Source organism: Dendronephthya gigantea, unplaced genomic scaffold (assembly GCF_004324835.1).
Source record: "Dendronephthya gigantea isolate DGI-Jeju-01 unplaced genomic scaffold, DenGig_1.0 000043F, whole genome shotgun sequence".
Lineage (NCBI taxonomy): Eukaryota > Metazoa > Cnidaria > Anthozoa > Malacalcyonacea > Nephtheidae > Dendronephthya > Dendronephthya gigantea.
This window is the reverse complement of record NW_021163053.1, coordinates 460,745-561,863: the sequence shown is the minus strand read 5'-3', so window position 1 is coordinate 561,863 and position 101,119 is coordinate 460,745. Positions and strand designations below refer to the sequence as shown.

At 36.0% G+C, this 101,119-nt stretch overlaps 17 protein-coding genes and 1 long non-coding RNA gene across 21 annotated transcripts; 3 read left to right on the top strand and 15 right to left on the bottom strand.

Annotated features, from left to right (window-relative positions):
- Positions 1–552: 552 nt before the first annotated feature.
- LOC114527306 (oxysterol-binding protein-related protein 9-like) lies at positions 553–8,120 on the bottom strand. Its single transcript, XM_028548967.1, has 26 exons — positions 8,010–8,120; positions 7,199–7,249; positions 6,838–6,916; positions 6,634–6,713; positions 6,087–6,191; positions 5,930–6,003; positions 5,704–5,743; positions 5,489–5,608; positions 5,275–5,325; positions 4,891–5,198; positions 4,678–4,700; positions 4,476–4,523; positions 4,171–4,247; positions 3,823–3,908; positions 3,660–3,741; positions 3,351–3,437; positions 3,182–3,266; positions 2,949–3,059; positions 2,699–2,762; positions 2,490–2,586; positions 2,297–2,340; positions 1,955–2,057; positions 1,761–1,852; positions 1,597–1,666; positions 1,329–1,394; positions 553–1,134 (listed from the first exon to the last, which is right to left on the bottom strand). The coding sequence occupies exons 1-26, from the start codon at positions 8,118–8,120 to the stop codon at positions 1,054–1,056; spliced, it is 2,235 nt and encodes a 744-aa protein (XP_028404768.1). The 3' UTR covers positions 553–1,053.
- A 717-nt stretch (positions 8,121–8,837) lies between these two features.
- LOC114527271 (SCL-interrupting locus protein homolog) lies at positions 8,838–17,290 on the bottom strand. The gene is made up of 22 exons (XM_028548928.1): positions 17,198–17,290; positions 16,792–16,851; positions 16,317–16,379; positions 16,134–16,187; positions 15,934–16,040; positions 15,688–15,753; positions 15,238–15,305; positions 15,010–15,081; positions 14,726–14,840; positions 14,338–14,470; positions 14,143–14,226; positions 13,983–14,069; positions 13,678–13,762; positions 13,508–13,567; positions 13,172–13,290; positions 12,884–12,995; positions 11,201–12,703; positions 10,652–10,917; positions 10,210–10,397; positions 9,942–10,045; positions 9,588–9,775; positions 8,838–9,426 (listed from the first exon to the last, which is right to left on the bottom strand). Exons 2-22 carry the CDS (start codon positions 16,848–16,850, stop codon positions 8,865–8,867), a joined length of 4,095 nt encoding a protein of 1,364 aa, XP_028404729.1. The 5' UTR covers position 16,851; positions 17,198–17,290; the 3' UTR covers positions 8,838–8,864.
- Positions 13,993–16,783, top strand: LOC114527276. Its single transcript, XR_003687401.1, has 3 exons — positions 13,993–14,242; positions 14,348–14,491; positions 14,917–16,783. It is a non-coding gene; the product is annotated as an uncharacterized LOC114527276 (long non-coding RNA).
- An 81-nt stretch (positions 17,291–17,371) lies between the features above and the next one.
- LOC114527274 (U6 snRNA-associated Sm-like protein LSm4) lies at positions 17,372–18,637 on the top strand. The gene is made up of 6 exons (XM_028548932.1): positions 17,372–17,386; positions 17,471–17,512; positions 17,645–17,743; positions 17,912–17,989; positions 18,080–18,134; positions 18,269–18,637. The coding sequence occupies exons 1-6, from the start codon at positions 17,381–17,383 to the stop codon at positions 18,349–18,351; spliced, it is 363 nt and encodes a 120-aa protein (XP_028404733.1). The 5' UTR covers positions 17,372–17,380; the 3' UTR covers positions 18,352–18,637.
- A 125-nt stretch (positions 18,638–18,762) lies between these two features.
- LOC114527273 (F-box/WD repeat-containing protein 9-like) lies at positions 18,763–22,682 on the bottom strand. 2 transcript variants are annotated; one of them, XR_003687400.1, is made up of 12 exons: positions 22,576–22,682; positions 22,218–22,426; positions 21,752–21,992; positions 21,502–21,617; positions 21,084–21,181; positions 20,840–20,985; positions 20,506–20,625; positions 20,011–20,103; positions 19,855–19,923; positions 19,498–19,676; positions 18,973–19,113; positions 18,763–18,854 (listed from the first exon to the last, which is right to left on the bottom strand). XR_003687400.1 is itself a non-coding variant. In XM_028548931.1 (10 exons), the coding sequence occupies exons 2-10, from the start codon at positions 22,415–22,417 to the stop codon at positions 19,605–19,607; spliced, it is 1,155 nt and encodes a 384-aa protein (XP_028404732.1). In that variant the 5' UTR covers positions 22,418–22,426; positions 22,576–22,682; the 3' UTR covers positions 19,210–19,604. The 2 variants fall into 2 exon arrangements, 1 of the variants encoding a protein (XP_028404732.1); XM_028548931.1 differs by lacking the exons at positions 18,763–18,854; positions 18,973–19,113 and having other exon boundaries at positions 19,210–19,676.
- Positions 22,683–22,824: 142 nt separating this feature from the next.
- Positions 22,825–32,172, bottom strand: LOC114527272 (actin cytoskeleton-regulatory complex protein pan1-like). 2 transcript variants are annotated; one of them, XM_028548929.1, is made up of 16 exons: positions 31,996–32,172; positions 31,660–31,794; positions 31,450–31,513; positions 29,608–29,837; positions 29,293–29,356; positions 29,130–29,215; positions 29,011–29,060; positions 28,722–28,905; positions 28,557–28,618; positions 26,029–28,365; positions 25,615–25,709; positions 25,444–25,489; positions 24,691–24,900; positions 23,942–24,019; positions 23,431–23,460; positions 22,825–23,250 (listed from the first exon to the last, which is right to left on the bottom strand). In XM_028548929.1, exons 2-16 carry the CDS (start codon positions 31,730–31,732, stop codon positions 23,176–23,178), a joined length of 3,684 nt encoding a protein of 1,227 aa, XP_028404730.1. In that variant the 5' UTR covers positions 31,733–31,794; positions 31,996–32,172; the 3' UTR covers positions 22,825–23,175. The 2 variants fall into 2 exon arrangements, with proteins under 2 accessions (XP_028404730.1, XP_028404731.1); XM_028548930.1 differs by lacking the exon at positions 24,691–24,900 and having other exon boundaries at positions 22,827–23,250.
- Positions 32,173–32,994: 822 nt separating this feature from the next.
- LOC114527254 (leucine-rich repeat flightless-interacting protein 2-like) lies at positions 32,995–39,079 on the bottom strand. Its single transcript, XM_028548909.1, has 14 exons — positions 38,674–39,079; positions 36,981–37,067; positions 36,727–36,786; positions 36,526–36,624; positions 36,197–36,306; positions 36,068–36,128; positions 35,863–35,955; positions 35,542–35,659; positions 35,217–35,293; positions 34,917–35,019; positions 34,564–34,643; positions 34,247–34,300; positions 33,930–33,980; positions 32,995–33,710 (listed from the first exon to the last, which is right to left on the bottom strand). The coding sequence occupies exons 1-14, from the start codon at positions 38,755–38,757 to the stop codon at positions 33,609–33,611; spliced, it is 1,179 nt and encodes a 392-aa protein (XP_028404710.1). The 5' UTR covers positions 38,758–39,079; the 3' UTR covers positions 32,995–33,608.
- A 1,290-nt stretch (positions 39,080–40,369) lies between these two features.
- Positions 40,370–42,630, bottom strand: LOC114527227. The gene is made up of 5 exons (XM_028548875.1): positions 42,510–42,630; positions 42,157–42,264; positions 41,816–41,959; positions 41,215–41,322; positions 40,370–40,640 (listed from the first exon to the last, which is right to left on the bottom strand). The coding sequence occupies exons 1-5, from the start codon at positions 42,561–42,563 to the stop codon at positions 40,473–40,475; spliced, it is 582 nt and encodes a 193-aa protein (XP_028404676.1). The 5' UTR covers positions 42,564–42,630; the 3' UTR covers positions 40,370–40,472.
- A 2,564-nt stretch (positions 42,631–45,194) lies between these two features.
- Positions 45,195–56,727, bottom strand: LOC114527146 (receptor-type tyrosine-protein phosphatase N2-like). The gene is made up of 22 exons (XM_028548777.1): positions 56,542–56,727; positions 56,356–56,406; positions 54,305–54,376; positions 53,132–54,188; positions 52,161–52,256; positions 51,776–51,867; positions 51,280–51,350; positions 50,827–50,954; positions 50,493–50,559; positions 49,198–49,325; positions 48,894–48,948; positions 48,604–48,657; positions 48,311–48,404; positions 48,111–48,184; positions 47,960–48,037; positions 47,486–47,548; positions 47,281–47,337; positions 46,882–46,953; positions 46,671–46,765; positions 46,465–46,583; positions 46,141–46,214; positions 45,195–46,054 (listed from the first exon to the last, which is right to left on the bottom strand). Exons 1-22 carry the CDS (start codon positions 56,627–56,629, stop codon positions 45,980–45,982), a joined length of 2,760 nt encoding a protein of 919 aa, XP_028404578.1. The 5' UTR covers positions 56,630–56,727; the 3' UTR covers positions 45,195–45,979.
- Positions 56,728–57,164: 437 nt separating this feature from the next.
- Positions 57,165–64,059, bottom strand: LOC114527144 (zinc finger protein 107-like). The gene is made up of 2 exons (XM_028548775.1): positions 63,947–64,059; positions 57,165–62,288 (listed from the first exon to the last, which is right to left on the bottom strand). The coding sequence occupies exon 2, from the start codon at positions 62,189–62,191 to the stop codon at positions 58,412–58,414; it is 3,780 nt and encodes a 1,259-aa protein (XP_028404576.1). The 5' UTR covers positions 62,192–62,288; positions 63,947–64,059; the 3' UTR covers positions 57,165–58,411.
- Positions 64,060–64,625: 566 nt separating this feature from the next.
- LOC114527167 (pancreatic lipase-related protein 2-like) lies at positions 64,626–67,908 on the bottom strand. Its single transcript, XM_028548799.1, has 8 exons — positions 67,764–67,908; positions 66,909–67,303; positions 66,656–66,803; positions 66,342–66,554; positions 65,784–66,047; positions 65,511–65,625; positions 65,141–65,293; positions 64,626–64,792 (listed from the first exon to the last, which is right to left on the bottom strand). The coding sequence occupies exons 1-8, from the start codon at positions 67,810–67,812 to the stop codon at positions 64,711–64,713; spliced, it is 1,419 nt and encodes a 472-aa protein (XP_028404600.1). The 5' UTR covers positions 67,813–67,908; the 3' UTR covers positions 64,626–64,710.
- Positions 67,909–69,224: 1,316 nt separating this feature from the next.
- On the top strand, positions 69,225–73,673 carry LOC114527121 (armadillo-like helical domain containing protein 1). 2 transcript variants are annotated; one of them, XM_028548739.1, is made up of 14 exons: positions 69,225–69,420; positions 69,666–69,879; positions 70,044–70,112; positions 70,209–70,290; positions 70,360–70,444; positions 70,534–70,622; positions 70,801–70,908; positions 71,139–71,346; positions 71,616–71,688; positions 71,811–71,856; positions 72,081–72,164; positions 72,367–72,444; positions 72,516–72,597; positions 73,321–73,673. In XM_028548739.1, exons 2-14 carry the CDS (start codon positions 69,680–69,682, stop codon positions 73,338–73,340), a joined length of 1,224 nt encoding a protein of 407 aa, XP_028404540.1. In that variant the 5' UTR covers positions 69,225–69,420; positions 69,666–69,679; the 3' UTR covers positions 73,341–73,673. The 2 variants fall into 2 exon arrangements, with proteins under 2 accessions (XP_028404540.1, XP_028404539.1); XM_028548738.1 differs by having other exon boundaries at positions 69,663–69,879.
- A 42-nt stretch (positions 73,674–73,715) lies between these two features.
- Positions 73,716–83,094, bottom strand: LOC114527120 (vascular endothelial growth factor receptor 3-like). The gene is made up of 10 exons (XM_028548737.1): positions 82,723–83,094; positions 82,057–82,178; positions 81,856–81,904; positions 81,494–81,643; positions 81,267–81,346; positions 78,218–78,296; positions 77,461–77,544; positions 77,153–77,239; positions 75,358–76,576; positions 73,716–75,247 (listed from the first exon to the last, which is right to left on the bottom strand). The coding sequence occupies exons 1-9, from the start codon at positions 82,957–82,959 to the stop codon at positions 75,374–75,376; spliced, it is 2,091 nt and encodes a 696-aa protein (XP_028404538.1). The 5' UTR covers positions 82,960–83,094; the 3' UTR covers positions 73,716–75,247; positions 75,358–75,373.
- Positions 83,095–83,861: 767 nt separating this feature from the next.
- LOC114527186 (potassium voltage-gated channel protein Shal-like) lies at positions 83,862–86,106 on the bottom strand. The gene is made up of 2 exons (XM_028548829.1): positions 84,964–86,106; positions 83,862–84,661 (listed from the first exon to the last, which is right to left on the bottom strand). Exons 1-2 carry the CDS (start codon positions 86,049–86,051, stop codon positions 84,403–84,405), a joined length of 1,347 nt encoding a protein of 448 aa, XP_028404630.1. The 5' UTR covers positions 86,052–86,106; the 3' UTR covers positions 83,862–84,402.
- A 301-nt stretch (positions 86,107–86,407) lies between these two features.
- On the bottom strand, positions 86,408–88,648 carry LOC114527195 (G-protein-signaling modulator 1-like). Its single transcript, XM_028548840.1, has 3 exons — positions 87,747–88,648; positions 87,349–87,433; positions 86,408–87,123 (listed from the first exon to the last, which is right to left on the bottom strand). Exons 1-3 carry the CDS (start codon positions 88,336–88,338, stop codon positions 86,991–86,993), a joined length of 810 nt encoding a protein of 269 aa, XP_028404641.1. The 5' UTR covers positions 88,339–88,648; the 3' UTR covers positions 86,408–86,990.
- Positions 88,649–88,756: 108 nt separating this feature from the next.
- Positions 88,757–94,345, bottom strand: LOC114527194 (serine/threonine-protein kinase OSR1-like). Its single transcript, XM_028548839.1, has 17 exons — positions 94,258–94,345; positions 94,085–94,197; positions 93,454–93,562; positions 93,200–93,341; positions 92,931–92,986; positions 92,442–92,551; positions 92,191–92,292; positions 91,805–91,941; positions 91,527–91,575; positions 91,281–91,346; positions 90,969–91,067; positions 90,714–90,762; positions 90,426–90,579; positions 90,187–90,239; positions 89,776–89,844; positions 89,513–89,586; positions 88,757–89,155 (listed from the first exon to the last, which is right to left on the bottom strand). The coding sequence occupies exons 1-17, from the start codon at positions 94,334–94,336 to the stop codon at positions 89,081–89,083; spliced, it is 1,536 nt and encodes a 511-aa protein (XP_028404640.1). The 5' UTR covers positions 94,337–94,345; the 3' UTR covers positions 88,757–89,080.
- An 856-nt stretch (positions 94,346–95,201) lies between these two features.
- On the bottom strand, positions 95,202–96,161 carry LOC114527305 (tachykinin-like peptides receptor 86C). Its single transcript, XM_028548965.1, has one exon. The coding sequence runs from the start codon at positions 96,159–96,161 to the stop codon at positions 95,202–95,204; it is 960 nt and encodes a 319-aa protein (XP_028404766.1).
- Positions 96,162–96,968: 807 nt separating this feature from the next.
- Positions 96,969–100,894, bottom strand: LOC114527251 (agrin-like). The gene is made up of 7 exons (XM_028548903.1): positions 100,863–100,894; positions 100,281–100,424; positions 99,687–99,905; positions 98,718–98,939; positions 98,160–98,207; positions 97,634–97,705; positions 96,969–97,512 (listed from the first exon to the last, which is right to left on the bottom strand). Exons 2-7 carry the CDS (start codon positions 100,330–100,332, stop codon positions 97,415–97,417), a joined length of 711 nt encoding a protein of 236 aa, XP_028404704.1. The 5' UTR covers positions 100,333–100,424; positions 100,863–100,894; the 3' UTR covers positions 96,969–97,414.
- Positions 100,895–101,119: the final 225 nt, after the last annotated feature.

Sequence of the window (101,119 nt, the reverse complement as noted above, 5' to 3'; positions counted from 1 at the left end):
ACTTATGTACCATACAGCCAACATTTTCAATATTGTGTTAAAGTAAATGTGCCAGAGTCTACAACTGTTTCTACCAGCAAATTGCTTGTTAAAGTTTTTCACTTTTTCTGCAGCAAAAAAAGTTGATCTTAATGACCAACAGCTTTTGGTTTCCTTGGTGAAGAATGACCTGAATTGAGGGGATGTTCTAATTCCATCTCCCACCCAAAAATTAAGATGTTCCTGATCTTTTGGACTAAGGCCAAGATATTGTAGAAGGTCTCCTATTGTAGAAGCTCTCTTGCATCCACTGCTACTGTCGTCAAAGCATTCTCCTGCAGATGCCTACTGTGTAAAGAGTCTACAGCTCTACGGTCTTAAAATAACATCAGTGCAGATGGTCTGATGTTACACAAAATTTGATTGGTTCATCAGTTTTGCAAAGCCAGTCAAACCTCATGTTACATTTGCATCTCGCATTTGACATCATCACGACGTATGAGAAAGGTCAGCGCCCTGGTCAGTCACTATTGGATTGATAATGTCTGGTGGATATTAAATAACTGGGCAGATACAAGCATAAAAAATATATTCAAACATTGCATAATTAATATTACAGCATATTATGACTGTAAAATGCATATTTACAAATTTCGTTATTAATAATGTAAAATAAAAAACGTGAAAAATATAAATGAGCAACTGAATGAAAGTCATAACTACGCAATGTTGGATTACGATACGGCCCCAAAATATTGTTTAATCTCAAACGCACACCGCATCCTGCAAGAGCCCTGACGCTTTCCACTAGGTAGGAGGCTTTTCCCACTTGTTTTATGATAGTTGTGCTTTTAGCAAAATACGCGGCATCGCTCATACTATAGGCCTCATTTATATTAGAATAAAATAACTGATATGTAATAATTTCAAACGGTCACTATAAGCAACTAATTCAGTTGAAAATAGTGGCAATTGTACCAAAATCAACTGTAAAGTCAAATACAACATCATAAATAAAATTATATATTAGTGAGGAATATTGCGAGGGAATTTTGTTGCTGCACTAACATAAAATCACTTCCCAGCTGTTTGCCCTTTAAGGCGGGTAGTTAGAGCTGCGTCGTACGTCCATACACCGTTATTTTCATGAAAAAGCTAGTAAAGAAATGTTAATTGACGGTATTTGTAATTGTAAATTCTATATAGAAATAAGTAAGCATTGACATTGTAATAGCGGGTCAAACAATTATATAACAAAAAAAGACTAGTTTAGAAAGCCTAAATGAATATATGTCATTACCGGTACTGTATATGCATGTTATTTGCAGTGTTCACAGAATTTCACATACCTTAGTTTGCCATTTTTCTCCACTTTCTTTCCTCTCCCGTGCTTCAGCGCGTTGTCTCTCCTCAAGCTAAAATAGATATATACATATAAATAAAGGTTCATCACGTAAAGATAAACCTAAAATAAACTTTGGAACTTCAACTCGTCAAGGTTTTTCTTGCAAACTTAATATACTGATCTGAAAAAGCTAATATTCATTCCAATTAATTAAAACGCTTTGGTCTGGTCTGACCTTACCGCACTCTATGCAAATTTCGTCCATGGCGTACCTTGTGTTTGCCAGCAGTTGCACTTTCTATATCGTTTGTCTTTAAAGCTTCTGTTACATCTCTCCAAAGTCTGAACAAAAAAAATCAATTATCTACAGATGCTCCACTGCCTAAAACAATTGTAAAAGTGTATAAAGATGCATATTTATATCTTATCAACGTACCTACGAGATTCAAATTCTTCTTGTTTGTCTAAAGGAGCTACGCGTTTCTTAAATACAGGCATTGTCTTTGTGTCAATAAACACTTGTGGTGTCTAAAATGAGATAAAAGACAGGTAATATACATTAAGAATATAGTTTGGGTGAATATATTGATTTTCATATGACAGCCATGCATTAACAAACTGTTAACCAACCTCAGATGAACTAATATTTTGTCCTTCCGTGGCTTCCTTATAATACATGACTCCATTCCATTCGCCGTTTACTGTAAAGAATGGTTTCTTTTCCCCAGGCGCTCTGAAAAAATAAAGAAGAAACCTTTCAAACTTTCACATCACTGGTCTAATGACAGATCTGTATTATCATCATCTATACTATATATAGCACAACGATTGATTAAAACAACTTACGCTTCTTCAATGCCTGACAACTGTATGAAATAGTATACGTATAATTTTATACAGTCTGTGCTATACTTACAGTGTGGCACACTGCCCTAGCTCAATGTATGTTTTCATTTCATCATATCCACTTACGTGATTTCGGCAGTGACTCGATGTTTTTTCCCACCATAAAATGGCTAGAGATAGGAATGAAGTAAGCATGTCTGAGTTACAGGTCTTCAAAAAGCACGGACGTAAGAATGAGTTTTGTCAACGTTACGAGATCAGTCACGCTACGTCATTGCAGTAATACTAAGACGTCTTTAGTTTGATAAAGAATACTTACCTTACAATGAAAATGAATATTAGCATTATAGCCGCTTTTTGCGCATGTTATTGCAGTTTGTCCACCCATTTCCATCCAGGGAACTGTTAATATCGACCTACAAGATAATGATAATAATAAAATAGCACAAACAATAAATACATAACCTACAAAAATAACTAATAAACTATTTACGAATACATGCACATACTGATGATGTCTTCCCTCACCTGCCATAGGCATTTGGGAAAGTTGCTATATATTCCTCATCGTAAGGTATGACAGATATACACCCTTAATAGAGAGAAATATAAAGTTATAAATGTTTATTTATATATTACAATTTTTTTCTAATATGGATATTTAAGCTATACTAAACAATCATTAAAATCACAAAATGAATGAGAAAAGAGCAACACTTCTTAAGTCTAGACTGTACTTTAAATTGGAAACAATTCCACTATATACAATTTGACCAACCTTGCCCAACCATTTCTACGCCAATCGAGAGACCAAGAAACTTTGATTTTGTCCAAATATGTCCAGTACAAGAAATCTTTTTATTAGGATGTTCGGCATAAAAAGCTGAAACTGCAAGAAACATGGAATTGAATAAACAAAGAACGTCATTTTATATCGTCATTTTACAAATTAAATATAAATGAAAGGTTTTAAAATCCCAACAAAATATGACGCGTGAGAGTGTAACTTACCTGGTGGGTGATGTGATAGTTGCTCAGCAACAAAACCAACATCGTCCTTACTGATACCTGCGACGGGTCCATCTTTAGTCAATTCCTGATGTGAATAAATAAATACAAGCATAGTTATATGTGCAGGTCATGCGACGAGAAACTGTTGCAGAAACCACATGAAATTTACCTTGCTTCTGTTGTTTTCATCCAGAACGTAATGACAGCGAAATGATTCTCCTAAGATTGGGTTGTACGGCTTCTTCGCGATAGAGCTCTGTAAAAAGTAGCGCTATTCAATATTCCGAGCGATGACGCTGAACAATTGCAACTCAAGTACAGTATATAGAGAGTGATGCAAAGGCGACAACTCATCTCAAAAATTGGGAGATACAATATGTATCTCTTCCTTTTTTTCGCAAGTGGAAATTCGGCCAACTTATGACAATTGCGATTAGATAAGAACTAAATTTAAGGGACACAAAAACTGTGAACCTACTTTTCTACCAGCATGGAATGCTGACAAATACCATTTTACAGCTTGGATCATTCTGTCCTTAGGATCGTCAAAGTCACCAATACTATATTATAATAAATGGGCTAAGAGAAAATAGACAAACTGCATTTTCAAAATTGAACTGGTATAAGAAGTGGATGCTTACCTTGCAAACAAGTCAGGGTGAGCAAGAAAGTCGGCATACATCTCAAGTAACGACCTTCTCTCCAAAATAAATGTTGGCAAAACAACCTAAATATCATTGGTGAGCGATTATGGCTTACATATATCAAAACTTTTTCCCAAGCACAGTGTAACAGAACACATAAAACATGAAATGCTTGCATGGATTGTAAAGATGGAGTGTACAACACAATTAGTAACCATTTGTCTTCCGTTTCATTGAAGGAGATGAGGTATCATAGAGCTACCTAGGGTGCCAATGTTCAATGGTCGTTATGGCTCCATGTTACAAATTGGCGTCATCAGAGCAGACAATATTAATATTGTTTACCTTCGTTAGGTCCATACCAAGACGAACTTGAGATAATAAATGAGTTATAATGCTGCCATGCTTTTTAATATCGTCCCCTGGGGAAAAAATACATTAAAAAATTATTGAAAAATACATCTTTGACTTAATTTACGCAGACGAAACAGAGCCTTTGAAAATGTTCAATGTTCAGCCTTTAAGGCAATTTTATATATAAAATCATTGCAAAGTTTCGTTCCCAATAATTTACAACGACAATTGGTGATCTATATTTTGAGAAAATTAATCTCCAATACATGTGTGACGTCGACGTCAATATATTCTACCTTCGATCTCTGCACCAAATATATCATCTTCATCTTCGTGGTACTTCACTAAATATATATACAGAGAATATATGGAAGGATATATATAGAACAATATATTTATTTAGAGCAATATTTCGTGGATACTGTAAGTGGGGTGAAAATTGTGTTGATGGTTAACAAAAAATCAGTTTGTTTCCTAAAACAACAACTTTTAACTTACCACCTTTCTGGGATTCAGAGGCGCTAAAAATTGTAAAAACTTCAATTAGCTAATTCGTAAAACATCGAACATGTATAGTTTTAGTCTTTTCGACTTCTAACATTATTAAAATATTTCGTTACTTACGTACTTCATTATTTAAGATCCGGTCGTATTATAGTTATTGTTAATAACAAATATAATTTTAACAAAATAAAGAATATTTATTGAAACCTGGCAATATCATTATCGTATTCGTTAGCATCGAAGAATTCTGGATCTTCATCTTCACTACTTGAATATGATATTGTAGGAAATGCATCAGCCATTCTATGGGCAGCTTGTGATGGAGACGTTCCTGATCTTCCTTTACTATTACGAACTGGAGAGGCCTTGACAGGAATAGGAAATGTATCTCCAATACCGGGCGATACGATCTCTGAGTCAGTTAACGAAGGTGCCCGAGCACTTTTCTCTTCAACTACCACATTGGGTTGTTCCCCGTTTAGAACGGGCGTTGATTCACCACCTTCATAAGATTCCTATATAGACAAAGATACGGTAGAAATTGAACGTTAAAACCCTGAAATCCTCGGAAATTTGATTTTGACAACGAACCTTTACAGAATGCATCATCTCAAGAGACTGCCCAATATTTTCAAGCATTTTCTGGAATGAACCAAGTTCATAATTTGAGTTGCGAATAAAGGGAAAAGTTTAAGGAAAAATATTTCAGTCAAATAATATTAACGATATATCAACATGTGCTAACTACAGCTATAGCATAAAAGTAGGAAAATTGATGTAAAAATGAAATGTACAAAATACATACGGTCGACGTCTCTCGAATAATTTGACGCATATATGAAGAGAAGTGATTCATGATATTGCATATAATGTTCCAGGTAGTCATGTACCCAAGCATTTCACGGGTAGGTGATTCCCCCTCTCTCTACCACACTTGTCTGGGTGAGAGGTTAGGGAGGGGAGGGAGTTAACATTTTCTACATTACAATAGCATTTTTTCCCTTCAAATTTTAAAATTACAGGACAGGGTAATATTCCAGCACGGGCGAGGAGATAGTAACTAAAAATCACACAAAACGACCATTGTGGTGACTTTTAAAGTCGATGATGTGGGGCAGTGGATGATGGAATTATAACATGACGTTTTCACGCTATCCGTTGTAATATACGTACTTCATTACAACGGAGTTGTAATACTTCATTACAACGGCTGGCGTGAAAAAAACAATAGAGCTTCAGAAATTACACGACAAGTACGGTGGTTACCTCAGGAGGATCATGTTCGTTTGTACAATCGTTGCTCATCTGAGCATGTAACGCCTAGTAAAGAATAAAAGCAAGAGATTGAAATGCTACACACCAGAAACGGGTTAAAAAATCTTAGCTTAACTGTAAAAGATCACCTTCACTTGCTCTGTAAATAATTTAAAATATGCTTCAGCTTCAGTCAATTTCTTGTCTAAGTCGTCCTCCGACGTAATCAAACCTAAATCCGTACCAAATGGCCTCTAGAATCAATGGAAAATAAATAACAGATCCCATTACGTCCTAACGATAGGGCAATGTTAGTCAACGAAGATATTTAATGCAGAGAGTTGAAATGCACGACACTGCTGCCAAAAGCGTGGAGGAAGAGGGGGGGGGCGTCCCTGTTTAGTCAGTGCCTCGACTAAACGATGGAAATATCGTTCCGGACCTGCGGCGCAAATGACGATAGCGAGGGTGACATGCTCTAATAACGGACTTTCAGCTCTTGGCAAGCATCACTGGGAAATTTGGCAATATTTTACAATATTGGCAACAAATTTTCAAATTCCACTAAGGTTTGCAGATGTTCTTTCACGCTGCAGTGCCCAGTACTACACAATATGGTCCTTCCAGAATGATACAAGTATTACATAATGCATATTTTTTGAAAGGGAAATCTTGGTCTCAGGTTAAGAAACATACCCGTAGCCCAGAATGAGAATGTTTCATAACTGTTGTCTCTAAAGCTCCAATCCACTTTTCTCGTTCTTCAGCATCTCTTGCTAGAAGTTAAAAGATCAACAATCAGGTTGCTAATTATTTTTGATTGGCATCAATGCATGAGTGGAATGATAAGGGTAAATGAAATTATAAGGGTAAATCACAACACCTCACACTCCATAGTACCTTGGAAGTGGAAGGTTTTCTGGTCACAACTAATTGTAAAAGTACTATCATCTTCATCATCAATCCCTAGCAATGCTCCCTATGAAATAAATGTTAGGTTTAGTATTTCTACATATTTTTAACCATTGCAAACTAATTGTGTGCTAGTTATCTATCATATTACAGTAATTAGATCATACCGACCAGGAGCAATTATATTGTACTTATCATAAACAGAGACAACTGCATGCATGAATGCTAGTTTAGGCCTGCAGGTAAACAACTTAATTAACTTTAATGAACATTAAACATACACAAACATTAATGCTTTGTAAATTACCAATCAGACTAATAATTTTTTGATTAGTTAGAGCTGGATTACCTTTAATCTTAGACATCCTCTTCTCGCACCCCTCATCATTTTTTCTTTAGACTATATTCAATATTAGAACATGAATGATTTAAAATCCTCATTGTAAATATATTATTTGGTATTATATATTATATTATTTGGTACTATATCTTATATTTATATATTATATTAAATATATTATAACCATACACACAGTATAACCATAAAATATTATATTAAATACGGGGATTGATTGTAAAAAAGTAGTTAACTATAGTTAGTGAAATAATTGACCAATCAAAGTTGTGTATTCCTGCACAAAATGTAGTTAAGAGTTTCATAAGACTGGCCCCAGGAAATGTATTACTGGTTTCATTTCGTTACATTATCCAGCAATGCTTCTAGATCAGTGAGACGTGATATATTACCTAATAATCCAACATTTGAAGCAAGCATAATAAAGAAATGATAATATATTTACAATATGTTTATACAGGAAAATTATATGCATAAACCTAACTCTAATAATCGTCAGGGGGAGACAGTGAAACTGTGAAAGGGTAAAACCACAAAATTTTCATTTTATATTTGTCAAGCTGTCGCCTGTCGGTATAAGTTGTATACAGTTTTTTCCATCAATTTCAGCGATAGCACTAAATTTCTAGCAAATAACAATTAGATTCTTAAACTAATTAAAACAAAGAACTGAGTTGTATAATATTTAATTCCAATTAAGTATGTTTTTAACTTTTCAATCCAAACATTCGCGACAGATTTGATACTGAATAATTAATATTTAGCGTGCGTTTATAGTTCGCCAACAAAAGAATTTAGAGCTTACAGTATAATACGAAAGCAAGCCAACGGTTTCATCGAGAACGAACCATCTGTACTGCCATCCTTTAACAACATTTGTCCACTTCGACAGTGGACCTTCCATTGAGATCGCCATCTTGGATTCAGGTGCAAATACTCTGACGTCATCTGTAGGTACGAGTTGGAGAAAGAAAAGTAGTTGGGGTGTGCCATTTTCCTGGTTTATCTTAAACTTCGCGTAGAAATAAGACTTCAAAATAAAAGCTACACACGAGAGAAAAAATATAAAATGCCTAAAGGTACTTTCTACTCAAGTTCGCGGATTGGTTCTCCAGATTTAAAATGGCACAAATTTTGTTTCTTTTAGATTTTTTGTGAAAAGAATTCCTATTCCTTCAAACTATAATATTGTGTTTGATATGCAGAGAATCCAAGATTTGGCTGGTTTTTTGAAGACACAGGGCGACAGCCGTTGAAAGACTAAATAGAGTTTTAACCTGCATCTGAACGGGCCTTATATTCTTATATAATATCAAGATTTGGTCGATTTTTTAATGATAAAAGGCGACAAACAGTCGTAAAATCACCTTATTAAATGATAAACACAATAATGACAGTATTGGCAAATGTATTGTCTATTGCTGCAATAAATTATCGACATGTACGTACGAAGACTGCAATTCTGACACAATTCTAACGCTCAATCAATTGTGTATAAAACTGTACGAATTGATATATAAATGCACGACAAATATACGATCAAATATATGATACGATTTAATATTTGAAACAGCTATAACAATGCATCAACGATCGATATTAGTTTATTTAAGTTATTTCAATTATACATTGTTTACAAATCTGACTGAAATTGAGAATATCAAAATAATTTAGGTAGGTTTTTTAGTCTTTTAATGTCCAATATATGACTGGATCCTTCAGAATGGTGACGAACAGGCGAGGAGAAAGGCGGTTTGCATGGCTGAACAGACGCGCCTGTTGCGGAAACAGCCACTTCTGATTGAGACACACGCTTATCATCTTCCTGTCCAGCGAAAGAAACATGCTCTTCAACAAGATTATATTTAGCCAAATAATTTTTCGTACAAAATGATAAATTATTCCACGTAAAATCAACTTCACGTAAGCCTCGTCTTGCGAGTGACCTGGGTTCTTGATCACTTGGTAAACTACCAAAGCGAACAGATCGAGTGTAGGACCTTTTCACAGCCGCAGAACCAGATGGACGGAGTTCGCTTTGAAACTGTTTTAGTTCTTCATCAGAAAGATACTTTAGAGCAACCTTATCAATACAAGTGACCTCATCAAAGGTATCGTCGACAGACATTGAAACGTAATTCAGTCTTGGATGTTCAGGGGTAAAACTGGTGGACAAGGATCTTTGGCGGCTTGAAAATACACTGGACGACTCAACTTGCAAACTAAAAAAAATATTACTCTCATTATCCAGGAATAAATACATAGGTTGAGTGAGGAGCCATGCAATGCATTATGTTACTAAACGATGCTCTCACGCTGTTCCTTCGTTGTGGAACGCATTTGGAACGCATGCAGAACAATAGGCCGGGTATAATAAACGAACCTTGTCCGTGATTGCCGAGTTTCATCTTGCCCGGAATGCTTGATTTTCTCAAGTTGTCTTAAAGTGGCTTTCACAACAACTTCTGCCGTGGGGACATTGGGGGACCGCGAGGAGTGCGCTTCTTTCACTGCCGTTTCCTCTTGTATGACATTTGTCACTTGTTCAGATAATAGATCTCTTACCTGACACTAAATGTTTTAGAAATCAGTTAATCAATGTACAATCAATAAATTGTGTTAAAATTCGAGCACAGATATACCAATACTACACAACATAATGCGAAGGTATTTAACTATGTAGAAGAATACTTTAACTAACATGCATAAAGGGACATAGTGTTTGTTAAGCTCATACCAACATTTTCTCGTAAAACTCTCGCCCTTTGACGGGAAGATCGTTTCCAATCGCTAGCTCGTCTGTCTGTGACATTGTGTGGTTGGTAGTACCGCCTTCACCGCCTGTAGATGAAGAGGGTAATGATGTACGAGGGTAAAATGGTAGATTAAATCATTATGTACAAATAAAATGAGGACTAATGGTATATTACAATGTCCTAACACACGAAATCCCACTAACAACCACCAATACAATTGTAATCATAAACCTTTCCAATAATACTTACTATTTATACAAGGAGAGAACACATCACTGATTTCCGGAGTTGAACTACAACAAGTGGAGTCCAGTTCAACATCGACTTGAGACAAATTTATGAAACTTTCTGTTTTCTCAGGAGTAGGGAAGACGTCAGGTTGTTTCGATGGTTCAACCTTATCCCCAACGCATTGTTTATCTTCGTCTGATACTGGCCTAGATTTTAAACGCAAAATGTGAATCACTATAAAAGTGTTACACAGTCTGTCCGAATGTGTGGTACCGAAGCTAGAAACTAACATTTACGGCAAGATATTTTAGAGGCTCACTGATATGACATGGAATAAGAAAATAGCATTTCTCTCATCATCATCAATTAAGTTCTCTCTCAATTATTATTAAGTGGAAATATCAATAAGTGGAGATGGAAGCGTTTCTCTGTTTCTAGTACGCTTGTATTTTCATCTCACCTTTCATTATCACTGCTACCACTGCATTTCTCAAAAGAACTGGTACTATCTTTAGGACACTCCCATAACAGACTAGCACCAGTGTTTACACCTATGGTAACTCTTTCAGGTTCTTGCACCGCTTGAGAAGATTCTCGTCTTTCATGGGATGCTGGATTGGAAATACTTTCATTGGCAGAGACTGGCGTAGAAGCTGGAGTTAAAGGAAGTAAAGCGCTATCGTTCTCGGAAGAAATCACTTCTTTCATCCTTAACAACGAACGAACCTACAGATAAACCAAGGACATATGTATAAATACCACATATATAAACAAGCTCATATAATACTCAAATAGTTTCACAATAAATTGCCGCGGGTTCAAGAACGATATCCATCCAGTTTCCAGATCTCGCGCTCATATATTAGCCAATCAGCGCTCAGAAGGGCAGTCAAAATATAAATCCATTTCGATTACATCTTTTTTTGTTCTTCATTAGAACTAGTCGAAATTTTGTGAATGTCTTGTTATAAGAACAATAGCTTTGAGCTGGACGTAAAAATTAACACACCTGTTCTTGCAACACTCTGATCATTTCTTCCTGTCTTTTCACTTGATCTTCCAGTTCTTTATTACTTAAGACATTCTCATTTTGTTGTTTACCACTTTTGTCAGCATTCACAAGTTGAGAAGAAACAGTCCTCGATGGGTGCGTATCATTTTGGCATTTGTTGGGAGATTGCTGTTGAGTAAAATTTTCTGAATTTATATCTGAAGATCTTTGCGGCAACGAGTCTCGATGTATAGCTGACGTTTCCTCTCCTGCGGTGTTCTTGCGTGTGTCGTCAGAACTTCGTTGAACACCAGGATGTAAGAGGAGGGACGGTGTCGTGTGATCATATTTCGTCCGATCAGGTTGACCATTAGGATACTGAAAATTTCTGTCCGAATGTGTGTTCGATGTATCATCCGATTTGGAGAACATGACTTGTTGATTGACAACATTGTTGACATGACGTAATTCTTGGTTTGATTGACTGTCTAATTGGTTGGAACTTCGCCTTTGAATGAGGTCTTTTGATACACCATCTACATTCTTTCTGACATCAGAGATTCGTCTTTGAGTTGTATCATGGTTGTTGCATGGTTGAATTGATTCATCACTGAAAGCTTGATGACGAGCATCTTTGTCAGTTGGTTGACAATCTTCAGCACAATTAGTTCGCGGTCTTTGACCAGACTGCGACGGCAAAACACGTTGCATATTGTTAGAAATTTTCGGTGAGTTCTGGCAAGCAACTACATTGCTTTCGTTTCTCATGTGATCATTTCCAAGGGAGTGTTTGTGGTTATAATCATTGCAGAAATGGCTCTCTGGAGTTTCCTTTGTATCCACATATGAGTAGGAAGGGGCATCACGAGGTGCATCTAGATTACTTGGAGATGGTGGACATTTTACTTCTGAAGAATCTAAAGAGACATCGTTGTCGACATCAGACAGAGCAAGAGATGAAAGAGAGTTTGTTCGTGATCGATGAGAGTCCTCTGGCAATTGAGGCATAAATGACTGTGCATCATCACTATAGTATCGTTTTCTTGTTAAAACCTGAGTGAAATCTCCTGGTATTCTAGGATTAGAGGACTTTTGAGCAGATGTTTTTCCTTTGTGATCACCGATAGATTGTCTTTGGGTATCTTTAAATCTGTGAAGCCCAGACGTTTTTCCTGTACCCGCACGAAGAACATTTTTTGATGTTAATGGAGTGTTTTCTTTGTCTTCATTTTTTCTATTTACTTGACTTGTAGCGGTCCCAATTGGCTTAGCACTGTTCATACGATCGTTGCCTTGATTCTTAGGTGTAACTTGTTTGAATGGTTGTCTAGAAATTTTGTAACTGCTAGAGTTGTTTAACATCGGTTTCGTGGCGTTCGGCGTTTGCTTAAAACGTGGCGCTAGCTGCGCACTGTTTCCTTTTGTTCGTTGAGAATTTTTATTCCCGCCGGAGTTATTTGACCCCTCGTCAAAACTCAGGGACAAAGATTCTTCTGGAGCAGGAGTATTCGGTGTTTTCACCTAAAATGACAGTTTAATCTTCAAGTTTTGTGACGTAATATGTAGTTTTAACAGACTATGTACAACACTTCAAGCCACTAAATACTTGATAAAAAGGCAAACTTAAGAAAACGTATTGATACTTGATATTGTTTTAAAAGTGTATAATATAAGCCGAAGTATTTCATTCACATTACTTGCCTGAGTAGGACTGGGACGAGGCGAAGGAGAGGGTCGTGGACTCTCGTCGTTTTTAACAGATGAATTTGAAGAACTGTTGTTGAGATCGACTTCTTTATTCTGTTCAACGTCTCTAATAATACATCATGCACGACGTCAAACAACAAACTGCAAGCACCGTAACTAGTACGTCATGTTTAATTGAAGCGCAGTTCTTTGTTTATATTTTAATGCACTGTAGTGTACTAGCATTAAGAATGCATGCATTCATTCATGCAGTTATTCTGCATGTAAAAGAGAAAATCATACTTCAAGATATTTCTATCTTCTTTCCACTCCGTAATTGCTTCATCAAACAAGACTTTATTCATTCCATTAGAACAAAGAGAAAGATGAAAACACAGTGGGTCTTTAGAGATACAATCATCCTGTAGAAAGATGATGATCATCGTAAAAAAACTGGAATTAAACATTTAAGTTTACAACCTAGGGTTTACTTTTTGGCAAGGGGAAATCCTCAAAGCTACAAGGAACGTTATTCAACCTATTAAACCCAGTCTTGCATCCATACAACGAGTACTTTGCAAGACGAATAAATGACTACGAAGATAATATAACATATTACAAGAAAAAACATTGCAGTACTAGATCTATATGTAGATTTTCCTTGCAGGTGAGAAGCTCAAAATCCAACTTTTCTTCATTCTAAAAATAAAATCCGGAATGTAATAGTGAAGTTAATCATATCTATAGCGGTATACTGTTGCAGTTATTCAGTACACACCTTTCCATGTGTTATATATATATATACTTACATCTGAAAAACATTCCCAGAAATCAGGTATTTTTTGCATAATAGAGTAATGAAGTAGGAGAAAGCTACCACAGGAATGCAACACCCTGAAATTAATGGAGAAGAGTGCTGAGAGCCCTTTTGTATAACTGTAAAGAATATGCAGAGTTTGGGTAAAAAGAAAAATGGAATAGAAACATGGGACGTCTCTGGAAATGTTGCGAAATATGAAACTGCCCAATGGCTGAATTTTGGCTGACGACTTTCTCATATTCAAGTTCAGTAACATGTTTGTATTATATCACATGAACCAATCATAATGCAGACCTTTCCTTGATCTCTTTGCAATTCAAATATCGGAGGCAGGCAGCCCAGACATAAGAATGATGAACATTCTGTACTCCTGAAACCCATCTATATGAAGAAAACATGCAGTCGATTAGTCGATTGAGCACAAAGTTGAATGAAATTTTTGCTAAACACTTACATCCCAATCAAAGGAAGATTATAGATTTTAGGATCGGATTCAAGTAGCAACAACAACTTTCTTGTTTGATCCATCGTCACATATCTATAAGAGAAACACGGTAAGGATGTGTCTTCTCAACACTTACAGAGAAATTGTGGAAATTGCATACCTGCATGTACCAATGTTCTATTCTAATCAAGTATTGAAACTAACCCCATTTTAGGAGTCCCTTCGACATCGCTTAGTCTCAGTGGTCCGGCTAAATTTCGTGCCAAGGTCGTTTGGATTATGGGGAGAGGTGCAATTGGTCGTGCCTGAATTTTTGAATCAGGTACTATCGCACCACCTGGAAGCAGATAAATAGTAGGTAAATATATAGATAGAAAGTAGAACACGGGCAATCTTATAAATAGTCTGCGGCGTTCAGGACTTCGGGGTTGTTCGCAGCTTATGTGGTACCTGCTGCACGTGCTATCTGCAATGGAATCACTTGTGTACCCTGCGTTCTCCCATGCGCTAATATATTGCGCTCTACAACAGCCTTATTTGAAATGAAAGTTATATATCTTATCCAGAAGCCGTATGCATTAAATTAACTTACAGTGTAGGTTTATGATAAGTTCGTCTTGTTCCCTGCAACAGTAGAGATTTGCCTTCAACGATACTAGATGTGATAAAGTCATCATGTCTTTGCCACAAATTTTACCCTCCATAACCTAGTAAAACACAACCATAAAATAGAGATGCAGATGTTTACCAACAATTAAGCCTCATTGTCTACAAATTTGACAGATTTTTAGCACACTGATCTATACATTACCAAATCTTGGAGAACCAGTAACTTGGTTGAATGAAGGCAAAAGAATTAGCAGAATAATTTCAAACCTGGATTGCTTGGGCAAATTCATCTCTTGTATGGCTGATGGAATCATCTGAGATTTGTATTTCATTCTTAACCTATAGTAAATACAATATCAATTTTTTCACAGAACACTGTATGGACTATGGACAAATCATTTGATGGAGTGTTTTCACAGATGTCAAATTTGCATTGCAAGTTACATATAATATTAAACTGATTATTTATGTTTGAAACAGAATCTAATGTCATACTGTTATTGGTATGATATGATCTCCAGGTACAACAGCTGTAGGCACTTTGGATTTTGCTACATTCTCCCCTGAATGAAAAAATGAAAAGGGTTTGGAGGAGTTTGCATTTTGAATGAGGTACTAGCTGTAAGGTTATAGTTTTATTTCTTATCATTGAAAGTATGAGATATGACTACTCTAAGGTTATAGTTTTATTTTTTAATTATCATTGAAAGGGTCAGAGAGAAGATTAAAGATTAATCATATTTGATTGACATACACTGTACATCTCATTTTATACTTGTACTCATCATTCCCTTTAACACAATTGATTTACTATATTTGAATGTTTTAAATGATGAATGATAGCCAATGCAATGAACCTGAACTAAATAATATATATTCTTTGTCTTGCACCTTTCACTATATTTCAATTTCAGGGTCTGTATAAAACATATGATCAATTCATACCTACTAGTTCTTTGATTTCCCTGCCTGGATCAAATCTATCCACTCCAAAGCAAATTCCACCTTCACCTTGATGAATGGGTACACAATTAGCAGTGCATTAATTAGCATATTCCCATCTTCCAAAGCAAAGTTATATTTATTCAGACTTGACATAAATGTCCCCCTAGTATAGTCATGCATGGCAGGCTATGCAGGTGATTACCCAAACAGGTTGCCAAATCTTAAATATTAGTATAATCAACTCACTTGACTTTGGGTAAATTGAACCCAAAAGAAAACTTGTCAGACGTTTGTCTTCAGCATATCTGTGCGCCAATCTCAAGCTCTTCTCAACAATGAACAACTGCACAACTCTGTTTCATGTGGTGGCAAAAAATTGAGGATGTGAGAAGGATGTTTTTCTATCTTATACATTGGTAGCACTTTGGCATTTTTTATACACTCACTGTTTGTCCAAGATAAGTGCCAGGGTTTCAAAATCTCCAACAGGTTTACTTTCCCTAATAGAAGCAAAATTAGGAAATTAAAATGTTTTTAGTTAATACAGAGATGAAATGTATAGAGTGTAATGTGTTATGGAATCACAAAAAACCACAAGCTTTGTAAAGTATTTATGAACATCTCTTTACCAAAGTACATTTCTCGTTGATGGGAACTTGATGGGCACAACAGCATTTGGCTTTTGTGCTTGGCTAAAAACAGAAAAAATATAGTGAAACAGGTTCATAAGATGTATGTATTAAGTATATAGCAATAGAATGCAGGTGGTATTTTAGACTTTAAACATGGTTCAGGTTTAGTCATCAAGTAGAGACCCCTGTCTACGCCTATGGTACTCTGGAAACATATATCCCATCTGGAAAATTTTGAGATCTACATAGAGTATTACAATACATAAAGACGTGACCTTGCAATGACCGTGCCAGCCTCACAAGTAGTTTCTTCTAATGAGGGTAAGAAAAAAAGGGGAGAAAGCCACTCCTGTTTATAGGCTCCATGATATTCTAGGTCCCATGCATATAGTATGTATAAAGCTCTGCCAGACAGAATTGCCAAGCCCTGCACACACAGTTTAATTAACTAGCCTGTTTCATCCAATCATACCTCCTATTTTTTCTCAAAGGGAAGTATGCTGATTGCTTTTCTGTTTCCATACTTGTCATCCTTAAATTAAAACAATAAAAGCCAATGGTGCAATTAATTATTGTTAATAGGCATATTTTGATAGCAATATATATGTATGTATTTGAAAATTGCAGTGGAAATTGAACCATCTAAAAATGGATCGGTTTTCAGAAAAAACGTCTAGGTTAATTGTTTAAAATAATCCCCCATAAGTCATACAAGTTTACAGACAGGCAGCCATTTCAAACGAAAAATAAATCGTCAAGGTTTTTATATTATCTTAATTTTTTTGGTCTTTTATATATAAAGTTGACTATCGACCAACAGGATAAGTTTGACAATAAATACAATCGAACTGTCAGACGCATTTTTCTTTTATACTTACTAAATAGACGAATAAATTTAACAAAAATCTTGGATCGATATCATCACATATTGCACCATTGAACAACCACCAACAGTCTTCAACTTTCGCGCGCTTTGTGATTGCTAAGGGGGGTCTGAGGGGTATTTCAGGGATAATAGAGGTATGAGAGGGTTTGAGAGGGATAAGCACAGTTTTTTCAAAATGGTGGTAAGTGCTCGTGATAATTTTCTACATTTTGTCATTGTATTTTTTCTTATTTACCATAAAAATATTTCCTTAAAATACCTTTAGCTCCCTTTATCACTCCTGAGGGCAGCTCAGAATCACCCTATGGTATGTTATATTTGATTAAAGACTGAAAAAATGTGTAAAATCACTAAACGTTTTTGCAAAACTATTTTTTAACCCATCACAAGTTTTACCTTTTTTACATGTATACTCACGTAATGAAAAATTCTAAAATAGCTTGTTGAGTTGAAAAATGGTGAAACATACAACGGTCATTTAGTCAGCTGCGACAACTGGATGAATATCAATCTCAGGGAAGTTATTTGTACATCCAGAGTAAGTTGTTCCACATGTAATTATCCATGTACCCGCGTCTGCTAAATACGTACAATATAATAAAAAAAATGCCCCCTAGGCAAAAAGGCTGTGTAATGGTCTTCAACGAGTAAATTACCAATGGAAATAGCAAGCTATATTCTAACTGATCAACTAAATGTGTTTCAGGATGGAGATAGATTTTGGAGAATACCTGAGTGTTATGTGCGAGGAAGTAATATCAAATATTTGAGAATACCAGATGAGGTGAGATCAAAACAGTTTTTTACAATCACCTTTTATTTTAATCACAGTTTATATATAAAACAATTTTGAAAGTGATCTTTCTTTTCCAAGGTAATTGACATGGTGAAGGAGGATATTTCAAAAAACAAAGGAAGAGGACGACCAGGTACTCCTTTGTGATTGTTTACTGAACTTCTTTTTAGAAACCACTGTCAGTATTGTATTTCTTTTTAAACCTATACTGACTGTTTTTACCACAGCATTTATTATGTTATAATGAAATAACCTTTTGCTGAACAGGTCGCGGTCGTGGAGGTGGACGAGGTGGAGGAAGAGGACGTGGAAAACCAAGAAAAGATCAAGAAGCTGGTGGAGAAAGATAAAAATAACTTTTCGTTTGCTGTTAGATGTAGCTCATTGTTAGTGTACAAAAAACCATAGCTTTTGTAGAAGCCATGTATTCTAATATTAAAAACCTTGTGTGTTTTGTTGTGTCTCCTCATTGAGCAGAATTACACTAATCCAGTATATATATACAGTGAGAATTTGTTGTAGAAATTTTTAAAGCTCTGCTTTGCTTTGTTGCCTATCAGCTTTATCAGACCTGAGCTCATCTTGATGTAATTGACAGAAAAATGTAGTCTATTCTTTAAATATAAATCTATGATCATATCATCACTTCATTTTTATTTTAAATTGCTGTAGTTTTTCAAACAAGTATTGCACATATGTCCATGGCATATATTCATCAGCTTCTCAGTCTCATTAAACTGGGGACCTTGTTATTTTTACAGTAGCCACGTTAGTGGTTCCTCCAGTACATTGGCACTCAAACATCAATAGTACAGGACCAGTGGCACCACAACCACCAATGATGATATCTTTTCTAAATAGTGAATAATTGTGATTTATCATATTATCCCACACTTCTCTGCCTCTATCACCGACCCCAAGCTTGTTAGTTCCCACATTCGGATTGCTGAACGCAAATGTTACCAACGTACCATTCATTTGGTAATCAACAGAACCACTGCAACCCGTCATTGCCCAATCTCTCTCGTAACATAAAACATCAAGTTTCTCTCCAGAAGCAACGGTCTTTGGCCAAGTGTAGGTATCAGCCAGTCTACCGCTGTCAAACCAGTCTAATTTGAAATGCATGGCGACTTCAGAGTAATTCTCGATTATTAATCGTATGTTGTGTTCCTTAACCATCCTTGGTCAATGTTTTGCGAGTAGTATAAACAACTTTGAAAACGAAAGTGAAATGCAAGTGTGATAGAACCACTGAGCTATAATGAATAGAACATGTCACTACATGTTTGGTATCTTATTTCACTCTGAATTTATTCATTTTTGACCTAATGACCTCGTCCCAACGTTTACATCTTTCGTGCATGAATTTGTTGAACACGAGGGAACGTTTTTCAATCGCTCTAACTTGTCCGTTATACGGAATAACTTTCGTTATACACACAATATACTGCAACGTTTTTTTACAAACAATAAATAAAAGTACCAAAACGTACCAACGGCTATGTGCAACAATAAATTATGAACGGTACTTCAATAAGACACAACTGTTGTTCAAATTTAAAACTATAGACGTAAATCTATAGAGATTAAAATTTGTCCGCTATTTTACTTTCCATAATCTAATACTCCCATCACTTGAAGCAGACGCCAACATGTCACAACAGGTAGACAACTAGTAAGTAAAAAATAGTGTAATAAAATTAGTTATTCTACAGTATGTGTCATGTGATACGGAGGTTTTGTTTAGGTTACTGCATGGTGAATATATTTAATATCTTTTCATTACACAATATAGAATGGCTAAAAGATTTGAATTAAATTTCAGCAACCAAACACCCTAGATAACTTACTCTTGTTATTTCTGCCTTCCTTTGATCCAGAATAAATCTTGTCTGTGATAATACAGACGGTTCATGAACCTGTATGAAATAGAAGGAATAAACGGAGGAAAAACAAGACAATTGAATTTGGAAAATTAAAACTGAAATCTCGTCTCTTAATTTTACCTGCAGTGTTCCATCAGCAGACGCGGTAAGCAACCCTCCTTTAAACTGAACAAAATCATTCACTCTTTTTGAATGTCCAGTGTTTGGGTTTGTCTACGAGATGAAATATAACTATACAATATACCCAATATAAACTATAACAATATAACGTGTTACCACGTAAGCTACAATATAGGGGCAGATACCGTTGCCTAAGACTTTTTTGCACATTTGAGAATGCTTGCAGTTAACCCAGGCTACAATTATGATTATAGTTGATAATGAGGCATTGATGATGTTGCAGCTTTCCGCTTCTTTGACCCCATTCCTTCGAGTACACTATTCTAAACAATATTTGGTAGTCCAGGAAATACGGTATATAGCTTGAACTACCGACCTTGAACTATTCGAAACAATAACAAATCGTGCGTGTCATGCACTTTTTTCAACTTTCTAGTATCATGTCTGCTTTAATTACCACGATAAATTAATATTGTCATTCCACAAAAACAGTACCTTGATCAAATTATACGAGTTTTCAGTGGAATCAACAAAATAAATATTTTTACGACCAGCAACACGTAATAAACTGTAACCATCGTCCCAGTAATGCAATGAAAATGCCGGGGATGGAAGCTGAAACAGTGGAGAATGATTAGTTGTGATAATCCCAGACAGAGGAAATCTACGTGGTAGAACTATATGCACACAGGGCAAGGCAAATTACTTGCTAGGGAGGAATGGGGAGGTGAACGTCTAGAGGACTTAATCAGTTTACCAATGTGTACAATTAAAAGATACAGTATGCAACGTGGCCTTTTAAGGAGATGATGGAAATGATATTTCTCACCTGTAATGATTGCAAATGTTTCCCAGCTTTTCTATCAAAAATACACAACGTTTTATCTTCGCTACCAGATATAATGACGTCATCGTCAACATGCAGACAGAGCACAGAGCGTGTATGTTTCTTCAACATTTTAACAACTGAGAACGCTGAAATAAAGTTCATCAAGTTATCTATGGTGAGCTGCAAACATGATGTACATAGATGATTTAGAACAGAAAGATGTTTGCAATACTGTAGATCATACTTCGTGGGTCGATGATTCGCACGGTCTTGTCGTAGCAACCAGCAACTATCATATCATTACTTCTCCATGTCATTGAAATTGGTGGTGTGCGGAGACAACTAAAGAAGGGATCCGAAACAGATCTTAAAATATGACATCATCTCATGATAGCCTAGACTAATCTTTCAGTGGTTACTATAGTATCGTAAGCCAAATGAATACAATATTAATGTTTAATTAATTAGTCTCTGATCTTTTGTCGTTTTACATTATTTCCCAGCAATTTAATTTATAACACAATATTCAATATCAACAATAATTGACAATTGTTTTTTCTTGAAAGTCATTTTGGTTGAGTCGTTGTTGTATTTCATCCTCTCAGTGGAGTTTGGAGTTCGAATTGTTCATAACAAAGAAAACATAAACCAGATGGACTTACACGGAACTAATCGGTTCTGTCCTGTGAAGATCCCATAGCATGATGTAGCCATCCCATGAGCCTGAACAGAATTGTCCTGGTGTAATGGGATCGCTGATCAACCTCCAAATCCAACCCTGCATAATAGTAGCAATTAATTAAATTTTCTCTACTCATTTCTTTTGAAAGTAACATTTGGTTTATAACATGAACATATGAATACACAGCCCTAATTACGCTATTTTAATTAAGTTATTTAACAAAAACTTACCTCATGTCTGTTAATGACAGTGGATTGCAGTTCAGAAGGGTTCTCAACATTCTTGATGTTTTCAAGGTCTTTCACACATATACTTCTATCTCTAGAACCAGTTATCAATGTCTTGCCAGAATTCATCAACAAAACAGAGTCAATTGGAAATTCCTGACTAATTGTAAATGAATCAAACTTCATTTCATGCTCAAGCCAATGTTTATCAAATTCTTCATGTTGGTGACAAAGTTCTTTCCACCTAAAGTTCAAAGTTGTATAGTCAAACACCTGTCTGATTTGAACATGAAGACTTGAGAAAAAAGGACACATTTCCTTTGAGGGCAAATATTAATTAGGTGTATAATATTACAATGTAATTAGATTTGAAGCCATTAAAGGTCGCGAAAGCCATTTTCAGTGGTCCACCTTCAAACATGTCATAATAAGTAAGATACTAGACAGTTTAGGACACATTTTAACATACCTTGGTGAAATGTAACCTGAATCACTATTTGTAACCCTCTTTGGCCAAATTTTACCAAACCTTGTCTTCCATGTTGTTTCAGGTGTAATAATGTAATAAAACAATTTACATACACATGCTACTGTGTTTAATACAAATTTTGTTCTGAGATATAAGAATATTGTAAGAAGTACTTCTGGTGGTAGATCAATTAGATTCATCTTTTTTCACTATATGAAAGGGATAAAAGGAAATGATAAATTGATAATCAGATTCTGCATCTCTATTAGTTGAATGCATTCTAGCCAAACATTTCCTTAATATTTCTCTAAAAATTTAAACCATTTAACTATGGTTTGAATCTAACTGCTGAACCTACTTTCAGAAAAGATCTCACAAAGGCACGAGAAGGCTAAATCCTAGATTTCCAAATGGATTTTCCACAAGTGCGGCAAAATCAAATCCAGTGGCCATATTGGATTTTACCGCGCAGACCACTGAACTATATAATGTACCCAGTAAACTGAACATGGATGATAGAAATAGATTACAATTTACAATTACAAATCCTAACGTCCGTTGGCCGTTACACCTTGATTTAATGGTTGAATTAGATATATAAAACAGATTGTTTAAGGTTCTTTTTTGTTTAAAGTCCGTAACTACAACCAATAGACAATGATGTTACAAACATCACATCCTTGTAGAGCTTTATTTTAAGGTATTAGACTGACAATAAAAACTGCGACTTTTAACCTATAAAGACTGTTCTTAAGTCGCAGAGTGCACTAAGCCTTGTTTTCATTTGATGATTACTTGTCGCTATAACGTAAATGAGTGTCATTACATTTGCACTCAGATTTGCACTCACTCACTTAATTAAACAAGAGAGAGGTAAAGACCAAATGGAAACTAGGCTTTATATATGTTGTTTTAGACTACTATAACTGCACCAGTGTCGAATATATTTTAATATTGTTTAACCAGTGTTTTGTTGGTTTGAAACATGTTTCCATGCATGAGCCAGGTCGGATTTACGTTTGGGTGCATTATCCTACAAATGACAACAAAAAGCAAAAAGATAAATTAACAGAAGTAATCGTTTCTACCAATACTCTCGGCAATATTTACAGTAATTCATGCCTTTCATGGTTTACATCGATTTGTTTTCATTATATTATATTTATACCACCCATGAACCAACTGACGTAAAAACCAACAATCACCACTGTACCTTAATGATAGTTTTCTGATCGAACCTTTTCTGCAAAATAAAATGAGTTTAGACTTTAGTGATTGTTGTAGCTAGCAGTTTTAACGAGTATAGTTGCCGAGAAGATAACGTAAACTAGTGACTGGTACAGCACGGTTAGATTTGCCTTTTGTAGACAGCAAGCCAATAATAGAGTCCCAAGAATTTTAGAATGATGAAAACCAATTTTATGGTTTATAAGCGTTATGAATATAATGCACTTCTTGACTTTGGAAAGCCATTTTATAAAAAAGTCCTCTACTAGCCTGGCTAATGAAATAACCTGAGAATTACTTCTCAGCCAACTAATTATAAAATGCTTGGAGACATTTATTTATTCTGCTGACGTTATGCTAGGCCAGATTCACACTTTGTAAGTTTGTCTATCTATCGAAAAATATTACAATGGATCCCCGATTCTTAGGAGCTAGTCTAAATCAGGCCTAAATGATATTGATTTACGCACATTATTCAGTCTTACTTATTTACGTACATCGTCTAGTTCGCGACTGTGCGATGTGATCGAATTTTCTGCTCGAGAATTCACTTTAAGTGTTGTCGACTCTTCTTCCTAAAAGCGAGTAAAAAACAACTGGAGTGAGACAGAATGCAGTCACAAAAGTACAAGGAGGGATAAAATAGGAACTTCTAATCTGATAAACTGAATGATTATGAACTCTGTTGTTTGAAAAGCAGATGAAGAAAAGGAAAATTACTAAAAACTACAATATAGCTACCAAATAAATTATACCTTTTAAGGCCTAGACAAAATTGTAGGAGGTCAGTACAAGCCAGATAATCAAAGCATGAAGAAGTAAAGAAGTAACGATTGTCATAAAGATCTCTTCACCCATAGATACATAATCTATAATCTACTACATATAGGCAGTGCACTTGTTTCGTTAGCTTGGATGTTATTATTAGTTCATTGTTAGTGATTAACTGACAAAATATTAAATGCATGTAAAACAAAAATGAATACTATTTATTCTGAAGAGCATTCTGAAGTGCGATAGAGTATTCTGAATCTGATTCTCTCAATTATATACCCTGTAATATACTCACATGTTTCAAACAAACGTAATTATTAGTTCGAAAAAAAAGTTAGTAAATATTAGCCAATTAGTAGTCGGTTAGTTTGAAATAGTCAATCTTTTATCTAGTGTAATCAGGTTAGTCATTCGAAATTTTAGTTGGTTATTTTCACAAGAACTGAAAAATAGCGAAAGAAAAGATCTTAACTGATTTTTCAATACTCCACGCGTTATCTTGGCTGAAAAAACTCGGAACAGACAATCGCTTGTAAGATTTGATCAGCTTCTTAACTTTCCCAGCTTGTTTTGCAAATATTTCTTTTTCTTCCGAAATGTCTTTGGAACTATTACTTCTCACAATATCAGCAGAGGTCGTAATTGGTGCAGTGACTGGTGTTCGTGCCTGGCTAACTTTTTTCTAATGTTTGAAAATGTTTACAAGAAAACGTTGATCAAGAACATCAAGAGACATAGATATATTGATTTTACAGCTGATTGTTTTAATTCAAGCCAACCATTTAACTTTATGCAACATGCTAGCTTAAATTAAATCAAGACAAAAATAATCATAAGTATAATGAATGTAAAAATGAAACAAGGTTTGTGATTACTTTAGCTATATAATATTCTTGTATGTTTGCATGGCTTGTAGGTACACCACGTAAGTATTTAATATTGCAAAGCTTTCGGTCCGTTAACCCGGGCCTTCATCAGTGCAATAACCTTCTTAACTATTAACATAATAACCTTCTTCTTTTTCGGGCCTTCATCAGCGTTAGCCCGGGCCTTCATCATCAATTCCACTGATGACGGCCAGGGTTAACGGACCGAAAGCTTTGCTTTATTAAATACTTACGTGGTGTATATGCAAACTAATTTATTTAGCTATATAGTAATACTACACGACAATAACATGCAAATATTTGAAAAATCAGGTGACAAACAGCGATGTTCACTCTACCTGAGCACTGATTTCTTGTCTTAACCTGACCGTCTCAGATTCTCGCCTTTCAAAAACCAAGAAAACAATGTCCACATTTCAACACAGGCATCGAATTTGAAATCCTTGAAATTGTTTTCGATAAAAAAACAGAAGTTACTATTTATAAAATCACTAAAGCAAATGACAAACCTCTTGTCTTCCTCCAAAACATCTATGAAAGAATCCCACTCAGTTTTTAACGTGTTCACGAGAGAACGACGATGCGGATGAGATGATGTCTTAACCTTAATAACAGCAACGTGCAGTTAGAATATGTATGGAAAAAACATCAAACATTCCATGCATCAAAGAAAATCAATAGAAGAATTCATTAACGACGCATGCAATAGAAGAATTAGGCTTCATCATAATCATGCAATTCATAAATGGTCTAGAAAATTTAGCACATTGCAAAAGGTAAAAGCTAAAATAAGTTAAAAATTTGCCTATGACCAACTTGCATGCATACAGTTCCCTAAAAATAAAACGTATAGAGCGAAGATTTTTGCACGTTTCTAGACCATGTCGAAATTACTGCTCTATTTAACAACAAGCGTTCCAAACCTTTTTCTTTTCCAAATTATCCCAGTCATTACCACTTCGACTTTCATTGTCTGTTTCAGTTTCTGAAAACAGTTGTTCGACATTTTCTACAGTGTAACTTGATTCTCGTTCGAGACTTGAACGAAGTTTGTTCATATTTTCATGTTCTTTCTTCACTTCCTGTTCTCGTTGAAACTGTTTCACCGACTCCTCATCCACGAGATCCCCGACACTTGACGAGTCAACATTCTGAGAAAGCAAGGAATCATCGATAATTTGATGAACAGGTTTGTTAAACATCCCACCATAATGTGATTTAGGTCGAGCGTTTCTGTTCACACTTTCCCGCTTCTGGACCTGTTGCTCTGTTTGAACTTTTCTCATAAACAATTCTCGATTTGACTTGAAGTTTTCTCGTCGCAATTCATCTGCTTTTCTCTCGTCTTCCTTGTTCGTTTCACTATTTTGTCGGCCATGCTTTATAGCCGCATAATCATCCTGGTTCAAGGTTTGTTTATTTGCCTCAACAACACCTTTGTATCCCGACCTGTTGGTTTGAAGCAACGCACTCTTCTGAGAAGTATTTGAAGAATGCGTTTCTTCCAACTTGTTATATCCAGGCAACGATTGCGATTTGTTAGACGAAGCAAGGCTTGAATTAAATCTTCCAGCAGTGGTCTGAACTGAACCACTTGCCTCACGTTTCGAGAGGCTTTTAAATGCCTTAGCTTTATCCTCTTCCTCTGTAGTGACCCGCTCCTTTAATCTTTTAAGGTTTTCCAAAAACGTTTGCTTACGTTGTTTTGCTGCTTCTTGTTCTTCTCGTTGTTTTGCTTCTTCTTCTAATCTTCGTTCTTTCGCTGCTTGCAATATTTCCTCACGTTGTCGTTCTAATTCGGCTTCAGTTTTTCTTTTAGCCGCTAAAGCTTCAGCTAGTCTTCTTTTCTCCTCCTCGTTTTCTTTTTCTTGTTTCTTCGCTTGTTTCGACCAAGGGTCATGGGATGCAGAGCTTGCTGCGTGCTTGTTGATTAATCTATGTTCATTTGTGTTAACTTCATTACTTTGTTTATTTTCAACGTTTCCGTACACTTGATGTTCTTCATTTGAGGTGAAATGATTTGTATTTAGTTCGCGTTGTTTCTTTTCATACAATTGTTGTCGTTTCTTCTCCAAATATTTTATCCTCTCAAGCAAACGTTGCTCTTTATCCTCAGCTTCACGGCGTCTTTCTCCTTCTTCCTTGTCAATTTCCTCTTTGTTGTTGATATCATTACGAGACTCCGTTCCATTTGAATGCATTATATCAGTGACTTTGTCTTTACATGTTTCATTTGACTCCACTTTATTTCTATCTTGTTTGGAATCTGAGACTTTCCTATCTCTTTCGTTTACGGAAGAGTCATCCTTACGTAATGGTTCTGTGGAATAATTGGCATCGATTACATCCTTTTGCGGTTTTGTTTCTCTTTTCTCGACTTTTTTAACAAATGCACTGCTGCTAACAGAATTTTGTTCTGCATTTCTTGCAACTGGAGTACTACTTCTCGAGTTTTCATTCCTTTCATCATCTTGCGGTCGATTTTCACGGAGCTTCTTGCGTTCTTCATGCTGATTTTGTAAAAGTAGTCTCTTTTGTTCCACAATGTCGTCCTCAGCACCATCGCCACCACCACCAATATTATTGAAGTTCATTAAATTTTTTGCACGAGTGTCTTCGAATATATTATCCTTATCACTCCTCGATTCGTCATTAAGGACGACACCTCTGCCACGCCCACCTGGATCTTTCGTGACCGTGTTAATAAGAATCTCTTTATGTTTTTCTTGTTCGTTAAAATCTTCTATCTTCACGTCATTAAAATTCAAATCTATTTCTCTTTTATCTTTGTCAACAACTGTCCTTTCGAATTCATCGTAAATTGGCGGTGTCTTATAGATTGGGAGAACACGAGCTATCGGCAGTCCTCGTTCTTCGTCGGCAATTTCCTTTCGTATATCGTTTATAATATACTCAAAGTCGACCTCAAATTCCACGTCACCAATCAGTTCACTACCAATGGGATCTTCAAATATCAAGTCTTTTCCACAATATGTTCTTCTTTGAAAATAAGGCAAAATATCTGGAGTCTCTTCTTCATCATCTTCAGCTTCTGCATAACCAGTGGGAGGTTGAGCAATGAACTTTGGTTTTTCTTCACTCTCGTCCATATGCTCCCTGCTAACTGTTTCAAATATGTTGTCTAAATCGACATGAAAATTACTTTTGTCCATTTTACAACTTTCAACTGTTTCTGTGCTTCTATTCACAGGTGGTTTTTCTCCAACGTAGGAATGATAATTTGGTGAATCATCAAATATCTTAAAAAAAAGGATGATTTTCAAATTTAGAATAAAATCATGCGGGGTATGCGTGAATAACTAAATAATGCCGTGTTATTTCATTTTCCACAAACTATATGTACTTCACCATGAAAGGTGAAATGTTACTTGAGGAATATAATATAAAAAAAAATTAAAACAATTGAAACTCTTCTTTAAGCCTTACAAACCTTTTCTTCTTTTTTATGAGGTTCATTTCGGTTTTCATCCACAAAACTACAGTCGTTTTGCTCTATAAATACGATAACTGTTTGTAAATTTAAAGCGCTAAAATACTTGTTAGGTTGAATCGAATGACTAGGTAGATATGATCATTCTAAAACGATTCAACAAACCTCGAGAAAGTTGGGGAGGAACGTGTTTTCCATCGAAGAGATAACCAGTCAGCAGCTCAAGATTTGTGTTGTTGGCAGAATTATTTGAGTTGAGAAATAGATTATCTTCACTATTTTTCTGTTCCAGTAGGAGTTCCTTGTCAAATATTGAGAGCTTTTCCTTGTACTCACGAACAGTATCGTCCTATAGTTGCAAATAGAAATTTGGATTAATTAGCAGCTGCCGTTGCAACGAGCTACCATGCATTGTCATATTCATTGTCACATTGAGTAATATGTAATAACAAACCTCATTTGAGAAACAGGAAAATGGATTGACATGACCATTTAAACTCAAGCCTAAAATTATAAAGATACGTTCTTTGATTACTCTTCTTTAGAACGTTTATTCTATTATAAATTACTTACCTTCGACACAATTCTTCAGAAGATGTACAGCAATGGTAAACTCAAACAAACACAGTTTTCCATCTCTATCAAGATCAGCAATGTTCCTGATAGAAAGCAGATTGTATCATTATGTGCAATACAGTTATTGACGGAAATGCAATTAACTATATATATCACCTACCATATTCTTGAGAGAGTTGAAGATGGCAGTCCAGACTTCAAAAACATTGGTTTCACAATATTCACTGTTATAATGAGAAATCAAATATAAAAATAGTCAGTGGAACGGCAAGGCCATATAATATTTAAGAGGTATGGAGGGGGGTCTCTACACACGATCACTGGTCGTAGATCATTAGTAATAGAACATCTAGCATGTCTAATATTATTATTTACATTAATTTACAGTATAGCTAGTTACATAGATGACAGCTTTTGTACTGCATGACAAATTAACATTAGAGTGGTATTTTCATCTTAAGAGAAAAAATCTTACTTGTAAGGGCACCTTGACTAATTGTGTCTGCATTGTCAAAAATATCTTTTATACGTTGTCTGTCTTCTTGTGTCGTTTCTGGAATTAAGACCTCTTCCTTGTTTTCATCATTCACAATACTATTTTGTTTTGGGATTTCTTTTCCACTTAATTTCATTTCAATAAAATGCATTGCAAGGGAAAATTCAAAGACATCAAGCTTGTTGTCACGAGTGATGTCAGACAGTTTCCTAAACGTAAATGCAATAAACTTGAAGAAATATATTATTTACAAAAATTAAAAATAGTTATATAAAAATAGTTCTATTTTTCCAAGAGACAGACTCGATTGTTGCAATGCAGAAGCGTCATAACCTCTGCATGAAATTACCTATTCTTTAGATAGCATGAACATATGAAAATATGCTGGCTCTTTAATTAGTATGCTAAGACAGTCAGATGTCTTGGTTAATTTAGACACTATTAAATCCCAAAACAAACTGAAAAACCCGAAAATAAACTGCAAAGACTAATAATACTTCCTTCCAGTCTGAGCTTGCAATTTACCATGTTATGGATTCATTTGAGGAATAAGTGAATAACTGCACTTGACAGTAACATGGTTAGCCTGCATGAACACACAAGTGCCGGCATAAAGAAACTGGCCAGAAAAGAACTCCAACATAAATTAGTTACTAGAGAGCTAGCACATATTGCAACCCCCTGTTAGCTTTAACCAAAAAATAATGGGTAAGTATTATTACTACTCATTCCAAGATTACTGGAATAGATTACTGGAACAAATGCATTGGTTTCCCAAGAAAAGGTGTGGTTTTTAAGAGAGGAGTGCAGTTTAGATGGGAATAGTGTGTTTTTTCGAGGAATAGTGTGGTTTTCAAAGGATTATGGTGCCATGGTGTTAAGGAGTGTTGAAGCAGCACATATTAATCAGGCAACAAGGATTTAAATATAAACCATCCAGCTAGTGCCAACCTGACTGTCACAGCAGTCAGGGACATAATTAAGGTGCTGGGAAGGGTGCATATTCATATATTCATTCTACCCGACTGATTTCTTTTGATGGCGATTGCGTTTTCAAAAGGAATCTGCATATATGAATATACCCCCTCCCCAATTATCATGCTAGTTACATCCCTGGTGGCAGTATATTGAAAACGATATGTTTCACTTTCAAAAGGAAAATCAGCATTTCAACAATCCAAGAATATAAGCAGACCAGATTACTATGGATAATTGAATACATGCACCATCCAATCAATTGACTATATCGATTCCAAAACCTCAAAAATCAAACAAGCAGGTACTTGAAATATATGATCAGAACTTTAATGCTTGGAACAGAAGGTCAGTTCCAGAGGGTCAGTTCATAACGTTTTATCAGTATTTTATATACCCTTTCACAATAATCAATAATTAAAAATTGCCAAGAATGGAGAAAGTAATTTCCATCAGTTTTGGTATGCACAGAACACAAAGCAATCAGTAGGAGAGCACCTAGTTTCCATTATTCCCAATAAATAATTAGAAATGCATGATAATAAAACTTAGTAAGATACATAGCAAGCTCAGCTAGTGTACTTTGAGACATGCAATCCTAATATAAAACCTAAAGCATTTTAAACATCCAGAGTTTAAACAGTTGCGCAGGTCATTTGCCAATATACTATCAAATTATATGTGCCTGAATGGTTTCTAAAAACAATTTGATGTAGCAATTAGCCGGTAAAGAATGACTAACATAATCTCACGCATGAGATATTACTTATGAATTTTCAAAATCATAACAACGTTTGTCGATGGTTTATCGTACACAAAACATAATCGCCCTACATAATTACCTACCATATTCTTGTAAGGTCAAGAAGAGGAAGTTTTGATCTTATAAATAAAGCTCTTGCATTGTCGCCTGAAATATATGTATAAAGAGGAACTTTCAATTAACAAAGAATTTATAAAAGTTGAATTCATATTGTCAGTCAACAAGACCGTCAAGCACCTAAACGTCCATCATGTCTAAAACACACAAGTACAATGTATATACAATGTACTTACCTGACAAATAGCCATCATCCAATTTTTGACAGTAGAATAACGTTTCATATCGAATTCTGTCTCGTTCCTCCATACCAACTTGTCAGACTCAAAAGGGCAAAAGTGGCGGCCACTCCACAAATATTTACATGTGTTCTAAAAGAGATTAGATTACAAGTTTTAAACTTTGTGCAAATGTTATAAAAACCTACGTGCGAATAGTCCATAGAAACTCGAATGAGTTCAAAGCAACACAAAATAACAAATCGAAAATAATAAACATTTGACATCGAGTAGAATATTATGCCACATACAATAAATTATTAAACGCCAATATTAAATTTGTAAATTACTCACTTGTAATATTTCTACGCGAGTATTGTTATATGATATCTTGAATGGCACTCGGGAATATCGGTCTGTTGTACTAAAAATCTTCCATGCTATTTTTTGACTATTTCATAATCATATGAACGATATGAATGCGGATTGATTTTCCAATTCTTTTACATATAACTATGGTGATCCTTTTGGAACGTTATATTTCCCGCGGGACGCAGGATATCGCGCGAGCAAAGTTACTCGACCATAAGTTTATACTCCAGTTTATTGCGTTCAGTGTCATTGGGCTGTGCATCTCTTTATTACTAGTTTTATTTGATCCACTGATCCACAGTATGGAAAATCACGCAACATTTCGGTATTGTTTTTCGTATCAATGAAGCAGTAACCCAATATAGGTTGAATATCATCGTCACGTCATTGATTGCTTTATCTTGACACTTCCACGAATCTACTTCCATTTAGGGATGCCGTTGTTCCTTTCCGCTGACAGACAATGGACTTGTGTGGCTCTGTTTTTTTTCAGCCTTACTTAACTAATTCCCTCGTCTTCAGTCGCTATCAAAGCGAAGAGAAGCAGGAAGTTTTTTTGCTAGCGGTAGGCGTTTGGTTTTTGCTGGCGTTCATTGTTAAAAAATAACTCAACCCCCCATCCAACCACGATCCAATTAACCGTTAACCTAATTTACGAGCCCAAACACAAACCATTTAGTGAAAGAAGCCATCAGATCCAGCACGCTTGTGATTGCAATGCAATACTGCAATAGGATTTTGTCTTGTCAAAGACCAAGGCTTTTCTTGTTTCATAGGGTAAATCTGGCTTCCCAAACAGTCCCATTCTTTCTTCAAATTGGCTTTATACGATTGCCAAGTCATTATTTCAGAAAAAACAATAAATGCATTATGTTACTGTTAGTTATTGATGGTGCTTTTCTAGCACAGGTCTGTCTGCGGGTATGTTCACAGTTTTAATAAGTATACCATGAAGTAGAGGTGACAGAAATAATTACAAATCAATTTAAACATTGTATTTTTTATCTAACTCAAGTTACTACATTTCAGCTCTTTAAAATATCCTATTAATTACATTTCGTTCATACACTACTAAACACAACTTGCACTCGAAAACCTAACCTAAAACAATTTGTTTCTACATATTCTTCATCATTGGCAAACCTGTCTTTTGATCTTAATGTAATTAATTTCACAAATCACACAAAGTACAGCCTGTACGCAGATGTATACATATAGACTGTGTATATCAATCTGGGCGTAGGCTAACTAAGCATAGTTGAAAGGTAGTTTGCCCGACCGACCGACGGCGACTAAACGCCTCATTTTTCTCGGCCATTGGAACTAACAATTTAACAAACTCGGATAATTTAAAAAATAGAGACATGGCGATAAGGAAGTAATGTTGTGTCAGATTTTAATTGTGTTGAAAGTGTTCGGGATACCTATATCCTTGCCTAATCGTCGTACGTCTGAATTCAACTACCCTATATTACGCAGGAAGACTCAATCACCTTCATTTAAGGCGTGAAAGACACTACTGTCCACGAAGCCATCCTCCATTGAGAGGTTGGGATTTCATTTTCTATTTTTATATTATTCACTTCTCACCAGATTTATGAATCTTCCTTGCGGCGATTTTTCAATTTCTCGTATCGTTTTTGTATGTGATCATGCGCCGTTTGTATTTCGATTATATCATCTTGAGCTTTTCGGAGCTGTTGACGAAGAAATATTTTTAGATACTTTTTAACTTTTATAAGGCACAAAATAAAAATTGATCTAATATGTTTAAGGGCTAACTTCAAGCCAGGATGTAAAATCATTAATTAAGCGGTGCTATGCTCCGACTACTACTAGGCTACGTGAGAAGAGTGTCCGTGATACAATGCCTGCGATGTTTACTAGTTTCGGAGGTTAATTCTACGCAATCTCACCTCTCTCTGCAACTTTCGCTTTTCAGTTTTCAAGTTCTCCTCTGTCGCTTCCTGCAGAACAAAAATCAATAAATATTGGATAAAAATAAAAAGAAACAGCCTAGAGGCTTTTTGCCACTAGACAAGTATGGAGGCGAGAAAAGCGTATGAGTACTAGAGTGTATTACATCTTAATTTTTTTTAATAACAAGCACGATCTAATATAGACATAATAAGATGTCTTATAAAATCCACACGAGCCAATTTTAAGCCTCTTTAGGAAGAAAGAAATGCAATGTTCTCGTTTGAAACAATGCAGTAAGAACGTCCAAACTTACAGCAGCTTCCGCCTGTGATTTATAACGTTTCACCTGATTTTCTAACCTCATCACCTGTAACATACAATGGAACAGGAAATTAACGACATACGGAGGATCTGCCACTTGGCAGAAATACAGGCCGCTAGAAGATTAGGAATCGTCGGTGTCTTAATCTTGTTTTCAAAAAACAGCCGCCCAGCTAAAAGTTTTGCTCTCTATAGGACCATCAGAAATACCACCCCCTCGGCGCGAGGTTCGAGTTCACACTGGATCAAACAGCTACAATTCTATAATCGCTTATATATGAAAAGAATGCAGTAAAAATAACACCGTACCAAGCCTTCCAATCTCGTATTTTCTTGCTCCATTTTGTGCACTTTAATTTTCATATCGCTAACTTGTCTAGCAAACTCTCCTAGAAATGAAGACGATTGGTTTGGACTTTGGAGAACGAAAGAATAGAAAAATACGATTCCAATCCAGCTACGCCTCTGCGATACACGAGTAGTGATCTCACGCAGAGTTAAAAAAATGGGAGTATTCGGCTTTTACTGTCCTGCCAGGATATCGCTTTACATTCGGCAATATTAGTTTGTTATATTAGATGCACTTAGGTCAGTGGTTGGAATTTAAAAAAAAAGGATTTGCACACCGCGCGACGATAAAGGAGACAAAAACATATATTTACGTCTAATATCTTCTAACTCGTCTTGTGTTGGGACTTCTAAATGTCGTCTATCTACACCAGCATCAGTCTTCATATCAGCTACTTGTGATTGCAATAGTTTTATCTGGAAATAGTTAAATATACCGCAGTATTACCCGCATTGCCTATGAATTTGTGTATAAGAATGCACCTAAATAAACAACATTAGCTTACAAATAACTGACTTTCATTGTTGTAACACATAATGTATATAATCTATCAAGCTGTTTGGAGAAGTTGATAAAAGCTGATATATTATTGAGGAATCATGAAAATCATTACCTGATCAACTAAGATCTCTTTATCATCAGATATGGACGCCCTTCGAGCAGCTGAGTCATTTGAATTTGTTTTATCCTCTATAACAGAGAAGGATATATACAATATGTGTGGTGCAGAGAGTGTTTTCACTGACTATGCAATACAGGTTTTAATGATATTTTGCAATACACAACACTTCATGTTAAAACTGGGGCATGTATCACTGACTTTAACACATAGAATAGCATAACTAAATTGTTACCATAAATTTTGTTCTCGCCTTAAATGAACTATAACCTTCATTAATAAGAACAATAACCTTCTTTATTACTTTTCCACAACCTACCTACAGGTAATGTTGAGCCGGCATTTTCTTCATTTGATGTTGAAGTATTTCCACCATCGCACTCAGCGGCTGAGGTTTCTGGCTGTTGCGTATCTTCAAATAGTGATAGGCCTTTCTCCTGGAAATGAAATGTTTCATACATGAATTAATACCTCATCATACACAGGTTTATTGTGTAGTACACTGTAGTGCATTAAGGTTATATCATATAGCAAACTAGTATACTACCACCAAATATTTTTAGCAGTTTTTCACCTTTACAGAAGAAAGGAAAATCCCTAAAAAATGGCAATGTCCATGTATATTTCATTATGCACTTACAGCGATAAAGTTATCCCGATATTCTATTGCTTCCTTGTATTGTTGAATCTCATTTTCCAGGGTTTTGTTTTGACGTTTTAAGCGTTCAATTTCCTGCATGGAAAAAAACAGCAAAACAGACATTTGGATTTCCAGGAAAACTTATAAAGGTTACATATATATATATATATACAAATAATAAACAATTAACTAAAAACACATTTACCTTATTTTTTTCTTTTAATTCATAACGGGCCTCTGTACAGGCATCTTCTCCATCTTCTAGCCTGAAATCAACAAGAACATAAATATACAATCTCCATATATAATTTATGACCTCATTTGATCAGCTTACTTGTCTTTTAAATCTTCAGTTTGATAGACTAAAGCTTGTTTTTCATCATCTAGTTGAGCTATCTGGACCATAGCTTTTCGGTATTTTTCTTCCAACTCTGTCACTTTATCCTAAAATTGCAAACTGAATTACTAATCTCAGAATTTTCCTGCTTTACATTCCTAACCCACTTGCTAGCCCCAATTAGTGCCTAGATGTGATCTAAACTCGAATTATTGAGCTCTGTATCTGTGATTGCTCATGGTAAAGTAATTCAGTTGATAAATGTGTTCAGACTAATCATGTCAAGTACTTTGAATGTACTTTATTGTAACATATAGTGGACACACCTGAAGCTGTTTATTAGTTTTGTCAATGTCATCATGACCATCCACATCACAATTTGCATTTTCAATTGAACCAGTGGAGTTTGTCCGCGCAGGGGGATTCTTTCGGAAAGAAAAATAGCTATTAAGGTGTCTACGAAATGAGTAATTGAGCGAATAATTAGTTACAATATTATGCGCATTATGCTTGTTTCTTCAACTCACTTTTTTTTTCACTGGAGTATCCTCATTTTGACATTGTTGTTTCTGGTACTCTTCGTCAATCTATCAAAAATAAAGAACTTCACTGACTATATTCTCTGACCTATGTGACATTCCTTCACTACATTTATATGTGCCAGTGACTATAAATAATAACATTGCGTTTTGATTTTTGAATTTTAGACATGCATGTGTTTCTAGTCATATATTTATTCCTAAATTAAAATTTTAGAACTTTCAATCTATTAATTGGGTACCTCTTTCTGCTGTTTTTCTAATTCTTTCATTCGAATGCTCCTGGCTTCAGCTCTTGCAGCCCTTCTTGCAGCTAATCTTGATTCAGCCTATTAATTGGTCATAAAGATTGTATATACCATAATAATAATCGCATTCCAGTACCCTGTGCTATAGGGCTTTCCCTATCATCACGTCCTTTAGAAAATCTGCACATTTGCTTTTGCAAAATATTGCAATCTAAGTGTAATTGATATTACTTGTATTCAGACACATTCAAATGTGTAGCAAAACTAAACACTTTTCCTTACATATGTACTTCTGTGTATGAGTGTGTCCATTTCACAACTATCATACCCTTGTGTGTAAGAAATGTGATCAATTCTTATATTGGCCTTGATTTAGATTTTAGGGATTCTATCTTGAATAGTTCTTATAGTTTTCTCAGAGCACATTATTTATAATGAATATAATTGCATGGAATGAGGAAAAATGAAATAATTCCGGTATTTTATACTGCTTTGCCAAACATTAGAGCTCATAATGATTTAGATCAGCATTTTAGGGATTCTATCTTGAATAGTTTTTATGTGGAAGTCCTAATTTTCAGTTGCCTATGTCATGCCAGAAGTATACTTCAACCTAAAAATTACTGTTTCATTAGGACTGAAAATGTTTTCATGACTTTCATTCTTGTCTATTCTCAGTTTTAGTGTTTGGCAAGGCAGTATAAAATACCGGAATTATTTTATTTTTCCTCATTCCATGCAATTATATTTATTATAAATAATGTGCTCTAAGGAACCTTCCTGTATTGAGAGTTAATTGTTTTCATATTTGCCTACTGTCATTCTCAGTGGGGATCAAAGCAATCCTTTATTGTTTGCATTTTATGTCAAGCTGTCACATTATACAACCCCAAGGAAATATTAGGTTCAAAATAGTTTTAATACAGCAATATAATGATTGATAATGAATGTTTGAAATTATAAACAGTGTAATCTAAAGGGGGTATTAAATTTATTAGTAAGTTAAAAATACAATCCATAACCATGATATATCTGCCATAATCTCATGGCTGGTATGATTCTAACAGTTCAGAAGATATCTTTACAACACAAGTTAATACGAATGTACGATTTCTGACTATTGGCTCCGACGTTTGAAAAGCACATACAACGTAATCAATTTGTAATTTACCGCATTTCTCTGAAGCTGGCATCGCTCAAGTTAGTGAACATAGGTGATTTAGTATATCACATAACCCATTTTAAACACATAAGTTCACAGAGAAGGCATTTTCTTTTTTTGTGCATTACTCATAAATACGGGAAATTTAGTCATCAAAGGTCGACCCCGGCTTATCAAGACAAAATGAAACTAAACTTTTCGTTAGGAAAATAATGATAAGAGAATCATAGACATAAAACATACAATAAGACAAATAAGCATACAACATACCAAAATATTATATAAGTTGTAACTTCTACCCAACAAAGTAGATATATAGAATTTGTTCAATGTATTTAAAAAATGTTCCCATAATTATATTTCACGGTTTCCATTAGTTTTCAGTTAATACTAAACTTCAGAAAAGAAATTAAAGAAACCTTACCAGAATTTCACACGGTTGTTCAGGTTTACTGTTTGCATGCAAGAATCAGATTTTCTAATGTACTCGGTCAGTATGAGGCATATATGATACAAACACGGTACCTCTGAAGCAATTTGGTTCAAGGCTTGGTCTTCTGTAGATGTGCCAGCTGTGTTGTTGCCACTTCTTCTTCGCCCTGCACTCATCGTGTTTTGCCTTTCTTTATTTAGTACGTATTCCAATGCAAAGGATAAATATTCGGACAACGATCGAGGGTCAACTGGTCCCTTTATAGAGCGGAAGCCCAAGAACACTCATGAAATAGAGATGATATCTTGATAAACTTGTATGATATTTATCGCAAACCGAGAAGAATAAAAAGAAATATCCCAGCTTTAAAAATACCAATGGCTTTCGTCGCTACGATTTGTTGCTTTGCCTGGTTCTTGATTTCGTATACTACGACGTATCTGTGGTGATATAATACGGCAGTTTTTTTCCAAACACACAGAAATCCGCCATGGTGGAAATAATTCATGCCGATATAATTATATGCAGGTGTAAAGCCCCCGGATGTTGAAGCAAAACCAGATAATATTTCATTCTAAGATTAGGGAGATATTTATACCACCGTCGTCCGTCTATTTGACACTTCAAAGAATTTCACGTAAATCCCCCCTGAGATATTTGATATTTCACTTCACCAATTGTCGATCGCAAACGAATTTCAATGCTATTCTAATTTGAAAGGGTATCTTCTAAACCCCACCCACCATTCATCAACTAAAATGCCTAATGAAACCTACCAATAATCCTCAAGGTTATGAACTGTTCTCAGTTTCATGTTGGTATTAATAAACTTCGGGATTGGACTATAAACCAGGAGGACGAGGAGGGAGTGACACTTGTGGTATAGGACGCAGGGGCGTCTGTAACTGGGGGAGGGTGCAATCCCCAAATAAATTTTACCAACGAACACGTGGAGCTTAAGGCGCGTCTAAAGAAAGCATATAGACTTTTGGTAGGTCGGTGCAAGGTTTATTTATCATTTATTAGTTAAAATAAATTTCAGTATATACAAACATTCACTGTAGCATGTGTCGATATCACTGGTACATAATTATTGACAGGACATTAGATGGCAAACTTTGAGAAACTGTTTTATCAAGTTTAAAAACGATTTATCAACAGACGAGTGAAATGACTTTTTAAATTATCGCAAGCAACTAAGCAAGTGGAGCAAAATTATACTTAGGTGTTTATACGCTTGGGTGCTGTTACCGACCGATGCCGCGTTAAACTGACCACTAGCAAGAACTGGGCGTGTAGCACCCTTGCTCCGCACGTTAAGCCCATGATGGGGCGTAAATCGTCCTAAAATCTGTTCGATAGTGCTTCACTGACAATGTATTTAATCGTTAAAGTGTAAAGAGATGCAGTATATTAAAAATGTACAGACCAAAAATGTGGCAAATGAAAATGAAAGGAAATTTTTTGTTTAAAGAAAATTTTGTAAGAACCGAATGATCCAGAAAAAGGTAGTACTACGATGGAGTGTAAAAGCTGCCGGTCTTAGCCTAATCTTTCCGTTGCTAAATTATTTTTTTCTTTGGCGCAAGGTAAACAATAGACTTTTTCGGCTTGTATGCAAATCAACCCATTTCAAATTACATGGTCTGAAATGGTTAAGTTTTATTCGCTATTCCATAATCACAACATCTGTTGTTATGATGTTACCTTGCATGAAATGGTCTATTGGTCCATCGGTTAGGCATGATGGACTTTGATGGTAAATAAAAAAGACAGCAAAATCTGTTTTTCAATGCAGTTTTATTGATTTTTTATTGATTTTATTGAAATGCAGCTACAATCAATCTATTTTTGTTTTAAACTTCCTTATTTTTTGTCGTCAACAGGATCCTTACTCCTCTGTCATTTCAACCTCTTCAATTACGACGCTTTCATCTTTAGGCATACATTGCCTTAAACTCAGAGTTATTGAGTCTGTGATGCCAAGGATAGCTGGTATTGTTAACGACTTTGTCACTCTGCATTCCAACCCTTTGGCACAGGGGCATTTGTGTGAATCCTGCAAAAAATAAATTATTTGGAAACTGTTTAATTACGAACTAAATTTTGCATGACCATATACTAGCGATTCATATACTGGTGAAAATGTTCCATGAAAGAGACAAGGTTTATGTTTACTGGCCAACTGCCCGGCATAGTTGTAGCGGGACTCGTGTGCTCGAGTGTCGCAACCAGACTTCATATATCTCTCCCGGTACAAAAGCCGTATTTTTTACGACTGCCATGCTTTTCAGGGAAAAATTGCTAAAATACGTTTTCATACATCTATCGGATGATTTTGAATGTTTAATATATTATGCCTCTCTTTTGCATGATTTACCAATATCTTTAATTTTTTACAGGGTGTCTCAGAAAAACCGCAACACTTAAATATGCAACTAACAGCTCTAAAGCGCAATAGATAAGCATGCACCTCTGGGAATTGAAAATGGCTCTTAATCCTTCATCTAAAATGCTAAAAGTCATTTTAGCTGAACTATAGTGCAAACCCGAACAATATTAATATTCTTGCACTGCATTTACTTTAGTATTTACTAGTTTTGTGTAATTATAATATATATAGATGAACTTGCCTCGAGATTGCAAGGAACGTATTTTGGAATCAGAGGTGCACAGTACTTTCCACCCAAACAGCATCGTCCTGGTCCACAGTCTGCAGCAACACTGTCAACACTGCATGTCTACGAAACAGAGGTGCCATTTAATTGACAATGTCAAAAATCAAAATATCAAATGTAAAAGTACAAATATAATCAGTGTATGGGTGACCTATATAAGTGGCGGTCATCATTCCCGCAACGTTTCGGAGTAGTAACTGGAGCGAGAGAATTGTACTAAGTTGTTTTATTTGCTCACCGGCTGGCATGAAACTCACATGTATATACTACAATAAAGAGAATGGGGAGTTGGTTGCAAGTGATTGCACGGTAATTTGATTGTAGCTACTGATGTAACTCTCTCGAAGACATGCATATAGGCTATTTAATCAGTAAAGGACTGATCTGACAGAGGCGCTTTTAAAACGTCTAATTGAGATTATTGCTCTGCTGCTAGCGAAATAATTCTGAGAAACAATTTAAGCTCGTAGAAGCCAAGAAAAATCGAGCTACGGTTATGTAAATCAAGAATGTCTCACAGACAAGCCACGTAATAAGTACGTAATATATAACATACTCTGATTATGCTTCTTCGGACATTCTTTTCTTCTCCAACTTTATCATTCATACACTGACGGAGAGTAAATGTCTTGCCAAACAAGGTATGGCTGAATGTTACTTGGCACGAGGTACCTTCAACACATCCACAACCATGCTTGCCCTAGAACGAAAAACAGCAGTTTAAAGAAACCGAATTTGATAATTTTGACGAGCACCGCTCCGGCGAAGAAACAATGTTGGCAGGCAATAGATAACTCAACAACCCTGTTTCTGTTCTGTGGGTAGGGGTATAGGGTATTGTTCAGTTATTTTCACCATATAAAGAGGGACTATCTTCAGCTACTCCGGCAGACTAACCGTTAAGTAACATGTTGAATAACGTGGCAGTTTGGGAGCACACAGTTTTCCAAACAAACAGCATTGACCTTCAGCACAGTCTGCTCCAGTCGTACATCTTTCCAAGTACTATATCAAATTTGAAATTAAAATATGGAATTGAACAAATACAGTGAAGTGGATAGTAATAATATCATCAACTCATGATTAATACTTTAACATATGCATTGATTACAAACAAATTTGTTTCCCAACATTTTTTGAAATGCAGCTTGAATGACGTGTATATAATGGTATATATTTTGTATAAGCAGATTTATGAAATAAATGCATGTATGTAATATACAATAATTAAATAATTAACTCTCACTTACAGCAGAGGAGAAGCCAATACAGGCCAGAACGACGAGTATAGTTACAGCATTCATTTTGGTTCTTCGAAAGGTGTATACGAAATAATATTTTCACAATCTTTTCCGGCAAGTGTACACTGTGAATCACGAATGATGCTTGTTTCAGTCCGTTGCCGCATTTTATGTGTTCGGCACTGTGTTCCCCTCACGTGTTACGTTTTTGCACCTGGATAAGCTGTGTCGCATTCATCATCGGAATAGAGAACCATCATTAGCGAAAAATTGATTAACAACAATTGGTTTATAACAATTTCTTTTACCGTGTCAATAGAGCTTAATTAAAAAAGACGGAATTATTTAATTTCGTTTACCACGCGTTGTTGATAGTTATACCACCAAAATTGAAGCCATGCAGTTATGTTGTTATGGTCTGTTTTTCAGTCAGTTTACGCTTTTCATATCGACAAACTTATTAAAAACCTGATAAAACTTCTCTTCGGAACATGTAGGAAATTCCAATATCCTGCACAATTCCAATATCCTAAACTGTAAATATATACAGCTATAGGTTACACTTTTGAAGTTATTTTATTGACACCATGCATGCATGCATGCATGCTAAGAAATTGCATGAACTTCTTTATAAATGGTCGAATATTTATGGTAAGAATTATATACTGTATATAATTATAAAGATGATTATAGTCTATAACTTTACTATTGTAATAGTAAAGATAATTGTAATCAAAACCTATATACACTATCAGTGATCACTGATTAGTGGTAGACGAATATTCTGCATTATAATCGCGTTGTTTTCAGTCCGAAACTGACGAAAAATTGCAGATCAATTTCACTATCAGTTTAAAGTGATTAAAATTGTTTTGATTGAAAATCAACAAGAAAAATTATGTCTGAAAACTCTGCAAATAGTTATTATATACAGAGGATATTTTGTATGCACAGATGAACTGAGTCATAGCCGACATAATTGCATGATGAGAGCATGGGCGTAGAAACTAGGAACACAGACCTTTTACCAGGGAGAGCAAAAAATATTTCCTTTCAATATAGAGTGTTCAAATAGCGAGACATCTGAGTTGCTTTTTTTAAAATTTTACGATACATATAGGCGATGAAATTAATTTGAAGTTTTTTGTTTTTCAAAATCACTTTAGATTGTATTTCAAAAAGTTTTTTAAAATTCAATTTCGAAACAACCTGAACAAGTTAATGAAGTCGTTCGTACGTTGTGAATTTGGGTTAAAGAATATAGTGATTAATAAATTATTTATTGCTTCATCATGCATTAGTTTATTAACCAGTAATGGCAGTATGAGTAAGAGGAAAAACATTTCTGCGCCACCCAGTATAAACACCTTCAACTTTCCTGTATAATTCTTAATCTAGAGAAAAGATAACTTCAAATGAGAACTGGCAACTTATCCTAAATATATTTACGTAAAGCTTAGTTATATAAGTAAAAAACCTGTATACAAAAGCAAGACCACGATAATATACATGCAAAATTAATTTGTGTTTTAAAGATATTGAAAAGTTACTCTGTTTTCCCAGTTGCAATGCAATTAATTAAAATGGTAATTAATGGTTATTTTCATTTAGTTTTATTTAAATCATCAACATAGCTATATCAATAATTTAATTACAATTCTGCAAATGCTAATATTGACCGGCAGTTTAGCCAACTAATTAGTATATTCAGATAAGTTGATTGTACGCCGGCCAGTACTTGCAATGACTGATCCCCAAACTCCACCCAGAATCGTCTCATTGTGTTAATACAATCACTCTTTCACTCTGCGCTATTTTGGCTATCATTCCTATCGCTGAGTAATGCTTGCATGTTCTTTTAACAAACCCAGGCTATATTCTATAAAGTAGACATTTTAGAATCGAATAACTATATAAACTAATGTTGTCCTTTCTATTTTAAAAACCATTTACAGCCTATTGTATAGTTGACACTCTTATACGTCTACATCACTACATGTATGGTTCTTGCATGGATATAGAGCAATTTGTAGGGAGAGCAATACATATATTTCGTCCACTAGCTCACACACGAAATAACTGACAAAAGCTAAAAGTCATACATCACAAAACACGATCAATACTTCCTCGTCTCTAATGCTAATTAAGACTGCAAGAGATCAAAAGAGCTCCTGTATGAACTTTGGTACAGGGTATATGGAATCTAAATGCGAAAAGCTTGGGTTATGTAAAAGTAAATATAGGAAATAAAGAAATTTTGTGATTTTGCAGGCAATCGACAATAATCGCGTGGAATATAAATTATCTGTACTTGACTCGAGGAGGGTCTTTTAAAAATGCACAAAAATAAATCTCCTGCGGTGCATGCAGTATGACAAGATTACTTCGCGATAAAAAAATTACATAAAAGTTTTCACAATTGTTACAGCAAACTGTACGTATTAATTCAGTCTATGTAAACACTGCATGGGTGGTTCGCAGACTCCCATGAAAAAAGTCCAAGATCTAGAAGGTATGTGTTACAATATACTCAGGATGGCACTACAGCTTTTCCGCATTTCATTTGGAAACACAAATATTTTGGGACGACGATATATTATAGCTTGAACAATTGCCATATAACGTCAGCCATTGTCAAGTATTTTCACTTGAGTATTTTTCGCCCGAACAAAAACAAGCATACCCTTAGTATATTGCAGTAGTTTTATATAACTTTTCATCACAGAATTTTACAATTGTATATCCAGGATATAGTAGTATCATTCATATTTACAATTATTAAATAGTTACAATTGAGTTAATTCGACTCGATCATGTTTCATTTTCACTAAAGTTTTGCATAAATGTGGGCGTTGAAAATCACAGCATGGGCTGGATTTCCCCTCGCATGATCACATCACACATGCAGCATCGCTTTTTGGTCCGGTTGAGGGGTCGGGGGTGCATGAGGGAAGGCTACCTGCCATAAATGCACTGACATTGCAATCGTAATGGAATGTAATTCTAGTGAAATACAAGGAACACTGACCTAATAGTTTAAAATTCAATAAGTCAATCAATGGCTTCTTGGAGGAACGACTTGTGCGCAGTTGGTGAGTGCTAAAATACACTAAAAGTTCATTGGTTACCTGATTTCCAAACATTTCTATAGGTCCTTTGAAAATACCATGCAGTATACATGAATACTTTCTGATATATAGTATAGCTACGTTATTTTAAACAGAATCAACAAGCGATGCAAGGCTTGAAATTATTAACACAGGTACATGTTAATGAATATACAGCTCCTCTTTCGAAACAGACTCTTTGATGCATTTGGAAACCAGATATCATTTAACATATACTCAAACATTAGACATTATTGCATGCATGCATGTACATTATATATACTGCAAGCAGACTGTGAAATGACACCTTTTTTGAGTTTAAACACCAACAACAACATTGTTATGATTTGCCAACGCTCTGTTCGTTTGCATTTAGTGTTTCGTCAGGACCTGAAGAATTGCATTTACTTCTTCAGCGACTGAGGCCAAGGCAAACTCAAATTGGGACTGCAAATAAAAAACGGAGTTTAGTGAATGAAATGCTTCGAAATTTACGATTGTCCTGTTTGAATACCACGACAAAAATTATCCACCTTAGTTTTAACCATCTGAGGTCTTTGATCTCGTAAATGTTCCAAAGTTGCGGCAATATCAATTTCTTTTGTTCCTGTATGCCAAAATTATATAAAGTACATTACATCGAAGAATACATCACATTAGATGACACGCCCCTAAATTTTGTAATTAAATCCACGCGTCTAAGACATCTTGTTGTACATTTGTGCTGGATGAAGATCGCTATCGCATGCATTATTAGTGTATTTTTCATAACATGTAATGAATCTGACAAGCAAGGAGGATACACGGGTAAAAATTTTATTAGAAAATTGACGACATTCATTTTCATTCCAGCTTACCTCTTGACATCTTACTAAGAACCATATCGATAAGAATGTATGTGCCAGTTCGGTCGATACCACCACTACAGTGAACAACCACTGGACATGATTGGCTTCGGAAACACTTTAGAACTTTCCTGGGAATTACATTATCATCATTTAACGATTACGAATTAAAGTGCTGGCAGAAGTGAAATTGTGTATCACGCGCTGTTATAGTGTACCTTCTGAAATCTAAAAGTGGTTTTGACGAGAATGGAATACCAAGATGCGGCCACGTTAAGTAATGAAACTGTGTAACAGTCCTTGTCTCATCAGTCTAAGAAATAGATAAAAAAGAAATGACTTTAAAGGACACGGCATGTGCTCTTAATTATTGCGCGGTGATGATCATGTCTGAAATATCATGAAAGGCAAGAATGAGGATCTTTTTACCTGGACATTTTTTAGATAAAAACTTCTAACTAGATAATCGCTACACCAGATGTGTTCTGATATCAAATGAACCTAAAAATAAGAAAAAAGGACAATATAAAATAAGTTGAGACTATGCATGTGGTTGTCGTATCCACGGTGTTGCTTTCAAGAGTTTTTGGATTTGTCACTTTTCTAGTTCTGACGCCTTGTTCACATGGCCCGATTGACATTTTGTCGACGATTGACGCTGTGTGACAACGTCCAAAGTCTACTCTTCCTCCTCTCTGAACATCATGCATGTAGACAAGAGAAAGCTAGGACCCATGCAATGTTAGCTGTAACTGCAGCCTCACACAGATCTCCCACACAGATCTCCCAAACAAGTAGGTCTGGCTTCTGTACACGTTTTCAACTTACTTGATATATATGATACACCTCGGGTCCTTTCTGTGGCCAGTATCTATGGCATTGCGGCTAGGAGGTAAAGAAATGAAAATTTTACCTGCTTGAACAACATTTTATATATTAGTAGAGGCTATTCAGAAGCGAAGTGGAAAACAAATAGATTGGCCCAATCCAGTGTAATATAGAATCTACTTGTAAAGATATAAGAGTCGCTTACCAGTCCCAGATCTGCCAACTTCGTTAACATCACAATAATCACAACACCTTGTTCCCAAACCATCTGTCAGAAGTTCATTATTATTTTAAATTATAGTAATTGCTCCGGGATCGACAGTAATCGTTTTATTATACATCAACTGGACTGTGCAGTTTTTAAGCTAGGGAGGACTAATCGTTTAGGACGGTAGACTAAAATTCACTTTTGAAAAAATGTTCCCCTAAACTTTCGCCACGCCCAAATTTCGTCCACTTCTGTGGCAACGCTCTTTGTGGTGTGGGAACCACCGCGGAGGGGCGTGGGCTCGATTATTCTTTGTACCAACGATGAGACTGGTCTAATTTAAATTCGTCGACAAACCCGCGGGGCTTTGACGTTGAACTATACATGATGCAACAACGGGTAATCCTGTCATGATTCTGGAAGAATCAAGGCTTAAAGCTCTGCTTCCTGTTTTCATAAGTCAAATCATACCTGCCAGAAATCTGCCACAGTACTTGCCAAAGGACCTTGCGTAGCAATGTAAGCTGGATTACGAGGATCATCGTCGATCTAAGAACAAACAAAAATGGGAAGTCTACTTAAACAAGCACACAGAACCTCGTGCAAAAGCTGACGAACTTACTATATAGCTAGCGTTGATGTAATCTGATCCAGTGGCATTTGATGTATCTCGAAGTTTCACTCTATTGTGATCATCTGAACAGTAATGCGAAAGATATGTTTAGGAATGGTGCAGTAAAAAGATAAATTGTTTTTAAGATTTCTTTCTGTCTGTGAAATATCACGTCTTCAGTTGAAAAGATGTTAATCATGTTTACTTACACGGCAATACATCACTGTATCTGTTTTTCTTGCTATTTTTTGGATCTTTACCAACATCAGTGCTGTCAGGTTCAGCCTCGTAGACACTCAAATCCTGCAATGGTAGAAACATACTTATCATTTAAATTTCTCATCATTTAAACATCACTAGTATAACCTGATATAAGACTAACTATACAATAAGATAAAATTTATTTTTACCAGCATGAAATTTGCTTTTCTATGTACAATCATCGTATGATATTAAAAATCAAATAAATGAAAGAAAAAGTTTATTAATTTACAAGCCTTACCTCCCACTCTTTAGAAAGCCTATTCTCGTTCTTCAAATGATCTTCCATGTACGCCTATAGTAGGAAAAAAGAGTTAGAAGAAATACACAAACCTATTGTTTATTTAGGCAAACCTAAAAACTAAAAAGGTTTACCAATAGTAATTGCCGTATGCTAAAATTGCTTTCTGGGGAACTAAATCCATCGCATGTATGAATCCCCGTATTTTTTTTCTAATTGTGTGTCTAGTAATTTAATAAATATGTAATTCTACAGACTAGATATAAACTAAATCATAAAATATATTTTACCAATACAACATGTCCTGTTGAGATATCCATCTTTGTATCGACAGGTTCTTCGCTCCTATAAAGAATATAAAATATTGGTTGTTTATTTTCTCTTATACCATTGCTCCGTCCTTCACCGTGTTGATAATTCTTTTGAGTTGAGTTTCTTGTCCAGGCAGGATTCCTGTCCAACTTTTCCGTCTGTTTAGACGGAAGAATTCTACGAGTGAATTTCCCGTCCTAAGATGAGTTTCCCGTCTCTAATATGAGTTCGGATATAATGACACATACTCTATAGTCTACCCAAGTTTCTATATCATCTTACCAGGAATATTTTGGCGGAACTCCCTTGTTAGCAGGTGTGTCTTTCTGAGCTCCATCATCGGAATGAGCTACTGAAGTAGTCTGGATGGGTGACTCCCAGGTCGCTTGTTTCAACTGGCGCCAAAGGCTCTGCGAATGCATAACAAGTTCAAGTATATACCGGAAATTGAATACATAAGTTAATAATTAACATGTTTCAAGGAGTTATCAAAATTATTGTTATATAACAGACCAGAAAATCCTTTTTATAAGACAAGGTATCCCATGGAAAGAATACTATAATAATTTTTTGTCAACTATGAACAATACCAAACTTATTGAATATTATCTTTCAAAACACTATATACCATTGATAGACTAAACATTGTGGACAAAATATGTACGACTTTATTAATTTATAAAGGCAGGAAGCACCGTCTGTACAATCTGTTGAATATTGGTTCATTTGCTTGAGTATATATTCGCAACACATATAATTATAATTAGATTAAATATTTTTTACGGATCATAATTATGTTCGCAGGGACATTTTAGCCCTCATAAAGTTACGTAATTTGTGAATGTATCCGTTGTATCATTCGCCGAAAGTCAATGATGTTACTAGTCTATTATAATTACAAAAGGTATATATTAGTCTTATACTGCACATGCAAAACGTTATATTAGAATATACTGTACACTACCTAATAAAACTATATTAAAATAAATATATGTTCGAACAAAACAAACTATAGCTAATAAATAAATAGGCTATATAGTTTTGTGAGAACGTAAAACGTTTCTAAACAAAGGTGAAAGAATGAAAGTATAACACAGGATATTGGCTGTATGTCTACGTAAGCTTTATGTGTGAAAGACATATATTCATCTATATATAATATATATATCTATCGCTAACGAAATACGTTACCTTTATAAAATCCATGTAAAAATCAACAAAATGTAATACTATTATCACTATGGTGTTTACTTCAGGAATTGAAAGGCTTTTATAACGTCTTGCATCATTTTATATCAAGCACGTCAGTTAGTATCGTCGTCACTCCAGCATAACATTATTTCCGCGATATTAAAGAACATCTTTACTAGTACGCGTACCTCAATTAAGTATGCGAATAAATTATGAAATCATGTCATGCAAGTTGCGTGGTAAATCTTGTCACAAGCGTTGTTAACATTCCGCAATCCACTTCTCAGGGCGACGTCCCCCCCCCCGCAATGCGCAATGAATATATCAATTCATAACTGCATAAATTATGCTAATTGTAAATAAGTATTTGTTGTGACATTTCCTACCTGATAGTCTGAAGCTGCTTCATAACCAGGTTGTTTTGGAACCCATCTTGGGTAATCTTTGCTTGTTCTATAAAAGTGTTCAAGAACCTTTTTCACAGACGTTTTATAATAGAAATTAAGCGTGTTAAGCGTGTTTTTTCATATAAACGTGTTCACATTCGCAAGGTCCAGGTCACATGCCTGCCGAACAGCAAGCTCTACTGTGTTACAAAGCGTATTCATCCATTTTTGGACTATATACCCTTTCAGCGTTCATAAACTGTCTGGTGTTATCACTCTGTCTATCCCCTTAACGGTGAGGGTTAATTGAGGGTAGTTTAGGACATATAGATACCTTCTCAGAATGATGAATATGCACACTGAAGCAAGCAAAATGCCAGAGACACATCCAGCTACAATTAGAGTAGTCACCATGAATTTATGATCGTCGTTATCGTCGTCTTTCTTTGTCTTTTCACCTCCCTAAAAAACACAACATGGTTGTTTTGTAGTCCAATGCACGTAGTATGAAGCAATCAAGATGAAGTTGCAACGCATTTGTAACTTCACTCGTTAAACGATCGTCGTCGAAACCGATTTATTGAAATGATAGAATTATATTAACAGATGCTCCGAGCTTAAAATCATCGTGTGTCGCCATCCCTCCTACATTATAGAAACGAATACCAATTCAATACCAAGTTATTTGACAATGCTCCTTAATTCCTGGCAATGTCTTAATGATTTACCAGGCCAAACGGTAGATAGTTAATCCAGCATCAAATGCAGATCGGTGAACGATAAATACCTTGGAATCAAGTGACGCAGCTAAAACAGTGACACCAACAGCTTTCTTGAGACCGTCTTTCACTGATTTATCTACAACGAACAAGAATAACAACAAAAAATTAAAACTTTTATATAACTGTATTACTGCAGATTATGCATGCATGCAATTACGACATTTTCTGGGTTTTTTTTGGCGGGGAGGAGGTGTAGCAAAAGAAAATTTCATTTGTTTTTTTGTCTCTTTTATGTTGAAGAAAATATTTCAATCCCAAAATATTATTTAATAAAACCTTTTCACTCTCATTATTTAATTCTTTATCAGACCACGCAACAAGAGGCGGGAGATTGGCAACAACAAGCGGCAAGCTTATTTATTTTAATAAAACCAGTTTGGAAGATCTTTTAGGAATATGATCGTATGATTCGAGTCCAAACATTACGACTAACAGAGCTAGCGGATGCGTCAGGAAGATGAGTAATAAGTACAACTATAAATCATTCATTGAATGTTTTACCTTTATTAATCCTCTGCACAACATGAGCTGGTTTTACTCCGTTGCTTGTTGTGTTATTAAGCAAATGAAATAAAACTGTTTTCTCATCCGTTCTAAAAGAAAAATTAAGAATTATAGATCTAAAGTTCCTATATATAGCCAATATGATTATATAGATAAATATATTTATATCAATCTCACGATGTAAAAAAAAAGCAACAAAAAATCGGCATTTTTTTGTTGTCTCGAACAGAATCTGAACCGGCATCTTTGGGTTTCTACAAACCGGCGTTCTAACAACTTAGATTTGTATATAACGAGCATTTGAAATTCATTTCAGAACAGATAATACAAGTTATTAAATTCACGGATGTTTGAGTTTTAAAAAGCAGCAATGAAAACTCACGCTACTGAAGTAAACACGTCCTGACGACCGTCCTCATCGCCCCAAAGCAAATCTTGAAGAGCACCCAACAAATCACTGGCTTTGTCTGGGTTCAATCTAAAACAGTAACACAACGATCATTTATAAGCCAGCGTTAAAAGAACGAGGGAGTTCCAACTGTAGTGATTTCTAAGCGAATATTTAATAATTTAAATAATGGCTGATCTCCAGCTGCAAATGAATTAGAGTATTACAGTCGGTTGCTAAGACGCCCCACGGTATACTGAATAATGCAAACAGTTCTTTCAAAAGTACGATTTTTTTAACAACAAGCTACCTTCATAAACACTCGTTATTTATATCCTCGATATACAAAGACAAATGTATAAAAAATACAAAAAGTTTAGAATTTCAAAACAGTGAATAAAATGTGAAAATTGAATCATTAGCAGGAAATTTCGGTCAACAAAATAAATAAATACTCTTAAAATTCATTTAAAGGTATAACTTTCCAAAGGCAGTACAAATAACGCCGGCGTGAAATGTGTTTTGTACATAATCGAATAAAATCAACTGTGACATGGTCGTGACTGAAATTTAAATGAAAGAAATGAACAAATACATTATGGTGAGGAAAAGTGACAGGCACATCTAGTGCGGTATTGTTCAAAATGGACGAAACTTTGGCGTCATTTAGGGACTGCGGTGTCGGATTAAATGATAACTATATTAAGTCTGAAATCGCCTTTTACGCTTTTATGATTTCATGTGAAAGACAATTTATCTTAAATAAAAAGGTCTTCACGAAGAACCCCGACAGTAAAGAAAACCTTATATAGTCTTAGTCTTACAGTAAAAACCTTCTTGCACGCATGGGTTTTCGTACGAGTTATATAAAAGGTTTTTCTTGCTCAGAAAAACGACAAAAATATCAGTCAATTTCTAAGCAATTTGAACTGCAGAAGTATAGTTGGTATGGTACAGTTTATTACCTCTCTTTTAGATCCAATCTTATACGGTCAGGATGAACAACAGGCTGAGGTATAGAACTTCGTTTAACGTTTTCTTGAGTTTCTTTACCATGAGGAATGTTGTACAACTTCACACCTTTCTTCTCAGCCGACGGTGCATCAACGATTGAACTGACTTGTTGACTTTTGAAGAAGTCTTTGACTTTATCATATGTTGGATCTTCGCTGTTATTCTGAACAATTTCCGCTTTGGTTTGGTCCAGTTTTCCACCGACAAGAACACCAACTTTCGTTTTCTTTGAAGCTGACTCGCTAACAATATTTGTTTGAACGTGTTCGATTTTTTGGGTGGACTCTTTGCTTGGGGTTTTTGGTATAGAGCTAAGTTTTGACTTATTCTCGTCAAAATACTTGCTGTCCGATTCTGTTAAAGGTTTCATCTCGATGTCCAAATCCAGAGACTCGTCGTTTTTTGAGTGAGTATTTCTCTTCATATCTCTCTCCTCATTGCTAGATTTCGAATCTCGTGTCTCAATCGGTTGTAGATTTCTGGTTTGTTTGCGGTGTTTGACTTCCCGTTGCTCGTTATCTGGTATTTTTAAAGGAATTGCAATCGGAGGCCAAACACCGCCTGTACCATCGCCATATTCAGCTGTTATCTTTTTCTCAAGGTTGTGTATAATATCTTCATTAGGTCGATCTTCTTCTAATTCTCCACCACGCCAATCTAAATTCCTAGATAAACTTTCTTTATTTTTATCTCTATTAACTTTGCTGGATCTATACTCGTGTGACAAAGCATCAACATCGCTCTCAGAAAAGTGAGTCATATCATATTTGCCATTTTCGAACAAGCCGTTTGGGGTATCACTGAGACTTGCGCTATTTTCACGCATCTCCTTGTCATTGTTGCGCAAAAAATCGTCCCTAAAAATTTCTTTTGCACGTTCACTGGAAGAAATTATCCTAGCGGAACCATCGCCCCTGAAGTACGTCATGTCATATTTTGTATTATCAAGCCAATCATTTTGGTCAGCATTTCCATTCTGACCTGCGCCATTTCTGTGGTGCTCATTTCCTAGAATAAGCCGGGAGAAGAGAACGAATTAGAGAGAACTCAAAATATTGAAAAAATTACGATCCAATATAAGTGAATACAATAATGATCAGTTTGGGGGAATAATTTCAACTCACGTTTGCTAGTAATATGTCCTGACGTTTTCCGGAAATTTAATTTTTTGCACTTTCCGTATGGATAACGTTCACCTAAGATTGAATAAAAAACCGAGTACATATAAGACAGGATAGAAACAGTAGAGTACTTCATTATTAATATCACTTCACTACAAGAGAAATATATGCTACATGCAGTTAGGCCTGGTTCTGTAGAGCTAGCTACCCTAACAGTCATAACTATGCCAGTGGAATATACCATCTTTGGTGCTGGGAGAATTTACAATATCAAGCCAAGGGAAGGGTAGCTAGGGAATCTGCTCATCTACCAATAAATTTGAAATAACACCCCACCCCCCTCCCGAAGCACAGACAAAGTTCATTTCCACTAAAATAATTGTCAATAATGACTCTGTTTACTTTAATATTTTATCAACAGTGCACACACAGAGATTAAATCATTGGCAGCTCCAGCCTTGTCAAACAGGGTGAAACAGCCGTGCTGTCTTACTGTTGTTTTTCTTAAAAAAATTGCCTCAACCTTTCTAAATCATGCCTGGTTCAATGCAATGCATATATACTCCAAAAACCAACCACAGATTCAGCTAAAGCATTAGCTGATTTGTTCAAGCCTTAGTACTCAAAACTGAGAGGCAATACTTTTTGTTATAATTGAGTTTTAAACAGAACATATTTTCAATATATTTGTGGCATGGATAAAATAAAGCCAATTAGGATATGCAAAACCATTCAGTACATATTATCATATAAATATTTAAACCATATGCATCCTATTAAAAACGAAATGTCACAGGCAATTACTAGCATAATATTCAAGGATACCTGATTTGTTTATTATTTCAATGAAAAATAGGAAATTGCACTTCGTATTTTATATTCATGTTGATCACATATCAGTGATGCATTAGAATGACACAAAAGTACAAAATTTTCCAAACATATTTTTTGTTCAGTGTTATCCTAAGTTTTTCAAAAAAGCAGAGCAGCATGTTATTACTGGGGGTAAATTCCGAAAAATGAATGAAACCAAACATTGGGTTGCGAAAATAGTTCAGACAAATACAGACAATATTCTGTGAACTATGTCATTTTTATACTGCGTAATCTTTGTTTAAGAAAAAAAGTTATAGTCCTATCAAAAGTTTTACTTGTAAGTACCAATAAGTAATAAAATAACTGTCAATTGAATACTGTATGTCCAGTAAAAAAATAGGGTAAATCTCACTAAACAGATGTTGTTATTTCACACAATTATTCTCATTTAGACATAGACAAATTTAAAAGAACTGTCTCAAGTTAGGACACTTATACATTGATCATCATGTGGGAGTGAATGGGAAGAAATCCAAAGTCATATTATCTCCTTTCATTATCTACATAAATTTCCATTTTCAACTGTCCAATGCAAACATCACACATAACACAGACTCCAATTAGTCAAATAGCTGTTGCTTTGTACAATAATGAAGCTTCTTATTCAAGATAATATTCATTGCTACTACATATAAGAATCTTTGAACACAAAGAAGATCTTTGATTCTTTTTATAGTAAACTGGAAGAGGAAAAAATTTTGAAGTGTGAAAGTTCAGAAGGACGCTTTCAATCAAGCGTTTATAATTTGAATAGTGAATATTAATTTGCAACAGATCATGTAGCACATTTTATACTAAACCAGTTCAGAAAGAGATTTTAAGTTTGAATTTGTTACCTATTTCTTCAATACATCTTTTCAGAAACCACCTCGAGAATTCTATATGATCTTTTGATCGTCAACTATATTTACCGACCGAGGTTTAGACTTAATATTGCGCGGTACTGCTCAAGCGTTCTCTGACCTTTGTTGATCACAGTTCAAATTTTAACTGCTGATTCTAGTTTCGAAAGTAATTTGCCACTATTTCTAACGAAATAAAGGTGCATAAAGGAAAAAAAAGTTGGGAACATAAGTTGTTTGAACAGTAAGACTTCTAAAACACTCCGACCGCTTTTATGTTCTAGTTCAACGATCATATCATCTAATTCTGACAATATTGCTATAATCTCCTCCTACCTTCGTTACAGAATTCATCGTATCGGCACAGATTTTCAACCAGTGAACAACCTATTTGTTATATAAATATATAGGATACCAAATCAGCAACAGAATTATTAGTTAAAATGTCTTAGTATTGGTAACATTTTGCAGCGAGACTACATCATATATCAACGCGTTGTATTTGAAAATGAAAATATTTACCGATAGCTCCGTTATTTAAAATTTCAGCATCAGAAAGTTGAATTATAAACACTATTATCACTACTGGTAATACTTGAATCTCTTCCATCTGATATCCATTAAAAATCCCATTTTTTAAAACCCATTTTAACCCTTTGAAGATCTTGTTTTCATGTTGGCAGTATTTCTTCCGAAATCAAGCCTTTGTGCGGGCTAGTGATCACCTGCCTGTGTCGGTGTGGGCGCAATCCATATGACGAAAGCGCGTGGGTGGCGGCTCGATTGTGGGGGGAAGCCAGGGCTTCAATTCATGGGCAGCTCCTCCCCATGTTGATTTAGAGAGGCAACTCAGGCAAGCTAGGCGTTGATCAAGACCGTAAGACATAGATCTACCGATTGTTGTGAAAAATAGTAACCAAAGTTTTCAGATATTTGGAAATATCTTTTTCGCTTTCTCGTAATATCTGTAGCCACAGCCAAGTTGTTCACGAATCACGAGAACTTGTTATCAAAATGAGATAAAACACCGCATTGGTCCTTGGAACAGTGACTCATTTAAGTATCTATAGTGTTTTGACCTGGATATGAAGATCGTGGGCTGACATCAGATGAACTGATGAATGGATGAAAACTTTTCACAACATGGAAGGAGGCAAGAGAAAATCTCATACATTATATTCACACGCACAGATAACTTACGTATTGCTTACTAAACTAGCTATTCACAGTAAAAGCCTGGTCTTTACTCGCTGAATTGTTTCCCAATTCCCTAAGAATTTCGTCTTAAAAATTCTGATGATAAAAGTCTGAAATTAAAACCGCAAATGAGACATTTACATGCATGCAAATGATAATTGTCACGAAGGACATGTGTGCGCTTACTAGGTGAAGGAGTTTGCGGCGTGGTTCTTTTATACCTGGTTCGCATATGACAGTGGTGCATGAGCTGCTAACCTGTTGTCGGTAGTGTTGCCGGATAATTTTTTACGAATTTATCCATCAACAGATAAGAAGAAAACGCAAACAGGTCCGCAGTGATATGTGAACCCTGCTTTAAGACAAGTGCAGACCAGGCTTTCGCTGCCGCGTACACTTACTTAATTTATGAAATATTTACAAGCAACATACCTAACTACAGTGTATATACATTGTTATGTATTGCATTATTACAACCTACTGTGAATAATTTCTATTAAAACGTCATGCTTTTCAACGAATTATCACCCTTACTAAAAAATGATATCTCGTTAAAAATCATCAAAAACAGTGACACACATTTCAAGCTTTTGTTCGCTGGACAAAATGTCTAAACATTATATTAAGTTTCATATAGGACGGAGTTGTAAAATCTAACTTTTTTGGACATTTTTTGGCAATAAAAAGCTTTCGTTGCAGAAAATCTTCGAAAGAAATCCAGACCGACTTGTTACATGCTCATATGAAGTGCACATAAATGCTTCCCTCAATTATCGTTCCTAGTTACGCTAATGCAGCCAGATATGAAAATGTCCGATTTGAGACGCTATTTCAAAGCTTGAAATTTTTGCCACTTAAGACGCAAATATGCTTCCTAAACACAATTGACAAAACCGATAGCTATTTACATAAATGATTGTTGCAGTATTATTCTATAAGTAGCAAAATATTGGCAATATTGCAGAGAACTCAAAGACATGTGGATGAATTTAGCACTGTGGCGTAATTTATCAAAATATACGTATATTGGAAAACAGTTTGTTTTACCTTTTCTTCATTTAGACAACCAATGTTGAAATATAGTCGTCTAATTGGTAATATTTGTCGTTTAACTAGAGTTTTCAAGATAAATCACCTGCCAATCTGCCCTAATCCACAGTTAAATACGCGTATTAAAAAACCTATACGTGCATGATTAATGAGCCTCCATGCAATGGTCCATCATACTGCTCTCTTCCTCAAATCCCCTACCACACTCGCAACACCGATAAATTTCATCTTCAACATCTTTTGTTTCTTCTTTAACGCTGGTTTCTCGTTCCGGATCTCTATTCACTGAAGCCATGTCGTTGTAATTATTTCTACGTGTTCCAGTTCCAACATTTTCCTCGCTGCTTTCTTCTTTCTTGCATTCAGCAATGGCGGTAGCAGTCTCGCTGTTATGAGACTGTTTTTTGTTCCCTTTACGTTTAAAATTCCCAGGCTCTTTTTCCTTTTTTGGTTTCACTTTATGAACCAATCTGATATGGCCTTCCATGTTACTCTTCTGGGTACAACCTTTACCACAAATATAACAAACGTAAGGTTTTTGTCCAGTGTGAATAATCTTGTGCCGCGCAAGGTTTCCAGCGATGGGAAACCTTTTATGACAAATATCACATTCGTAAGGACGGGCTCCAGAGTGAACACGTTTGTGAATGACAAGAATTTGCTTCCGATCAAATCGTTTGCCACATTCCTTACACTCGTGAATACTATTTATATTGTTCTCAACATTGGTCTTTACTCGTGACAATTCTTTTCTAGCCTTCAAATTCTTAGCTGTTGAATTACATCTTGCAATATGATATAACTGTCCTTTCTTCGATTTGAAGCTCTTTTTACAGTTTCTGCACTTGTAAGGTTTATCATCGTCGGCGTATACAGGCGCAGGCACCTTTTCTTTACCAAGTTTTTCTTCCACTTCATGCATTTTCATATGGCGGGTTAAGTGACTGGATTGTTTAAAAGCACTTTTACATATATTGCAGACGAAGGGCCTCGCTCCTGTATGCACTCGTTCATGTGATGTTAGGTGTTGCTTGAATTTAAATGCTTTTGGACAAAACTGGCATTGAAAGGGCCTGTCTTTGTCGCATGACATGCTTTGAAACTCGGTTTTTTTGCGTATATGCAAGAGCTTGTCGGGATCGTCGCGGTTGATTGGGAGGATTTTAGGATTTCGTGCAGTCGATGCCTTAAACAAGGGTTTCTTTTTTCCACGATGGTTAACTCGAGATTCTTTGACTCCTCCAACACTGCCATGTGTTGCTTCATGCAGTTTTAAGAGATGCATTCGCTTGTATACTCGGTTACAGATCTTGCATTTGTAGGTTGTTGGCTCTCTTGACCGAATAACCACATGTTCGTCTGGATGAACTTTAGACATGTGGACTCTTAGGTGGCAGTCCTGCCTGAAGCTTTTTGAGCAAACCGTGCAAGGGTATGGCCTTTCCCCCGTGTGCATCCTTTTATGAATTGCCAAATAATGTTTACGTTTAAATGATTTGCCACATATTTCACACGCGTGTGGTTTGTCAAACGAAGCATCATTCTGATCACACTTAGTTGAAGCAATCGATAGCTTGCCTGTAGAATGGCTCTGATCTGAAGTGTCGAGGTCATTGGTCTTCGAAACACCTGATGCTTGGGTACCATACCTTTCAAAAATTTGGTCACCCACCATTGAATATTCGCTAGTGAAAATCTCGCTCGTGTTTTTTTTCATGTTTTCATCGTGCGACGTTTCGTTTTTTTCGTCCTGTGACGTTTCTCCCTCTTTATCGTGTGAATTCTCTTGGCTTTCATTCGGCGATGACTCACTTTCGTTGTCAAGATCTTCCATTTGCTGGATTGTTCTCAGTTTCTTAATTTTGTGAATTGTTCTCTTGTGTTTCACCACGTGTGTTTTCTGCCTAAACGATCTATTACAAATGTTACATTTGAAAGGCATCAAACCTGTATGTATTCTCTTATGCACATTCAGATATCCTCTTTGTCTGAACTTCTTATGACAGATATCACACTGAAATGGCCTTCTCTTGGAAACATTTTTCAACATATCATAGTGACTTTCTTTTTCTGCTGGTATAATCGTGTTATTGTTATGCTCTTCGTCCCCATTTTCTGTTTTAATCGAGTCGGATAAATCGTCTTCGGTTGGAACGACCGTCGTCAGGGGACCCTTTGAAGACTTATCAACATTGTGAATAGATTTTTTATGCTTAACCAGATGTGCTCTCTGTCTGAATGCCTGCCCGCAAATATTACAATCATATGGCATCTCCCCCGTGTGAATTCGTCTGTGTACCACCAAGTAACTTTTTTGTGTGAATGACTTTCCGCAAGCCTCGCAGGTATTTGATTTTGATGGAGTACCACGTGCGTTTAGAGACGTTTCTTCTGGGTATGCCACATGCTCCATGTCATCATCAATCGTTGAATTTTCATCACAAGTTCCATTTTGCACAAGCTTGTCCTCGGTGGATAAAGTCGCACCAGACCGTTCAGATCTACTTCGCAGTTTTATACTGGAAGTGCTTTTTTTAGAAGGGAACTTGGGGTCAGGACCTGACGCCCCATTTTCGATCTTATTTGGTTTTCTTTTAGCCCGGCTTCGTAGTTTAGCGGTATGAATTTCTGCGGACGAACTTGTCGTGTTGGCTTTCATCTTCATTTTACCGTGAACGGTCTCCATGTGTTTGATAACGTGTGCCTTTTGTTTAAATGCTTTACGACATATATTACATTCATAGGGCCGCTCTCCAGTATGTGTCCTTTTATGGACAACCAAATCATTAGGTCTTATGAAAACCTTTCCACAAACATCGCAACTGGAATTATTCTCACCAGTATGCATTCTTTTATGGGTGGTTAAAGAACGAGCATGCTTGAATCGTGTACCGCACATGTCACACACGTGCGGTTTATCGTCGTTATGCGTTTCTACGTGGCACTTCAATTTAAATTTTGTCCCGCATTCTTTGTCACAAATCTGGCATTTGTAGAAACTTTCTTCACAAAGAGTTCGATGAAAAGCTAGTTCTTGTAATTCAGGAAATGCTTGCCCACACAGGTCACATCTGAATACCTTGTTTTCAGCATGGTTTTTCTCGTGCGCTAACAAATTTGATTTGCGTTTGAACACTTTACCACACAACTGACACTCGTACATCCCCTCTACATGCCCGTTTAGACGCTCCGTTTTACTGCTCGGTTGTTCCGCTGATTGGACTTGCGGGCTCTCAGTCTCAGGAACATCAGAGTCTCTCGTTGCATCAAATCTGTCAGCAAAAGGGCTTTCCGCATGTTCATCCAAATAAGTTTGGAGTTCACCATTCTTTTCACCACTCAACGATTCATCCTCAGGATCAGGAAAATCTGACTCGTCTGTTCCGCATATTTTATAAATATTTGCACTTGTTTGAGTATTCGACAACTCATATGCTTGATAATGCGAGTTTTCAGAATCAAATGATTCAGAATCGCCTGTATTACCAGAATCATGACTGTTTTGGGCATGGTCTACAACCCTTGCTAGTGGTTCTCGATATACGTTTGTCTGGGAATGCGACGAATTATTTGATTGGTTGTGCAACATCTCCGCGTTTAGAAAATCATTCCTTGTTTTGCTCATCTGATAACTGTAACTATGATGACTCTTAGTGTGTCTTTTCAAATGTGCTTTGTGCTTGAAAGCTCTATCACAGAAAGAACACTGGTGAGGTCGTTCATTATCATGGACCTTGTGATGACGTTTTAAGTGAGTTTGTTGTGTAAAAGCCCTACAACATATACGACAAACAAACGGTTTTTCTCCTGTATGAATTCTCTCGTGGTTAACCAACTTGGCATATGCAGGGAAAACCTTTTCACATTGATCACATTTGTATATTGTACGTTGACGAACAACGCTTCGTTCCTGTTTTGAGGCCATTTCTTATCATTACCAAAAAGAACTAGCTAGAAAGCATAATTCTGGCAAAATCAAGTACGGACCAACCTCCTTCCAATCTTTCTAGGCAATATGTGATCTAAAATTACAGCAAGACAATTTTAATCAGCTAATAAGTTCATTTCAACCCATCAATGAAAAGAAATTGAAACAAGCAGATTTTTCTGAAAATAAACTAAAAATAAAACTAATACGTAAGTAATGACACGTAAGTCACGGCAATACGCATTTTCACGTATATTTTGGAGAATGCTCAAAAGAGTTTTTTTATTATCTTTCCATAGCTTGTAAAGAACCTTCAAACACTAATGTAATCATATGAAAATTCTTTTACATAGTTATCATCTTTGCTGCAATGTTTAGGTATGTACTATTTAGATTACTCATTGTAAAAGGTTTCGAAAAGACTCAGTACATATTAGTGAGCATACAGTGAGATTTATATACTTTATTTTCATATATACTTTATATACATATTGGACACTGTTGTAGTCCCAGAGAATTTCTCTGAGCACTCTAAAATCATGCTACATGTTTCAGCCTTTATTTTCATCAGGGTAGCAATATTTGTCATAAAAATGATGTATACTATCATTATAAATGTCTTTGGTTTACAAAATACTAGAGGGTGCTCAATACCATATGGATAGAGCAATTATAAAAATATTGCTGACGAAAAGTTGACCACTTCCGTCTGTTTTTGGTAGGCTATTTTTGGTAAGCAATACCTTGATATTCATTTAAGCAATACTTTTGGTACCTAAGCAATATTTTTATATTTACATATAAACAATTCCAAGTCTTTCTCTTATTTTTGAAATATAGTGAACCACGATTGTAAATAACATTACTTAATCCATAGAAATAGGTGAGAAAGACTCTTTCTTAATTTTCGTCATGTATCCATTTAGTCTGTTGTAAAAAGGAGCCTGACTATTCTGTGCTTGATTAACAGACCCGTTCATCAAATTACAGCACAAGCTAACAGACTTTTTATCAAGTTAATACCTTTTAAAATCATGTGTTTGTGATTAATTTAGCATATTGGGAATTTAAATATTTTAGCCAAGTGACATTGACTTAACAGTATATGTGCACACCACTGAATTAAATTAAGACATCCAGTTCTAAAATTTGACTGATACGGCAAGCAAAAGTTACTACAAGTTAGCAGAATATAGAATTAATGCAGGACAAAGCAACAAATCAACAAAGAAATATGATGATGTCAACTACAATTTCTCATGAAAGAAGTTCTAGGAAAAATTGAAATGGGACAATCTTCCATTTGGTTATCATTCTCTAGTGAAAATCTGTGAGTGGTGATATTTTAGCACTTGATAATGAACTAGTGACATTGTCCATGAAAATAACCTATATTGCTAAAAGACCATTTTGCGCGTATCACGTGAAACTGCTGTAAGCCATATTCTTTTCATGGTGGAAATGCTTTATAGTAGCAGTGATACTTCGCATGATACATGATGCGACCAAAGGTAATTGTGACATATTTGCGGTCCAAATATTAGCGGACGTGTGAACATACTTTCTTTGTTAGTTTGTGTTGAGTGATTTTGTGGGGCTAAAAACTAAAATATTTAACGAAATTTTGAAACATTTCGCTGGCTAAATATTACTGTTTGAGTATTCTACATCCATATGGGAAACAAACAATAATATACGAAAAATCACGGCACACATTTGTGTAATTAAAAAGCTATAATAAGATCTACTTACCTCTGAACTAGATGAGATGAAGGAAGATTCATTAGCGAATACAGAAACTCCAGAAAGAATTTGCAAAGTTCGATATTTGCTCAAGATCAAAAGCAAGACAATGTCTGTAAGAAATTCGAATTCGGAATACGGAACACATGACACGCATGCGTAATGATTTACTCACTGAGCTCAATAATGAGTCGTGACCTCATCTTATGAATGAACCTTCCTAGGAACAATTGATGGAAAAATGAGTCAACTATCGGTCCTCCGGCAGGAATCCAACCTGCTCAGTGGCAAGAGCATTGCACCGGCATAGCAAAAGCGTAGGTTCGATTCCTGCCTGAGGACCGATAGCTGTCTCAACTGTTCTGGGGCTGGTTGTATGAAAGCCGGATAGCGCTATCCACCGGATAGTGATTTTTTCAACCGTTCTAAAAATGCTCGAAAAGCAATAAAATTTCATTTTTGGAACCAGCAATTATTAAAGAGGATACTCGATTTAGGAATACTAAGATTTAATAAAAGTTATACCCAACAACAGGCGATTTTAAAGCGATTGAAGAAACCACTATCCGGTGGATAGCGCTATCTGGCTTTCATACAACCGACCCCAGGCTCCAATTTGAAGTGTGTATAAATCCACTCGATATAATTATAGACAACAGGGCGTATTTCTGGTTTACACAGTCAACAATTTTTAATCATTTTTTACGGCCCGTTACACAAAACGATGAACTTAACCCCCTCCCCAACAAATAAACGTGGTTACTAAACCCGAGTTAACAATGAACAGTTCCTTGTTTAAGGTCAGCTTCTTTATCCATGTTAAATATCAACCAACTATTAAAACAAGCTGTGTATCTACAAAATAAAAAATTAGTAATATCAACAAACCGGTAACTCGATCATAAAGCTGGAAATTATTATTATTAGTGACCAATCAGATTGGTGTGTGTTTCAGATTTATCCGTGTTTCACTGTAATCATATTCATGAATTGTGGTCTCTTACATAAAGACCACGCCTTTGTGGATTTTGTTACACAATATTCCCCTCATACAAACTACGGAATATTTAAATACAGCAGTTTAGAAAGTGCCTTTCTTGAAGGACAAAGGATAAAGAAACCGAAGCTGGTTTAGCCGAAGCCAAGGGACTTTGGTTTTCATATGGTTGTTTGTCTAAGGTTACCCAGGCGAGTGACGCTTACTCTATTGCCATCCAGCTTGGCTGGACAACCACGCGATCCAAATGCCAAACAGCATAAAATTTGTTGTATGAAATCTTAATTTTTTGCAAACTACCAAGGTTGCTTCCGATGAGCACGACAAACGATTGTGACGAACCTCGCTCGTGATTTCGCCTGAAAAATAACAATCGATCAGAGGCCTTTTTTTCATAAAAACAAATCCTAAATAATTGATTTATAAAATGTATTTTTTTGAAAACGTCTATAAGCGTCTATAAACTTAATATAAGTTGAATTAGGTGATTTAGGTGCGATATTCATTATTCAGACGACTGAGATGAGCCTTGCATGTCTGTCATAGTTACTTACATAAACCTAAACATATACGTACTCTTCAAGATCCATATTCTTAGAGCCGTATTTCCCTGTCAATGTAATTTGAATTGTGGATTCCAGTCCTCCACGGAATGAATCGCTAGTATAGACGGTTATTTTGTAGTGGTAACCTTATGTAAAATAGATATAATGTTGAACAATTGATAGCAAGTATAGGATCCCGTGCATGTGACCAGTGGAAGACCAGGTTTAGTGCACTATACTAGCTCTACTGTTTGACTATTTCACGTTGAGTAATAGTGGCACTGTAGAAGAAAACTGCACTTACCACAAAAAGGGCTTTCAGATCGTGTCCTAAGCTGATACGACACTGGGTGTTTTGCTGGCGGTGATCTGGCATAAAATCCCATAATTTGACATTCACTATTGTGGTCCTTGCAAGATGAACACTGACCATGATCAAATAACCATTTAGTCGTACAACTATAGCTTCGCATCATGCACTTGCTGTTAATAGACTCCAAAAAGAGCAGAACAGCTCTAGCATGACTGCAAACAACTAGATCTTTCAATGTCTGGACGATGTTCAAATCTAAGAGAATAATAAGCGCTGTTTTGACATATATCTCTAAATTGGTTTAAATTAGACGAACTACAATAGGGACACTCAAGTGAAACAATTACAACTGCCATAATCACTACCCTGCAGATCACTCAACATCAACAACAGTAATATATGTAGTAACAGAAACACGTGCATCAACGCATCATAATGCAGAACATTGTGAGGAACAGTGGCAAAATTGTAAAAACTAAAAATGGCCAACATAACGATCATGAGAATGAAATTGTAATTATTTTACAAACATTACCATTACAGTATTACCTATGCTGAAATTGCGACAGCCAGGCTGGTTATAACCACCATTTGGATAAAAATCAGCATCACCAATCGCACGAATTATACCAAAACTACCAACGACACCAAGATATGCTACTCTTATATCTGTATGAATAACGTCCACAAATTCTGCATCTCCACGATCTAACCTAACAACTGGACTGTCATCTTCAAATAAAGGACCAGCCGGGTCCAATCCTGAAAATTAATAAACTTGTAATTATCACCTTATTTATCTAATAATATCAATTCTCGATGGTAAATTAACAATGTATATATATTATTCAAGCTGTACCTACCAGTTATCCTATTCAAAACACAGCCTTTGCTCAAACACCTTTTTCCCGCATAACCAGAGATATGAGCTCCAAGACTGAAGCCGATCAGGTGAATCTTATCGCATGTTGCAACAGTGTTGTTTACCAGAAATAGCAATAATTCTGATAACTACAAGAATTCCATGAATGAATTAATGTCGCCTAGGACTGACGACGTTGAGGCAAATGAGATATCAACTGATATGGTGACAATAGTCGGCACACTTTAACTTACCATTGCAGCAACAATTCTAGTATTAGCCGCGGCCTGAACATATGGAAAGTTATTACCATGATGCCAGCTGACAAGGATGACATTGTAATCACCTTTGAACAGCAGCTCATCTTTCATACGTAACATCCAATCACGAATACCAAATTTTGGTTCAATATAGCCATGAGTAACAAATTTTGTCAAGGAATGCTCGTTAAAGGTGGATGCTCGTAGTTTGTTCATATCAGAGTCATCCAATATTTCTCCATCACGCATACTGGGTGGTGTACGGCGTGTAAATAGAGCAAAGCTGGGAGCGACACTCGCTGGAGAGGAAGGAAGCTGTGTAAATATGCCTTGAAAGTCTCCACCATCACTGAAGCATCCATATTTTCCATAACATATCTTGCTTTGACCTATATGGATTATACGATAATCCAGGTAGACCTGAGGGCCGAGGAACAATAGCCACGTTTCTTACTAAACAAAAACCTGACTTCTATTCACATTTATTTTATTGCACGAAGACATTTATTATTCAGCTGAAAAGCGTTATTTTTTTCATAGTATCATCTTCGTCTTCAAAGAAGTATTGGGGGTTTCGCACTACGTATTTAAAAAATGTTTTTATACAATCAGGATTGTTTTGAATGTCTACATTCAGTATAGCCTTGGGACAACCGACAACGCTAAATTTATACGCGGCACGGTCAGCAAAAACCCACGACTATACTGTTACCACAGCACGCATTGTTGGCATTTCACAATATCTGCATGTCCTCAGCAAACCGGCTATACAATATCCATGATCTAAATAAATTCAGCAAACAGAATTCATCATACATGATAATCACTATGATTTAAAATTGAACTAACCTCTAACACCTGAAAAGAAAGCAACGCTAATGATAATTACAAAAATCATTTTTTCCTCGAAAATACCACATCACACAAGCGCGGGTCTCAGCTCAATTCTGGTATTCAAATTAAGTGAAATATATTTATTATCAAAAGCAATTTATAAAGGTAAACATTATATCATTTTCTCCTGGTGGTGCCTATTTTAATTGAAATAGGTGACTATGTTTTATAATTGTTTATCTACTAACATGCACAAACGTCAAACATATTTTAATCCGGCCTTATTTACTGCAGCAACAAATTCATACGTATGAAAAACCAAACCCAATAAACTAGTCACCTTTTACTTACAACCATTGCTTCTGGTGAATTAGTAAAATTTAAATGCCTCGCACTGTACTGAGCATAAACGACGTCGAAAAGTCCGGAATTAATTGAAGTGAAACAAACCCGTGGGAAGTTAACGTGTTTCATTGAAAATAAACCAAATATTTGATTACGTGTGTAAATTATAAGTTTACAGTTTTATAAAAGGAATTCAGATACTTTTACTTTTCAAAATTGAATGCTGATATACCTCACTTCTTACGAAAAATACCGCGAGTGTTGAAGAAGTTCCACACGAGTTTCATTTTCGAACGATAATCATGCATGTTGATTATACTGTGGTGAAATTATATTTGATAAAGGTTGATTTGATAAAGGTTGCTCTTACTGCCCAGCACATAATCTTTATAGGACTTAAGTATCTTATATTCATACTGACTTTTTAAATACACTTAATAGTACTATTAATTCGCATTGTTTCTTCAATTTTTTTACCCATTTTCTATACCCACTTAGTTTTCATCTCTTCTACATCAGATAAATATCACCTCAGTTGATGGTCAACTGTTGGAAGACATGGCATTGAATAATAACTGGCTATTGACCGAGCGTGAGGTTTGTCCTGTGATCACACCGAAGCTTTTTAATATAGATCGAGCAACGAAGAAGCGTGGTTCATGCAAAAAAACCTCGGTGTAATATTTCACAGTACAGATCGAACAAACAGGCGTCGAATTTCCGTCATAAGAAACTCATTTTGCATAAGTAAGGCAATCTCCAAAAGCTATAAAAAGGTTGCTTTAAACAAACCTACGGTCCTACACAAATTGTGAGGCTAGGCTGCAAACTGTCAGCTGATAAGGTTGGTCCAGCTGTCACCATATGAATTTGCTTTTTCCACTCAATTTTGTACCCAGGTTTGAGAGATTGCCTGGGTATTGGGTTAGTTTCCAAGGAGAAAAATTATTTCTTGTTTCACTTTGCAAGCTAATGAAGTGCATTATACATGAGGTGTTCTCCTATATCTGATCTTGATCACAACCAACCCAACCAACCTCATATTTACCTCGTCAGCTCTGAACACCGTATCTATGCCGATATATTCGAAATGAATTTGCCTGAATTGCGGGCAATCAATCATAAAACGAATCTTATTTTTGTTGCCATGGTAGCAAGCGTCTTACAATATGGCGGACAAAAAGTATCATTGACGTTATATTTTAAAAATCGAACTTTTTTAACACTTTGGAAGCGACAGAGCAGTTAAAATAATAACTTTAAAGTAACAGCTTTTATAGTAAAGAACTTTGAACGAGTAAACTGTTTAAAATTGTAAAAATTAATGGTAGGTATTGTATTTATAAACATGCATGATGCATCGTGATTGTCACCTTGCGTGTATTTATTTAATTCGGAGTAAGAATCTTTGTCAATCAGGGTACTAATAACTAATTGTACAGTATAACAAAATTGGAATATCTTTCTCTGCAACCCCCATTCACCTTACTTTGCTTCATATTTCATACTTCAGTAGGGGTATTCTATTTTTTATCTCTATTTTATGGTTTCCATTTTCCCTCTTTTTAGTAGGTTTCCATTTAGAAATGCCAACAGTGGGCAATGATACAGCATCTGTGCGTAAATTACTTCACCAGTGGGACAATGGTAACAAGCAAGTGCGAGCACGCATACTGGAAGATTTTATTATGACTAATCAAAATAAGACTGGTCCAGAAATTGAAAGTGAATTTGCCCAATCTGCTAGTTTATTTCTGACTAGACTGACAGCTTGGCTTAGAATGACATATCCTCTGATCCTAGTGATTGCTAAATATGTCTTTTCAAGAAACGATTCTACTCTATTTTTTGTTGTGTTGTCTGTTTGTTTTATTATTGATATTCACAACTTTATGGCTCTTAACCTGCATCCCATAATGTAGATTCTGTGTTATTCTTAACTAAATGCAAATATATGATTGGAACTCATGTTAGTTTACAACTCAAGGCTATTGATATCTTTGTGGGAGCCTCAAGTGGGTATGTTAATTTCTATTTTTTGTATCTATGATATTTAAAAATATGTATTTCATGTGTGACTCTGATCCTGACAATTCCAAATTGATTTTTTTTCAGTCATAAATTTCTCACAGAATTCTTAGAAGTAGGGGGTGTCTTGACTGTTTTAGAAATACTGGGTTTGAAACAAGCAAAAGAGGTACATGCATATACAAATCTTGATAACTTCCAATCATGCATTTTCAATAAGAAATATTTATTTTTAAAGGAAGATAAAGTTGAAGCTCTGAAACTGTTGATGCACATTGCTGATTCTGGAAGACGATACAAGGAATTGATTTGCGAGAGCTTTGGTACTCCTAATAAACACCTGGATCTCAACCTGTGCTCATCCTGATATTGTCCCAAAAATATAGCTCAATATTTTATTTTATATCTTTAGGTATTCGAGCGGTGGCAGAATGTCTTGCAAAATCTACCTCAGAGGAAACTCAAGACTGTGCAAAAACACTCATTCAAGAATTATCCAATGTTAGTGGTATATATATTATGAGTAGTGATGATCCAGTCAATGACAATGAAACACACATGAGTGGGAATTATCAACACTGGGCTTTTGTAAATCCAAATCATTCCACCTCTCATTCTATTGCAGCAAAGGCAAAACATGTTTTGTCAAATAGGTTATAAATTCGTGTTTGCTTATTAGGGTAATCCCAAGTTTGAAGGACAAGTATACAAAGCACTGATCGCTTTATTGCGAGCAGTATCACCAAAAGCTCAACAAATGGCTGCAGAAACATTAAGAATTGTTCAGGTACCGTAGGCATGACAGAGTCTGAGGAAACCTACCGTAAACTACATAATGACCAAGAAATTTCACTATTACAGTATCACTGTACTATCAGCAAAATTGAACTGGAAACTATCCAGACGAACGTTTCCGATCTAAAATAAATGTTGGATCCTGCGCGAGCTAGGGTCGGGATTTAGTGGATCAACAATCAACAATTATGTCAGCTCTGTGTTTTTTTCTGTCTAAAACAGCCTATCGTTAAGACGACAAGTCCTACTATTGTGGATTCTGTACTAATGCTGTTGAGATCCTTGCATCTCGAAGTTCAATATGAAGCGTCTGAACTGATTAAAGACCTCATGTGTTATGATGTTCAGCCTGCCATGCTCAAGGGATTGGTTGCATTGTTAAAACCATCTAAAGAAGATATCCAAGCCGATAAATCTGAAATTCTCAGTGGTGCGAATTATGATTAAATTATAGTATAACTGCATGGATGAATATCGCGGTTAAAAAAACAACTCGACAAACTGATGTTTTCTATCTGCAAACCCGGTGTCACGGTCTCAGGGGGTAAAAATAATTGTATCTGTGGTTTACTTGCAAGCGTTGCTCAGCTGAACTGGCAGCTTTCTACATGTTTGAGAAAGTCTAATTGATTGCAAAAGAAACTACTTTACCGATCACAAAATAATTTTAGACTTTCTTGGTTTTTCTATAATTCGAAGATACCACGATGCCAGAATTTGGCGCCCCGTTGTCCGTTTATGTCCAACAGGCGGCTGCTTGCAAAGTAATCAGGTAACAAAATCATGATCATGCAATTGCTACGCAATACGGGATGTAAAAAATCTTTCAAAAAATCGTCAAAAAATCTAAAGTATATCATTGATTCTTCACACTTATTTATATATCATTCACAGAATACTGGCTCAGCGATCTCCTGAAGTCGCAGAGAGTTTGGTTCAGGTGGGAATAATAATTTAAATTTACTAACACTCCCATGACGCGCTCTAGGACAACAGGGTCCATGCAGCCAGTCGGTTCAATCAAACGACTCTAAATTCTTCAAATTTTCTTTCTCATTTTTCATTTTTAATCTTTAAGGCGGTCCAATCTTTCCCTATTTGCAGGTTACTATTGCTTTGCTCCTAACCAATGACCCCTGCATATTTTTCTGCAATTTGTTGTAGCTACGTGTCATACACGGCTTGCTTTTTGCACTGGGAAACGCAAATCATCCAGATTCTCAAAGACAGGCTGCAGTTACACTGGAGGTAAGTTGGCAATTTTGCCTTCACGCTGATTGTTTACTCGTTCCATTTAAAAATATGCTTCACACGGTGATCAGACCAATATGGTCTGACGACACAACCCGTTTAACATTCAGGATCATTTGGAGAAATTAACGGTCATGGGCCCTTAAGGCACTTTAGCGCGTGCGGCGTGTCTGATGCCTTTTATGAATTTTTTTTTCAGTTTTTTGTTCGTTCCTTCCCGTTTGTAAACGACAAAGTAAAAGAAGCATTGGGCGAGACGTTTTATAACGAATTTTTGGTAAGCTTACATTTTTATACAATCGGGATAATGCCTATCTTGCATTCTTTTATACTTTCCTTGTCTGACAGAAAAATCCGGATGAGCTCTACGTAAAACTAACTTCAATTCAAGCGGATATTTTATCATCCAATAAAATAAACATTCCAGGAGGTATGCAGCAATATATATATTTACGTTTTATTAAATGTGCATCATGTAAAGGCCCACACGAACTGGACGTGATTTGCTAACACGACGCGAATTTTCCATTTTCAGAAGCAAATAGATTCAATCCTGAACGAACATTTTAAGAGATATGGGTACCAGACCAGTCAAAATCTACATATCATTGTCAAAATTAGCAGCTTTTGAAAGCTGAAAAATTAAAAAACCGCGTCGCGTTGGTGGTCGCGTCCTGTGTGTGTGGGCTTTTTGGGCTTAAGAATGTTCACAACATCCTTAACATCACTGGCTGGTTTGTTTCGGCCGGATGGATAAAGGTCAACGCATTTAGTGATTTGAACTTTTTTGAGTGTTTCCCTGAGGAACGAATAAATATTAGGAGGGTTGGCAGCCAGGGGGGTGGTTACTCAGTGCCGAATTATCGAAGGGGCGTGCAAAGGAGGCAGTTGCTTCCAGCCCTGAATTTTCACTGGCCTAAAAAATCGAGAGAGAGTTTTTCGTTTCCTCCGAGCTTTCTAAGGTTTAATCAACGTGATGAGATCAGAAACTTTCATGCAGCCAGCTACAAAATATTCATATTCTCGCGAGCCGTGAACGGCCCTTATGAAAGTTTACCTCCGGCCATAAAAAAATTAGTGCGGCGCTGACTTTACTCATTTACTCAGGTCTATAAGCACTGGTCGTACTAATTGTGAATAAATTGTTATGTAGTTACTGAAGTACAAGAATAAAAATGAACACTCGTGCATTATTACCAAGATCGAAAGAGGAGGAATACAGTATTATTACAATGAAAAAACATAAATTATACTTGATGCATGTATATTACTGATATATTTAATAAATATTGTACAATTTCTTTTAATCTGCTCTTATTACTTATCCATGAAATATCTTCTTAGTATATTTACTTTGGTACAGTAATTGTGGCGTGTGCATATAGTGACATATTATTGCAAAAAACGCTGTTTGTGTTCTTTTTTTACTCAATAACTTTTTAAGGATATCTTTTCATTTCATGTTTATATCTTGTGATATAGATCAATATGGACAAGGTTAAACTATGAACTTAATATAGTAAAGAAAATTTTTGAAACATTTTATTCTCGTAATGATTTCATATAGTACACATTTTTCTGCCTCGCATGCAGTGGTAAATCTATTCATATAAATATAATTTATATTTAACAATATTCATTTTTCGATTTCATATAGCTAACTATAGTGCAAATTCTGGGGCTGGTAGAGTGAAAGGCGTTTAGCGTAAACGGCGGATAAGTTCAAAATGGGAAACAAGATTATATAGTTAGCAAGATGTATGGCTTATATCCACTGTTCAAGTTGAACGCCAATCGACCAAGCGGCCCCGTGCAAGAGCTATAAACTATATATGTATAGGTTCATTTTAAACTTGTGTTCAGCGCTGAAGAAATACAAGATGTTCGTGACAAACGAAGTTCATTCACGCGACATGTCATAAAGTTTCAACAATAAGTGCAACAAAAAATTTAAATACGATGTATTTTGATCTACTTTTAAGCCTTAGCATCAACCCAAATTAAGGAGAAAAATATTCAAATACTCTAACATTTTGAAATTATTTCCGATTAGGTGCATTATTATGAATTACTAGTCTGACGGAAGTGTATAACGTCTTTAGGCCTGTTCTGTACTTCGAGGTACAGTATATGAGGTAATCTTCGCTTGACCAGATTTTAGTTAGGTTACAATAAATTCTAGTTGCCAAAAATGGTCCTGAGTGATGTATTCGAATATTTTATATATATCATTAGGGTACAATGTACCATCAGGGTACAAGTCACAATTCTGTTATTTCATTCGAAGAATTAGACAACGAAGTCAAATATGACGAAGAATGAATCAAATCATTGCTTAGCGCCAGGTAAGTACCTTGAATATCAAAATTAAAAATCTCGACTTTCTAGCGCGAAAAGTGAGAGCTTTCAAGCACTTGGGTTTTCTTCGCACTGTTAGATTGAGATTTCGGGATTTTGGTTTTCAATGTACAACCTTCTTGACTAGCCGCATAAAATTCACGATAACTATGGAGTTGTATAACATGCACGTCCAATATATAAAGTAGTGCAGGATTAATTGAAGTGTGTCTATGGTGCATGAAGGTCAAGTAATTTATTACAGCTAAATATCATGTGAAGACATTTTTACGCAAATCGCATTGATTTTGTAATTTTTGAGTGAATTAATACCTCGGTTAAACAATCCACGAAACGTAGCCAGGGTCTTACTAAGGTTTAGGAGCGTGCTCCAAAAATGATTATTCATATTTCCCAGCTTCTTTATATTACTTTAGAATCTAATCAACAATGGTCCATTATAGCCATCACATATAGTACTGTCTAGATTTAAACTTTGACAAACTCCAGCAAGGATATGAAAGAGATATCCGGCCAGAAAACATATTTTTTTATTTGCCCCAGAAGACACTGGAAAGATTGCGTTATTCTACTGCATGCGGTTCTTGTGCCGCTGCGGTCAAAGCGTCAAGGATTAGATTTGTGTGTTGACTCAACTCTCACGCTATTTCAAACCACCTTTTTCAACATTCAACGTTGTGTCACAATCACCGTTAACCTAATGGATGTTGATTAGAGAGACCCTGTGAGACAAAAAAAATCAATCATTAAAGACTGAAACATTCAGAGAGACATGAAAGTATTCCTCCGTACAACAGTGTGTATACCTAAATCAATACACTAGCTGACTTACCATATGCAAGCATTTTCTACACGTTCTGTTTCTCCTTGCCACGTCTGTGAAAAAAACTGAAAATATTCCAATTTCGTTTGTGTTTGGTTTTCTGAGGTGAATGACGAGGTGTGAACGTTTTTGTTCTATCACTAGTTGTCACTTTCAATGCTTCGACATCTGACTCCGAGAAACACCTCGGTAATTGCTTCATTTCTTTAAATCCATTCATATCCGTTCTTTGTGAACCTTTAATACTCTCTCGGAACGACGATCCCGACCAAGTCATTAAATATGGATCATCGTTTTCACAACTACTTCGGTTATCTGCGTCTTCGTAATCACCTGTACATTCAGAAGGAGGATCACTCGGCCTTCTTTCGGAGAATGAAGTTCTACTTGAGCTTGCTGTTGGCGTGTGCTCATCGTGGGTAAACGAACTTCTTTTTGGTGTAAACGATCCTTCCGGGAACTTTCCGTCTACATAGGAGCTCGTGCATGAGCCTGGAGTGCTCGCACTTGCACCAGGACGATATGTAGTCACAGGTGTTGACGCATACGATCCACTGCCATTCAACTTTGCGGCAGAGAGATCAGCAATATCAGGTTCAAAAGATCCTCTTGGTAAAACATTTTCGCTAAAATGCGCGTCACTCGCACTTCTCTCTTTATGTGTTAATAGTAGCGTACGAAAAGACCGCAGCCTTGGTCTGTCATCAACGACATCGCCATACGCCGTTTTTGATCGTCGTTTCTTTCGTCCATCAAATTTATGTTTCTTCTGTGCATGTAAAACCCGATTGAAGAATCCTGCTAATTTACTTGGTGTATTTTTAACCAGATCTTCGGTATCTACATGCGGTTTGAAATATTTATATCTCAGACCTGCGAAAAAGGAGTGGCGTTTATTGGAATGTCTTGTACGACATGGGGTTAGATCCACGTTTGATTTATTCTCATCGTCTGTTTTGGGACCATCCGTTGATCCTCCGTTCGTGATCGTCGATGTGCCATTTTCACAAACACAATCCTCGTCACAAGTTGGAATGTTTTTTATTGGTGTCTCCAGGCTTTTCTTGGAGTCAATTATCCAGTCTTCAATGTTGGCAGACATACGTTGACCACAATTACGGGTGTCCTGAATTAATACAGTAGGTGACCCTATAATTATCTCGAACTGTCGAATATAGTCCAAAAATTTTGCAGTGACTTCAAACGGAGGCCTTGACTGTGGATCAACCTGAAAGACAGGACAAAATGAAATAGGTATCATTCATATTCATTTGACTACGTAATGCTATAATAACCTTTAGTTTTCTTGCATTAATTTGTTGCATTATTATTGCTGTACATAAGACCTTTTCAACCTCTAGAATTCACCTGTATCATCTAGTCTAGCTTTAGTCGCACAGGGACAGGGGGGTGGTGAAGCACTGTGGCAGTAGCCACATAATAACAATAGAAAGCGATGATTACACGTGTTCATGTTAACGGACTGTAAAGTAGTAGATTACAAAAGGAATCGATCACGCAACATGAATAAATGAATATACCCCCCCCCACCAATTAATGATGCTGATCACGCCACTACACTGTGACGTAGCTGCACTGCACTGTGACGTAGTTTTCGTATATCATACACAAAATGAAAGAATCATAGAATTCAATAAATTGTTCTATGATTCATGTATTACTAGAACTGAAATCTACCGCTATGTTTTACATGTACTAATTTTATAAACCCAGAAAATCCCGCTATGTTTTTACATGTTTACTTCATCGTTACCCCTGCAATAAGAGCACAGCCACAGCGTACCTGACAGCAACACACTGCTAACTGCAGGAATTCAGGAGGACATCCTTGAACTGACTCGCAAAATTTGTCCACATCAAGACCAAAATGCTGCGTGAACAGAAGAGACAATAATACTTATGAAACATTGTGGTCAAAATATTCAAGTTAAAAACAATCAAAGTTTAATAAAGTTTCCTCGTCAATGAGGTTTTCTATTCAGCCACCAGCATAGATACTCTATATGACTATATATCTCCAATCTGAAAGATCCTACGGTTATCTAGCTATATAATGCGCCATTGTTATTCGGCAAATATATATATACATACATTTGTTCTTGGAATTTCATCCGGGCTTGAATGAACACGACCAATGATCTCACACAATATTATTCCATAGGAGAATATATCGACCTAAAAAAACACAATGCTTAACCATAAATGCAAGTGGAAATGCTACTTGATTATTATGAGTTACAACACGGAATGCATACAACAACAGGAAACCTACAACACACTACAGTGAATAACAAAGAGATAGCTAGGGTCTGAAAATGGTGGATATGGGGTGGATACCCTGGAGTGCCTTTCAACCGTCTAGCAGTAACACCCTGTAAATGGAGCTGCTAGGTAATAATTTAAATTATAATATAGTTTATATCACCATATATGAACTGTTACATAGTCTCGCCCAGTGTGTGTATATCAGCTTACACTGTATACGAAGGGTAATGAAAACAGCCAGCAATACAGCGGAATTTGTGATAAGAATTAAAATATTTCACTTTTTATTATTCATTAAATAGTTCAGGCTATATCATAAAAACAATAATATCATTCGTTTCCGTCTAATATGGCTGATAGCCAACTCAGCTTCGTCTCGACAGCTATCAGTTCATATATAAGACTCAAGTTCATGGTATAATTGATATAATATGCTTTGTTGCAATCAAACAGACAAACACTAATAAATGGCTGCGACATTAAACCTGCGAAGAGGTTCAGAGAAAACTATAGAAAAACACAATCTTGGCAGCTCTTGGCAATCCACTAGCATTGATTTCCGTCACGATGCTTGTAAACTTACAGTTTCATTATATTGGTCATTCCTTAAAACTTCAGGTGCCATCCAGTAGGGAGATCCAACAACATTTAGTTTCTTTTTTCTGGAAAACAGAAAATTCAACCAATTTTAAAATTTTTCTTTCTCAATGACAAGAGGGAAGTAGCTATGCGTTCGGGTTATGCATGCATGCTATCAGGCGTGACTTCATTGCTAAATAAAAATTCACTGATCAGATCCAATGGAATGGACGACTTATCTCCTATATTTGCTATCTAACAGAAGCAAGCAGGAAGCTTAGTTGAGACAAGTTGAGAAATGAAAATTGGCTCGATAGGATTAGGGTTTCGTTGAAATTTTTCATTATTTTCAACAGTAGTCCAAGCGTTTCCGGACTTTTCCTCAAGGAGACAAGGGCCCTAAGAGCGACGTTGCCGTCTTGAAGTGCAGAAGTCGTAAGCCGATATAACAAAATATGCCGTTTGAATTTGATAGTGTAAACGAGCATGAACTATAGGTGACAGAAGTGAACTGTTGCAAGTGTCGTCTATAACGACGTGTTTGTAACAAAGATTTCAAAAGAAGATTAAGAAGGACGTCATGGTTGACGTCTCCAGGAAAACAAGCTTTTGCCATTTTACGACATTGATGCATATTTTGTCTAGTGTCTGGAATAAAACATGGGGACGCAATTCTAAAATCGGGAGAGAAAATTGGAGCTAAAGTCTAAACGCGGAAAAAAATATATACTTCTTCCAAGTCAAGAAGATTAGGCCGAAACTAGACGCAATAAATGAGGCATTTCAGCTTTATTGCTTATCAATGTGTTCGGTGCATGAGAAGAACAACGTCTGATCATTTTTATGAAAGCAAATCAAACATAACCCAAAGATAGTAATCTTATTGGAATTTGTGCAAAAAAGGTTGTCTGTATTACTACACTTGATAATTACAACCCACTGAGCCATGTTTTTACCACTTTGTTATCCTTTGTTTACGAAAGCGGCCACAAAGAATCCAACTAATTATACAAACCAACACTTAATAGACAGGAGTGACAAGCACGCTGGTGATAGATAACGACGTACGCCAGACTGTTTATAAATTTTCTGTATATTGGTCGTTTAGTCTTGTAAGTATTCATTTCAAGACGCAAAACCGTGAGAACCTTTCAAGGAGTGTAAACGACAGCTTAGTGCAGTTTAGAATTGTTTGATGTAAGTACATTATTAGATTTTGGTATTTATTTAAGTACACAAGCGCGAATAGCTTAATAATATTTAGGCTAAGAAGTGAAAAATGGCCGACTGAAAGGTTATCGCCCTCCAGCTGTTGTTGTGCAGACGTCTGCATGACACAAAGCGTGCGTGCAGCTTAACTGCAACTGCAATGCGTGCATGCATCGTCACCTAAGTCAGTCACTGCCGTAAACCAAATAAACTCGGTGATAAGTAGAAATATCGCATGATTTTAATATAGAAAACGCAATATTTATCAACACTCCTTTATCATTGGAAGATCATTTTTCAAACACACTTGTCATTCTAGGTATCAAATATCGATAACCTAAAACATGAAATTAAATTCCCGTCTTTCGTCTTAGTTAAGAAAAATGCATGAATATCAAACTTGAAAATACGCATTTATATACATGCGGTAAAAATTTGTTTGCCTAATTGCATTCATTTCAATGAGTTGTCGTGATTATGTGAATACACCAATAACAAACAGCTTAAGTGCAGACAATAATTAAATACAAGTTGATTACTTCAAAAACGTGTCGAGTTTCTGTGGGAAACACTGCTGCAAATGTAATTCATCAGGTTAAATACCTGATATTGTTTATTAACAGCCCATTTGTGATAGTTGCATGCATGACCTCCTAACATTTGAACAGATTTTAATACTCGCCACTCTTATATACTGTATTCTCTTGTGACAGTGCTTAGATACAAGATATATATATAGAGAGAGAGAAATTGAGAGAGAGAGTAAATTGTGGCAAATTGTAGACTTGCATGTCAACTGTGAGAGAAACATGAAGTTTTCACCAACCAAAAGGCAAGGGTGAAACTCATGATAAATCAAAGGTGCTGACTACTTGTTATAAAACTCCACTCCTAATATGTATATTTTTAATGCAATAAAGTGTATGTAAAGGTAAATGACCATGAAATTAAAAACAAAATTGCACAGGAATTCTAAGACTCACAACTTTGACTTATAAGCAGAAATTACTCTCGATCAGCAGGAACATTTGCATTACTGTGAGCATGCTAGGAGTAAGCTTATAAAGGCTGAAGAGTCACTTAACACTGATAAGACTATACCCAGTGAACTTCACCTTACCCTTTATTCACTGTTGACCCAATGGTCTGTTTTGTGTGGTCCTACTTATATTCATGTGTCATGCAGAAATGTACCAACACTTACAATAAAATATAGAATGAAATAAGCAAAGATAAAAGTATATAACAGCATGATTATAAATCCTTTCATATGTCATGTTGTGTAACATCCTAACACCCACATTATAAAATTGAATTTTCCTCAATATTCATCCTATATTTTCCTGTAAATTTTAGGGGCTAAAATGTAGATATTTTATTAAAATAATCCAATATGTTAAATAAAGTTTTTTAAAAATCCATTAGAGTTTCATACGAGCATACTTAAGCTCTTTCTACAAGTACTGTGTCAAGGCTCTTTTAGTCAAGAAAAATTCACCAAATATACTGAAGATCTCAAGCAATGAATGTTGTACCTTAGTGGGGAATTGTTATTGTTATTAAATATTATTGTTCTACTGGATCCATGTTTGTGGATATGTGAATACTGTATACAATTTTTTGACCTAACTAGAAACTGCTGCAAAAACATATTTAGGGCCTGCATGAAGTTGCATATTCTTACAACCTTAACAATACAATGTCTGATAAACAAAAATCCAAATAAAATTGCTAATTAGAACTGTAATGGAATGTAATAACAAGTTTCAATTAATAACTAGATCAAAAAACTGACTGTCAAAATAGATCTAATGATATTTATTTTCTAGGTATGTAATCCTTACCTCGACGGAATTTTAGCAGCTAGCCCAAAGTCAGCAATGACCGCTGTGTAACCATTGCTTTCGTTTGAAATTAGTACATTCTAGATAAGAGAAAAACAAATAAAATTTAGTTCAGATTATTCAATATTACAAACACTTATGTTTGTCCGTATGTTTATCTTTTAAGAGGCGGAAACAACGGAATGCAATTATATTCACGCAGTGTCGCGAAAATTCTATAAACAAACCTTGGATGCTAAGTCGCGATGGATTACCCCAACACTGTGCAGATAGGACATGCCTTTCGAGATATCGTGAGCGAGTTTCATGCGTAAAGACCACGGCAAAGCTTCTCTATCGTCTGCAACGACATCTTCCAAATTACCAACTTCCATATACTACAAACGAAAACGCGAAAAAAGCTGATAGGCCTTGTATATCAAATTGTCAGTTGAAGGTTATTGGAACTAAATAGTTTTTCCGTGTTTACTGAATAAATAAATGCGCACAGTCTGAAAAGTAAAACGAGATCAATATTTTATTGCTATTTAAAGTAGATTCATCGATCACAAATTGAAAAGTAAATTGTATATTATGTGCAACTTCTCACCTCAGTAAGTAAGTGAATTCCAGAAGTGTCGAGACAAACGCCTAGGAATCTGTGAAGGGTAAATGACAATTATTAAATGCTTTTGCGAGCACGCATTGTCTTGAGCGTTTCGACTCCTGCGGTGACTGAGCAAATCAGACAAAGTGATCCGCAGTGCTATAAAACAAATTTGACAAAGAAAACGAGAACTCTCGAACATGCCTCAGTATATTGGGATGTTTCAAGCGAGCCATAAGTCGTATTTCCGCACACATTAGTTTCATTTTCGTCACCTTCTTCATCGCCTTCATTACCAAAACTCTCCCAGTATTTAATTCAATAGCCTAATGAAAGTAGTTTTACAACAATCAGTTACTTAGCTAGAAGTTATAATAAACAAACAAACACTAACCGGTATGGTGTAGAGTACACTATATTTCGAAAGGGATTTCCGCAATAGGACAATATATGCATTTCAGTTGTCTGTATAAACGTTCAGCTGTCTCTACGCTACCCTAATAGGCTCGCCTAAATTTGGCTTTATTTATCTTAAAACAAGTCGTTCATTTAGGCTTTTATGGGAGTAAAACAACATTTTTGCTAAATTTACTAGTTTTACGTAGAGTACACGCATTAAGCATATCAATTCGATACATCAATTCCACAGGATTACATTGTAGATTAATTTTTTGCGCTTAATTATTGTATACACGATATGTTGCATATTTTTTAGATTATTACTACATCTGCAAAATACATTTCCTTATCAACTCGTGCTATTAGCGCTGTACTAGATCGCTGAAGCATTGTAGCATCTGAGAACACTTATGCAACACCACATTGTAAATAGACGATTAGAATCATATACCTATAGCATATTATTTCTACCTTGTATATATCTCCAAAGAAGCCATCTCCTATTTTCTCTAGGGTAAAACTATCTGCATAATATATCTTCCAGTCATTGACATCGTGTGATATACTATTGACAAAACTGTCAATATCTACTTCTTCGGTGTCGCTATCGTAAGGCCAAGGATCGTCTTGCACATCTGTCTCGGTGTCTTCTTCGACATCGAGTGTAGAATGCCGGCTATCACGCCTAGCTTCGCCGCTTTCAGCCATACGTTTCAACGCTTATAACCCTTAATAGATTAAAACTGCCCATGTCAATGAAAACAAACTGAAAGAGCAGTAATATCTCACTCTCGAATTCGAAAACCACTAGCAAAGCAAACAAAAAGCTTCGTCTTCCCCTACTCGTTCCATGCCTCAGAGGTGCGTGGAGGCAGCGTGGAGCGTGGATTTCGTGCAAATTTCACGGCTGCTTCGCGTGACCGGAAGTAACTCTCGGTGTGTTATAGTTGGTTGCCAAAACGTACAAAAATATCTTTGTACACAAAGAGAAAACTAGTAAACGAATCGAAAAGCAGTCGAAATAGCAATTTGGGAATAAAAGTTACTTTATTCTCGAAACAGGTACCTTTGCTTTCATTAGGAAAAATAGGCGGACGGGGCGAATGCCCGCCCCAAATCCCATCTCCTCCATCCCTGTTTTTTCCCTCTTGCCCTTAGATCTTAGAGCGTGTCGGCTCCACGGCCTACAAAGATGTACCTTTTTGGCCCCTCAACCTATTTTTGTGCCCCCTCCCTAATTTATGGGTCAAACACATAACTTTATGTGGGTCCCCCAGCACTGCTTGAAGAGCGAATTCTGGGAAACGTGAAGTTATGAAAACGCCGGGAGCTCCAGAAAACACCACAGAGAAAACAGTTGCGAACTGGAAAATGTTTCTTATTTTCTTTAAAAAACTAAAGTTCTTGCTGAATTCTGCCCCCCCCCAGGCATTTATTGGAGAGGGGTAATGCATCCCCCCTACCCCATCCCACACCCACATACCTAGAAAAATTAAGTCTGAATCAACAATGATATTGAGAACGAGAATGAGTAATCTAATTGTTTTAGAAAAAACTCGTAATAAATAAAAGACTTTGAAGTGTCTCGACTATTTATGCGCAAAAAGCTTGTTTAAAATCGATGTGGAAGAGGGGATTCTAGTTGATGGATTAGGCGGCGGTTATCATAAGGAGGCGGTTACACTAAGCAATTTATCAGTGGCGCATTCGAATGGTGGTCAATAATGCAGCACAGGAGTACGCCGCCATTGGCACTGATACTAAATTGCACATTGCAACCAAGCACAAGAAATAACTCAGGTCATCGAGTCTTTCGAGTTGACAACCATTGGAAGCGTCACGTGAAACCCAAGGATTGGTGGCTGCATTTTCTCTAAGAGCAGAAGCAGCTAGTAGTTTTACCAAAGTTATTAGGAAAACCACAATACAACATTAGATTGCAATAAAAATAAATCTATTGAGAAACGTCGTCGCAATTATTTCATCATGCTTTAGCATTTTAGTGATAAACCTCCATCCATGCAATAAGCGGACAATTGGCAATTAAACTGAGCTCTTGGACTTGGCTCTCTTGAGATGGAATCTTTTTACCAGACGTGCCAAAACTATTGGTTTGCCTTATCCCAATTTATCCCAACATATACACGTTGGTCACGTGGCAGTAGCAATATTACCAGCTGTACCACGTCGCGTCCGTTTAAACTGTAGACTATTACGACGAGGTGGTTTTGTTTTAAGCATTCGTTTTAGTCTCATTTCTAAACGGTCTTCTGTCAACTGAAGATGTTGTTGATGTAGTAATTTGTCTTCGATGAAAGGTACAGGTAGTGAGACTATGAAAACAGCCAATGTGAGAAATAATGCTGAAATAAGTTTACCACCAACACTAACAGGAACCATATCTCCATACCTACGAAAACAACAACATAGTTGCACCGGGAGGCTAAGACAGATTTACAAGAGACAGATTTATAATGCAATGTGTATGGTCTGCCAGTTCAAAAAAATTACTAGTCTATGCTATTCACACCACTAGCTTATTTGAGCATGCATGGACAGTGATAAATTTCAATGCACCAAAATTCTTGCCCGCCCAGGGAAATGGTACAATTATATAGGCTTAAGATACCTACATTCGCTAATAATTATTGAAATCAGAACTGAGAACATTTTACCATACGGTGATGTCCGGTCTTGTTGGTCAATACCTACCCTAATGTTGTGCCTGTGATGATAGCATACCAAATAGCCAGCGGTATATGTTCGAAGGTGGTATCGGGAACACTCTTCTCCAAGTAATAAACGCAAGCTGCAAACATGATTGTTCCCATCGAAAATATGAAGCAAAGCAATCCAAGCTCGGCAGCGGCATTTCGAAACGTGATGAGCAAAGTCTTTAACCGTTTTGAATTCTTTAGCAGCTTAAATACTCGAAAGACACGAAATACTCGTAAGATAGAAAAAGATTTTAGCTCAGGTTCATACTCCTCCAGCAAATCGAAATAAAACGGCAGGATTGCAAGAATATCAATAAAACTTTCAAGGCTTTTAACGAAAGGTTTGCGATATGGGACAGCATATAGTTTAACAACATATTCTACGGTGAATATAAACGCACAAGCTCCGTCTGTATAAAGAAACAAATCGTGAAACTCTTCAGCACATCTTTCACCACTGGGACAACGAATTGTTTGACCTACAGTTACTAACAGACTTAGTGCCACAGCAACAACGATAATATTATATACAGCTCTGCTAGCGCGTGTTCTTTGTGGGTTCTCAAAGGTATCCCATATGCTTTCACGTATTGTATCGAAGTGAGTTCGATTTACTCGTTGTCTTAATCTTTCCATTGTAGTAGCAATAACATTTTCAGCCTCGTAGGAATCGTTCATTTCGTTCCAACAGCACGAGTCAAAACCATCAAAGGGAATACCAAAAAATTCAAACTCTTCCTTAAACGTCTTGCTACACTCATAGTAGGAAAAATGTAATCTACCTGTTCTGTAATAGTTCAATATATGTCGAAATATACTAGGATCTCGATCGAAAACGTACTCTCCGGTTGTTTCATCCAGAAAATACTCTCGCTCTTTGCTTCCTAAAAGAGTATCTGGATGTCGAGAGAGTGTCGCCTCCCATGTTTCGTAGCGGCGTCCAGACACGACAATCACGACTCGCTTATTTGGCAGTGTAGCAGAGGGTACCGCCGAGAGCCTTCTTCGGGCCAGTGGAGCCATGCCTAAGGCTGAAGCCTGCATTACCTGAGGCATCCATTCCTTGCCTGACTTTCCAGCCATTGGCAAACCTTTTCTCGTACACTACTCAACTACATATTACGATATTTATTTTATGTTTATATAGAAACTCCTGTAAACTTAAGGGACACCAAAGCACAGCAACGGGTAACCACAGTTAAGTTCATTAAAAATTCATTCACTGTTATGATTACACAAATTAACTGAAAACAGTTTAACGCTCAAAATAGTATATTTTCAACAGAGTGATTAACCTTTAGATAGGTTTTTTGTCTACACATTGCCCAGTTCTAAACATGAACGATGTTTTCCAAAGGCAAGAATGGATTAAAACGAATAGAGAGGCATTCGTATATGCAAGCGTTACCTGCCATACACGTCTGATTCAAAATAGGTTGCAGTTGTATGCTTCTATTTGTGTAGTGTAGTCATTATTAGATTTCTTGGACAAATATCTCGACAAACTATCACTGGTATTCAGAGTGTCCAAAGTAGTTCAAACACAAATTAAAGTTCATTTTGAAATGCCTTTGAAACACGAAGTGAAGTTAAAAACCGCAAACGCGTTTCTCCGGTTATATATCCCAGTCTTCAACCTTTTTTTTATAAAAACATTTAATATGCACTATTTTTAGAAATACTATCTTCATACCATATTAATTTATAAAGTAGTGTTACAATATGGATATGCGTGTTTATAATTGTTGTTGTCTCGTTGGAAGGTTTCGAAGAATAAAGGTCTCGTTGGAACTTTGAGATTTCCGGTTTTAAAACTGCTCAGCTGACGCGATTGGTATTTGGTATAATATCGTTCATCGTGGACCATCGTTGTCGCTCTAGCGTCCACAGGAACTGATTAATTTTATGCCTTAATGAATTGATGCAATATTTTATGATCATTTTCATTGTAACGACAGTAAAAAATGATTTAAGAAGTTCTTTTCTTTCGCACTATGCATTTTTCTAACATTTTCTCAGCAATTATTTCTTCCCCTTCTCTTTCTCCTTTTTATCTTTATCCTTATTTTTCTTTTTCTTAAAAGGTGATTTAGGAAGTCCTTTTCCTTTCCCTTTTTTTCCTTTCTCCCCGTCTTCTTCCTCCCCTTCTTCATCGCTAGAATGAAATGGTTAATCGGTTAAAATAAATCTGTGAATATTACTTTCTATGTCTTACTTTCTTAGCATGTACAATTAAAAATACAAATTATATTTTTTTTCTTCTAAGAGTAGTATAAAAGAGTTGACATTTTCGTTCACAAGCTACAAAGTGTGATATGTTTATGGTTAATAATATGATCGACTAAGAACTGATAGCGCCATGGCTAATGAAGTGACATACTCAAAGTTTGTGGCAAGATTTTCAAGGTCGATAAAACCATCATCGTCTTCATCCGACAGGTCATCAGGCAAAGTATCTTGAATACCTGGAAATATATAAAACAAAATCCGATCATGCTAAGATTCTCGTTATGGAGATACCACAGCCTCGTTCCCAGGCGCTTTAAATAAAATAAAATATAGGAACACTACAGACTTTTACATAGATCAGTACGTAAATGATGATGCAATGAGGAAATTGTCCACCATAGTAATTATAATAAGGTAATTATAATGAACGAAGTATATTGTCAGATCATTGCATGATGATGATGTTGAGATAGTTGAGATATACACGTATATTGAATGCAGTAATTTCCTTTCGACTATTATACTTATCATCCAAAAGTAAAAACATACGTAGTTTCGATCTGAGAATATTTAGCAATTCCCCATAATAGAAAAGGCTTTGATCAAGATCTTCTTTGATTAAGTACATTGCTCCAAGACTGACACACGCTTTTCCTTGCCCATGTAGATCTTCTAAATCCTTTGCTACGTCATAGCGTTCTTTATGCAGTTCTATAGCTTTGTCTGTGTCCATGAGCATTTCGTAAATATTAGCCATGTTATTACATATCCTTGCTTGTGCTTTTCTGTCTCCACGTTCTTTACTTATCCCATATGCTTTCTCGAAGTAGTAAAGTGCCATTGGCAGGTCCCCCGTGGCCTTATATACGCAAGCAATATTACAATTAGCCCGCCGTTTTCCCATGGAGTTTTCAGTTGCCTCAGAGAGCTCAAGATGTTGCTGATGATGGTCTAAGGCTTTCTCGTATTTGCCAAGCTTGTGATACGAAAGACCGATGTAACTCAAGGCTTCCCCTTCTTGTTCTTTATTTTTTTCTTCCAAGCTTATCTCATGGCGTTTTATTATATCTTTCATAGTCATTTTAATTTCATCCTCCGCTTCTTCGACATATCTAAATTGATTTGGATCGTTCGGTTCCATCTCAGGAAATGCCAATAATCAGTTCCTCCGCAATAACGAGGCATACACGAAGGCAGGTAAGAATACAACAACATTGCAAAGGAATATTTTAAATGATTTGAAACCTGTTACCAGATTAATTATTAATAAACAGCCAGTATAGTTTGTTTCCGGCCTCGGAACAGCAAAGGTTGACTTGTTAATTCGTATTGAAACTTTCACGACAAGTGAATGCGAGGAATCAGAGTCATGAAGATTGTTTAGTATCATTATATTATAACTCAACGTAACGACATATGTGGTTGGTAGCAATATGCACAAACTGTGCAAATGTAGCGTGTAACACCTCAAAGTAGTCGATCCTAAAAATTGAATGTCATCATATGAACATTATTCCACTTCATAAAACAATACCGCATAATTAGTAAGAGATAAATGACCATCAAAAAACCGTTTCCAACCTTCCAGAGTTCCTCAGTTTTATAAACATTTCCGATTGAGAGTATGCTTGCGTAGTTTAATAGAGTAGGAAATGGGAATAAGAATTTTATTTAACTGCTCCTTTACTACTTATAAATATTCAACATTGAAGAGGGAACCTCTTATTTCCTGCATTCCATACCGCCCGGCATATACAAACAATTTCAAAAATTTATCACGTTTACCTATAGTTTAAGCAAATCGTCTCAAATATACATTTCATTACCACTAATGATGATTCAAATGTACAAATTTTCATACAAAATTACCATTTTATTCAATTCTAATTGATAGTTAATTGCGCAAACCCGATTAATGTTTTCTCGTCTTTAGTTTGACCAGTTGGAATTGGAGAATTCTAAAATGAGAACAATAAATACAGTGAAAAAATTGAATTGGAATTCACCGAGATATATAACTAATATTGTATTTAAAGGTTTTCAAAGGGTCTTAATTTCGAGTGGAATCATACACAACTCGATTCAAGCCAGGAACAGTTGAGAAAAATAGTCAACTATCAGTCCTCCGGCAGGAATCGAACCTACGCGTATGCGATGCCGGTGCATGATTACCTACATCGAGTGAAGTGCCACAAAATCGTAATTAATATTGTATTCAGTTCAATACGCGAAAGTAGGGGAATAAGCACGATAATACCGACATTATTTCAGGGTATCAGGAAATGTATAAAGGAGTATATATTGTATATCAGTACCAGTTGAAACACCATGAATGCTGGATGACGGTATGCAGACGGATTTAGGAGCGCCTTTTCTAAATTTGCAGCGACTATTTAAGAAAAGGATATTTTAGAATAGGAAATAATTTTAAAAGAATTACAATTTCATTAAATATGTGACCTTTACTAGATCAGATTTAGAACGTGGTGTGAGAGAGTAAAGCCAATATCTCTTTTACAATGTGATTAAAATAAAAAAATATAAACTATATTAAAGATACTTTACTACATGTCCCTACCAAGTATCGTATCCACACCATCAATAAGTCCAGCGCTCACTAATTCCTGTGCAACGCCTTGTGGAGTATCTTTAAAAAAGACAATCAAATTCAATAGACACCATTATAAAGAATCTTCCTGGTTAAAACAAAGTTGTATGTACAGTAAGAGACTGAAAATATTCTCGCTACAAATATTATATCCCCGGCCGTTAATAGCTACATTCGTTTTCTACCAGAAGGAGAAGTGTTGTTAACGTGAATTAAGCAATATGTTTGCATGGTTAGTGTTATCATATTACCATGCTACTGATCCGGTCTATATGAACTAATGACTAAGTGGAGAACAGGCGTTGAAGGCAAACCAGGTGTGTGGTCAGATGTGCCATTCTAAACCCGGTATTCTTCAGATAATTCCCAATCCCAACTTACCTTCGCCGTGTTTAAAATCAAACCGAATATCGTTGAGTTCATTTTTTATATTTCTAAAAATAATTGAAATTCACAGAATCACGAAATATATGAAAGAAAAATGCATTTGCAAGACATTACAAATACAGTAGAGGAGTACACATACATGTAAGAAAGTTAAGTAACTGAATACGAGTGATGTTCAACAGGATTTTTCTGTCACTCTGAGATGATCTTTTAATAATAATAAACAAGTGTACCTTAAACGTAAAGTAAGATTTAGCGCTGGTTGTGAGTCACCTGTCTCAGCAGTTGTTGGGGGAACAGTTGCAGTCTCCTCACTTGGTGGTTTCGTAGGACTTTTAGGTGGAGAGGGTGTTGGGGCGTCTTTCTTTTCAACAGGTGCTGCTGACGCTAAAAATGAATGGAAATGAATCGTCTCATCTTCTACAAGTTTCAACAATTAATTCAGAGATAAATATCGGTAGTCTGTTGCGGAAAACAGTGAAAAAGAAAAAGAGTGGATTATATAGATACTGTTTTCATACCAGATGGTTGGGTTTTTTCATTATCAGGCACTTCAGTCTTCCGTTCTTTCTATAAAGAATCGATCGGTCAAACATTAAAAATACATTTTAAAATTAATCTTGAATGTAGTATTACAGTACCATTTTCATTGTGAATAAATGGAACCAAACAAGTTGAAGTGCAGTCTGAAATATGTCTAGTCTCGAGTGAAAGTTGCCTTAGATCGCTAACTCCCGTACTTATATTTACTTTGAATAATTTTGTATTGACATTACCAGAGTTTTTGGTCGTTCTTCTGTCTCTTCGTCTGACCATTCCCAGGAGCCGTGGGTATTTTTACGAAGACGACCACTTGAACCTGGCACTCTCTTTACCTATATCACAGCAACGAGAGCAATGAACTATTTTAAATTATATGTATTGAAGTTAAAAAAATACTGGGCTGAAATACTGTAATCAAAATAATCTTTGACGTTTTTAGGGCACGCTCTTTGGCTGTCATTGAACAACTCGTTGAAATAGAACAGTCCAGAGGGTCTGCAGTGATTTATAAGTCACTGGATGAATACTGACACCGCATACATTACCTTTTGAGATCGTTCACCAAGTGGTGGTGCAAGTGGAAGTAGTGTTTCCTTCAGAAACTCTTTACCCTGAAGATACAGTTAAATAACATGCGATGAATAATGAAACTTTACTCATCAAAATATTCTGGTTTGAAAATTGACGTTAGGAAAGAGAATTTTCGCCCTGAGCCTTGTTTCCAGAATATAATATAACACGTTTCGAGAATTTTCCGACGTCGATCTTCGTTGGTTAGAGATTTCACTTACCCGGGCTTTCTTAAAGAAAGCATTCTTCAGAAGTTCAGAAGCGTCAGGCCTGGGAGAGAAATCACATATCATAAATAACGAGAATATACACGTAACCAACTCAAACCTTGACCTCGCAACTATCTCGCTAGCAAAGACCCCCTCTCCTCCCCACCCTAGCTTGTGTGATTGTTTATTGTACCAAGACTAACAAGAGTTGTATTGCATGTACCAAAAAAGATTTACAAATAAAAACACGCAGGACAGATTCAACAACAATGGATCGATGCGTACTGCACCTATTTTCAGGTTCCTTTTGAAGGCACAGACTGATCATCCGTCGAAATGGTTTGGTATATTTTCTATAGTCATCGTTTTTGCTGTCAGAGATCGTTTCCAATGTCGGTGGATCATTTTGTAGCGTTAACATGAGAACCTAATCATTTAAAGTAGGTTTAAAACACGCTAAAGAGTAAATTGATTGATTATAGTTATTAAACAATAACTGCATCTTTTTTGAATAATTAGAATCGTATTATTCTGAGAAATCAAAATTTCAAAATCATAATAATTGTATGCGAATACATACGAGTAATTACAGGCGGTTTTGCACGCAGCGGAATGCTTCGTGATAAACAATCTGAGCGATGAAAGACAATATTACAATTTTCCTAGAGATGCTTACCTTCATTGCTGGAAACTTCGCATATGGTGCAGTTCCCGTCGCCAGTTCCATCGCCGTGATTCCGAAGCTCCAGATATCAGCTTTATTATTATACGCAGTTACCTGTATTTTAAAACACCCAACTTGAATGAATTTTGGGCCTTGCATTGTTATGAGCAGGACTGATGCACAAACTCGACTGGACATTACCATTAACAAGAATAAAGCAAGATTTTGCAATCTTAGAAATCGGGAAAGATGGAGGAGGATACCTGCTCCATGACTTCAGGCGCCATCCAACATGGCGTACCAACAAACGTCGTTCTTTTCTCAGGTCTTGTTCTATCACCATAGGAATATAAAGCAGAACTCACTCCAAAATCTGGTAGAATTGACATCAACAGAAATAAATTAGTGATAGTTGATGATTGGGATAAAAAATGTTTGTCCGTTTTAAAAAGGAAGGTAGCGCACTCTGACCAAGGCACTAAAGGCTGTGGTGTTGTATTGTGCAGTGATTACTACCACGATGTTTAGTACCTTAGAATACATCATATAATGGTGCGGTATCTTTAATGCATGGACAAACTGAACAAACATATTAAATCATACAAGGGAAAGGCAAGGCCGAATTATCTCCAAATTATCTCTTCTCTCAATTGTAACTATGACTTAAGAAACTGTAAAAATCTCAACTATGACTTAAGAAACTGTAAAAATCAACAAAGAGTTTAGTTTAGTTCAGTTCAAGTTATTCATACCTGCAACTTGAACTGTTCCATCAGTTCCGAGAAGAATATTGCCAGCTTTAATATCCCTAAAATGTTGTATCTTTAATATTCAGGATGTAAAATATCCAATATAATAATCATATATGGATTTTTTGCCATAGATAATATTTGAAATATTTTAAAATTTGCAAAAATCATATAAAATAAACCAGGCCAAACACCACCGATCTTATTTCAATTCTTTATAGTTACTAGATACTATATTTCCCTCTCTATCTATTATATAAATCATTTAGCACCTGTGAATTAATCCATTACTGTGAAAATAGTCCAATCCTTTAAGAACTTCTTTTAACACTGTCGCAATGATAACCTCATCAAGTACCCCTCCTTGCCCTTTACCTAACTTTATCTGATATCTGATAACATCCAACATGGAACCTGTTGTGGATAAAAAATTCCCAACATTCTTGTAATTATCTCAAAATAATAAATAAAGGATAAATCAAAACAACACTCTAAATCTCTGAGTAGCACCAAAGAAACTATATACCTCCATCCAGTAAACGCATGACTATCCAGAGTTCTTGTTTCACAATAAATGAAGTGTAATAATTGACAACATTTTCATGGTTGCATTGACACATAGCACCAATCTCTTTCTGAAAAATAAATGGAAACTCTAGTCCTACAGTAGGAATGTTAAGCTGGGGGGAAGGGGAGGTAGAAATGTGAAGCTAGGGGGGGGGGAGATGAAGTTGGGCCAAGAGGTGTAATATGACAGATCTGAACAGAAGGCAGAAAAAGTGTTTATGCTGAGAACAATATTTCTAATTCGAAATCTTCAACAGGACAACCAGTACTTGCATCTTGCTAGTGAGAATGGGATTCAGTCCTATTTATAATTATAGTAGGTGACAAGATGTTCTTTATATGAGGTCTGCACACCCTTCTGAAAGTGTTACAGCGCTAAAAAAACTTTCCTAAATCATCTAAAATTAGGAAAAATAATGACATGATATATCTCGCTCGATATTGTCACATTGTCATTGATAGGTTTTTAATTAAGTTAATAACCTTTTATTGTTGATCTTTAATTAAACATTATAATAAACACTAGTAGTTCAGCATTAAAAACCCACAACATAGCCTTCATATTTATGTATATACAAGAGATATTATACCTGCATCTCATCGATACTCGCCCCACATAATTCTAAGTCAATTCTTTTAACAGCCACTCTCTCACTTCGTGGTATGCATAACGCTGCCTGCACAACAGCAGTCGCTCCATATCCTGAGATACCAAATATATATTAGTTTCTTTCTTAAATGACGAAAAACCAGGTAAACGTACCTATGACTTCTTGAAGTTCATAATTCTCCGCAGTATTTGGCCAGTTTTTCAATGAAGCGTTCCCAGACGTCGCCGCCATGTTTTTCTCTTCCTGTAACCGTTGGTATACGTCATGTTAGGTTCAACGTATGACGGTAGCCTGAATATTTTGGGAGGATGAAAAGTTACCTTTCTTGGAAATTATCTTTTGAGGAGTTCTAAGGAGTAAGAGAGCCTTAAATTTCAGCAACGAGTTCCTTAGACTTATCCCTGATTCTGATTAGACTGATTAGACTTATCCCTGATTCTGATTAGACTTATCTCTGATTCTGATTAGACTTATCCCTGATTCACGCCATTGGCATGGCCTGGTGAATAATTTCCCCCCATAATCAACTAAAGCAGAGATTTTACTTCTTTGAAAACAAACAGCTAACTTGTTTTTAAACACCCACCTGAAGTAATTTGGATCGGACAAAAATTGAATCACACGAACAGATCTTATCGGAGGTAGAATATACCATATGCCGGCTATCTGGGTAAAGCCTGGTTTCCATATGACGCCGACCTGTCGCCGACTCATTGTCTGTAATCATCCATGGAGAAAATGATTTCAGAAAGACAAAAGATTTCACTCATCAAAAATCACCGACAATAATACTTTACCGACGTCGGCGTCATATGGAAACCAGGCTTAATCAGTCAGTAATTTTGACGGCATAGACGGGGTAATAAACTCGGGCTTCAAAAATGAGGATGAAATTAGAAATTAGAATGCAATGGAACAACGTTCATTGATGCCAAAGTTGATTGATTTTTTAACTTTATTTAATATTAAAGCCGCCTTGCTGGCTGCTGCAATGAAATAATCATGAATTAAAATATCAGGTCTAATACTAAATAGTAAGCGCGATTTATCGTGAACTTGTGGCTGTACTGCTTATGTACTTGTCTCTATTAGTTGATCACCATATCGAGGACTGACAGCAGAATAATTTTAAAATATGCTGAGTAAAAGTTCCTCTTCTGTTAGTCATCCTGTAGTACAAATACGGATTGACTGATGAATTAAGAACTACCAGCAGCTGAGTTATGTACCAAATTTGGTTCGAAATCTTGCTTGTTTTCCTCATTGATGTAAAATGGTCTATCGTGCGCATGACAATATATGGAGTAAAACAACAAACGAACATAACCCACAAGCATGTCAGTAACTTTCGTATTTGCCTTTCATTCCTTAGCATTCGAGATAAATTCCTGTCGTTGGAGGCCATCACAGTTTGATTATTACTCGAATGTTGTCGTAGACCTCTTGTGATCTTTTTTTGCGAAACAATCATAACTGATACAGGCGCAAAGAAGAGTACCGTTGCTTGGAAGAGATAATATATTTGTCGAGTCCTTACTCCAAAATTCGTATTGCTGCAATGCAAATTTCCGTTTCGCCCTGCGACAGTGTAAGCATACGCCAATGGAGAAGAAAGAGTTAAGCCAGTGAGCCAGATATAGATGATAGTTTTTTTTGTTTTTTTTCCTTCATGAAGCATCTTGAATGGATTATTAACTGCTTTACTTCTAGTGTAACTTATTGTTGCTATGGTTAAAGTAGAAACAATGTAAGAGAGTTCAACTAGCGTTCCGTGTATTTTGCAGAATACTTCTCCCAACATCCATTCATTATGAAGGTATTCTAAACCGTTAAATACCGTTAATGTTGTGAGTAGAAAATCAGCAGTTGCGAGACTTAATGTATATCTATCAATGGCCGTGTGATGTCGCCGTTTGAGGTAAAGAAGTGAATAAATGACGAAACCATTCCCGAATTCCGACATGAGAAACATAGGAAAGTAGAGAGCAGACATTATAGGTAACATTGATGTTGATTCAGGATTGATAAGTGGTCTATCTGCAGTTTTGTTTGCCATTGTTGCTATATATCTCTTTGGTTCCCTTTTATTAATTCATTGGTTGCATTTTTAAACGTGATAATTTTCACATCACTTCTCTCTTTTTCTCTCGCAGTTTTATTTTTCACTTGTTTCTCGTTATGTCACTTTTGTTGTGCACATGCAGATCGACTCATCTGACTTCTTAACGCTTTCATTCCTCTGTGAATCTTGCTTCGGTGCTTCGAACTTTAAATTATCTCCTTTCGTCAAACGCCCGCAGAGATCCGCGCATCAACCAAGATTTTACACTGCATGCATGCAGCTGTGATTCCCTGTGACCTATTCATTTTGCTTGACTAATTATATTGACAAACTAATTATGAATTTTTTAAAGCTAGATGAATATTATGTTTGTTCAGTCTTTCTAAGTCAATAGTAATTATAGTCAGTGACAGTGACAGTTTCCCTTTAAAATCTATTTTCTACATATTCGTCTGTAAATGATGAACTATAAAATACGAAAGCCCTTTCACAATCTCAATTTAACTACGCCTGAAGTCTTCCTCTTTTATGTATTCCGCCTTGGGTAATATCCTGCTGTACTCTAATGCATGGACTACACTTTTTACCTTCTATACTTAACAAATAGGACACTGTTTAGTATTGTTCTATAATAAAAATGACGATAAGAGCTTGTTTTCCAAGTGCGTTCTCTATGTTGTAATTACCATGATTATATTTGTAGTTTGATATATTTCAGTTTGATAGTGTTCATGTGCGGTGTGCCCACTCTATACCCGGGAAACCTCGGAAGCCATCAGCAGTACTAGCAATACTATACACATTTTAGCAATAACCAGAGTATATAGGAGTTTCGAAATGTTAATGGTAGAGCAATAAAAACATATAAACACGAGATATACTTCCCTGGGAGTGGTGAGGCTAAAGTTATCACGCTTGGACTTAACGACGACATATTCCGGGCAAAACTCAGTTTAAATAGCTTTTATAGTTTTAGCTTAATAATAGCCCTAAATACATACGCTATGTACTCTTTACTTGCATACGAAGACATAATTCTGTCATAAGGCGCCATCACAGTTGATTTACATGGAATGTTTACCCAAGGATATTAGCTGCCATTATACATACATTAAAGAACCGTATTACAAAAGAATATTATGATTTATCATTTTTACTGTATTTTGATACGCGACGTTATCGTTTTTTGTTAAAAAATGCTAATAGAACGGTGCAGTTTTTATCTTCGTGAAGCCCTGGTAAGAAAGCTAGGGCGACCTGCATCGACACATGAAACAGCCATTGCGGTGTTGGTAAAAATCCACGCCATGTACACAAGAACATGAACTTTGAGGACAGATTTTTACTAAAACACGATTGAAAACGAGTTTTAGATGAATGTTGTGCAACATAAAGAATGTCCAAAATATACACGATTCTGGCCTTTTCTGCCAACTATGCAAGTTATTTATAACTTATCACATTACCACATGTTGGGTAGCCATTCACTTCTCGACATAACATGTAATATGGGCACAAATTCCAACGACAGAATCGTTCTAACAATACAAATGCACGTACGAATAAAGCCTGGTTCACAAATAACCTATGAATTGGGAGTTCTGAGAAAGTTCTGAGATAATTTCGCGCAACTGATTGCTTTGTCCATCGCAAAATGATACAGTGGAACCCAAAATTATTCTTAGATTTTTTTTACAATTGGCTCCTAAGAATCGCTCCATAAGATCTTTTGTATTTTTTTCTGTATTTCGCGCAAATGACTTCTGACAAAAGCGATCTCTGACACATTAGAGAAACAAGAACCTGGCTTCAAAATCTGGGATTCTCTTTGTCTGAGGTCACTAGTGCGCAGAATACTTTGCGTCATGGGAGAATAATGCGATGGGTCCTGGAGATAGCACTGTAGTTGAGAAAAGTTTGTGTTGAGTGTTGACCTCGTTGGGTGGAATATTTTGGAGCACAGTTCTTCTAAAGGTGTTAGTTAATACTCACTTCTTGGTTTTCCTGGCGTTTTTGAAGATTCTAATCGTTGTGACACGACTAGCAAAGTGAATGAAGTAAAAATCATTAATTGGGACCAGATATGACGGTGTTATTAAGTTTATCAGAACGGTGTTATTTTCACATTCTACCGTGCAACAATTGAACCGGACGAATTTGAGCGTTCTCGAATTCGTATAACTAAATGACTTTAAAGTTTATTTAAGTCAACAACATGCAATAACAGCATGGAACATCTGCGGCTTATTCAGTTAAGAATTTATCACTAAGATGAGGAATGATGAGGATCATATCAAGGAATTTGACAAAAAGATTGTAAATCATGGACTTACTCTGGGTTGATCTATTGAGGAGATCTTCCCCGGGCACAAGGTTCAAGGCACACAGGCTTTCAGGGCACAGGGTTTTTAACCACCCAAGGTCAAGCAACTTTCTGTCCTGTCACCTTTGAGAACCATATGCAACAGTCGGGTATATTTTAGGGAGAATTATTATACTCAAGCATAACTGCATGTTGGGGAAGACCCATGCAGGACTTCATCTACTAACCGGCACATCTTCCTCGTCTTTCTATGGGAATTCTCGTATTTTCTTGGCACGACCTTACTTTCCAAAAACACTGATTGAAGTATGTTACACCATTCTTGCCACAAATAGGTCTGGGGATACTGGAACATTGCTTATAAGATGGGCATTTGCATTTCCCAACCATTTTTGACGAGACACGACATTCGGCAAAATTTTGACAACTGACGTGTGCGCAGGGAAATTCTAAAAATTTAATAAGCGAGAGGCTTTTGTAACAAGGTCACATATGAATGATATGATAATTTATTTCATAATATGAGCCAGTATTCACGTCAATTTTAAAAAACTTAATTAGCATACGTTGATTACCATGATTATATGTAACGTTTTCAATACGAAGCAGAACTGAGTTATATCAGCCTATTTTTCATACTGATGCATTATCGTTTAAAACTGATTAGGAAATTCTTGTGCTATGCATGTGGTTTGAGGTTTTCCCAGAGATATGGTCTTAGATAACACGTAGCCTTGTCTTCACTACAGACCTAGACATGCATGCAAGTGATGCATGGCCTAGACCTAACATTGAACTTGATTTTTAAAGTGCACTAGTAACACAATCAAGTGACTCAGATTTTCAGGTCAACGATTCGCCGAGGTGTGTTTACACAACAAAGTTCTAGTTTTAAGCTAGATCAACTGGCCAGTGTTGGGTTCGTGTAATGTATACATGTCTACAACAGACAGCTATAAATACACACACAACATGTGCATGATGTTTCAAACCACAGGTAATCACATCACACGCAGTTGTCTCAACCACATGACGTCATCACCTCTGTGTAACCGCAGACATTGGTGGGAGTTTTTATACTGATCTGCATTTTCGCATACAGTGGTGTGTTTACCCTACGAAAATCCACTAATCACTTGCGACGGTGTTGAAAGATAAATTAAAAGAAAATTATTATTGGTCACTACATAACTTACTACACAAGCCAATTGAGTGAACTCTGACATTTTTCTTGAGTCTGCAAGCAATTGCTTTCAAGGTACAGTTATTCCTGTAGGTTACTCTGTCTGTTCCACATAAGAAAAAATGTTGTTTTGGACAATCAAACAAATTTTGACAAATGCATTTTGGTGTGTGCATCTTCGTGACAATACATCTGCTGTGATACAAACATTTGTGATGTTGACACGGGTTTACTGTTGAAAAAGGAAACAATTTGTATATATATATTATTATACAGTGTACGTTGCATTTGGGTAGTGATATAGACCGCTTGCATGCTTTCAAAGTAAATCAATGCATGGACCTCAATCAAATTTCCTGGTTCGGTAAAGTGATTCTAAGTTTACGTTGCTTTCAATTTTTAGACTAAGAACTGATGAAAAAAGGGTTTATTAAAAAATTTGAACTTTAGCAAATTGCATGGTCGGGTAATTTAATCCCAGTCTATAGCTCATTTTTTTTTGGTGGTCAGTGGTCAGGCTAGACAAGTTTCACAATTGATTCTCAGCCTCGGGTAATTAAGCGTTTAGCCTTATAGTCACTCAGAGTTGCATGTTAGCACCGCCTACCTTGACTACCTTGTTTACACATTTCACACGTATACGGGCAGTATCTTCGCATCCATCGACGATGAATTAAGCATGAATCCTTTATTATATTGCAATATCTTGGCCAGTAATCTTTGCAGAGTCCGGCAGTTGTCCCTTTAATCCCTTGCATCGAAAACAAAAGATATTCTTAGTACTTGTGTCATAATTAATTAGCTCTATAGACTGCCTAAAGTCGGGTTTCCATTCGGTACAAAATGTTGAGCGATCGATTTTTTGAGATTGCTTTCCTTTGGAATATAGACAATCAGCCAAATCAGGTATATCTGATCCAATTAGATGAACTAGACTGAACACATTTAAAAAAAATGCGATCACAAAAAAACAATCACGCGGCCGTGACACGGCCGTTTGCACTGAATCATGAAGTCCGTCTCCACTCAGAACAGTAGTGAAGATCAACCACGTCCACGATTTGACGATTATCTACAGACGACTTAATTTAGACTGATTTTAGACATCTGGGCCTAGCCAATTCCTTTTTTCTTCAATTTGTAGTTCAATGTTAAATATGTTTTTAGTTTATATAAAAAAAATAAATACCTGTCAGAAGAGCTCCATTATATTTTGAAATAATGAAGTTGAAAACCTGGATAGAATCAATAAGTCAGGAAATCACTTTTTAATCCGTGAATGGCCCGCTTATAATTACACAAATATATGTGTCAAACGAGAGCAGCATTTTTCGAAAAACATCTTCTGAAATAAACATTAATATTTATTTTCAATATTTAAACACATTGTTTTATATATTGTGATCATGAACTGTGAACAGAAGGATTAAAATTAAGTAGTTGGGT

Excerpts from the sequence above, each read along its gene's own strand:
- LOC114527273 (XM_028548931.1), bottom strand. The coding sequence starts at position 22,417 with ATGAATCTAATTGATCTACCACCAGAAGTACTTCTTACAATATTCTTA. Across the intron at positions 21,993-22,217 it reads TCAGGTTACATTTCACCAAG|GTGGAAAGAACTTTGTCACC; the intron begins GTATGTTAAAAT and ends TTTGAACTTTAG. Across the intron at positions 19,924-20,010 it reads CTGCTGATGGAACACTGCAG|GTTCATGAACCGTCTGTATT; the intron begins GTAAAATTAAGA and ends TATTTCATACAG.
- LOC114527121 (XM_028548739.1), top strand. The coding sequence starts at position 69,680 with ATGCCAACAGTGGGCAATGATACAGCATCTGTGCGTAAATTACTTCAC. Across the intron at positions 69,880-70,043 it reads ACAGCTTGGCTTAGAATGAC|ATATATGATTGGAACTCATG; the intron begins ATATCCTCTGAT and ends AACTAAATGCAA. Across the intron at positions 72,165-72,366 it reads AGGCTGCAGTTACACTGGAG|TTTTTTGTTCGTTCCTTCCC; the intron begins GTAAGTTGGCAA and ends TTTTTTTTTCAG.
- LOC114527274 (XM_028548932.1), top strand. Across the intron at positions 17,513-17,644 it reads CAGCTCAGAATCACCCTATG|CTTGTTGAGTTGAAAAATGG; the intron begins GTATGTTATATT and ends ATTCTAAAATAG. Across the intron at positions 17,744-17,911 it reads AAGTTATTTGTACATCCAGA|GATGGAGATAGATTTTGGAG; the intron begins GTAAGTTGTTCC and ends AATGTGTTTCAG.
- LOC114527194 (XM_028548839.1), bottom strand. The coding sequence starts at position 94,336 with ATGGCGGCGACGTCTGGGAACGCTTCATTGAAAAACTGGCCAAATACT. Across the intron at positions 93,563-94,084 it reads CGAGTATCGATGAGATGCAG|AAAGAGATTGGTGCTATGTG; the intron begins GTATAATATCTC and ends TTTATTTTTCAG. Across the intron at positions 89,156-89,512 it reads CATTCATGGTGTTTCAACTG|AATTCTCCAATTCCAACTGG; the intron begins GTACTGATATAC and ends TTCTCATTTTAG.
- LOC114527120 (XM_028548737.1), bottom strand. The coding sequence starts at position 82,959 with ATGGCTGAAAGCGGCGAAGCTAGGCGTGATAGCCGGCATTCTACACTC. Across the intron at positions 82,179-82,722 it reads TCTTTGGAGATATATACAAG|GCTATTGAATTAAATACTGG; the intron begins GTAGAAATAATA and ends TACTTTCATTAG. Across the intron at positions 81,905-82,056 it reads AAACATCCCAATATACTGAG|ATTCCTAGGCGTTTGTCTCG; the intron begins GCATGTTCGAGA and ends TACCCTTCACAG.
- LOC114527272 (XM_028548929.1), bottom strand. The coding sequence starts at position 31,732 with ATGGAGGAACGAGACAGAATTCGATATGAAACGTTATTCTACTGTCAA. Across the intron at positions 29,216-29,292 it reads TCAACTCTCTCAAGAATATG|GAACATTGCTGATCTTGATA; the intron begins GTAGGTGATATA and ends GCTTTCTATCAG. Across the intron at positions 28,906-29,010 it reads TTTCCTGTTTCTCAAATGAG|GACGATACTGTTCGTGAGTA; the intron begins GTTTGTTATTAC and ends TTGCAACTATAG.
- LOC114527271 (XM_028548928.1), bottom strand. The coding sequence starts at position 16,850 with ATGACAAGTATGGAAACAGAAAAGCAATCAGCATACTTCCCTTTGAGA. Across the intron at positions 10,046-10,209 it reads GTTCTCTCCTTGTATAAATA|GCGGTGAAGGCGGTACTACC; the intron begins GTAAGTATTATT and ends CTTCATCTACAG. Across the intron at positions 9,427-9,587 it reads ACTCGGCAATCACGGACAAG|TTTGCAAGTTGAGTCGTCCA; the intron begins GTTCGTTTATTA and ends TATTTTTTTTAG.
- LOC114527305 (XM_028548965.1), bottom strand. The coding sequence starts at position 96,161 with ATGGCAAACAAAACTGCAGATAGACCACTTATCAATCCTGAATCAACA.
- LOC114527254 (XM_028548909.1), bottom strand. The coding sequence starts at position 38,757 with ATGAGTGCAGGGCGAAGAAGAAGTGGCAACAACACAGCTGGCACATCT. Across the intron at positions 36,129-36,196 it reads ACTGAAGATTTAAAAGACAA|GCTAGAAGATGGAGAAGATG; the intron begins GTAAGCTGATCA and ends TGTTGATTTCAG. Across the intron at positions 33,981-34,246 it reads AATCACAGGCGGAAGCTGCT|GAAGCGACAGAGGAGAACTT; the intron begins GTAAGTTTGGAC and ends TTTGTTCTGCAG.
- LOC114527146 (XM_028548777.1), bottom strand. The coding sequence starts at position 56,629 with ATGGAAGAGATTCAAGTATTACCAGTAGTGATAATAGTGTTTATAATT. Across the intron at positions 50,560-50,826 it reads ATATTCATCATTCTGAGAAG|AACAAGCAAAGATTACCCAA; the intron begins GTATCTATATGT and ends ACACTTTTATAG. Across the intron at positions 48,405-48,603 it reads GGCTTTCTAAAGAGTGGGAG|GATTTGAGTGTCTACGAGGC; the intron begins GTAAGGCTTGTA and ends CTACCATTGCAG.
- LOC114527144 (XM_028548775.1), bottom strand. The coding sequence starts at position 62,191 with ATGGCCTCAAAACAGGAACGAAGCGTTGTTCGTCAACGTACAATATAC.
- LOC114527195 (XM_028548840.1), bottom strand. The coding sequence starts at position 88,338 with ATGGAACCGAACGATCCAAATCAATTTAGATATGTCGAAGAAGCGGAG. Across the intron at positions 87,434-87,746 it reads TATTCTCAGATCGAAACTAC|GTATTCAAGATACTTTGCCT; the intron begins GTATGTTTTTAC and ends ATATATTTCCAG. Across the intron at positions 87,124-87,348 it reads AATCTTGCCACAAACTTTGA|CGATGAAGAAGGGGAGGAAG; the intron begins GTATGTCACTTC and ends ATTTCATTCTAG.
- LOC114527227 (XM_028548875.1), bottom strand. The coding sequence starts at position 42,563 with ATGAATGCTGTAACTATACTCGTCGTTCTGGCCTGTATTGGCTTCTCC. Across the intron at positions 42,265-42,509 it reads GTATTGGCTTCTCCTCTGCT|TACTTGGAAAGATGTACGAC; the intron begins GTAAGTGAGAGT and ends AATTTGATATAG. Across the intron at positions 40,641-41,214 it reads ACGTTCCTTGCAATCTCGAG|GATTCACACAAATGCCCCTG; the intron begins GCAAGTTCATCT and ends TATTTTTTGCAG.
- LOC114527186 (XM_028548829.1), bottom strand. The coding sequence starts at position 86,051 with ATGGCTGGAAAGTCAGGCAAGGAATGGATGCCTCAGGTAATGCAGGCT. Across the intron at positions 84,662-84,963 it reads ATCACAGGCACAACATTAGG|GTATGGAGATATGGTTCCTG; the intron begins GTAGGTATTGAC and ends TTGTTTTCGTAG.
- LOC114527167 (XM_028548799.1), bottom strand. The coding sequence starts at position 67,812 with ATGATTTTTGTAATTATCATTAGCGTTGCTTTCTTTTCAGGTGTTAGA. Across the intron at positions 66,555-66,655 it reads TGTTTTGAATAGGATAACTG|GATTGGACCCGGCTGGTCCT; the intron begins GTAGGTACAGCT and ends ATTAATTTTCAG. Across the intron at positions 65,626-65,783 it reads ATCTGAAAGCCCTTTTTGTG|GTTACCACTACAAAATAACC; the intron begins GTAAGTGCAGTT and ends ATTTTACATAAG.
- LOC114527306 (XM_028548967.1), bottom strand. The coding sequence starts at position 8,120 with ATGGCGATCTCAATGGAAGGTCCACTGTCGAAGTGGACAAATGTTGTT. Across the intron at positions 6,917-7,198 it reads GAGGATGTCTAAGATTAAAG|GGAGCATTGCTAGGGATTGA; the intron begins GTAATCCAGCTC and ends TTTATTTCATAG. Across the intron at positions 3,742-3,822 it reads CACCCTGACTTGTTTGCAAG|TATTGGTGACTTTGACGATC; the intron begins GTAAGCATCCAC and ends ATTATAATATAG.
- LOC114527251 (XM_028548903.1), bottom strand. The coding sequence starts at position 100,332 with ATGCGAAGATACTGCCCGTATACGTGTGAAATGTGTAAACAAGGTAGT. Across the intron at positions 98,940-99,686 it reads TCACTCAATTGGCTTGTGTA|AATTTCCCTGCGCACACGTC; the intron begins GTAAGTTATGTA and ends TTAAATTTTTAG. Across the intron at positions 97,513-97,633 it reads GAATGGCTACCCAACATGTG|TAAAAATCTGTCCTCAAAGT; the intron begins GTAATGTGATAA and ends ATCGTGTTTTAG.